The sequence below is a fragment of the Dermacentor silvarum genome, chromosome 1 (genome assembly GCF_013339745.2).
Source record: "Dermacentor silvarum isolate Dsil-2018 chromosome 1, BIME_Dsil_1.4, whole genome shotgun sequence".
In the NCBI taxonomy this organism is placed as follows: Eukaryota; Metazoa; Arthropoda; class Arachnida; order Ixodida; family Ixodidae; genus Dermacentor; species Dermacentor silvarum.
This window is the reverse complement of record NC_051154.1, coordinates 68,577,162-68,713,441: the sequence shown is the minus strand read 5'-3', so window position 1 is coordinate 68,713,441 and position 136,280 is coordinate 68,577,162. Positions and strand designations below refer to the sequence as shown.

At 45.1% G+C, this 136,280-nt stretch overlaps 1 protein-coding gene across 5 annotated transcripts; it reads right to left on the bottom strand.

The window, feature by feature from the left end:
- Window positions 1-14,587: 14,587 nt before the first annotated feature.
- On the bottom strand, window positions 14,588-121,244 carry LOC119465137 (uncharacterized). 5 transcript variants are annotated; one of them, XM_037725948.2, is made up of 20 exons: window positions 121,050-121,244; window positions 115,499-115,653; window positions 109,632-109,790; window positions 102,995-103,161; window positions 102,717-102,776; window positions 93,837-94,000; window positions 93,638-93,699; window positions 87,505-87,576; window positions 84,471-84,531; window positions 79,503-79,557; window positions 79,265-79,441; window positions 72,660-72,716; window positions 72,316-72,437; window positions 60,349-60,439; window positions 53,249-53,323; window positions 49,410-49,485; window positions 28,968-29,053; window positions 28,714-28,902; window positions 20,303-20,435; window positions 14,588-17,611 (listed from the first exon to the last, which is right to left on the bottom strand). In XM_037725948.2, the coding sequence occupies exons 2-20, from the start codon at window positions 115,632-115,634 to the stop codon at window positions 17,592-17,594; spliced, it is 1,962 nt and encodes a 653-aa protein (XP_037581876.1). In that variant the 5' UTR covers window positions 115,635-115,653; window positions 121,050-121,244; the 3' UTR covers window positions 14,588-17,591. The 5 variants fall into 5 exon arrangements, with proteins under 5 accessions (XP_037581876.1, XP_049525150.1, XP_037581887.1 ...); XM_049669193.1 differs by lacking the exon at window positions 20,303-20,435; XM_037725959.2 differs by lacking the exon at window positions 102,717-102,776 and having other exon boundaries at window positions 93,837-94,033.
- Between the last annotated feature and the right edge of the window lie 15,036 nt (window positions 121,245-136,280).

The following is a 136,280-nucleotide window of genomic DNA, read 5'->3' as shown; positions in this document are numbered from 1 at the left end:
AAACGAAGATTGGTCACGTAATGGCGCATCGTAGAAAAAAAGAAATGACTTGTTGCGTTTGCGACCGGGCGAGATATATCTGTGCTCGTGTTCCGACAAAAAGCGGCCGCAGCGGTGCTGGCTGTCGAAGTCACCACAGAGCCAATCGCAAAAGGTGCACCTCGCGGCTACACTCGGATATTGCCGGCGCGCAAGGAACAAGCGCGGAAACATGCACGCTTGCAGTCACGGAAGGACGCACATGCGCGCAAGCGTCGGTCTCGACACCAGGGGTGCGCCCCTAGAAGGAGAGCAGGAGCGCTTCGCCACGCGCTCGCGCCCCCGCAATATTTTGTGGCCGAGTGTACTTGTTTATCATTCTCAGGTGACCGCTATTTACCGGCTAACGAATGTTAAAAGTTATCGCTCAGCGCAGAACGCGCCTGCATGTATCCGAAGTTTCTCGAATGTTATCGATGGTTTTATCCATTGTCTGTTGTCACCGAACCTTGTGTAATCTGATTGTATGCGCGACGTGAATTTTTTAGTACTTTCACGAAGGCACGCGGCACCAGTGATTACCCTGGAATCTTCGACGAGTCATGTGTAGCCTCCTAAGGCCCGTTGTACAGAGGTCAACACGCTTGTCTAGAACGCCGGAGCGTCGCACTCGGGACTGCAAGGACGACAGCTATTATCTACAGATAACACGTGTTTGAGATAGGCCACATCTGCGCATGCGCGCCCCTCAATGATGCGCCCGCCTTGCATTTTCTCTCCTTGTTTATCGCCGCGGCTACAACAGCTGTTTTGGCCGTCAGAAGCGCTGTCGGCGGTGTAGCGCCGTTTGATGCTTGGAATTCTTTTGTAGCGTTAGCTACACTGGCCTAGCCAAGCCCGTTTCGCGCGGCACATCAAGAGCCATGCTGCGCATGCACAAGGATCAGTGATGTCACACGGCTTGCGCACCGGAGCCACCGGAGCCGGCACCTCTCGCGCACTCCGCCGCCGCCGCGCGCGACTCACCGCCGCCGGTCTGCGCATTCCAGAGGAGTGACGTCGTAGCCGTGGTAGACGCACTGGCGCCGGCGCGCGCTCGCTGTGCAGTCGCCGTCTGACACTGCGCTGGAGCCGCTGCGCTTCTGACTGGCGTTTGCCAGTGTGGTATAGCCATGGGGAAGGAGAGCGCAAATGCTGCTCAACAGCGCAGAAGAACGGAGAAGCTTGACTCATAAGAATAACCTTATCTTAAGAATAATCTTAAGAATAAGCTAAGAATAATCAGCTGAACCTTTGCTAACGCTACGTATATCCTGGCATAGCCGAGCTAAGCCACTGCAACATTTTTATCCGTGTGTTTTCTCAAAAATTAGGCAAAATAATAACAAGAGCTTGGTGGCGTAACCCACCACCCCGCTTCAAAGGAGACGCTCATAGACGCTCATTGTCAAAGTTGCCCCAGTAATGCCTCGTATTTAAGTCCAGATGTACAGAACCAAATTATAGAAATTTGTGGTGAAATTATCAAAGAAGGCCTAGATGCAAAAGTAAACGATGCAGGCTGCTTCTCCATACTTTCTGACGAAACGACGGATATTGCTGGAATCGAACAGCTTACTGTTTGTGCGCGAGGTACCTAAACAAGGATGACAACGACATCGAAGGAGTGTTTTTAGGTTTTAGCACCGGAATATATAGGTACCCGCTCTCATTGCGATTGCAAGTTCTATGTAAATGTGTACAAACTGCTGCAGATTCTAGTCACCTTTGCAGTGACCACTGCCAGCGCAGAGATAATATATTTAACATGAGATTACTAAAAAAACTACTTCCGCTCTACAATGTCTGAAGAACACATGGTGAGGCTGGCACTTCTTTACGCCCACAGAGACGTCGGCATTGACAGATATCATTGACCACTTCGCTAAAGTTCCCCGTCGAGTGAAGTTTGTCCTTAGATAGCGATCGAAGCGGCAAAAATCAATGCAAGTAAAAAGCTCTGTTTCTTCAAGTTCATAAATCGTAATTATGAAAACGTATGACTGTTCATTAGCTTTTAAAACCGCAGAAATTTTCGCCATTTATTCTAACAGCATCATGATCAAAACTATCATGAGATTACGAAAATTGCGAGGACATCAATAACCAATTTTGACCGACCTTGCTCATTGAAAGCCCGGCCCACGCGGTGTTTCCCAACAAACACACTCGGATATTGGATAGTTCAACTTGCCGCATCATCTGTGGCTTTCGTTTGGCCTTTTCTTCCCTTTTTAGCCACCTGCTTTTACTTCTTTTTTGAACCGAAGCAATTCCCTTCATTAATTTTGGGTGCAGAATATTTGTTGCCGCTCTGCAGGCAGTTAAATTACACATTTTCATACTGATTTCTGCATTATTCCTCCATTATTCCACCCATATGGTGCTGTTGCGACCGCCACATGGCCCAAGTACATATCATGATTTCTGCTATTATAGTTTTGTTCTTGCCTGGATCGTCTGTCTTTCTATGCATAAAGTTTACCAGCTGTGACTGCGCAAAATATTTATATGTCTTGTTTGACGCATTATATACAGTGGCATTTGCTTAAATACGTAGATTTATTGGAGACTTATACGTATATTTAAATATCTTGTTGCGAGGCTTTGTGTATACAAGCAGTGAACTTTGTTTCCAGCGACACTTTTTTGCCCTTTATCAAGTTGTATCTTCGCATTTGTATATTCCAATTTATCTTCGCATTTCTAATGTATATTTTGCAGAACTCCGGCTTTTTATATGTACTCAATGGTGCGACTATAATCTCGGTGTAATTACAATACACGACCGGTAACATCTGCTCCTGCGCAATCTATTGCAACGAAGGAGAGCGTCATTAAGCTTTTTCCCTGGTCGTTGCATATGTACAAAAATGTAAACAAGGTTCTTAAATGACTAAGATTCATCAAAATATTTGTCCTCAACTTGTCCATTTCATGACCTTTACGTTTTTCATGTCAGCCGCATGCACTGTTTCTCTGCCTAGATATCCTGAAGTTAGGTGTCTTTATTGAAATCAACACATACAAGTACCTCCAATATGCTGACAAATGTAAGCACAACAACAAGAGTGGTAAGCGGAAGCATCCCCTTGTGCGTTTCATGAGCAAACATTGTCAAAGCTGACTGTATTGCAATGTTCGAGGAAGAGGCGAATTAGTCAATCCAGATTCCCCGTCGTCGTCGTCGCAGGAGATTACAGTGAGAATATCGCGTTGCACCTCCACCAGACAGCTGCACGCTCTGAATTCTCGCAGGGAGCGACTTGTAGAGGTGGGCGACAAGAGTGGGACCATTCCGCAGACGTGCCCACTCCTCTTCAACAGCGTCCCACAGATCGTCTGAATTACATATTGTCAGGCCAGGCGGTTTGGAGAGATGTTTTAAATGCGAAGCATTTCTTGCCGGCGGCTCTGTCGTCCCGCGTCCCACACCCCCACAGAGCTTGCGCGTCCCCTCCCCCTCTCTCTCCTCTCCTACGCTCCCCCCTTTCTCTCCTCTAGGAATCCTGTACGGAGCGGCGCCCGCGTCCCACACCCCCACAGCGCCTGCGCATCCTCTCCCCCTCTCTTCTCTCCTACGCTCCCCCTTTCTCTCCTCTAGGAATCATGTACGGAGCGGCGCCCGCGTCCCCTCCCCCTCTCCTACGCTCCCCCCTTTCTCTCCTCTAGGAATCCTGTACGGAGCGGCGCCCGCGTCCCCTCCCCCACCTCTCCTACGCTCCCCCCTTTCTCTCCGCTAGGAATCCTATACGGAGCGGCGCCCGCGTCCCACACCCCCACAGCGCATGCGCGTCTCCTCCCCCTCTCTCTCCTCTCATACGCTCCCCCCTTTCTCTTCTCTAGGAATCCTGTACAGAGCGGCGAACGCGTCCCACACCCCCACAGCGCATGCGCGTCCCCTCCCCCTCTCTCTCCTCTCCTACGCTCCCCCCTTTCTCTCCTCTAGGAATCCTGTACAGAGCGGCGAACGCGTCCCACACCCCCACAGCGCATGCGCGTCCCCTCCCTCTCTCTCTCTCCTCTCCTATGCTCCCCCCCTTTCTCTCCTCTAGGAATCCTATACGGAGCGGCGAACGCGTCCCACACCCCCACAGCGCATGCGCGTCCCCTCCCCCTCTCTCTCCTCTCCTACGCTCCCCCCTTTCTCTCCTCTAGGAATCCTGTACGGAGCGGCGCCCGCGTCCCCTCCCCCACCTCTCCTACGCTCCCCCCTTTCTCTCCGCTAGGAATCCTATACGGAGCGGCGCCCGCGTCCCACACCCCCACAGCGCATGCGCGTCTCCTCCCCCTCTCTCTCCTCTCCTACGCTCCCCCCTTTCTCTCCGCTAGGAATCCTATACGGAGCGGCGCCCGCGTCCCACACCCCCACAGCGCATGCGCGTCTCCTCCCCCTCTCTCTCCTCTCATACGCTCCCCCCTTTCTCTTCTCTAGGAATCCTGTACAGAGCGGCGAACGCGTCCCACACCCCCACAGCGCATGCGCGTCCCCTCCCCCTCTCTCTCCTCTCCTATGCTCCCCCCCTTTCTCTCCTCTAGGAATCCGGAGCGGCGCGCTCGACAGGTGGTGCGACAGCTGCATACTCCGCTCGGGGCGCCACGGTAGTTCCGCGGTATGAAAATGACGGAGCGCGCGCGCCTCATTCTCCTGTGCAGCGCCGCGATGAGCGCTCGGCCGCGAAACCATCTCCCGCTCAAGCTGCATACTCCTCTGGGGGCGCCACGGTAGTTCCGCGGTATGAAAATGACGGAGCGCGCGCGCCTCATTCTCTCTCCTGTACAGCGCCGCGATGAGCGCTCGGGCCTCTGCCGCGAAACCATCTCCCGCTCAAGCTAACCATCTCCCCGCTGCTTCGCATCCATACATGGTTCCCTTTAGCGGGAGATGGAGTAATTTTTTTTCATCAGATACCACACATTTTCTATAATATTGAGGTCCAGGCTTCTTGCAGGCCAGTCTAAGGTATTTACGCCGAGGCTGTCAAGATCTCGAACTCTGATGGCTGTGTGGACAGACGCCCCATCCTGCTGAAAATGGTAGAGTCCGTCTGGAAACGGGCCGTCCAGCACGCAGGGCAGGACCGTTTGTATCACGTCCGTGTAGGCTGCTGCCGTCATCCGTCCTTTAAGCCTGTGGAGCGGTCCTAGGCCTTGATAGCTCACTGCTCCCCAAACGGTGACTGACGTTCGTCCACTGGAGCAAACATTCTAGGTGTATTTTTCGTCATCCCTGTGTGATAACTTACAATGGCAAACAACTTGCCTCCAGCACTGAGGATAAGCCGTGCCATTGTAACAAGCTGGAATGCCAAGCATTGAATTACCGTTGCTACAATACTCTTGTCCGGAGGCGCACACATCGCAATTCCCCATCCTAAAACCCAAATACAACATAAACACACATTTTAGCATTAATGAGAAATTTTTGGGGATGCTTTTTTTCTTTTACCTGCCCGGGAAGCTTCTGGCGTGTGTCTAGAGTGTTATTTTCACCCTTTAGCGTTGGTTTTTAGTGCGTCATCCCCGCTTTATGTAGTGCCTATAAATTCGTCTTCTCACTTCTTCGATAGTTACCCTCACGCCAGTTGCCTTCATTAGAACTGTATAAATCTCGCTGTTAGCAAGGCTGGAATTTTTGTCTTTCATTAAAGAACATACTCTCTCTCTCTCTTTCTCTCTGTCTACAACTATTATTTGTACAATCTTTGCACGCTAATAGAATACTTTGAGCATAACGCGGATTAGAAAATCAATCTTACCAGCTTTTATCTGGACGTCACACACATTTTCTCTGGTCCCAGCATGTAAAGAAGGTTGCTTCATCACTGAAGACAACGGCCCGCCATTTGTCTGGGGCAGTGGCGTAGCCAGAAATTTATTTCGGGAGGGGTTCTCCGTCAACAACTACCACTCCCCCCTCTCTCTCTCTCTCTCTCTCTATATATATATATATATATATATATATATATATATATATAGTAGTAACTGGATTTTTCAATGGGCCAAGCGTATTTAGTAAAATGAGAAGCACAACTTCGCGGTTATCTTAGGTTTATTTACCCAACAGTTTCGGTCAGTGGACCGACCGACACTGTTGGGCATATTTATTTATTTATTTATTTATTTATTTATTTATTTATTTATTGAGGTTGTACACCATGCAAATACAAGTTCCTAGCACTCCCCAGACAAGAATACTTTAGAATGCTTTAATGCACGTTTTTGCGTTGCCGAAAACACACTTTGCTTAACTTCTGACAAAAGTTTTTTGTTGCTAAGGCGTGCAGCCACTTCGCATCAAATTACGCTATCATCCTTATTCTATTTTTTTTTTAAATGCTGATCTTAAAAACAACTAAAATTTCGTTTACAAATTGATGCAAATTTATACAACGTGTGCATGTCGATGTCAATGACCTAGCTGGTACATGACTTGGACAAATGATCAGCGCTAAAAACGGGGTCGAAATAAAGATGACAGCGCGCTATCGTGTGCCTTCTTGTTTGCAGGCCAGACTTGTTGCAGCCCAGGTAACAGTTGAGATAAGCATTGTTTTTCAGCCAGATCTTCTTGTGAGTGGTACGGCCGCGGCTACGTACGGAATAGAGCACTGCACGGGCTCGGGCTTACCCGAAAGCCCGGGCCCGGCCCGGCCCGTGGGCCGGGCCGGGCCGGGTAGAGGAGTTTTTTCACGGGCTCGGGCCGGGCTCGGGCACGGTGTGTGCTTTTTGATCCGGGCCGGGCCGGGCTCGGGTTTTTTGACACGGGCCCGGGCCGGGCTCGGGCTGTCTGCCAGTTATTCTCGGGCTTCTCAACTCTGAAAAACATGTATTTTTCGGTCTCGGGCCGGGTTCGGGCCGGTTTCAAGTCGGGCTCGGGCCGGGCTCGGGCTTAAGGTAAAGGGGTGGCGGGCCGGGCCGGGCGGGTAACGTAGATTATTTCCGGGCCCGGGCCGGGCCCGGGTCTCGCCATAAAAGTTTTGATCGGGCTCGGGCGGGCCGCCCAATGTAAAAACGGGCCCGGGCCGGGCCCGGGCCGCAAAAATCGGCCCGTGCAGTGCTCTAGTACGGAAGAGGGCGGGTACTATTTTGCAAGTCGCCTATCACTCAATCGCGCTTTCCACTTTACGGTCAAGCTATATTATTCTAGATTTAAAAATACAGGAATGAAGCTTTGCGCTAGAACCAGTTTCACTCACTTTCGGTGACCTGCTGTCCGACTTGTTTCAAGAGATGTTTGGAAGTAACTTGTGGTCATGGTATTGTATGTAGTCATCACGCGACGCATATTGTTATTTGATCACATGACAGTCCGAAGCCGGGCTGCTTCTTGTTTAGAAGCCTTTGTGAAAATTACGGCATCCGTAGTTCGCAGTAAAATAAGGGCCACTAGCTCCGAGAGATTTGAAAGTGTCGTGTCTCCTGACACCCATCTATTCTGAAAATTGCCGAGACGTTATGATCGCAGGCTCTCTGCAGCGAGCAGCACGTTTTAAGATGGGGTAGGTGAGCCTCAGCTAGGCAACTGGCCACGGCCGTCGGGTGTTGAGCGATCGGGCAGTGATGAGACGCTCTTCCTATGTCCATAATTATCTGCCAACTTCGTTCTTGACGATCTTTAGGCGCGTCCCCCCCCCCCCCCCACCCTCCTTGTATCCATCACCCCCCTCCCCTTTTTAAAATTCTTTCCCATTAGTCACAGTCGTACTCTTCAACATTCACCGGGTTGTTGAACGGCACTGCGGCCCCTAACATTCCTATATTTCTGTTTCTGCTTGGACTTCGAGGCCATTCACCTACCTGAACTCCGACCTGTTTGTTGTAGCGGTTTCTTAGCTTCCCTGGCCCAGTACCCCCGTCCTTCATATATTTTGCCGTGAGAAAATCAACGTTCTGTACTGTAGGTCTTTCTTTCTTGTCCCGCTTTTTGCCCTGTTTTCATTCTTAACAGCGTGTACAAACTAGCCTAACAGCAAGCTCTTCTCAAGTTTATTAACATAATGAAAGTCCGCGACAAGAGAAAGAAAACGGGAAAAAAAGAGGGGGAGGGGGTGCGTATTATGCATTTCCTAGACAAGCAAGTCGCAATATTTTCGGAATGTTTTTCTTCCGCGCAGCGTGGTCGACGATTCTGTCAAGTAGTACCAGAAGTGAGAAGCTCTTCGACGACACGAAGGCCTAGTGGGGAGCAACAATGCCCCCAAGTTCTATGCACGCGCTCGTCCCCTTTTTATCTCTGTGTGGAATTTTTAGCGCTGTCTCCCTCAGCATGCAGTTATGGCTAACACGATCCGGAATGAGGTAGAGGCGCATACATGAGTGGGGCCGCAATGTTCTGTGCATGGGAGAGGGGATCGCCCCCATGACAACCCCCCCCCCCCCCCCGGGCCCCCTTCTAACCGTCACTAACCCTCGCCTTGCTATAATATTCAAGCTTTCTCTTTTATCCATGTCGCTCTATACGAGCCCACCTCCTGAAACTTTCTGTTCCGTGGAAAAGTGTGTGTGTGTGTGGGGGGGGGGGTTCGACCCCCCAAACCCCTCCCCTGGCTATGCGAATGGTCTGGGGTCCAGTTTTATACAACTGAAGCAAAATCGATGCGCTTATCCCGGTGTGGTGTCGCAAGCTGGGTCTTCTGAGCAGCAATTCTGCCTTTTATGATGGCTGAATGAAGCCTGCGACAGATGGTTTTTGCCTGGAAACGTCTACTCCAAGAATATCCAGATTTTCCCGGGCGGTGAGAAAGGGCTCTTCAATGGCTGCTGCGACTATCAGTCGGTCCTCTTCATCGGTTGTAAATATTTGTGGCCGACCACGGGCAGCACCAGCTAGGTCACCGACCTTCATTTATCAGTCGGTTCTCTTCATCTGTTGCAAATCTTTGTGGCCGACCCCGCGCAGCATCAGCAAGTCGACCTTCATTGCAGAAAGCTTGCAGCACTCTAACAGCTGCCAATGGACGCCCTGTAGCTGCAGATATGGCTCTTAGAGACATCGTGCGGCCATCGTGAGCCGTGACGGCTTTTCTTTCATTTATTGTCAAGCATGGTGCCATCGTTGAAGTTCTAATGTAGCATCACTTAAGTCGCATGAAGATTATATAGATATTGCTCCTGCAGCTCCCTCAAGGAGAACTTTATTCAGCGAAAATGCTAGGCAGGCGAGTCACTGAAGACGCGCATGCTCAGACGCTGGCCTGTCTCAAGCCACGTGTAGGCCGGGTTGCCAGATTGGGCTCATCATCATCAGTCTATATTTATGTCCACTGCAGGACGAAGGCCTCTCCCCGCGATCTCCAATTACCCGTCTTGGACTGGCTGATTCAAATTTGCGCCTGCAAATTTCCTAACTTCATCACCCCACCTAGTTTTCTGCCTTCCTCGACTACGCTTCCCTTCTCTTGGTATCTATTCTGTAACTCTAATGACCCACCGGTTATCCATCCTACGCATTACATGGCCTGCCCAGCTCTATTTTTTCCTCTTAATGTCAACTAGAATATCGGCTATCCCCGTTTGCTCTCTGATACACATATCTCTTAACGTTAGGCCTAAAATTTTTCGCTCCATCGCTCTTTGTGCGGTCCTTAACTTGTTCTCGAGCTTCTTTGTTAACCTCCAAGTTTCTGCCCCATATGTTAGCACCGGTAGAATGCAATGACTGTACACTTTTCTTTTCAACGACAGTGGTAAGTTCCCAGTCAGGATTTGGCAATGCCTGCCGTATGCCTCCAACCCAATTTTATTCTGTAAATTTCTTTCTCATGATCCGGGTCCCCTGTGAGTAATTGACCTAGATAAACGTACTCTTTTATAGACTCTAGAGGCTGACTGGCGATCCTGAATTCTTGTTTCCTTGCGAGGCTATTGAACATCATCCGTCTTCTGCATATTAATATTCAACCCCACTCTTACACTTTCTCGGTTAAGGTGCTCAATCATTTGTTGCAATTTGTCCCCATTGTTGCTGAATAGGACGTCATCTGCAAACCAAAGGTTGCAGAGATATGCGCCGTTGATCCTCACACCTAAGCCTTCCCAGTCTAAGAGCTTGAAAACTTCTAAGCATGCAGTGAATAGCATTGGGGAGATTGTGTCTCCTTGCCTGACCCTTTTCTTGATAGGTAACTTTCCACTTGTGGAGAACCAAGGTAGCTGTGGAATCTTTGTAGATATTTGCCAAGATATTCACGTATGCCTCCTGTACTCCTTGATTACGCAATGCCTCTATGACTGCTTGTATCTCTAATGAATCAAATGCCTTTTCATAATCATAATCTATATAGAGAGGTTGATTGTACGCCGCAGATTCTTGATTACCTGATTGATGACATGGATATGATCAATCGTAGAATATCCCTTCCTGAAGCCAGCCTGTTCTCTTGGTTGACTCAAGCTGAGTGTTGCTCTGATTCTATTGGGAATGATCTTGGTGAATATTTTATTTAATACTGAAAGCAACCTAATGCATCTATAATTCTTGGGCTATTAGTAGCCAAATTGGGCTACTTTTTATGCAGGTTGGCATCGAAAATTCCGGGTTGGCTACATGGCTATATTTTGGCTATTTTTGTCTTAAGGACTTCAGAATCCCTAGGACCATGTGAACACTGACAAAATTCGGGAACGCCTGTTAATGAAAACCCAAAGCTGGTTGCTGCTACAAAGATATGTAGGCAATCTCGAAGGATGTGTTTTTATGCAATGTCGGCGCTGGTAGGATGGCGTGAAATCATGGCTGCCATGTTTATACGTCATTGCAGCCCTAAGCTCTCGTTTTGTTTTGGCTACGGCACCATCTGCTGCCGGTTCACGCGTGGTTCAGTAAGAAAAACGGTAGGGCTGACAGTTGCCGAGTAAGTGTTCCGTGCCGGCTGGTATACAGCAAACAATTACAGCTCAAATATTCACACGCATGTCGTTGCGCATCATTTTCACCCGTGGTCCTCCAATGTTTATCAAGGGTTCCTTGAAGCATATTGCTTTGTTTTCCCGCAAATCACAGCGTTACTTATTTACCCAGTAACTTTATGAAAAAATCCGCAAGCCGCTTTAATCGCGAAAGGCGACGGTTAGTCTGTATGTACATGCTCAGCGAGGCGCAGTAGTCTCGACTGTCGATCGAAACAAAATATTCAGCACTAGCTGTAATCTGCATGTTCGCGAGAGCACTGCATCAACTGGTCTTCGAGTGAGAACATTGACAATTTTTGTTGGGGAAAGCCTTCTCTCAGCAGAGAGCAGTGCGCTGTGTAAAGCACGGTAGCACGTTGCAGTCATGACTTCCACTACGCGATAGCGCTAACAGCTAATCAATAAGGCGCGTGCCTCATCAGATATTCTGGTTGAAGCAAATGTAGCGCATTCTGGAGGGAGTTATAGCTACATGAGAGTCGGGGGGCACGATCATGTTCTGGCTGCAGTAGTCGTATGGCTGAGAAATATGGGAAGACAAATCTTCTGTTCTCAAAACTCAGCATAGGCAAGTGGGCAAAGGCAAGCGGGCAACGTAGAGCCGTGCATACAAGAAATGGGAGATGGACCCCTCTTTCAAAGGTATATTTTACTTAATGCGCATCTTTGGCTTTAAGACCGTCTGCTGCTGCGTACTTTTGTTATTTCCCAAATTCATTCTGCACTGGAAGACAACTATTGCACCTGCAAAACATAAAGCCGTTCAAAATTTTAAATTTCGCAGTTGAGAATGAGGACGTTTTAAGGTAGAGTCAAGGAATTGTGCGAGGCTCCCACATAACCACGACATATTTTTCCCGACTCTTATAAAATGCCAATGCCTCGGGTAAGCCGAGGCGTACCAACAACGTAAATACCAACAACGTCATGAGCAAATCGTAAAAGAAATCCTTCGGCTCATTGTAATAATAAGCGGTGTCCAAATCCACGTCTGAGTGGCAGCTCTCACTAAAATTGTTTTACGCAGATCTTGAGGCCAGTGTTCTGCTAGTTGCATGTGGCGGAAGTTAATTTTGGAGCCGGAAATACGCGGTGAGATTTAGACACCATCAGAACATCATCAAACGTTTTGGCTATGTTTTTGGCGACCTTTCGCTCACGAAAAATATGGGTCTGGCTATTTCTGGGCTACATTTTGAGATCATTTGGCTATTTCTTTTTTGTTTGGGCCATCTGGCAACCCTGGCCACGTGTTATGTGTAGATGTCGCTCGAGCAGTCCTAATCGCAACGCTCCGGTGTTCTAGACAAGCGCCTTGACCTGCACGATTTATTAAAGCGAAGCGTTCTATGTCTCATTGATTAGTCCATGAGCGCCGAAAACACACTGCAGGAAAGCCAACTTACACAATGAAACTATCTGCGCATCTGTGCACACAATAAAACGGCGCAGAACATACGTATAACACTACAGTTTACATTCGCAGGTGTACCGATAAGAACAATGGGCACTGCAATGCCATGCTACCCAGACGAACTGTATATATCTGCATTGCATAACGCGCGTCACGCAATGCATTCCCGTCCATCACCATGGGTTGGCCACAAGCGCAGCGCACAGCAGAAGAGGCTGCCGTACGCGAACGTAAGCGCGAGCGCGATTGTGCCCGTAAGGCCGATCCCGTGTATCGGCAACGGCAGATCCTCTGACCGTCTACCAAGGCGATCACAAGGCAATACTGTGCAACCATCGCAGCCTACACTTTTGGTGCCATGTACAATTTCACGACCGGATGTTTACATGCTAGTGGAGCTTCCGGTCGAGCGGAACGACTTTCCGCCGCGTTTCCGCTTCGCCATGGCGAAAAAATCGGTCCGAGCATGCGCGAGGAGTAGTAGGTGCGAGAGAGAAATGTGGGGACTTTCGGTCCCTGAAATTTCTCTTCGCCTAGGTACTACGGGGACGAAAGTTGTGAGCGCCGTTCGTCCCTAGCCGTGCTGGCAGCACAGAATCGACAGAATGCGTGCCGGCAAGGCGAAGAAGCCGTGTCCGAGGCGAGTTTGTTGCGACGGTAGCATATTAAATTTTTATAGTCGCAGGGGGATAGGTCCGAGACCAATTTTGCTCGCCGCCTGGTTATCCGCCCGCTTTTCCGCCGAAGCGGGCGGATTTTTTGAACTTTTTGCCGCATTCCGCCTGCTTCGAGACCAAGTGTGAACGTAGCCTTTAGAGAGAGAGGAAGATAGTGAGCGTTATATGCAATGATTTGCTGCGCCCCACCTGTGGCGGAAAGGGGGAGAGGGGAACAGGAGAGCGCACACCTGCGTAGGACAGGAGAATGAGGGAGAGGCGCATGCGCAGTATGGGTGTGGACGCCGCAGAACGGACACTGCCCCGAGCATAAGATGCTCTCGCATCTAAAAGCTTCAGCGTCCAACCATCTTTCCTTTAAGAAAGGAGCTTTGATTTGGGCACATTGACTTCAACATTTTTACGGTTCACTCGGAAGTGATTACGCAAAACATTCATTCTGGGTATGAAGTACGGTGCATGTGTAACTGGTAAAGAAATGGTTTCCTCCTTTTCTTGTAATCCGCTTTTCATAACTTTGTGTCGTCCCTAACGGCCGAAGGCAACGCTGAGATGCGTTTCGAAATCGCCAAGATTGCGCGAAAATACCAGACGCGGCAGCAACATGGCAATGTACTACACGTAGTTCCATCATCCAGTAGTAGCGCACTCAGGATCTCTGCCGGGGGGGGGGGGTTGACAGTTTGCCAATACCATCTAAACAGCACTAATTTCAATTTCTTCAAGGGAAATTGTCAAAAAATGCACTTTTGCGCAAGTTTGCGAGTGTGCAGACGATTGCGCGTCTTTCATCTTAATTGCAGTACTCAAAGCGCAAGGAAAGAAAAGGAGTTAAACAAAGGGGGGGGGGGGGGGGGGGGTTACAACCCAAGAAGAACCCCCCCTCCGTCGGTGATGGGAGATATTTCTTCATATACATGGAGACGCAGCTTTTGGCATCTAAATGCGGTATTTAATTTTTAAAACTTGTTTTTTAGTTCATAACAGTAGACAATAAAAACCACCTTGACGAGTGATTATATCCCAGAGTTGTGTTCGGGTCTCGGGAGGATAAAAGCTGACGCATGTGACCCGCTGATCAGATTTTCGTCCATCGCCGACTTTGCTCGCCGCTATCATTGTGCCCGAGTATTGTATTTGCTGGGCAAAAGTTTGCCCAATAAAGAGGTAAGTGATTCACAGTTATCATTACTGTGTTCTTCAACGTCACTACAACGCGACAATGTATAATTTATTTACCTCAAATGAGCCACAATTGTGTTACTGAGAATGTCCTCGCGATCACAAAATCAGCCAATAGCTGTTGAGTCCAGCTGCTTGCGACGACGCTGCATGACGACATTGCGGAAGCGAGAGCACGCGATTTTTCACTGCTTTCGAGTGACACGAGATTGTAAATTTCCCTGCTGCACGCATTGCAATATTTGGCTCACATGTTCACAGAAGCTACGTTAACATATTGACAATGTTTCTTTACTATGTTCAAAAAGTTTCAGGGCCCCAGGATTCTTGAGGCAGCAGCACCATGAAAGTGGAGAAACACGCAGACGAAAGCTTTGCTAAATAGAACTCGAGAATGAACACAATTTTATTTGTTCCTGTTCCTGGAAGACCACAGCCACAGCCATAACCAGACGTCAATTACATGAACCATGGTACTGGTGGCTACCACAAATGGAGCAGTCTTCATACCACTCGCATATAGTTGTGCGTCAAGAGTATGAATACCATAAAAATGGCCACCAAGATTATTTAAATAATTAAAGCTATAGACCAGGAAGTCCACTTAGAGCAAACTGCACATGTACAACAATCTAAAACCAAATCAGCAATCTAGCAATGTGAATTAAAGGCAGAGGCAACGCAAAAAAGCACCATTTCAACAAAAAACTTATAGCCAGTGTTCGCAGCAATTCTTTTTTTTTTAGGTTTGTAGCTTTCTAATAGTCAACACAGCATTCACAACCGAGATTTTTTATTTCAATACAAAACTGGTATAGGAAAAACTAGAAAATATAACGTGGAACATTACTGGACCCTGTGGGAGTTTTCAAAACACAGATAAAGCAGCACCTGAAAACTGCAATAATGAAAAGTTAGAAGTGAAAAACAAATCATAACTCGGTGTTTTGTCAACACAGCTAAAAAGCTTAATACCTTTATTAGTAAGCTACAAGGTCCGGAACCATGATGAACCCTGACACAACCAACTGGTACATTTGCTGCAGTTTGACAGCTATGACAAGAAGTTATACGATCTGAGAGTTAAAAGTGTCAGTAATTTAATAAAAATGCTAAGCTAGCTGGCAAACGTTGCTTGTACAGATAGTTTCTGCGTTTTGGCAGACACCTCTTGCGAATTAGAATGCACAAACACATCCTTTTGATAATTTTTTAAATTTAAGTTTGGAATAGTCAGCAAATTTTATACTTGATATGTTAGCAGAGAGTCTTAGATTTGGGGATGCAAGCCGCACGCAAGTGTTGGGGGGCACAAACGCCATTGTGGGTCCTTCGTGCTCTTTTGTGCTTCGATTTGAGTTCTTTTGTTCGCCCGGTGGTTTGCGTCCCACAACGCTTCGGTGTGGCTTGCCTTCCCAGGCTAAAACTCTCCAATCTCACATTCGACAGTACAAGCCTTGAAACAAGGATTACATAGTTGATCGCTGGAGAAAGCTGAACAGCCATTTTGCCAACCAAAATCAGGAGCACATATCAGCTCTGCCAGATTTCTAGACTGGTATGCTATGAGAAATGAGTGCTAAATTGAGGACCGCAGTGGCTTAGGCTAGTTGGTACATCCTCGATGAGGGAACAGCGCAAAAAAACACGACAAGAAGGGAGACACACCAGCACTGGTGCGTGTCTGACACACACCAGCGCTGGTGTGTGTCTCCCTTCTTGTGTTTTTTTGCGCTGTTCCCCCATCGAGTTAAATTGAGGGTTTGCCCAACTACTGTTTCTGAATGTGATTAGTGTACAGAGTACGAAATTTGATGATGAATATTCATTTACAAATACAAACCATCTAGAAGAATCAAGTAAAACCTAGTTGTCTTCAAATACGATTGTCTTCCACTTTTTCGATGTAAGCTCCAATTTTTTTATGTAAGCATATATCGTAGTTGCAAAATTAAAATAATTTTTTTGTTGTGTATTTGTTGGACTTGTTCATTAAAATTGTCTGCCAATATATATGAATCACTTATGCAAGCAGCATTTGCACAGCTAGCATAGCACATTTTATAAAATTACTGACACTTCAATTTGAAGGCAATGTATAACATGAAACCCTGGAAATGGTGGCTCGACAACGCAGCAGTGATGCAACTAAGAATCCTAATACACTGGGCAAGTTGATTCTGCATTGTGAACAAAACGGGATAAACAATAGTACAATATAATTGCTAGAAGACAGGCAAATGAACTTTAACAATGCAAATGACAGTATACTCAAAAACTTTTTTTTTTTTTTGGTGAATGATAAATTCTCTGAAATTTCTCATGTGCATTGGCCATAATTTGTTTATTACCTTAAAAAAGAATGTGTTGCACGTGCAAGTGCTACAGTGCTCATGAATCTTGTCAATGATGCACTGCCACAACACCATGGTGTTTTGTCAACAAAGTACTTGACAGTCCACTTTCATGCCCAAGATACTAGCTTAGGGGAGCACTGATAACAATTCTGAGAAAGTATGATAATTAGGCACATACAAGCCCTTAGTGCATTTACTCCCAAGTTGGAGAGCCACTAACATCTTTGCCCTGAAAGCTGAAAACTCTAGGATACCCTTAGGATACCTGTAAGATTTAAGGTGAAGGTCCAACAGCTCACTGAAGCTGGGTACCACAATGCACATTTTCTGAGCACCTCCTTTCAACAAAACATGAAGAGTAAGGTAAGAGGAAAATACTATCTGCAGCTGCCTAAATGCATGCAGATTATTTTAGAACCCTTTACCGCTCACCAAAAAGGACATAAGGAGCTTATCTGTCCCAACTTTACATCACTCTGTGCGGGTGTTTGCCTTTCATATTTTTCATCAACTATTTTTTTAATTCTTTGTCATATTATTTCTGCCTTGTTTCAGGAGCAACAAAACCAGAAACACACACCACATACACACACAAACAAAAAGTATATTTAGATCAGCAGGATCTTGTACACAAGAACAGTCAAATTATTGTAAAAAACAGACGGAAAGCTTATGCGACAGATGAAGCTGCACTTTAGCAAAGTAAGGTGTTTCAACTTATTTAAGGCTTATTAAGTTGCTTGGATTTAGGTCAACATATATCCGACACTTTCAAATTAAAATACAATACAAAGCTTTAAATAAACAAATAAATACATTTCTTCCAGTCACCGGAAAGCAAAGCAGCCTTTTGCAGAACATAAACCAGTATTAGAAGATAACAACGCAACATTGTAACTGTGAAGAGCAAACCTTTCTGAATATATAACTTTGTTAAGACCTTTGGTAATAAGCTAAGTGTTTTGGACCAATGCTCAGCCCTGTCTTGGGCTTTCAGCTTGAGCAGTCGTCGACATTTCTCACTTGGTGTCAGTCTTCGAACGATGAACCTGTGTATCAAAAGGTGTTCAACACAGAAAAGTGCCCACGCCATAAGTAAACCAACCAAACAAAATGCAACACAAACAAAACATTCTGAAAACTAAGAATTTTGAGCTTTGTATTACTTCAGAGCAAGAACACAAGCTGTCATCAAGCAAGCTCTGGAAATATGGACACACACTAAAGAGATGCTTTTAAGAGGCCCTATGTGATGCATAGAAATCATGCAGGCATTTTGCAAGTAAGGATATGAGATTCATTGCAAATGTCACTACAGTCGCTGGACAGCTTCGTCGCACTGCCACTGGCACCACAGACCTAATGCATAAGGACAACTGAACTTTCGAGCACCTTGCAGCGTGCCGTTCGATAATATGGATTCTGCCTGCACGACTGCGGGCTCATTCAGCCACCGAGTTGAGCAGAAAGAGCAATATTTTTGTTTAGGTAAGTTGCTGGCATAGTCGCTGGCGCCTCCTCGTAATTGAAACTAGTGAAGCTTTTTGAGTCCAGTAGTCGCTAACTGTGCACGAACCATGGGACAAGCCAAGCCATTCAAATGTAAAGGCTGCATTTGCAATTTGTTGGGCAAGTTTCGAGCATCCAACGTATGTTCTTTCAAGTGTTAAATAGCAAAACAGCCCTTGGCGACTTCTTTATAATGAAATTTTGTCGCATGAATCATCAAGCAGCCTCAAATGGTTGTCTACCCTCTATGTCTGCACCGTTGTGAGCAACAATGAGCAAGCAAAATGCCAGACAGTGACTTGTGAAGGAACTTGCGATCATTTTGCTACAGGAGTGCAGCCAACTTCTTTTTAAGTTGCCAGGGGATAGAGAGATTCTGTGCATATATTGACTATACTTTTTTCTATCTGCAGTGACAACACAACAATGGTCCAAGCATGGACTAATAGACTATCTGTAGCGACAGCATGACAATTTCGAAATACAGACTAACCAAGTCGCAGGCAAGTGTATGTGCACATAGCAATGCACTGACTAGCTTTTTTTTGGGGGCCATGTGTAAAATAAAGACGCTTATTTTCTGGCAAGTCCGGTTATTTTAGCCTTTGGGTGGTCCCTGCCGAGTCCGAATTATCGGTCGGTGACTTAGTTTACTGCTCAAAAAGTTGGGAGAAGCTATTGCACTCCGAGTTCAACTGTATATTATTTTGTAAAATAAATTTAATACCAGTCCCTTTATAAAAATTGCAAATCCCGTGATCACCATTATTTACTATTTTCATGCTAGATACAGGCTCTCCAGGTACTTGCTGCCTTTAGCCAAGTTAAAGCCTTTCAATTTTGGGTTTTAGTATGTCTAAGGGCAAAGCAGCAGCAGTATTTGGCTCGTAACTGATCACTGGGAGCAAGGAAGCACGGAGGGAGGCAGGGAGGGGGAATATTTTCTTTCAGATGACACATCATGAAAACATAACATGTATAGCATAGTTTTAGGATTCTTCTGTCACCAACCATGTCATTTTTACAGTTCTTGGGCAAGGTGCAGAAGTGCGACTAACTTGTGCTTTCAGGCTCAGCTGCCAAAAGATGATTTGAGGATCGACACATATAAGTAGCATTCATGACTGTGAAAAGCAGGCGTAAAAATCATGAACACAAGAGATGAAAAGGGCAACAAAAAAAGTTCAATATCTACTGAAATGTGGCACGAAAGAAAGAACCAAAACTATGTGCGCATGCTCCGGCAAAGGCAGCGCCAACCTGTCAACTATGGACACACGTATTCACTTGAAGATAGTGGTTCAGACATGCCAATTATTAATAGAGATGAAACCTGGCACACTGCAATTAGCATTGCTATTAACACATCTTAACCATAAGAAACATTTTCATTCCTGCGTCTTAATGGAACTTCCACTATTCTCAAATGTGAGTACAACTGCACATGCAGCAGTGGAAGAGAAGGTTGCACAGTGTTCTGCCAGTCAAAGACCACTTGTGTTCCTTCAATCCTTGAGGTAACAACCTGCTTGCCTTACATATAAATGACTGCAACTGATACCTTTTCATCTTGTGTTCATATTTTTTTCATGCCTGCTTTTACAATCGTTAATTTCTACCGAATTTTTCAGCTTTCTGCATTATAAGCGGCATGTTAGCATGAGTAATGAAACAAATGATTCATGTGTTACTGTAATTGTTGTGGTCGTTTTTGATGTCACCGGGACACCAGCCCATTTTCTCCAACACCACAAAGCTGGACTTTTGTACTATAACATGCGAGTTAAACAATTTATCAAGAACGTTATTTCATAAAGGAAAAACAGGCAACAAATAATTAAAATTTGCTATAACACATCAAAGCACACAATAAATGCACCTGCACTTGAGCATGTGACAATGAAGAAAGATAATAGTGAGAGCATCACAGGTCACTGGTGAAAACATTGAAGCTGTCCTGATTAAACATTCCAATACATTTTTTCAGTTAATCCATAAAAAAAATTTCACTGTTATTAGCTGCCTCCAGACTATGTAATCCTCCCAGAGCATGATCTACACATAGTGCCTCGAGGAACAAATCATGCACGAGAAAATCACAGCAAAAGGAGCATACTACAAACTTTGGTTGGTCATTTAGAATGAGTGTAATGACCTAAAGTAGAAGCATTTTTAAACGGTAAAAACACAAGTTGATTTCATTCTACATAGAGATATTTCTCAGGCAACACCTGGGTCTTCCACCTCCGACACATCGGAGCGCGGTGGTGTGGAGGAAACTGGAGAACTTGACACAAAGTCGGAGACTGAGGCCTGACGCATCATCCGTTGCCGGAACCCATCAGAGTCAAAAGGGGTGATGTGCTAAGATAGGAAGAAAATGAATTATGACAGTGAACCTACTAAACGTAGCTCTGTTCAGACAGACGAACTAGTATGTGCCAAGCCACTTGTATACTAGCCATGCAAGTACGATAACAAGTATAATCAATATTGAAACACTGGAAGCTTGGATGGGCCATAAGAAAAGTGCAAAGCATGCAGATGCCCGACAAACATTGCCATGATGATTCTGCTGTAAGCTCAAAGGGGGACCAGACATGAATAGACAGCAAGCAAAATGTAGCAAAAGCTTGCAAGAAGCAAGAAAAACAGGTTTCAGCCGCATGGTGGGTAAAGACAGTTACTAAAAAAGAAGGGAGCGGCACTTTTAACAATGCATCAAGCAAATGATATATTCACAATGGATGCACTATTCAAGCAAACATATGGCAAACTTATGCAGTGGATATGCATGAAATTTGGAAAAAAACTATTTGGAATGGGCATTCAAGCATGCCACATGCCATGATATCAAAACAATGCCACAGAGGGCATGCAGTGTAAATGCTGCTACAGGACCTGTATTAGCCATGCACTAAAAAACAATATTTTAAAGGATATGAATAAGATGAAAAGCAAAACAAAGCCTGACTTAACAAAATCAAATTCACATGCCCCTTGATGAAATGCCAGTTATAAAAATCCCATATGCTTCAGCTAAGCACTGCTCAATGCAAGATAGCAAAACAACTTATAACAACCGTGATACCTTTTTATGCTGCAAAATAGAACATCCTTTATTTTTTTTTTATTTACCACGATGGTTACAAATATGGAAAGCAAATGCTCCAGCGTTGGCTGTAGTGCATGCTAGGCGTTTTTACTCCTGATCTCAAGCTCGCCGAATCGAGTGGGGGTCCGAAGGTCCTGCTACCTCCATGACAATTCGATGTAAAGAATGTGTTATAGCATTCTGGCTAAACTACCACGCTCCTCTCTATTGCTTCAGTGCTCACCGGCTTTTTAAGCATACATTGGCGCAGTCGGGCACACAGCAGCGTATCGAGCAAGCCACCACCAGTGGCACTCCTGTAAACACTACCTGGTTAATGTGATGCGGCATAAAATGTCTGAGCCACTATTGACTCATGAAGGGAAAAATTATGTCTGAACACGAAAAACTTCCACGATACTGTGAGTAAAATCGGAGGAGTTCCGTCGCGCTGAAGGCATGGAAGGCAACACCATCATGTGGTCTTATAGGGAACCGAGTGTTGCATCATGTGACCGAACTCTCTTCTTTCAATAGTGGAAGTGCACTTCCACCAATGAAAGCCCATTCTGGCAAGCTGCTAAGGTCTGTGCTGCTCTCTCTCTGCGGACGCTGCAGACACGAAATTGAGGAATGAGCTAATAAAAGCTAGATCTTAAAAAAAAAAAAGTATCTAATAAGGACATAAAGCTGATACTCTCCCGCGTACAGCCCTTGCGCAAATAAAACCAGTATATCATCATCTCCTGCATACAGTACTACAGTTCAATTAAGCTGTTTCCTTTCAGTTACAAAAAAAAAAAAAAAAAGTAGCAATACATGCTCACGCTTAGCTGCCTAAGGGAGTCTTTTCATAAGGTGTGTGCAAAGGAAATTTAAACATGCAAAAAATTAACAAAAAGAAAGGGGGGGGGGGCAAAGCTTATAGGTGCAACAGGTGCCTGTACAATGCAGCAAAAAAAAAGATGCAAGCCAACATATGCATTCCTTAAGCAAAGGCAGGCAGTGGGCAGAACACACATTCAGGAGCTATGGCATATTATAAACCACAGCGATAGAATTGAACGCACAAATGCGAGCATTTTCCAAAGTTCTGAGAACACACAAAGACATATTGACCAAAAGCTATTGTTGGGCCCTACGGTCACATTCTTTCATGATGACCTTTTTTCTTCTCCTCTACATTTATCTGTAATCAAGCTTTTACTTATACGTGATACACACATATGGTATCAGAATGTCATTACACAGCAAGTGTTGTAGCACTTTGAGAAATTTCACTATTACCATTGGTTGGCAGAACTTAAGATGATGCTCTGTAAGAAATAGGGGTGTGTGAACACTTGAAACTTTCGAATAACGAATCGAATAGTGTCCTATTCGATTCGGTCGTCCAATCGAATTGCCACTATTTGTAAATGTAACTATTTTATGAATACCTTTAGAGTATTTAAAAACGTCAACTACGTCCAATTAAACATAAAATAGGGGCACAGTATAGACATAAAACATGGAAGATTTGCATAGCGGAGCAGGGGTTGGGGGGTATTCTACAAGTCTCCACCTAGTGGACATGTCCATATCATCTGCTGCTGAAGCTCTGATTGGCTGGGATTGAGTCGCTTAGGTAGCCATACTTTAAAGGCTATATATATATACAACGGTCATTTGCACTCTCTGAAGAGTCCTGTGAATGTAAAGGAACTACTTGAATGTAAAGGAACTACTTGTTTGCTCCTAATGATCCATTTGTGCTTTCAATAAACAACACTTTGTAACGTACTATGTAATTACGGAAACTTGCTAACCTTAAGAATACAAGGTGAGCATCGTTTTATATTAATTGTGATAATGGCTGTTCATTACTCAAAAATTATTTAATATTCGATTTCATTCTGGCATTATTCAATTTGTATTCGATTCGGTCTCAAAAATCACTATCAGTGGTGCCACCGAGGAACTGAGGCTTGAAGCAATTTTTGGAACAGCACAATGTTAATTTTGGAGCAGTTTGGAGCACTGAAATACAGATTTCAGAGCACTTTGGAGCAAATAAATGCCAACTGCTGGACATGTGCTAGGGTATTTCAAACACTTAAAATTTACAAGCGTTATTCCAGAATTTGCTTGCTGTAAAACAACGCTCTTCCTCTAAACTAAAAAAAAAAAAAAAAAAAAAAGGAGGCCTAAATTTGAGTATCTGTTTAATTTGAATGAAACCTGTTCATAGAGATTGCTGTAATTTATTTAAAATTGAGTGAAGCTGCTCAGACATCGCCTTTTACATTTACAAATTTTGCATTGACAGCTGCCAACTTAGCCATGTTTTGAGCAAGGCTAGAACAAGCATCAGTCAGAAACACCTAGCCAGACTCAATGTCATGAATTCTTGTCTGAGCCAGACCAGCCTTGAGAAGCCCCTGGTAACGCTCATGCACTACTTTAGATGATGCCAGGCACTTTTCAATAGTCTACTTTTCCTCGTAAAGCTGGAGCCACTGCTCAGCAACTGGCTCATCTACAACTGGCTCCTTTAGATTATTTTGACACCAACAATTCAGACAAGCTCGATTATTCACCCTACTTCGAGGCACCATAACTGGCTATAAATTTAATGTATAAGTACGACTGAAATTCAGAATACCTTAAAGTACGCCGTTCACTAATTGGGACTCCGCCTGCACAACTGTAGTAGCAATGCATTCTGCTCGATTCTATATGCTGCCGTTATCATTCACCGTTCACGGCCAGCTGATACCACTGATAACAAAGGCGGAACGCTGCTCTTACCACTGACAAAGCGGAAAAGGCATAGCTACAAAATTGCGGTCCTGTTATGTTGCCAAGGGTTGAAGATTTGGCGCATGCATTGATTGTACTTTTGTATATCCATAGCGACAGCATGACAATAGTAGACACACAAACTGACCAGATCGTAGGTAAGCGTACGTATGCGCAGCAACATGTTGACAAACTTCGGCTATATTTTTAGACGATCCCTTTCAGGGATACTTTCACTTTCGCAACACGTGACTAGCACCGGACACGTTGACGGACGGTAGTGTTCCTGGCACAGTGCCAAGAATGCCGTCGCTCGTAGATGCCCACAAGTCTGATGCTAGTGATGCAAAATCACGCAAAAGCGAACCTATCCCCGAAAGTGGTCGTCCGAGAATACGGCACACTTGTGACATGAAAGCGTCAAATAGCCCATTGAGTGAAAAAGCCGGAATCTGTCATCTGTAACAGCGAAACGGCAGTTAAATTCGAATTGGGTGCGACGTCATGTCCCGAGCGGCCCTCGACGGAGCAGAGCGGGCAAAAGGGAACACCTGCTGTGTTCGTCAGGCTAGTGCACCAAGTGTTGCGAGACAGGAGAGGGGGGCATCGCCGTGACGCCATGTCACCCTCGCTCTATCTCACTCTCGGAAGCCGGCGCACGGTCCGTATTTCTCTCTCTCACCCCCACTGGACTTAACTGCTGCGCCCACTTGCCGGCCTAGGTGGCCACTGCTTTTTCCTCGGTCTATCGCTGCGCAAAATGTCAGTGGCATGCGCTGTTGGTATCACAGGCTGCTGCTGCTTGCTGGCTCGGACAGCGCGTACCGCTATGGTACATTACTCGTAGTGCAAAACTCAAAGGACCACTCATCGGCATTCAAATGGACATTATTGCTTTCGCATTCACAAATCATAAGAATCGCTTAGGTGTTCTCGGACTTTTTAAACTCCACTTATGAAATAAGGTCTCTCGTTTCCTGGTGAACTTCGATATTTCGGACTCCCAATTAGTTTGTCTTTTAGGCGGTCCCCGTCAAGTCTGAATTATTGATCGCCGATGTATAGATAATTAAGACACTTAAGTCAAGCGCGCTATGGACGTCTGCACACCACTGCGGCCACACACATATAGCGCAGTCGCTAATTTTGGTTAAAGGGGCCATTTGGTTAAACACGCACACCCTGAACCACTTTTTATTGAAATGGAGAAAGGCATTTTAAGTAAAAATAGGCTATTTCAGAAATACTTTGCCGCAAAAAGTACTTTAATGCGTTCAGCAGAAGCGGATTTAGTGGCAATCAAACATGGCCTCCGCTAAGCTCCCGTTCCTTCTTCAATTCCTTGCACTGTGAAGGCTATGGCGGAGTGGGGCGGAGCCACAACGCTCCGCCTTCGTGGCGTGCAGTTCAAATTTCATTTTGGATGTTAACGTAGACGCCATGACTTCCGATTTTGATGCCTACGACACGCTAAACATATGCCAAACACGGTTGTCCTCAGCTAGCTGCTGTGCGCTTAGCCAGTGGGCACCCCGCGGCGGACGCGGTGTGCAGTGATTTAAGCGTCTTTTCTTTTGTGGTTGTCGGTTTCATGCTGAAAATTAGTAATTTATCATCATGCACCAACTGGCCCAGCAACATTTCTTCAGGTCCTGTCACATGTGCTTTAGTCTAGGAACTTTTGAATATGAAGTCAGGTGATGAAGCAGGAGCTTTTTTGGGGATTTACATGCCTCAAATGCTTTTAAAAACAAACATGATCAAAACTGCAACATTTCTAATGTGATGACTTGAAATTTTGAACATTTGAAATTTTCAAATAGCCAATCAAATACAGTCGCCGACGGATTATTCGGACTCCAAAAATTCGAGACTTGTTGGATATTCCGGACTTCATAAATGCACCTTAAGGGTTCCCATAGAGCTAATACATTTTTGCGACTGATTTTTCGGATGAATTTAGGCTTCAAAGTTTGATTTTCCAGACTAAATAGCTCGTTCAGAGCTAAGCTACCCGTTCTAGGAGGCCGCCATGTTGGATTTTCCGCCGGCTTGCCCAGGCTTGGCGTCCAGTGGCCCGCTCTATAGCCTCCAAGATTAGGAGAAATATGCGTGCACCATAGATTTTCTCACTATAACACCTAGAGGGTAATCTGGCGCCACCGTTCATGCGAGTTTCTTAAAGGGCACTGTGCGTCATAGGAATGACGGGATATTTGTCTGCAAGGTTTGTGTTGGCTGGTGTTGTACGAGACTTCGTCTAAAACAAATAATGCGTTCTTAAAATATAATCTTCATAAAAGGCTTTTATTCACACATATTACATCTATCAAATAAGTGATACCCACCTACAATGCAGAATCAAGAGAAGAAAAGCAAGAACAGACAACAAGTTGTTCCAGAGCGAGCGAGAATCATGTCTGTCCTACAACTTTAGCGCGAGCTTATACTTTTTACGTTTCATATAATTATACATCCAATAATAAGTCCTCAAATTTAAACATGTTTTTGTATAATAAAAAAGCTAAAACAGCTTTTTACGTGCTGTTTCTGCAGGAAATGAATCATTGTGACAGACGGAATGGTGCTAGCCAGGCGCGTCTTCAAGGCGTTCTGGCTCTCCAAGAACGATACCAATCCGAAGTCACAATATGCTGTAGGCACAACCGTCGGCAATCATTCCCAAGCATACCACAGCGCAGCAGTGCCAGATTTCCCTCTAGGCAATATAGTGAGAAACTCTATGGCGTGCGCCATTCTCTAGTCTCAAGAGGCCATGCCCGCTCTTCCTTAGCAGACAAAGCGTTCTAGGGGACGACCATTTTTATTTTTTCGGACAGCACTATCGTCATAATCACTTTGCGAAATCTGTTTATATTATGAATTTTTTTTTAAAGTTCGGTTTCTACTTTGCACGTGGTGTGTGCACCTCGAAGATGTGTGCAGCTTCGCATTTGTGTGATCGGCATCACCTTTTGTGCCTTCGTGAGAGCCAAGTGGTGCGAAATGTGGCCTCCGCGATCGGCTCCGGCAGCGCGCCGCTGCTTAGACGTTACGAAGTTAGCAAGATTACACTTCTTCAATGGGCTACACGCCGAATAGAACGGCCGGAGCGAACGGTGCGCTGCCGGAGCTGATCGCGAAGGACACGTGCGAAGTAATGGGGCTTGTTTCTTCTATTTCCATAGCGGAGATTGCCAAGGCGGTGACGCTCTTGTTGACTGTATGCGGAGATGACCTGATGCAAGCAAACCTGATCATTTCCAAGCGTAGTATGAGGCAGGGCATTATTTAAGATTTTCTTATGCCACTCTACGCCAAATAAATTTTCTTTTTAGGGTGAACAAGGTTTTTGGACTGTTCCGAATTTTCAGACTATTTTTTAACCCCGCGAAGTTCTTGGTGCCCGCGAAGTTCGGAAAATGGGTCGGCGACTGTATTATCCTATTTGATTAGGTCCTCAAATCGAATAGTGATTACATGAAAATACGAACATGTACTTTCAAATATTTTATGTCATTGACTGTACACAATCAAACAGGAAATAGAAGCAAAAATACTACGTATTTCATCCTATTCACAGTGGACAGTGTGCTGGAGCATGCTGCATCGCTAGCCAGACTTTTCTCTCTAAACACTATCACTCACAATAAGATGTTCTTTAGACACAGCATTTGGCAGTGGGTATTGTTTGGTACTATTCTAAATTCAGCACCTGTGTCCTCTATCAAACTAAATCAAAATGTTTCATTGTAACATACTCTATACAATAATGGCACCACCTATCACGACAATTTGAACTAGGGAAAACATGCTTTATTAATTAGTCTACAAGGTTATCTTTATAAATTTCACATGATGATGTACTACTGCATAATCAACGAAGAGCCCCAAGTTAGCAAATAATCTGCTAAGTCATTCCTAATGCTCCCTTTGTGCTTTCATTAAAGCATGCTTTATAATGTGCAGTGTAATGGCAAACTTTGTATTGTTCGAAGTACCAAGATGTCAAAATTGTTTGATGCTAATTCTAGGGGTGTGCGAATACTCGATTTCGAATCGGACAGTGAACGTTCAAATAATTTGATTCGCGAATCAACTACTTCATATTGCATTTTTCAAATATTGGTTATCTTGGTGAATGACCCGGAATTGGTCAGTACCCTGACGCGCACAGCGTTCCCACGACGTGCACTTTTTATGTTGGTGTTCCCTTTATTAAAAGAGAGCATTCGATGCATCTCGATTCATAGGCACCCAAATTACTGTTAGCCAGCAAGATTCTTGTTCAGTAATGTGATTGGCCTTTTGAGCATGTGCAACACTGTTTTTTGCACAAAATTTGGAAGCCTAAAAGTTTGTGTTCAATTTTCTGATATTTGATTCTATATTTGACTTTTTTTCCTCGATTCGATTCAATATTAGATTCGAAATCTACTATTCGGTGTTCGCATACCCCTAGTTAATGGTAAGAAAGCTGCACATTATTTGCAAACTACTTGAAAATTATTCAATATTCGATTCGCTTTTACCACTGCGTATTTCATTATATTAGCTCTGGTGTTAAAAACTGCTATTCACACATCCCTAGGCATCACTAAAAGCATATGTCAACTATAAATGGCTTTTCCTGTCATTCCAAAAAAGGGGATGAATGAAACCACATCAGCAGTGTTTCAGAAGGAAGGCAAGTTATAGTTATTTTTAAATACCTCTTCTGGAACAAGATATTCTGATTCATGAAATCTTCTGTGCTTTCATACATACCTGCTTAACCATTAAATTTGCCACTTCAGGGTCCAATGAAGGGAAATCTGGTGGCATCTGTGTGGCAAATGCCGAGTGTGACAACTGAAGGAGAGTTTCTCGTGAGTAGCTCTTGCACTTTGACGACACATCAGTTGGTGCATCAGAAACATCTGATGAAGCTGAGGAAGGCACTTGAGGACGGTCAGCCTGAAGACAACCAATAGCACACAAAAGTGAAATCACTAGCATAACTACGCAAGTGTTGCACTTACCTTAGCAGAAAACTCTGGCGAGCTCCCAGATCGCTTGAACTGCTTGGCCTGCACAGGCACCTCAGCAACACTCGAAGTTCTGGTGACTGCAAACCATGCATGTATACAAAGTAGCATTCAATGTACTATTTTAAATACTTCATCAATATATGCCCAAGTTAAATAAACATGTCTTTGTTGACTGCTTCATTTGCTTCTCTCTGGGGTTTTACGTGCCAAAACCAGTTCTGATTATGAGGCACGCCGTAGTAGAGGGCTCCGGATTAATTTTGACCTACCACTGACAACACAAAAGGAAAAAGAAAAAAAAAAGAACGTTCCTGACAATATATACAACAGGAAAAGTTATTCGAAATTATTATTATTGGCAAATACCATACAAATTCTGATGCCCTGCCACTGCTACAAATTTTCATCAGCAAAAATGACACTTTCATCTCAACTCTCCTATAAATGTACATATACACGCACACACACAGAAACATGGTCTGTAAGTGTATTCGCGACTCCAGCAATTCATGCGTCACCTAGCGGTGAGTGCAGGAAAACTCGCATGGAGGTCGGATCGTCGGAACAGACGCTACGTAGCGTCCATTGCCTTCATACTGCGATCGGGTGCCCTTCTAGAACGATGGAGCCACCATCTACAAAACTCTGCACGGCTGAGGAATTTTGCCGCGTTTTGCAGTTTTGCAGCGCCAAAGAGCCACATGGATTGCGAATCTTCATAGAAAAGCTGCGACAACAGTAACAGGTGTGTTCTTGACATCTTACTTGAGAGTTTCTTTTTTTTCAGGCGAGGATCAATTTGTTGTTTGTGTGAAGAGAATGCGATCCTGTTGCTTGTACTAGGTTTGCAGTAAAGCGCAGCAGCGAACTTTAGGAAGTTAGCGTTGAGGTTGTTACTGCCATCGTGATAACGTTCAGCGTATGCGTGCTGCAACATGCAGTTTCATGTGATCGCCGGCATGGTAATGCAGGGTATCATGCGAATGTCGCCACGGTGCTCAATCTTTCCTTGATTAAAGCTGTTATATCGGATATATGCGGCACACAACGTGGAACTACCGTGTATGGTACATCAGCGAAAATCGGTACATCGGAGTTTCAGGTGCTCCCGGGTAACGTCGGTACATCTTTCTATGTAAGCACAACACGTACGCGCCAGCGTGCAAAATAATTATGCGGTGGCATAGCGGTACACCTTCCTTGCGGCCTGGATACGCTACCCGTATAATTAGTGTAAATTAGTAGGCGCTCATTTGAAAATGCGTAATTATCAAAGCAGTTGTATCTCATATCAGTGTCTGAATGAAATTGGCAGTTCAGAGGCGAACACAGTTAACATTAATTTACACAGAAACTTTTTTTCTTTCATTAGTTTACACAGCAGCCATAACCAATATGTACGAAGACAGCGGGGAGTAATCAGTCATGGTCGGGCCACGCACCAGAAGCCATACCTGCACATGGTGTGCAAACGTGTTTTTATTGTAGTAACCAGATCCTTTGGCTTCTTATTTATAGTTTCTGTTCTCTACGAGAGAAACAATGGGCCTGCAACTACTGCAATAACCACGGCTAAGAGAAGCAGCATTCACGTTGCGCAAATCTTGAATGTAAAATAGATAACAGGAATGCAAAAGTAGCGGGAAAGGTTCGCCACAGATTCGCAGTGCATGCTCGCGATAAAGTTCAAAGCTTGATTTTAGGTTCGCGTGCTCTCTGTACTGAAAAGAGCGTGCAGAGTTTGCGCCTTTGCTGAACGAAAATGTGTTGAGGCAACAACAACGAAAAAGCACGCGCTGGCTTCAGATGCGCACGGGATGCGCATGCACAGCGGCAACAGCTGATTGAGCAAGTCTGTGCACTGCTGCGGGCCATGTAAAACGTGCCAAACTGAGCAGGTAGTAAATTTTCGGCAATCCTAACCAGGCCAGCGTGACGTATCTGAATTTGCCGGCCGCTATCTCGCACGCTCGAAACACTGGACTATCTATCCGCACCTTAACAGTGAATAAAGCAGTAGAAACGTGCTTGTACTTTTCCGACAATCCAGCAGTGCACAAGTACTTCGGTTCCATGACCAATGGGTAAAAGCATGGCCGCTGGATAAAAAAAAAAGGTGCGGCCTGCTGCGTGCATCAAAAACGGCGTGATCTGCTGTGGCATCACCAGTCAAGAACTGCTGTCTGGGAACGGCGTACAAAAAGCATGAGGAATGCGCAGGAATGCCGTCACGTGTGGAAGGCGACACGTCCCATCCCCCTTATGTAGCGACGTTCCAGCCAGCCAAGCGGCCGCAAATGCAACTACGGCTCGGACGCGGCAGGCCATACCTTTTTTTATCCAGCGGCCGTGGTTAAAGAATACATCGGTGATTTTCATCAGAATCTCGTGCAGGTCCGCTGTCATGCCAGAGGTTTGCACACACAGTGCGACCAATTCAGTCTCATTACTCACTGAGCCTCTCTTAGATCGACTAAAATGATGTGCTCGGCATCAGCTACCCATTTTCCTTCCACAAAACAGCGGAAACTGGCATCACACTGCACGACAATCATTGAACACAGCAGTTGCAGGGATGCGGGGACCTCGGTGCATCTGTCATGTTGCACAGTGCAACCACAAACGGTCTATACCAGTACGTTGATTTCCCAACACGACAGCACGGAGATACAGCTTCCACACTCGATTTAATTTTCTCCAACTCCAGCAGTATGGTGAAATCTGTCTTAGCGCTCCATGGTATTAGTGATCATCACGCCGTTCTGGCGCGGATATCGTGCACGAACCCCTGTACTATGGCTACTCCACCTAGAAAAGTGTATCTTTACCAAAGAGGCAATTACGACTTGATAATGCAAGGTCTTGTCGACGACTTTGAAGAATTTCTGACCGCTAGTACATTTCCTAATGTTGATGCCTTATGGCAGCTCTTTAAAAACACGCTAGAGGCACTCATAGAGAAACATGTTCCATCTAAAATCCCCACTGGCATACACAGGCGAAACAAGCCATGGTTCACCAACACATTAAATGACTACTAAACCGCAGATCTCGGCTAATTAGGAGGTATAATAGAAGTAAGGACGCCGGATTACTTAATGAAGCAGGACAACTACAGGCAGAAATAAACTTAAAAATAAAGAAAGCAAAGGATACATTTTACTCTAACCTGAGCGATAAACTTAAGCGTAACCCAAAGGAGCTGTGGAAGTTTGTTAAACGAAATGGCAAAGATGAATGTACCATTCCCTCCTTAACAGTTGGAAATGATTACATAACTGACAGAGTAGAAAAAGCCCGATGCTTCAACAATGTGTGTTAAAAGCGTGCGCACCTATTGTCGCAACATTTCTTGTTACAATATTTCAATTGTCACTGTCATCGAAAGAGCTACCATCAGATTGGAAAACTGCTAACGTAGTCCCAGTTCATAAAAATGGCCTTCGGAGTTTGGTTTCGAATTATAGGCCCATTTCACTAACTAGTGTATGCTGCAAGACATTAGAACACATCATATATTCCAGCATTTATCATCACTTAGCGGAAAACAATTTCCTCACTTCTAATCAGCATGGCTTCAGGGCCGGCCACTCCTGCGTGACTCAACTGACTGAATTTTCCCACGATCTCTACTTTTAATTTGACTTTTCATTTGGCACACAGATAGACTGCATCAAGTTGGATTTTCGAAAGGCTTTCGATACAGTTCCACATTCTTTACTCCTTTTCAAACTATCCTACCTTGGCCTACCACAATGCATTCTTAAATGGTTTAAATGGATTATCTGACAAACCGATACCAAAAAGTAGTAATTAACGGATCAGATTCAGACTCGGTCTTAGTATCTTCAGGCGTTCTACACGGGTCCGTATTGGGACCATTTTTGTTTTTAGTATATATTAATGATAAAGGTTTAGACATTACATCCAAGATTAGATTATATGCCGATGACAGTGTGATTTATAGGGACATTAACAATCACGTAGACACCACTACCTTACAGGCATATCTCGACTAAATAGGTTCGCGGTGCCGCAAATGGCATATGACATTAAATATTAAGTGTTATCATGTCCGGTTTTGTAGAAAGCGGGAAACCATAGAAACTACTACTATTTAAACTGTCAACAAATAGCAATAACTGAGGAACCGAAATACCTTGGAGTTATACTTTCATCGACCTAACTTGGAACAGCCATATAAACTACGTAACCGTAAAAGCTAGCCGCGTACTTAATTTTTTGAGAAGAAACTTCACGAGAGCATCACGGCAGGTCAAAGAGGTCTTAAATTCTAATGTTCACCCTATCTTGGAATATGCTGCTGTAGTGTGGGACTCCGAGTCGGTAACTCTTGCTAAAAAGTTAGAAGTTATCCAAAATAATGCAGCACAATTTGTAACTAACCCGTATCAGTTTAACACTAGCGTCACCACCCTGAAAAACATGCTCAATTTGGACACGCTTGATATCCACCGTACCGTATCTAGATGTTCACTATTAAATCAAATTGAACGGAATAATTCCGCCATCAATCGCCGCGTTTTCCTAAAACCGCCTATCTACGTATCACAAAGACGTGACCATAACATAAAAATACGCGAAATTTCTTGCCGAACAAAAGTATTTCAGTCGTCCTTCTTTCCCTGCAGCATTAAAGAATGGAACAGACTGCCTCAGGCTGTGGTGTCGACAAATGACAAAGACTTTATGTATGAGCTAAGACGGCATATTTTTGATAGCGCATAGCGCTTATCCTGTCTTACAGAAACTGCGTTCTTGGTGTGTTTGCTTTTGGTTTCTTTGCTCTTGCTATGTTTCTTGGTGTGTTCACCTTGCAACCATCATTCGCGTTCCCCCCTGTAACATCCTCCCTACAACAATGCCTTCGGGCGATTTGTAATATCATAATAAATTAAAAAAAAACAACAAAAAACTCGGAACTAGCCTTTGGCTGTCGCGATACACTGCGATATGGTTCGCTGTGTACAACGTCATGGAAATCCACCTTTTTGCATTTCTTTTGCAGAATTATGAAGAGAAAGTTAAGCGATTTCAAGCGCACACATTTCGTGAGCGTTTGCTCTTGTTTTTCAAGCTCCGTTGGCACAAAGACAGCCTGCGGGCGCAAGCGCACCACCGCTGCCAGCGAAAGAAACATCACCGTTGAATTGTCTTGCATGCAAAATACTGACTGCAAGAATAAAGTGCCATCAAAATTGCGTCTTTCTCAAAATGCAACAAGTACTGCCAAACATTTCATATGTAGGGGAGGTACAATACGAGGCAAGTTCAACTCTGAATCGGCGTTCTGCTGATGCACGGCGAACACAGCTTTGCTGCCAATATGCCGCGAATATCAGCCTATATTCTACAGTGAAATCCCAATAATTCGAAATCTCTTCACTCGAACTGATGGATAATTCGTACTGCTCTGCTGGCCCTGGCAAAGTCCTATGTATTTGAATAGAAAAAGCTCCCGCAAACTCGAACTCCAAAAGCCACACAATGGTTATTTAGAACAAGATTTCTCACTCCCATGCATCGCTTTTAGAAAAAAACCAGAACCAAAGGCTAAGGTTCGATGTGTTGCTAGCTAACGTAATGTTGCGTGCTTTAATGACGCGCGGGGAGCAGAGTTTAAGCCCGCCCTCCTTAGCCATCATATATTGAAGCAGGAGCCACCAGCTCAAGCTTGATAACCTTATGGCAAATGCACTCATCTAGGCCCCCTCCTCCTCCTTCTAGGGCGCACTGAGTCACATTGCCGCACTCAATGCGCGGAGCATCACAAATGCGTGCCACAAAAGAGCAAAAACGGCGCTAGCGTCCAAAAACGAAGTGGCGCAGTCCGCATTGCTATGGTCCTCAGCGGCAATCGTACGCGATACGTGACTGACAGCAACGCCGGAACTCTTCGTGCCTAATTGTGCGCTCAAAGCTTTTATGCTTACATTAATTGCTGCGCGTAACACCGCATTGGCAGCTAGCCGCGTGCCTTCGTTAGTGCGTAGTCATAGATCGCGTTGATAGCCACCACAGTTTCGTCCGCAGCGGTTGCGGCAAAGAGTAGTTTCGTTTAGCTCGGTCGGCTGCGTGCCTTCACAACTGCGTAGTCGCCATCTATGATCGCGTCGATAGCGACCGCGGTTGTTGTGCGCACTTGTTGTGGCAAACGGTAGTTTTGTTTTGACTTGGTGCATGCATCGGCCGCTTGCCTTCTACCGCAAGGTCGCCGTCCATGATCGTGTCGATAACGGCCGCGGTTTCGTCCGCAGCGGTTGCGGCAAGCAGTAGTTTTGCTTTGACTCAGTGCAAAGCTGTCTAAGATGAAGAACACCTGCTACATTGCAATGGGCGGACAATTTGTTGGCGACCAGCTCACCAGCGAAAAAAATAATCGGGATGTGCGCGCGGTAGTGAAAAGCGTGCCTCAGAAGGATGTCAGGAGGCCTTCACCGCTGCTAGCCCTAATGAGTTATGAGATGACACGAATTACAGCTTCCACACTGCTCTTGTGCAAAATAGAAACAAGATTTGCTGATTCATTCAGCAAATAAAAGCATGTTGACGTCGTAAGCATTCATTTATTGTTTTCTTGATACCCTGGATAATTCGACATTTGTTTAATTAGGACATTTTGATTCGGTTAATTCGAGGGGGGGGGGGGGCTTCATGGAGCTTAGCAGGGTTCCCTGCAGGGTTCGAGGGGGTGGGGAGGGTTCCTTGGCCCTTCATGGAGCTTAGCAGGGTTCCCTGGAACGAACATGCTTGAGAACCCCTGTACTAAACCAATTACAGTATAGACCACTTATAACGTAACCGCTTATAGTGCAGGACCGGATATAATATGGCCTTTTCAGACTCCCATTTATTTTCCCATAGCACTCTATGTATAGCGTATTGCTTATAGTGCAGTTGCAGGACACGAAATACCGGTTACAGTGCGGCTGCCTGGAAGTTCAGCAGTCAACCTAGACGGCAAACGCTCCCCTCAAGCCACAAATACCGTATTTACTCGAATCTAATGTGCACTTTTTTTCAGATAAAACAGGTCCAAAAATTGTGTGCGCATTAGAATCGAGTATGACCCTAAATCTGCGTTACCATATAGCCGTCGGCATTTCAAAATGGCCGCCTCGCACACGCGTCGAGCCTAGCTACCGTAGCTTCCTTCATGTGGTACAGTATACGTGCTTAGGCAATAGTCTACCGTCTGTCTTCACGTTCTCTGCATCTGCTCTATCAGCATGAAGTACTGAGTTCATCATGATGCCGCATTTAAAAGGAAAGTGATCACGTGTGCGGAGACGGACGGAAATCGGGCCGCATCACGGGCGTTCAGAGAATCCGAAGCTTGCGTTCGGGACTGGCGCAAACAGAAGGAGAGGATTTTCGCCAGCAAAGCAATGCGGAACGGTTTCAGTGGACCGTAGCAGGACGTAATCTGTGACGATCCACTTCGGCGATACGATCGCCTTGGCCCTATCTTGAAAGCAATCTGTGACGGGGAAAGTGCGCCGTGCGCCGTGTTTTCGCCACTTATAAGTCGCGTTGAAGCAAGAGGCATGATAGCACGAAGGCCAATTCGCTCGCCGCGCTTCATCACTCGAGCGTTTTGACAGTTTGTTTCCACGGTCAACGAGCGAGATGTGCTCATGTTTGCTTGTGCGCGCGTGACGCCGTACTTGTTAATTTATTTAGTAAGCGAATACGATACCTAGAGCATGGTGACAATAACGACAGAAATGCGCCTGGAGTGTCCATTATCATAATAAAATAGTTGTTTTGGCTATAGTGCGGTAGTGCTTATAGTGCGGATATTCGAGACTCCGGCAACTTACGTTATATGTGGTCTAGACTGTAACATGAATATGACGAAGTTACATATGACGTGCAAGGTGGGCTCCGTGACTGCACCTCAATGCAGCCATCTAACCCGCTAATCTTTGCGATACAGGTTAGTAAATCCTATACCCTGTTTGCCAGAAAATCAAGCAATTATGTTTCAGTGCAGCTCCCGAGCCCACAGTGCTGTGTTGCCATTGCCGCTGAGTGTACTTGTGTTATTCATTCTTTGCTCATTTTATCGGGAGATATTGAAACTAACCCTGGTCCTGACGCAAATGATGCTGTGCTGGCGGAGCTTCAGAAAAGAGCTGTAGGCCAAACCAAGTTAATTGCCGAAGTACAGGGCCTCAAATCCCAGTTAGGTACTACAGATAAAACAATAACCGACTTATACAAACGAATGACCGATCTAGAAATGCACTACCAAGCACTTCTTCCTCTCCGAAACGACATTGAAAATATACGGACAGACACAAGCAGCATGTCTCGCAAGATTGAGGAACTAGATAACCAATACGATGCCGAAAACAGATCACATCAAAATTACCTCATCTTCTATGGTATCTCTGACCCTACTAACAGCGAAACATGGGTAGAATCTAAAAAAGTAATCACCGACTTCTGCCGTAATAATCTCGGAATAACTGTGGACCCTCACGACTTAGAAAGAGCTCATCGCCTCGGTCGTCATTCAGTTGGTAAAAAACGTCCCATTATCGTGAAATTCATGCGTTAAAAAACAAAACACGCAATCCTATCAAATGGCCGTAAACTGCAAAATACTGACTCTACTGACTCTGGCATTGGCGAGGACTTCTCTCACCCCGTTCGACACGTGCGGAAACAACTAGTTGCTTTTGGGAAAGGTAGATCTGCAAAGTTTTCCTTGCAATTTAAAACCCTGCACATCGACACGAAACGTTATGTTTTTGATACCTCATCCAACACCGTTAAAGAAATCGCATAGCAATCGCTCCGTCATCATGCTCCAACAAAACGCCAACGTGCAGCACTTTCCAATCTCCTCTCATTTTCCGTGATATTCACTAACATCCGCAGTTTCCTTCCAAAGCGTGAACTCGTATCGAACATAACTTCATCGTCAAGGAGCAACATACTGATACTAACTGAAACTTGGCTGAACGATAACATTTCAGATGATGAAATTATATCTGATTTACCCAAATTCCACGTGTACCGTAACAACCGACGAGGGTTGCGGGAGAGGGGGGGTTCTTGTCGCAATTCGCCGAGGTATACCATGCTCTGTCGTATGCATCACATCCGACATTGAATCATTATGGCTGATCTGTCACACTCCCCCCGTTACAGTGCTCCTTGGAATTTGCTATAGACCTCCACAGACTAATCCAGATTATTGTCGACATCTGAACAATTAGCTAAAGCAACTTGTTGCCACTTACCCAAATGCACACATTCTCCTTTTCAGTGACTTTAATTATCCGGACATTGATTGGCAGAATCTAGGTACTTCCTCATTAACATTTAGAAGCCAAGAACTTCATTGATGTATGTTTACACTTTAACCTCAGTTAATTGGTCTCAGAACCAACTCGCATTACGCAAGAAACCAACAACATCCCAGACTTAATACTAATACCCCTGAGAACGTATCATCCATCAGTTACCTCCCAGAAATAAGTGACCATATAAAATCATACAAGCTATATTCTTTAATTCTGCCCCAAATCACACATCCGCAAAAACAATGTCTTTATGATAAGGGGAACTACAATAACAGAAGTTCTTAACACCTTTTTTTCTGCGTACAAATCCCTGTTTCACACTCGCACTATTCATGAAAACTGGTCGAAAATAAGTTAAATCTGCTCACTAACACGTTTATCCCAAGGGTCACCTTTTATACTAGTCACAATAAGCCGTGGTTTACTTCACATTGAAAATGACTAGAAAACAAAAAATGCTTGTTTCGTTCATCCTAACACAGCGGTACTCAGACCGGTTGGGAAAAATACCTCGAAGCTGAAAAATCACTTACTTGCGATCCAGAATGCCAAGCACTCATTTTATCACCATGACCTACCAAAGCTACTAATCAGCAATCCCAGACAATTTTGGCAAGCTTTAAATCCTAGACACATTCATATTGATACATGCATATTGCGTGTTTCTTATGGACGATGCGCGCGGGCGCCCAGACGAAGAAGACGAATTGCGCTTTGCTCTCGAGCTGTCGGCTGAACTGGCCAGCGCTGCAGCTATCCTGTGTAAATATATTTTGTAAATAGTCTCCAGTACTCAATCCTTCGTTCGCGTAACATTTTGGTGGAGCGTGCCGTTCCCCGTCCTCGCCACGGAGCTCCGCAGCGGCCGCACCGTCCAGCTTTCCACCATGGCTCCCGCTGACGAGACCTCATCTGCTCCTACTACTCCGACTCCAACCACAACGTACGTCACGGTTGTCACTCCCCGCGATCCTGGCATATTCTCCGGCCAAGATAATGTCGACGTTGATGACTGGCTCGGCTTGTATGAGCTTGTTAGCCGCAACAACCACTGGGACCCTACCATTATGCTCGCGAACGTCCTCTTCTACTTGGACGGAACACCTCGTGTCTGGTTCCGGACACACGAGGAGGAGATCTCTAGCTGGGATGCTTTCAAGGAGAAGCTCCGCGACCTTTTTGGAAATCCGACCGGTCGGCAGCTGGCTGCAAAGAAAGAGCTTGCTACTCGAGTGCAGTCTTCTACTGAATCGTATGTCTCGTACATACAGGACGTGCTCGCTCTTTGCCGAAAAGTCGACGCGAACATGGTCGAAGTTGACAAGGTAGGCCACGTTCTCAAAGGGATCGCAGACGATGCGTTCAACTTGTTGATATTCAACAATGTGTCCACCATCGACGTCATTATCAAGGAATGCCGCCGCTTTGAGCTCGCCAAAAGCCGCCGCGTCATTCCGCAGTTCTCCCGGCTCCCTAACACGGCTGCGACGTCCTCCTGCGTCGCCATTACCGTTTCACCCCCGTCCAATGAGACCGTCACACGTATTGTTCGCCGCGAGCTCGAGGCTGTAAGTCCTGCCCCGTTCCATCCACGCCCAGTTGACCCCACCATTGACCAACCAGCCCCGGCGATCTCCCTCATTCAGGAAGTTGTGCGGCAAGAATTTGCCAACCTCGGTTTTCCTGCTGCCTGCTCCGTCTCGCGACCTGACGCCCGACTGGTGCCGACAGCTGCGCCTAGCACCAATCTGTATTCCCCTCCCAGATACCGCAACCCTACCGAGTGGAGAACTCCGGATGACAAGCCCATTTGCTTCCGTTGTCACCGCATTGGCCACGTCGCTCGCCACTGCCGCACCTCCTGGATATCGCCGTATTCGAGCTACTTCTCCCCGTCTCCGCGCCCATATGCCGACCCTCGCCGCTACTCGCCTCGCCGTATGCCTTCTACCTCTGACGTATCCATCGATGACAGTCGTCCCGCTCGCTCACCGTCACCTCTGCGCCGTCGGTCCCCGTCGCCCCAGCCACGCCGCTATTCGTCGCCGACCAATTATGGGTCTTCCCGGACGGAAAACTAGACCATGCAGCTCCTGGGGGTAGCGCTGCATTATCTTCGTCGTGTCAAAATCCCCCATTGACGCTCCCAACGAACCAGAACTTACTTGATGTCCACGTCGACGGTGTCCCTTTGACGGCGTTAATGGATACTGGAGCCCAGGTGTCCATAATGAGTAATAACCTCCGTCGTCGATTGAAAAAGGTTCTCACGCCTGCTACTACACGAGCTGTACGCGTCGCCGATGGCAGCACTGTTGCCGTCACTGGAATGTGTACTTCCCGGATCAGTATCGCCGACCGCCACATTCCAGTTCTTTTTACAGTGCTGACCAATTGTCCCCATGACCTAATCTTCGGACTAGACTTCCTTACGGCGCATTCAGCTTTGATCGACTGTTCTACCGGTACCCTTTGCCTCGAACTTCCTCTACTCGCGCATATTCGTGCTGAACTGCCGAACAACTTTAGTCCGACCGCCTTCGTCCGCCTGCCGCCTAAAACCTTGACTTTCGTCGAATTGCTATCATCTTTCCCTCTGCCCGATGGTGATTACGTCGCTACTCCTGTTCCTAATGTCCTTTTGCTGCGCGATATCACTGTGCCCCACTCCGTCGTAACCGTCGTCGATAACCGGACATGCCTTCCCGTCGTCAATTTTGGACTAACAAAGCAAGTTCTACCCCAAGGCATATCGGTTGCAACGCTGCGCGCTATAGGAGATGACCACGTCACGGCGTTTTCCGTAGACGGCTGCTCCGAGTCTTCACCATGTCCACAGGATGCTATTTGCCGTGACGAAACCTTTAGTCCCATGATTGCTGCGGACCTATTGCCTGAGCAAGCAGCAGCTCTGTGTCGCCTTTTGGTTTCGTACCAAGACATCTTCGACCTCAACAATCGACAGTTGGGCCAGACTTCAAATGTTAAGCACCACATAAATACTGGTGATGCCAGTCCTATTCATCGCCGGCCATATCGAGTTTCTCTTTCAGAGCGTAAGGTTATTCAAGATGAAGTGCACAAGATGCTTGCCAAAGGCATTGTTGAACCCTCGTCGAGCCCTTGGGCGTCGCCCGTTGTGCTTGTTAAAAAGACAGATGGCACGTGGCGCTTCTGCGTGGATTATCGTCATCTAAACCGAATTACTAAAAAAGACGTCTATCCCTTGCCTCGCATTGACGATGCCCTCGATTGTCTCCACGGTGCCAACTACTTCTCATCAATAGACCTTCGGTCTGGTTATTGGCAAATTTCTGTGGATGAAAGGGACCGAGAGAAGACCGCATTTGTCACCCCTGATGGTCTTTATCAATTCAAAGTTATGCCATTCGGTCTGTGCAACGCCCCGGCCACATTCGAGCGTATGATGGACTCTTTGCTTCAAGGGTTCAAATGGACAACATGCCTTTGCTACCTAGACGACGTTCTCGTATTTTCACCTACGTTTGAGACACACCTCGAGCGCTTATCAGCTGTTCTTCAAGTCTTTCGCGAGGCTGGGCTCCAACTAAATTCCTCGAAGTGTCACTTTGGTCGTCGGCAGATTACAGTGCTGGGCCACCTCGTCGACGCTTCCGGTATTCAACCAGACCCGGAGAAAATTCGTGCTGTCACGTCTTTTCCTGTACCTCAGTCTGTCAAAGACGTCCGAAGTTTTGTAGGACTCTGCTCCTACTTCCGACGGTTCATTAAAGACTTCGCAGCGATTGCCCGACCACTTACGGATCTTCTGAAGAAGGACGTGCCGTTTACCTGGGGTCCCGCTCAAACTGCAGCGTTTTCCCACCTGACCAACATTCTCACCACGCCGCCTATTCTGGCCCACTTTGACCCGTCCTGCCCTACAGAGGTCCGTACCGATGCCAGTGGTCACGGTATCGGAGCCGTCTTAGCCCAACGCCAACAGGGACGCGATCGTGTTATCGCCTACGCTAGCCGCCTCCTCACAGCAGCGGAGCGCAACTATTCGATTACAGAGCGTGAATGCCTGGCCCTTGTCTGGGCGGTTTCTAAATTCCGCCCGTACTTGTATGGCACGCATTTCTCTGTAATCACGGACCACCACGCGCTCTGCTGGCTTTCCTCACTCAAGGATCCTACCGGCCGGCTTGGTCGCTGGGCTCTGCGGCTACAAGAATTTTCCTATGCGGTAGTCTACAAGTCGGGCCGCCTACATCAAGACGCAGACTGCTTATCACGCTATCCAGTGGACGAACCACCCGCCGACCCTGACACCGATGCCGACGCTTGCGTTTTCTCGGTTTCTCGGCTGCCACAAGTCGCCGACGAGCAACGCCGTGATGCCACCTTGCGCGCCATCATTGATCGTTTGGAATCTTCGCCTTCTGATTCGTCCCTTCATTTGTTTGTTCTCCGGGATGGTGTATTATACCGCCACAACGTCCGCCCCGACGGTCCTGCCCTACTCCTCGTCATTCCTCGGCACCTCCGGTCCGCTGTTCTCCAAGAACTTCATGACTTTCCAACGGCAGGTCACCTCGGCGTCTCCCGCACCTACGACCGGATCCGCCGACGCTTCTTTTGGCCAGGCCTCGCCCGCTCCGTACGGAAATACGTTGCGGCGTATGATAAATGCCAGCGGCGGAAAACACCATCGACGCTCCCTGCCGGGTGCCTTCAACCGCTCGACATTCCTTTGGAGCCTGGAGCCGTTCTTTCGCGTTGGCTTGGACTTACTTGGCCCTTTCCCTCTATCAACGTCTGGCAACAAGTGGGTCGCTGTGGCGACAGATTACGCCACGCGCTACGCCATCACCAGAGCGCTTCCAACAAGCTGTGCCACAGATGTCGCCGATTTTCTTTTACGCGACGTGATTCTGCAGCATGGAGCTCCACACCAACTGCTCACTGACCGTGGTCGGACATTCCTTTCAAAAGTCATCGCCGACATACTGCAGTCCTGCTCAACCAGGCACAAGCTGACTACGTCTTACCATCCACAGACCAATGGTCTCACGGAGCGTCTCAATCGAACCCTGACAGACATGCTTGCAAAGTATGTCTCGCCTGACCATACTGATTGGGACCTCGTCCTACCTTATGTCACATTTGCATATAACTCTTCGCGCCACGACACTGCCGGCTATTCCCCGTTCTTTCTGTTGTTTGGCCGAGAACCCACATTGCCACTGGACACATCCCTTTCAACCGCCGCAGCAGAGACCAGCGAATATGCACTTGACGCCATCACCAGGGCTGCCCAAGCTCGCGAAATTGCCCGCGCTCGCCTCCTGACCTCCCAAGCGAACCAGCGGCGTTTGTACGATCGACATCACAGAGACGTTCACTTTTCGCCTGGATCTCTGGTACTCCTGTGGTCACCGACTCGTCACGTTGGCCTGTCTGAAAAACTCCTGTCTCGGTACACAGGCCCATATCGAGTGCTGCGTGCCGTGACTCCAGTTACGTATGAAATCGCCCCAGTCAGTACCAGTGCCCCATCTGCCCCGACTTCCACTGACGTTGTGCATGTCGCACGCCTAAAACCATATTACCCTCCTGTACCCACTGACATTTAGATGCACCGGGACGGTGCTTCTGCCGCCGGGGATAATGATACATGCATATTGCGTGTTTCTTATGGACGATGCGCGCGGGCGCCCAGACGAAGAAGACGAATTGCGCTTTGCTCTCGAGCTGTCGGCTGAACTGGCCAGCGCTGCAGCTATCCTGTGTAAATATATTTTGTAAATAGTCTCCAGTACTCAATCCTTCGTTCGCGTAACAATATTACACTTACTAAGGACTCGCACGAACCTGTCACTGACCATGAGTGTGGGGAAGTATTTAATTATGCATTTGCATCTGTGTTTACTAATGAACTGGACGCGCATTTACAGTTACCATTAGTTAACATAGAAGCATTTATGCCAGCTATCACATTTTTCAAGGAAAGCATTGCATCCATAATTGATAACATGAAACTTTCTTCTTCAGCCGGTTTGGACTCAATTAATTCAAAACTTCTGAAAAACGTTACATCAATTTGTGTCGCATATTTAATGTTATTCTTTTCAGTCACTCTCCTCAGGAATCATTCCAGATGACTGGAAAATGGGGAAGGTCGTTCCCGTGTTTAAATCAGGTAACAGAGACTCACCCCTGAATTACCGCCCCATTTCATTAACTAGTGTGCTCTGCAAAATCATGGAACAAGTCATCTAGAACATGGGTTCTCAAAGTGGGTTCCGCGGAACCTGGGGGTTCCGCAGGCCCCTGCTCGGGGTTCCGCGAGCCACTGATAAATTTTCCGTGGTCCCGCGCTCGCCAAGTGGCTAAAACGGCGAACACGAAGTGCGCTTGATCCACAGAACCTCAGTTACCTATGCCCGAGTCTCAAAAAGCAGATCACAGTGCGTAACCGCAACGCGCGAACTGCGTAATAAATCCGCAACCAGCTTGTAGCCACCCAATCTCCGAAAACGGGCAGCCATGGGCAGCGCACCTAAGCTTTCGCACTTGAATCTCGGAGGCCGTAACTTACCACTGTGCGCAGTTCTCCCATTTGTAGATAGGGTAGGTGCCGATAGCGTACGCACTGATGTATACTTCAGAGGAATAAAAAAATTAATGTGCGGAGCACCACAAATGCGCACCGCAAATGAGTTAAAACGGCGCTAGCGTCCAAAAACAAAGCGACACAGTCCTCATCGGTATGGTCCTCAGCAGCAATCGTACTTGACTGACAGCAACGCCGCAACTCGTCGTGCCTAATTGTGCCCGCAAAGCCTTTATTATTGCGTTAATCGCCGCGCGTAACACCGCGTTGGCGGCTAGCCGTGTGCCTTCATAAGTCCGTAATCGCGATCGCGTCGATAACCAGCATAGTTTCGTCCGCAGCAGCCGTTGCGGCAAATAGTAGTTTCGTTTTGACTCGGTGCGCGCGTCGACTGCGTGCCTTTCGCAACTGCGTAGTCGCCTCTATGATCGCGTCGATAGCGACCGCGGTTTCGTGCGCACTTGTTGCAACAAACGGTAGTTTCATTTTGACTTGGTGCGTGCATCAGCCGCCTGCCTTCTGAACCGCTAAGTCGCCGTCCATGATCGCGTCGATAACGGCCGCGGTTTTGTCCGCAGCGGTTGCGGCAACCAGTAGTTTTGCTTTGACTCAGTGCAAAGCTCTCGAAGATGAAGAGCACCGGCTACATCGCGATGGGCGGGCAATTTGTTGGCGCCCAGCTTACTATCGGAAAAAAAATCGGGATGTGTGCGCGGTAGTGAAAAGCGTGTCTCAGATAAAGACGCGCGCCGCGGCCGCGCTGCGAAGGATGTCGCGAGGCCTTCGCCGCTGCTAGCTCAAATAAGTCATGAGATGACGAGAACTTCAGCTTCCACACTGCTCTTCTTTCTAGGATTTTACATGCCAAAACCAGTTCTGACTGTGAGGCACGCCCGTAGTGGAGGGCTCCAGATTAATTTTGACCGCCTGCGGTTCTACAACGTGCACTACAACGCAAGCACGTACACGGTTTTGGCACCGTGTACGTTTTTGCATTTCGCCTCCATCGAAATGCCGCCGCCGCGGCCGGGATTCGATCCCGTGACCTCGTGCTCAGCCACGATCGAAACGCCTTTGCTAACTGATCCACCACGGCGGGTGCTGCACTGCTCTTGTGCAAAATAGAAACAAGATTTGCTGATTCATTCAGTAAATAAAAACGTGTTTAAGTAGTAGGAATTCATTTTTTGTTTTCTTGATACCTTGGATACTTCGACATTTGGTGAATTACGACATTTTAATTCGGCTAAATCGGGGAGGGGGGGGGGGGGGGGGGGGTTCCTTGGCGCTTCATGGAGCTTAGCAGGGTTCCCTGGAACGAACATGCTTGAGAACCCCTGATCTAAAGTAAAACCTTGTTAATTGGGATTTTGCGGGACCGAAAAAAATGTCTGAATTAACCGAATGTCGAATTATCGAGGGTATCGAAAAAACAATAAACAAATGCTTACTACGTCAACACGCTCTTACAACGACACTGGCTTGGCAGTAATTTATTAAATTTAACAAATTATTAAATTTTAGGGAGAATATGCATATGGCCTATTTCGTGGAAAAGGTGGAATGAAGTGGGAGCGAATAACGCCTTCCTTACTCGGCAAGACGCAGTGCAAGCTAGGAAACAGACGCGTCGATTATAGATTTTCCACTCCTACAACCTATTCAAACTGACAGAAATGGCTTTCGAATGCTGTGTGCATTGACTCCAAGGATTAAAAAAAAAAAAAAAAAAGAAATGTCTGCGCCACCTATTTTACACCAGCCTACCAATGTTACCAAAGAACTGACCGATGACTCCTCCAAATGACAATCCCACTTCTTGAGTGAAGTATGCGTCGTCAAAGGACCAGCACCGCATGGGCGATTTTACGTAAAGTATAAAAACAAAAATGAATTGTATTATTTATTGGATCCAGAAAGATGAAAATTGGTCGTAAATTACTGCCAAACCAGTTCCTATGCCGGAGAGAGCAGTTTCCTACATCACGTAAAGCGATTCACACACCTAGAAGCGACATTAACACGGCAATAAGGAAGCCGCGGATGTAGTTACTGTCGAAATACTCTGTTTTGCCCTCCTTAATGGAAGAATCAATGACAAACATGATAAAATATATATGTACGATTGAAAAATCGCTCTCTGAATTTGTGAAACTTATGGCAGGTGTCAATCACTTTCTTAGGTCAATTATAAAAATTGGTTATATAATCAAGAGATGCGCAAAAGAGCGCGCTAGACCCATGACGTCGGGATCCAAATCACGAAAATCGTGCCTGATGAGTTACTCTGGATGCACTGCGCTAACACCTGTCGCAGTAAAATAAAATAGCCCGGTCCTAATAAAGAGTGCATAAAAAATGACATTCTTTTATCCTTATCACTTACAATAACAAAAAAATAAAGCTAAGTCGGTTATGTGCTGAGAAGCTCATTCCTGTTCAAGCATGACTAAGCAGGCTGTCCACAATCTGCAGACAAAAGCAGCCGGAAAATGCTCCAATTAGTGAAGCGCACATTCCCGCGACGCTGCCTCGGGCGCTCGGTTGCCTGTGTTCAGTGAAATGTGCTTCACAGCAAAGCAACAGCGGCGCGCTGCCGCGCTGTAGCAGACGATGCGAAGCACCTCCCCTAGGTCCCTGTGCGCCTGCGCCGCCGTTGCTTAGATGTGCGGCCACGCTGCGCAGTGTTCACCCTGTCGAGTCTGTACATAACCAGGCCCGGCCTGTAAGCTGATTTAACATTGAGAAAGTGAGGCTGACAGATAAAAAAAAAGAAAAAAAAAAAAAAACTTTATTACAGGTCGGGCCTGGTCCTGTAATAAAGTTTTTTTCTTTACTTACAGATTGTACCGTATCTGTCAGCCTCACTTGCTCGAGGTTTAATCAACTGCAGTATATAAGCAATAAAAGACCGAAATCATCAGACAGTTTTAGTATTGCGGAAATGGCACCACGCTAAACGCAATAAAATAGCGGGGTCAGATTGCGCATGCTCAGAACGCTATTTCAGTTTTGCGGGTAGCGTGCGTCCGCTATTTTTCAAATATAGCGGAGACGCTAAACGCTCGCTAAGTTTCTAGCGTTGCAAACATGGTGGCACCCATGGCCCGAGTGCTTGACATGCAGGCTCGTTTCAAGGCTTGGCGTGGATCCACACGGCTAGTTTGGTTGTCGAGCTGCTCAGTTTGCTGCTTTGACTACTCGCAGCTAGATGGTTTTGCGCTTAGCGGCGCATCGTTGTCTTACGCTATACTAAAACTCTATCGAACAGCGTTCCGCAAAAATTTAGCGTGCGTAACACGCTAACGCAAGCATTTTCCGCAATACTAAAAGTCTCTATTGTTTCTCCCATGGGAACATCAGTGACCCGGCCCATTGCCTGCGCTGGTATTTTTCCACTGGTGCCCATGCATTTACCTTGATTAGTACGATATGGCTCTATGATGTCATTTAGCATGTGAATATATATATGATGGGTATTACATGGATTTGTCCGATTTTCGTACTTGGGGCTTCAGATGCGTTCTTATAACTTTGTTGCTATATATATAAGCAGGCGAATTCATGAGCACACAGCATAAAATAAACGCACAAGTAGAGGCACCTCTTGCCTTAGCGCTAAAATAATACAATAGTATCAAGACTGTAATAGTGCAATCGCAAAAGCGATAACATGAAAATGGGTTGAGGAGCGTTTTTTTTTTTTTGTATAATTTATTTTTGCTTATGCGGAAACAATGCTCATTTTTGTGGAAAAGAAAAAAATGAGAACTTCAACTGTACTCCTGTTTTCTTTGCTAAAATATACAGTCATCTTTTTTGCACAAGTCACTTCAGCTTGGCACAGAATGCATTGAACCATGCAATGCATAACGTTTGCGTGTGCTCGAAGGCCCGACTTAAGCTCTTTAATGAGTGAGCCCGAATCCAGCCTGGGCCCACAGCGTCAAGCCCGAGGCCGGCTCAAGTCCCCCGACAAACGCTTCGGACGGCCCGGGCCCGTGCAGTGCTTTAGACTGCGCCACATTCTGCCAGTTATGAAAGCACCCTCTGCTCCTGAACTGCTCCTTGCTTCCCTGAATGACAGTGCGAGAGCAGTTTTCTTCTTCCAGACAACGCAAATCATTATGCACAGGCCACCTTTTGTATCACGAACCTTGGTGTGGGAGCTCAGATAGTGATAGTTACAAATTGACAAGTATATGAAGAAGTTAAGTTCATTTTTAAGTTTTCAAAACTGCTGCATGCAGTAAACTTTAATTTGGATTTCTAATATTGCTTTGTATTACTGTCTTTGGTGCATAGTGTTTTGTGATGCAATACAGTACAGATCTATAGCACAGCGGCACATGTGCATCTGACATCCGTAGTTGATCTGGATTCAATACGGAGGCTGTGCTCAATAATAATAGCTTGTTGCAAGCAGTCGAATAGAGACTTTCAGCTCATAAGTTCTATTTGCAGTAAAACCTGTGAGCACCTGTTCCCCGAAATTCCTGCTCTAGTGAGACATACCGATTTGAGCAGGCAAGTTCTTCAATATGCTGCCAGACCGGGAAATGTGCTTCGAAGACAGGCTGGTTTCCTTTTCCTGGACAAAAATTAAAACAAGTGCATATCTCAATCCAAAAATGTGCAGCCATTTTTATTAATCACATACTTTCAGCAAATACAAGCAAATATTTGTAGCTATGACAGATCAAGAATATATATTTTTCTTGGCCAGAATATGTATGTAACTGACTTTCAAGTTCGGTACTCCACAAATAGCAAGTGGCCAAAGTGTCCTGCAACAGAAGGATTTCACAAATAATCGACTGCTTTGGAAAGTGATTCAATGATATGTACTGGTGGGGGTTCAATGTGGCTAAATAGTGCAAGTAAACACGTACACGGCGAAGAAGGGACTAGACAAGCCGCCTTCTTCCTTGTGTACGTGTTTTCTTGTGTTGCTTAGCCACAATGAATTCATACTGACTAGCCTCACTTCCAGGCCGTCTAACAGAGTTCTTGCTTCGCAGGAGATGTGAAACTCTCACGGATAAAGAAGGAAGCAGAGGAAATGTGCGAAAGGCTGAACATAAGTCACTTGAGTCCATAAAAAGAAAGGTACTGGCCTCTGTCCCGAAGTGTTCTTTAGAGCAAATGCTCACAGAGTAGGCTGCCCTCCGAGAGCTATCATTTCTGAAAGTGGTACTTGGCAGATATACCTCCACCTGTTTCTCAAAACAGTGCTGTGCATGCTCACAATCATCGCTTCCTGCTTCGCAAGTTGCAAGTGGTGTCGGAGTTCTTCAAAGATTACAACGAAGAAAAAGGCCTGGCGAGATTTTCAGTGAACATAAAAGACATACTACTCTTCACCACACACTCGACTCTGCATTATTGTTAGGAAAGCCACTGACACCTCGGGAAGCTTGCATTTCCAGAACTCTTTGGTCCCAGCATTGAAAATTTCGCAATTTCACTGCAACTAAATTTCCTAGTTTTACCTGCAGTTTATGAAAAATTTCTCATTCAAAAAAGAAGGGTCTGTATTGGCCCATGCAACCTACTTTTGGCGAGCCTGCATAGATGCCTATACACTCAACTGCAGGGTTCCAGTGTGCACAAATCTTTCCGGTACATGTTTTCAAACAATGTGATGCTGACCCGCAGCCTCAGATAGCAGCCGTTCAAGAAATCTTCAACTTATTCTCAGATTTCACCCACACCATTGAAATTGCCAAAGATCACAAACTCCGTTTCCTTGACATCAACTTAGGAGGACATTCCTCGCTGACCATGTTTGCTGGCATTATGCAGCCTGCACAGGAAAGGGCCTGCTCCCTTTTACTTCTGCCTACTCAAAACTCGTCAAGCACGCTGTCGCCATCGCTGCACTCAAAAGAATGCTCTCAAATGGTCCTGCCATAAAAAGGTAAGATTAAGCTTCAATGCTCAAATGAAATACTGCGAAATGCAGGTTATTAAGAAAATGTACTTCAAGGCCTAGCCGACAAGCTTCTCACTGAACTTCTCTGGTAAAACAGGAAAAAGCTACAAATTGAAAAAAGAAAGAAAAGAAAAGGGCTCAGACGAGAGTCATTCCATACATTCACAGCGTTTCACATGAGATCAAGAAAGCTGCCTAAAGAGCAGGCATTGAAGTTGTATTCTCAGCCTACAACAAGCAGAGTCAATATGTAGATGTGGAAACACTGAAGGGCCCAAGAAGGCTATGTTTACCACTAGGCACACAAAGCCCACCATGAAGTGCATCGTCAACATCGTGTATGAAGTTCTGCTCTCCTGCAAAATCGTCTGTCTGCATTGGACAGACGTGTTGTTTTCTCAACCAGCGGCTCTGCAAACATGCCATAAGCTGTCACCAAAAACAAGGCAGCAATATGGCCCTTCACTGCAGCGCTTACGGTTGTGCTCCAGACTTCAAAAAGTGCAAGGTGATAAGCCGGTATTACAGCACATATGGAGCAAACATGCTGTCACGGAGCGGCATAGTCTCTCGAGATATCGACACGCCGATTACAGTGGAACCTCGATGATACGATCACGGCTAATACGAATTTCCGGATGATACGAATTTTTCTGCGGTCCCGGCCGAGCCCCATTACTTTGCAACGTGCTAGAAAACGGTTGTTACAAATCGATTTTCGACCCACGTCGGTTGATACGAATAAATGCCGCCCCACCGACGGCCTCGAAAGAGAACAGCGCGCAGTCACGCGCTTTCTCCCTTTCTCTTTTGGGGCGAAGGCGCGGACGCGACGCCGGACAGCGCGGAGGCCGCGAATGGCCGCGAAGAGTTCGAAGCGGTGGCGCTTTTGTTGCTTTTGTGCTTTTCCTCCTTTTCCGCGTGCCATCGGGTGGAGTGGGTGCCGTGCTTCGGGCCGCGTTCTTTTTTGCGCCATTTTGCCTAGCTGCAGCGAGCTATGTCTACTGAGATACGATCTCAGCTGATTCGCACGGCCGTACGCCGAGGCGCGGGAGCCTCCGTTGGCGTGTCTTCCGTCGGCTGCGTTATCGGTGCCGATGGCACAGGGCGATTGTGGGTTTCGCTGCTGGAGTCACACGGTGCAAGATAGCGCGGCACGTAATCCACGGTGCAAGGTTTCGCTCGTTCAGTCGGGTGCTCCTCCGCTTCTCCCGCTAATCGCCGTATTTTTCTTGCCGTAGGAGCGCTTCCGTATTCCGAAGGCGTGCTTCGTCCAAAGTTTATTCGCCAACGAGCGACAATCCATCACTAACCTGGGAGTTCTCAGTAATCCGAATTCTGTGTGTCAAGTGAAGACGCCGGCGTGGTTTACGAAGCAGACAACTGCGGTTGCCATCTTGCCCCTGTCACAGCAGCAACCAATGGAGAGACGCCTTTCAGCACGGCAGCCAATCGGAGGCCCGCTTTTATCAGAGGGCCCGTGTGTGACTACCTATCGCTGACCCACGCTTCTTTGGTGTTTGTGCGTTTGTTACAAATTGGCGGCGACGGACGAATTGAGAAGCGGAACGGCGAAACTTTGAGCTTTCGAACGATACCAAGATGGCGGAAATACGAGATATGGCTCCGTGAACTGCGGTGATTTTGCGCGATTTAAAGCTGTTTTCTCGCCCTGCGCACTGACGATTTAACTTTTTCGGGCACTTTCAGTGCGTTTTCAGCCAAACCATTTTGATGCAGCGTAGATTAGGCGTTGCAGATACCCAAACGTGTGGTTTTCAAAAATCGATTTTTTTTGCGATTTTCACGATCTGATCCCCGCGTTCCCCCCTAATTTAGCTAGTTTTAATTGTGTTTCCATGATACGAATTTCAGCTAATACGAATATTTTTCGTGACCCTGTGAGATTCGTATCATCGAGATTCCACTGTAACAGCTGCCAAAAACGTAGTGTCCTCACGGTGCGGCATATAGTCTCTCGAGACATCGACACGCCGATTAACGGCCGCCAAAAACGTCATGTCCTCACGGTGCAGCATATAGTTTCGAGAAAGTCACACGCCGATTAACGGGTGTCAAAAAAACGTTGTGTCCTCACGGTGGGGCATATAGTCCCGAGAAAGTGACACGCCGATTAACAAGCGTCAAGAACGTCGTGGCCCCACGGGGCGGCATCTAGTTTAGAGAAAGCGACACGCCGATTAACGAACCCAGGTGTGTGCGTGTGCGTCCGTGTGGTGCAGTGCCGGAGCACGACCTTGGAGAGAGGGGAATCTACCATCCTTCACTCCTGGTGAAAGGGCCGCAGCCAAGACTTTTTGGAGGAGTCATGAAATAATTAAGATAACTCTGCATACCGGCAGTTCCCCTACATAGGGAACTACGGAAAGGAGAGGCTATTTAAGTGTGGTTTTCATACCAATAGAATGGCGAACCGGGCAATGTCATCACATGGATCAGCAGTGTACTCCGTCATCCGTTTTTCGCCACTTGCCTGCAATGTTCGCACACAAAACTTTGCATCAGGCAACACTTTCTCTTACTGCTTGTCAGAAATACGGCAAGTGCATGCATGCAACACATGTAAACTTTGTTAAATTGAACCTGTAGAAGAAAATTACTTTGCTAAATCACAGAAGTGCAAGGTTTTCATGAAACACCAAGAAATAAAATATAAAATCTCAGTACATTGGAAATTTCATTATATGAGCGTTAGCCATATAGAAATTCAACTGAATATATAGTAAATCCTGCGCCACAGCATGAAGCCAGATACCTGCTCCTCACCTGCTCACGCTACCTGCTCACGCTGCATGGACTTGGACTGCCTTGAAAGCCAATACCATAATGAACTGTATTTCACTTGGGACAAGCAACCACTGACATTGTGGCAAGGTGAGCTACATGCAAAACCCAAATTCCGACTCAAAATTATTCACACATTGATGCACATGCTTAATGCACTGCCACATAATGCTACACTAACAACTGCCATTGCTTTGCCTTGAGAGCAAAACAATTCTTTCTTTTTTCTTTCCCTTGTTTTCAGTGTTACACTAGCTCCTAAGTGCCCCTTGCACACCATTAGACAGTTTTAGTATAGCGTACGCTATACGCTAGAGTACAGCGTACGCTAAGCAGAGCACGTTTATTACAGTTTTAGTTGGCTTGTGAGATCTTCCAATCTCAGAGGCCATATGCCATCGTCGCGCCTATCTCTCAACTTCACCGATAGTGGTGCTGAGTTTCCCTCGTTAGGCTTCGTGTCGTTTGAAACGAGAAGTGATCTCGAAAACTCCACAAGCTTATTCATAATACACTGTCGTCGAAGCGGCCTGAGACTAAGCGAAGGCTGTTAACGCAGTCATTTGCTACGAACGAAGCGAATTCTACAAAAGCAACGCCAAATGCAATTCGAAGTGGGCAGCGGGGACCGCCGCCATGTTTTACGCAAACTACGCACGCCATGCAATGACGGTAACGCTAAATCTGAGAAATAGCGTGCGTACGCTATACGCTATGGGTCGTATAGTGGTCTGCGCATGCGCAGTGACGACCTATTTTATAGTGTACGCAATGGTATAGCATACTCTAAACTAAAACTGTCTACTAAGTCAACTCTGGTAAGGTAAAAAATGAAACATGCCGTAATGATGAACACAAATGCAGCAAATCGTTCCCTTATTGAATTAATAGAACTTTATGAACATTTAATCAATTTAAAATAGGAGACAGTTCACCAACAATTGTCGCCAATTATTAATAAGAAAAAAATTGTGATAAAATTATTTTTACTGGCCCATAGTATCAAATTATCTGCCACATACGAGACAGGAAATTGTGTGACAATTACCAACGCAATGTGTGTAACTTCACACTGTTTTTTTCACTATATACTCAATAACTAGCTTGTATGTGCACTTTGCTGCAGTTTGTTTGGTAACATTAACACATAATACAGTTGACTCGCGTTAATTTGACCTTGGTTAAACTTTAAATTTATTCAAATGCACTGGAAAGTCCCGGCGAGAAACCATACATACCTATGGAAGGTAAACTCGTTTAGTTCGAACTCGAAAGCATGCTACTTCAGTTAATTAGGCCCCCACTGGTGACCTCTCATGCATGCAGTGGTTACTAAAAGCTTGAAAACAACAAATTCTGTAGACAGTGCTACTGCTTCCCTAGGAGTGAAGTTGTTGTGATTAAATTTATTTTTATCCTTTAGTGGCCAACACTTCTACCGCCCATGAAGCCATCCTGCCACTTGTTTCATGTTTCATGCTGAGGCAGCATTTAAACATGTTGCTGCCCTTCGCCCCATGCTGGACGAGTTGCACTTCAAGAGCAAGAAACAAAAAGACATTACAAACTAATGAAGTTAAGGATTTGATGAAAGCTCATATAGTCGGGATTGCCTTGTTCACAATCTGGATTGTGAACAAGGCTCCCAAACGTCTTATTATTTACGTTTGTGTTCGGCGTCCATTTCTCCTTTGACTACATTACAGACAACTAATAAAATTATTTGAATTGGTTCATTTGGCCACCGTTTGTTAATTCATCCTTTCAGATAAGTCAGCCAAATCTGGTGGCCCCACAAGGGTCAAATTAATGGGAGTGGAATGTGCAGTTAAAGAATTAAAGCTGGTATGTGCTCAAGCTATGCCTATGTAGGAATTCTGACAACAGCACTTCTAAATATTCACTACTAAAATTAGCAACAAAATGCTGGATGTTTGGGGAGAAATATTTCAAAAGTGGCGCTAGTCCCAGAGTTCTTTGCTAGATGGACACACCTTGACCAGTGACCAGTTTAATTTGGAATGATTTCAACACGAGCACTTATGTCAATATATAAAAAGTTGTGAAATTTATATAAAAAATTCAACCCGTGTTTACCACTGTTGTGCCATAGCACCTGCCATCATCGCCACCCGTCCCTCTGGGTCCTGCCGACTAGTCGCCAACGGGAGGTGGCGACACAATACGGCGCGGGGGGACCTCGGCAACTGCCCCGTCTGTGTCCTGCCGACGTGCAAGCAGCCCCGGCCATCATCGCCACCCGTCCCTCGGGGTCCTGTCGACGAGTCGCCAGGGGGACGCGACGACACAATGCGACGCGAGTGACGTCAGCAACCGTCCCCTCTTCCTCCTGTCGACGAGGAGCCGCCGCCAAGGGGATTTAAGGAGGAACCGGCCCATTGTTAAGCGAGAGAGTCGCCACCGGCCGCCCCGTCGGTCTGGTGCGCTCTTACCAGCTCTGACTGCTTTGACCAGCTATACCCAGCTAATGACAGCTATTACCAGCTATTACCTGCTATTCCTGCTATATCTGTACATATTTGTACATATTGTATAAAGCTTTCGTCTCATCTTCGCCTGCTTCAAGACTCAGTCTCTCGTCCCGGACCCCGAGTCGCAATAGTGGATGGCAGCTATGGGATTGGCGAACCAGTATCTGAACAGCGGATGGCAAGCTGCGAGATACGAGGACCGAAGACGCCTGCTACACCGCTCGATGGCAGCTACCAGATCGACCGGCGTCAACCACTTGGCTGGGTGAGTTCCCGATGTTTGCTTCTCAGGTCGCCAGACCTCTCTAGCACAGGCAGATGTTAGGAGAGTGTTTTGTTCGTCGGTAGGCTATGATTTGAGTATTTTGTTGTTTTGGTAGGCTAGGATTACGAATTTACCTTCCTTAAATAGTGGATCCTAGTTTAAGGTAAGGGTAAATTTCGTGGGCAAGCAACACGAGGAACGAGATCGCGATGGAGGAATTCCAAGTTCAGGACCTCATTCAAATTTGCGAGGAGTTGGGCATTTCCGCCGGCTCCGAAAAAGCAAGGAAAGCGATTCTCGACGTGATGCGAGCAGAGGACGTGACGATCGAGGAAGCCGACGAGGCTTGGGAGATGATTCTTGAGCGAAAGCTGGAGGCAAAGGAACGCGAGAGACGTGAGAGGCGCCAGCTAGAGGGAAAGGAGCACGAGAGTCCTGAGGAAACGGCAAGGCGAGAGCGCCGTCGAGAAATTCAAATATGGGCATGGCGCACAGCGCGATACCATCTCCACAATTTCAAGGCTGGCGAAAGTATTGTTACTTTTCTTGCGGACTTTGAAAAGGTTTGCGAGAAAGAAGGTGTCAACCGGGACCTCTGGTCCGAGCGGTTGATCTTGTTGCTCCCTCGTAGACTCTCGTGTGTTCTGGAACACCTGCTTGATGCAGAGAATCAGCACTATGATGAGGGAAAGATGGCTCTGTTGAGGCATTTTGACGCTTTAAGTCAGGCCGACTGCGAAGGCCAGGTTGATAGCGACAATGACGAGCTTGTCGAGGACAGACCGCTCATTGAGATGGCTGCTAAGTCGGGATGTGTAGGAGATGATGTGGTGCCATTGGCGCACACGCTATGTGACGGGCACGAACACGATGTTGTTTCGCCGTCTAGAGAGGCCGCTTTGAGAAAAGTGGCCGACAGTGGCTCTTTTGATCTAAATAGTAGCCACAAGGCGAAGCCTGTCGATAAGAGACCGCAGGGCAAGCCGGCTAGCTCAGATGGCGTCGGATGCAGTTATGTTCTGTTAGAAGTGCAGACATCTAGCGACGACCACGAGGCTAGCTTGGTTTTGCCGCCCGGAGCTATGTCGTTGCGACGAGAAGGCAGGGCACCTGCGAGTACGAGTGCCGAGACCGCGAGCTTTGCGAGCCGCGCCGAGGGCAAACGACGAAGGCGCAAGCCGAGAAAGTCCGACTCGGGCGGCGATACGAGCCAGGTCAAATGCTCCAACTGCCAAGCCGTTAGGAAAAAGCGGAGCATGGTGAACCCGAAGCTTAGGCGGCTGATGCGTTCTGTAATAGGCGTGACACGCGTCGGTAAAGGCAGGATTTCGCAGAAATTCAGACGCCGCAAATTCCGTCGGTTCTCAGCGATATCAATGAATTGTAAGCAGAACAACGTAGCGAAGCGTCGGGTATGCTCGAAAGTCTGCTTCAACGGCCGCTCCCTTCCTGGGGGAAGGAAAGGCGACGGCCTAGCGGACAAAGGGACCGCGCGCTCGCGGGTCCGTGGATGCGCCCCTCCCCGAGTGTTTAGAGGCAGCAGTTTGAAAGTCACGGCTACCGGCAAATCAGCCTTGTTCTGGTGTCGCGAGTGGACAACGCGTACGCTCGAGAATGGGCGACCCGCTCGAGCGCGTCTGAAAAGGTGTGCTTGCGAGCACCAAGTGATTGTGAACATGGTACTTTGAAAGCCGATTTTATTATTTGTCCTTTTAGTAATCATTTTGTTTGGTGTGTTTCTTTGCGTTAAAGTTGAGTCGCGTGTTGAGCGTAGGAAAGGGTGGATATGCCGAGAGCGCATTTTTTATTGCTTTGGTCCTTTCTTTTTGCGAGACACCGACATGTTTTAGTTTGTTGATCATTAATTTACTGAGGCCTGATTCCTGAACTCTCAGGTAGAGAAAACGTCAGTGTTTTCATTTGTTTGTTATTGTTCGTATATCTAGGTTAGGAAAAGCCTAAATTCTTAATTTCGATTATGACTTGGTTTTTGTATTGTACGCGTTAGTTGTAAGTGCCAGTATATAATTTTGATTCACCTTTGTTTTTATGTCGTTCGCGTGAGTTTCTTATTTTTTTTTTAGAACCGCTTCTGTGCTTTAAAAATGTGGTACTCGTTTCGCCGAGTGCATTTAGACAACACTAAGCGGTGGGCTCTTTCGGTTGGCATTTACAGTCAGATGTCATTCCGCGCTTTTGTGAAGTGGCGCCCAAGCGCAAACATTAGCGGCGTTCAGCCTTTGCGTCACGGCTTTCGGGGGCAAAATTAAGTCATCTTCGGCAACCTTGATCTTTGCCAACCCGCCCGCATTACAGTTGAGAATCGCTTGCGACGCAATTCTGATTTGATTAAGACTCGCGCATTGACAATTAAAAAAAAAAAGAAAAAAGGAGGTCCGTATCTCGAATTTCTCTCTCAGATACGTGTCTCGTGTTGTTCGGGATTTTTTGTTGTTGTTGTCTTATTTTGTTTTGTTTTGTTTAGCGTAGCCAGATCTCGAAAAATGCTTTGTTCGATGATTTTGGTCTGGCGGTTTGGAGAGCATTCGGAGGGTGCTTGCTTTGGCCGGAGTGGTTTGGCGGTGTTGATTATTGGTCGTTCCAGTGGACATTATCAGGACCGAGCAGCAGAAAAGACCACCGGCGGGAAAAGCGGCAGAGCCGATACCTCCAGACCATCCTAGATGTCGCCCAACCGGCGCATCCATTCTTCCGAGCTGCGTCGGACAGCTCGACCTCTGGATGCATTGTCTGGCGGCGGGGGTGCTGTTGTGCCATAGCACCTGCCATCATCGCCACCCGTCCCTCTGGGTCCTGCCGACTAGTCGCCAACGGGAGGCGGCGACACAATACGGCGCGGGGGGACCTCGGCAACTGCCCCGTCTGTGTCCTGCCGACGTGCAAGCAGCCCCGGCCATCATCGCCACCCGTCCCTCGGGGTCCTGTCGACGAGTCGCCAGGGGGACGCGACGACACAATGCGACGCGAGTGACGTCAGCAACCGTCCCCTCTTCCTCCTGTCGACGAGGAGCCGCCGCCAAGGGGATTTAAGGAGGAACCGGCCCATTGTTAAGCGAGAGAGTCGCCACCGGCCGCCCCGTCGGTCTGGTGCGCTCTTACCAGCTCTGACTGCTTTGACCAGCTATACCCAGCTAATGACAGCTATTACCAGCTATTACCTGCTATTCCTGCTATATCTGTACATATTTGTACATATTGTATAAAGCTTTCGTCTCATCTTCGCCTGCTTCAAGACTCAGGGCTCTGTTATACTCCGACGTAACGTCGACGCGCGCGCACGCTGGGCGCAGCGACGCTACGCTAGCAAAACGCAAGCACTCTATACTCTGACGCGCGGCGCGACCGACGCGACCAGCGTCCGTCGGCGCGGCCCGGCGGCAGCCGGCGCGAAATGCAGCATGCTGCATTTCGCGCCGACGACGTTACCCAGACTGCACCGCGTCCGTGTTTCTTTCCACGCTGCGCTCACTTTCCGTGCGGCGCTCTGCTCTACTGAGCATGCGCTGCTTTGGCTCCGGCCGCTGCGTCGGGGCAGGCGGATTTGCGCCTGGCGTGTCTTCGCCGACGTGACGCGACGAAACGAACGCCGGCGCGCGCGCGCGTTGTGAACGTCGGAGTATAACAGAGCCCTCAGTCTCTCGTCCCGGACCCCGAGTCGCAATACCACACAATTTCGGATGGCTGTTGCTGCTATGAACACAGACCAGGAAACATTGAACTCTAATTTCTTGTTTTTAATAATTGGAGACAATATAGTTGCTGAAACGAATGGTACAATGCTTTTATCAAACACAGGACATCGAATCCTGAGCACATGATGGTTAATACCATAGGTTGGAATTGACAAATACACTTCCCGTAGCTTCGTCAAAAGCAGATCTGATAGTATCACTGAGTCCCACTTTACAGACATGCTATAGGTGCACTAAAGCTTACCACAAGTTCTTGTTCATCTTCCTTGTATGTCTCCTCGTCACTTGAGCTGCTAGTCTGGCTGCTTGGTGGGCCACTGTCTCTCCTTACAGCACTGGCAGAAGGGGAAGTGTTTTATCTCAATAAGTGCAACTCAAGAACCCTAGCTGTGAAACTAAAGAAATAAACCCAGTGGACTTCCCACAATCCGTTACGACACACAACACAACACACAAGTTACGACACACAACCACCCACATAAGCAACAGCCAATTTTACACAGCACCAGAATAAGTACAACGGTGCTCTAAAGAAACCAAGTAAAGAAAAAAAGTAAAAATACCAATTTCATGCTGTAGTGCCACCAAAGACCAACTACAGTGCTGCTTATAGAGAGCCAAGTTCTCAATGCCATATATATATTAGGGGTGTTAGAATAGTAAAATTTTCTAATCAAACCAATACAAATATTAGAGGAAAACTACCTTCGAATATAACATATTCCCAAACGTTAACTGGATGTCGGGTAAGCTGAGAAACTTGTAAATTTACAAGAAACAAAGGAAAGGACAATCATATCTGTTGCACGATAACAACAGTAATGAAGAAAAAAAAAAAAAGAGAGAGAAATCTTTCACTCTAGATGTATGCCAATTTGACAACTAATACATCAGAGGGAGCTAATCTACATAAGCATGTCCTCACCCCCTTGGGAAGTACTAGGAGTCCGTTCGCTGTGTTTGAGGGCGGTCGTAACTGGCTGTTCTTAGCGACAGCTCCATGCAGGCTGCGTTGCAGCATAAAAAAAAATTTAATTCTGGGTTTAAGGTGCCAAATGCACAACCTGATTATGAGGCACGCCGTATTAATTTTGATCACCTGATATCCTTTAAGTGCACCTAAAATTAATTACAGAAGCGTTGTTGCATTATGTCCCCATTAAAATGCAGCCGCTGTGGCCAGAATTGAACCCACAACCTCGAGCTCATCAGCCCAACACCATAGCGACTAAGCTACCAGAGTGGGTGTTGCTGCACTGCGGCATCGGGTTATATGGCTGAATCGGCTTTCACCACCGCAGCCATATAAACTCGTGGCTTACCTCCAACATGCAGCTGGTATAATGCGAAGCGAGAAACAGAAATATGAATTACTGCTTGAGAAAAGCCCGCGCATATATCTTGTTGCCTATTTGAATGAGATAGACACAAGGCAACCTTTATGTTAATATCACTGATCAGTATGTTTCAAAGCGAATTCAGGGCTCCTACACGTTGCGTTGCATTTACATTTCATATTGACCATGCCGGCATGTGTCATATACATGTAGTAGAGCGAAGTGCTTGCTGAAGGAGCTGGAGACAATACTACGGCACTGTGCACAGTTTTGAAGGAATCCTAACATGATGAGATTGGCCAAATAATAAATTGTTTCGGCTAAATAGAGACAGCAAATTCGTAGGCTGACTAAGCCGAGACATGCTTACTCATAGGCTGGTAACTATAGGGCAAAGTGATCACCTCCTATGTGTTTGTTTAGGAAGTGGATCTTCTACACAACAACTGCAGTTCTCCTGCACCATAATTATTTTTGCCTAATTCTTTCTCCCTACAAGCTGCAAGAACTCTTGTTGTCTTTTATAGTATTTAAACGAAACAAATACTATTTGGCAACTCTGAATAGTGAATTCTCCACACACATATGAGGGTTGATCCAGAAATAAGGTTCCCATCAATGTTACAAATAGACAACATTGTTTATTCTTGTACATTGTTGGAAAAAAGACACTTTGCTCTATTTTTCAATATAATCGCCATCTTTTTCTACGCATTTTTGTAGACGGTGCTCCAATTTCAGTATCCTGATGTCGTAAAACTCTGCCGCCAACCTGTTGAAGCGTTTCACCTCTTCTTTGACTTCATCATCGCTCCGGAAGCGTTGGCCACTCAAGTGTTCCTTTAACTTGGGGAACAAGTGATAATCACTAGGCACAAAGTCCGGACTGTACGGTGGGTGGGGCATGACAGTCCACCCAAGGTTTGTCGAAAGGTCCTGGGTTTGACGGGAAACGTGAAGTCGGGCGTTGTCGTGAAGCAGCGTTACACCAGCTGTCAGTCGTCCTCGTCGGCGGTTCTCGATAGCTTGCCTAAGTTTTTTTAGTGTTGCACAATAACTGTCCGAGTTGATTGTTGTTCCAATTTCCATGAAATCTATCAGCAGTATCCCCTTGCGATTCCAAAACAGACTGGCCATGACTTTGCCAACAGAAGGAGTTTGTTTGAACTTCTTTGTGACTGGTGACCCTGAGTGACGCCATTGTTTGGACTTTTGTTTCGTTTCAGTGAACAGTGAAATGAAACACCCACATTTCGTCTCCCGTAACAATGGAGTCCAACAATCCTTCCTTATCTTCTTGACACTGTTGAAGAAACTGGTGAGCACAGGCTCCTTGTGTTCTGCTGTCAACAGACACGGTACCCATCGAGCACAACACTTGTGATACCCTAATTTGTCAGTCAAAGCTCTTTCCACCGTACCATAAGAACTCCCAGAAATCCGAGCTACAAGTTCACCGACGGTAATCCTCCTGTTTTGAAGCACTTCGCGTTGGACAATCTCGATAATCGCCCCCGAAACTGAGAGTCTTTCACTCCGTTCTTCATCGTGGACGTCCTTCCAACCGGCACTAAACTGCCTGCACCAATTTTGGAAGTGTTGAACGGACATACACTTGTCGCCACACATCTCTGTCAACTGACGAATGTCCCCGGGTGAAGTCCCTTTGGCGTGCAAAAAGCGAATTACAGAACGAATCTCGCACTTGGTGGGAGCAACAATGGGTACCTCCATCTCGGACGGCTGCTGAGCCAAGACTGAGCTGCGTAGAGAAGTGCGGCCGGGCGGAATCGAGAATGGGGGAACAGCCGCGCACAGCGGTGTTGCCGGATTTTGCCTTGCACCTTCCCGTGCGGCTGGAGCTCTTTGGGAACCTTATTTCTCGATCGACCCTTGTATTATTCAAGTATCAGACTATTCAATTTAAATTTGAAATTTAAAATATTTGCCCACCCCTAATATATGTACCGTATTTTCCGGTCTATAAGTCGTACCTTTGTATAAGACGCACCCCCCTCAAAACAGCAGTTTTTCAGGAAAAAAAACGTACATAAGTCGCACCGGTGTACAAGACGCACCTGTTCGTTCGGTAAGCGATTTAAAAAAATTACAGTGACTGTTTCACTCCGTGAACTCGGGTCACGCGCAAGCGTATGGGTGCCATATATTTCCACTCCAGGCGCATTTCTACCGTTGTGGTTGCCGTGATGTTCCGTATAAAGTCTAGGGCGATAACATCGTCCCCACGCGCCGTATATTGGCATGTGTGAGAAATTCAAGAAGAGCAACATTCACTAGGCAAAAAAGTGCATTTAATTAGAATTGTCTTCATTTCACAACTTTGGAAGCATCCTGAAGTGAACCCTCAGGTCACGCACCATGACGGTAAACCTAACCATTACATTCATCTTTCCATCAAAAACATTGTTGGAGTGTTTATTAATTAAATTTCCTGTCCCAAAGCAACATGGCGACTATAAGAGATGCCATAATCAAGGGCTCTCGGTTAACTTTGACCCCCTGGGTTTCTCTAATAAGTAGCCAAATCATGCTATCCAAGCATTTTTGTATTCTGGTCCTATTGGAGTGGAATATAAAAAGCTGCGACCAGGAATTGAAGCTGTGTCCTGATGCTCAGCAGTAGATCATCATTAAAACCACCAAGCCACTATGTAAAGTTATTGAGACATAAAGCAAAAGAGAAAAAAAGAATGAAAATTCAGTAACCACTAGGAAAATAATAACAAAATGTACAGAAATTGCTAGTCAGCACTATCACAATAAAATATGCAAAAAGTATTCATAAATCAGACTAAAACGTTTGGCACTCAAGCAATGCTGTAGCACACCTTTGAAGTGCTAGACACTGCAAGCTCAACTGCAGCTTACAATGGGCCACACTAATTTCCCATATATGCACACAAAATAACCTCTAATACAGATAGGATCAGTGGCAGTATTTTCCAGTTTCAAGGGGGGGCACTTCACTGAGCACTCCACTGGTGGTAATAGGGGGTGAGAGGGTGCAAGACACCATTTTGGGGCTTCAGCCACCCTTGAATACACCAGTGCAAAGTCGAACTTTCACAATTTCACAGCCCCATACCCGCTGAAAGGCCCTTAAGTGCAGAGTACAGCTGTGCCCCCAGTTAAATCCCATTTTACAAAAGCTGGGGCCAGGAAATGCACATGAACCATGCACTAAATGTCCAAATTACATGGTGCTATACCATGCCCAATGCACATCTTATGATGGTGTGTGTCGGCTACCACAAACCAGTGTTGGGTGGAAGCAGGAGGGTGCATGTGGGAGTGCACACTGCTACATGAATGCACCAAGAGCCAGCAGAAGAGAACTCAGCAGTGCCCTGCAGCAATAGTAAAGCCTAAATACAAATTGAGAATTGCCCAAGGGGAGAACATACCACACCACACCTTGGTGCTATGGTTTTTCCAAGCACTTGGCACTGCCCCTTGTGGGCATGACCACTTCTCATGAGAAGGCGCAAGACCAAAAATAGTTTTCATGCTTATGACACATCTCTATGTATGGAATGCACACAGCAAATCACATTCAGGAATAGCTTTGTGCAATAAAATGTACATGCCCAGTAGTTGCATACCAATGTGCCATTCCTCTCACCACGGAATGTAATGATGCCAACTATATGGCAGGCATGCAAATAGTGCACACATGTGCTGCTGAAAACAGTTTTCAGGTCCTAGAAATAAGTCATAAAGAGAGATGTGCCTCACAGACCCATTTATGTTAACAGAGATTGGATGAAATTTATACAGAATATAGTTTAAATCCATTTTTTAAATGTTTTTAATTTTATATTTTATTGAGATACTTTCCTGTGCCCCCAGAAAGTGGAAAAGTATGGTCCCTTGTGCAAATTTGGGGCTTGTAAATACACCTTGTAAATAGTGTCCCTACTGTGCTTTCACATAACAATATTAAGCCTAGGCGAGTGTTATGAAATAGCCTATATTGCTCTTAGAGACAATTCATTGCAAGGAAGCTTGAAAATTAATTTCTTTTCGCTTTATATATAAAAAGTAAAATTCTTAATCTCGACTATAGTTAGAGAACAGTGAAAAATGTTTTCCTATATTCCACATAACCAACATTGCTGCATATTACAATAAAGCCTAAATTCTAGCAGTTTACGAATCCTTGCGCATGTGCACGTAAAGTTTGGCCAAGATTGGGCCACACTAAGTATAAGAACTTTGGTGCACAAGCAGTAAAAAAAGCCAATGATTATAAAATTAGAAAAATGCAGTTTAAAGTTTCTACACAGTCTTATTACTAATTCAGAAGATCAATTTGCATGAAATTTGCCCAGAATGTAAGCTGGTCTCTCAGAAGAAGTGTAAAATTTCAAAATTATCCTTCTGCATAGATGATGCCCTTAGAACCCCTGTGAGCTTCTTGTAGAACTTCCTCGAAGTCTTTATGGCCACATCTCTACAACAGTGCACGAATCAAATCTTGTCTTTGGGCACAGCAACCAAATCTTGCTGCTGAGACTCGGGATGCATTTTGGGTTTTGCTTTGAGTACAATAAGACAACAGCTTTTCATCTGCCAGGCTCTCATATGTAAGAAGCATGGCCTTTGCCTGAGCAGTGGTGAAAATTAGAGAATGAGCCGGTGCAGACTCAGCCAGGGCTAGTGCTTGCTTGTACTTACACCAGGAAAGATCACCATCTAGGTAAAACCTGTGGTTGTGATCCTCATTGATGAAGCATGAATGGAAAAATAAAGTTCGCACAGCTACCGTGCCTCAATTAAAGTAATTTTACAGCGAAGCTGTCTATGGCTACGCCATGGCGTCCGCGCAGAAAAACTATCATCATCAGGAATGGCTCAAGCGTAGACTTCCACAGCTGGCTCGTTGGCACCCCTCGGCGCAACCGCGCGGCTGCGCTCCGTGCCACTGCTCACGCGTTCGTCGTCTTCTTCCACAGCTGGCTCCGTTGCCACTCATCATTATAGCGCAGAATTTCACTTCTCTCCTGCCGTTGTAATAGGGAGGCCGCGCTTATGGGGGTATGAGCCATTGCTTAAGGAGGTACGAGCTATTCATTGTCTTACGTGACGGACAGATTTAATAACAGAGGCCATACGCAAATGCTATCATCATCAGCAATGGCTCGAGCGTCGTCATTTTCTTCCACAGCCTGTTCATTGGCACCCCTTGGCACAACCGCGCTCGTGCCACTTCTCACATGTTTGTCGTCTTCTTCCACAGCTGGCTCTGTTGCCACTCATCATTCCAGCGTAGAATTTCACTTCTCTTCTGTCATAGTAAGGGGGAGGCCGCATTTATGGGGGTATGCGCCACTGGGTATGAGCCATTCATTGTCTTACGTGACGGACAGATTTAATAACAGAGGTGATGAGCAAATGTGTGTGAGCACCTATCATCACGACGACCACCGATCAGGACATTAATTATGTTCGCACCTTTGTTCAAAATTCGGTGTCACCTCTGTGTCGTGTGCTAAACAGCTTCGCTGGTCATCCACCTTCACAGAGTGGAATTGCTCATAAATTTTTTTTTTAATGTTTCTTGGTTATAAAAATGCCTTGAATTTTTTTTCAGGTAAACATAGAATGAATGTTGAAGCATAATATTAAAACCAAGATCACAACATAGTTCTCAAAAAGAAAATATTGATTTTTCAACTCGCATCTCCCGTAAGTATGCAGCCTATAGCAATGAAAAGATATCAATGAAGTTAAAAAAAATGATGTGCGAGGATTTCAGTGAGCAGTTATACTCGCACACTTTTATGCAGTACATTTTTGTAATTTAACATTTATGGGACAAGCAAAATTGAATAGAACGATCCAAATGTTCCAACTAAAATATGTGTTTGACATGCTTGAGTTCCTTTTGGGACTTCTAAACAGGACCAAATAATATGTTGAACTAATTGATGCATATATATTTGTAATCCCTTTGCAGTTCTACATAAGCTGGCTCAACTGTATTTGGATGTTCTGCATAAAATACTATGCATAACTTTCACAACTAATTACTTAGTTCAATCTGATGTATTCATGCTCAATTTCTTTAAATGGGAAGTAAGTTACACTCCACATTGGAAGTATATGGCTATAAGGGCACCGAAAACTAAAATAGAAGAACGACAAAGAATTTTTGAAACAAATTATCCAAACTAAACCATGCCATAATTTCTTTACTATCAATATTCTATACTTCAGCATCACAGCATTTAAAAAGACCAACAAAATAAGAAAAAAATTCAAGCACCATCACTTTAGGAAAACAAAACGAAAACAATTAAAACTGATTTTTATTGAGGAGAATCTGACTGTCTTAGTCAGCATGCATATAATAGACACATCATTATAAACAGCATAAACATTCCAATACATTCACTGGCAACAACCGACCAACACAACTTATTCCAAAAGGAAGCTTCCAATACAAAACACAAAAAGCTCCACTAAGGACATGGGCAAAAATATAATCACATGCAAAATATGCTCCACCAAAACAACTGCAAGTTAACCTCGACAAGGTCGCAGGTCGGTGTGCGTGCTAGCTTCACTGCACAAAGACAAATTTTCAAGTAGAAATGGCTAATCTACTCAGAATTCTTTTATGTAGAACAGTACACAACTAAGTACACGCGAACAGGTGGAGTAGTAACTTAAAGAAATTGACAAGTTTAACACACTACAGGTGGAAAAGCATGCAGGAACATGTTACTGAATGTCAGCGATTTTTAAAACGGGTACCATTTCTTTCTTTTGTTATATTATAATATAATGGCATGTGAGCATGCGAGCTATTCTGAATTTAATAAGATGCAAACCCTGCACAATACAAGCTTCATAAAGGTGACCACTACAATGTTAAGAGTGCTATATCCTGCTTTCTGGCTAGACTGACAGGCTATAATTTGAAAGGGGAATAAGAAAAAGCCTGACACTGCACCCCACGCCCTTCTTCCTCATCAGACAAAAAGTTTAAACTACACAAGCAAGACACGTCAACCTGCACTTGTAAATAACGAAGTATTTTGTGTATGTAGTTTATACACCTGTTCCCCACAACACAATACCCTCTCTACTGATAGCTCCACTAGCTGGATCCTCCTTGGACCAGAGATAGTTCACCAGAACAGTTTTATGATATATAATGCAACAGCTCCAAATGAAGAAATGTATGGTCACATCACGATGTGGTCGCAAAAGCACTTATCCTTATAGTAACCTCCAAAAAAACTTCAAATATACCTATCCAGCTTAAGGCGAATCTAGTGTACTACCATGTTTTATGCGCAGTCAAACCAGGGTTGATACTTTTAAGGCTATTTCTCTTGCTCAATGCGAGTTGTTTCGAATACTATATACATAGATTTAAGTGGGCTTAACTACTTCGTGTGGGCAGTCCAAAATGTTTTCAAGGAAGGTAGAAACAGTGACTAGTTTCTGGACCAAACAACAAGCAGCTAACTCCACAATGTTAAGAAGAATGCATTTATGTTTTTTCTTAACCGTTTCAGGGTCAATACCGTACAAGTACGGCCTTCGCGAACACCCTCAAAATGGTCAATGGCGTACATGTACGGCATCGCTTGTACATTTAAAAAGCGCGCCTCTTTCGATCATTTCTTTCGCTTGGCACGTGCTGCCACTCGACGGAAACACGTCGAGTGGCGAGAGCTTGTGCACGTGCCCGGATGCGCAAGCTTGCGCATCCGGGCACGTGCGCGCACGGCACTGGCGGCAAGTTACCGTTTTCTCCTGCAGGCGGATCCCGCTTGTTGGACGCGCTAAACTGATGGCTATCTGGTTTTAAATCTCTCAAAGGGTGACCGCTTGTCACTCGATCATTTATCGCCCACCGCGGAGCGATTGCACCTGTTCCCAGGCAGCCGTGTATATACACAGACGATGCTGCCGTTTTTGCGTTTCCTTTTTTCTCTATATCGCACCTTGTTAGCGATAAGACGAAGGCTTCTCACTTGTTTCGGTTTCTGGACGTGCACACAACCATTTTTCAGTGCGCTTATCTTCTTATTCATGAATAAACATTGTGTATTTTACAACACAAACGATTTTTTCCTCACTTTACTGTCACATTAGAAAAATTACGACCATATTTTTTCAAAATACATTCTTTCGAAGAATTTAAATCAGCAATAAAAAAAAAAAATCGACCCTGGGGGGTCCCCCCCCGCATTTGGCAAAAAAATTAGACCCTCAAAGGGTTAAAATGCTGCCATACAACAGGTGCATTTTGGGCTGTGCTATGAAGACAATCTGCTTCAATGTTCACAGATGAAAAAAAAACGGGGGGGGGGGGGGGCATCTAATAAATTTTGTTTACATCACATTTAGCAGTTATCTGTAACAATAACAGGAGCAGAATAGCAGCAATCACACAATTTGTTACTTACCAATAAATTTCAACTTATAAATTAAACGAATACCTAAGAGATAGATATTTGCTATCAACGTAACTAGCGCACTTCAAATGTGTAGCTTGCATCTTAGTGCCTCTCTTCCATGCATATGAAATCTCCAATTAGCAGGCTAACCATGTAAGTGCTCAGTTGATGAACAGCACAACAGCCGAAAACAGGTGCAACACACATGCAAAATACATAGCAATTTCCTTTCTTAAAGTAAACCTCACAGCTAATGACCATTGTAAGCAGCAGCTGTCACATGCAATGTGCAAAGAATAAGAGGCTGCTAAACAACAACAAGCATAAGGGGCTTTAAAACCTGACTAGTGATCGCATACCTACACCACCACTCCCTTTCTAATACACAACTGCAAAGCAACAAATGTGATCACACTATTAATGAACAACATTTCTACAACAAAACGCTCACAATGCCCACCTAGAAAAACCTCTACAGTTGTAAACAGAATATGAATAGTTTTCGAGAATTCCGGTTTCAAAACCAGTCTGCTGAAAGTCGCATGGCTCAAAGCATAGCTTTGTGCTGTTAGACAATGTTGAACTGCAAGACAACCATCTCTGCTTAAATTATTTGACAAGAGTTAATACTAGTGACTTTGTACAGCGGATCAAAATTGTAAGATAATTAATTATAATTACATAAAGAAGAGTACAAAGACAAAAAGATTCACAAGAAAATTTCTTTTCTTGTAAAAGTGTATGATGCAAAAGTAGTCACAAGAGATGGCCATAGCATCAAAGGCTTGTAATGAAGTTGTCGGAGCAGCATCTTTACTTAGATATTGGCACACATTATCAAACACTGATCAAAATGACTACAAATGACACTTGCTGTCTGCCACTTTGCAAGAAAGCACAGAGATTTTCTTCATTTTTGAAAATCCTCATGTTTTTTCTGTTTACTACTTACTCCTGCAGTCATTCCCAAATGTAAGAACAGCAATCTGGACAGCATATGAAAACTGCTTTTCCTGTAGTTTTTAACATTTTATAAGTAGAGTCATATTGAACAATAAAAATCAGTTGAAAGTGTATGTGGAGTAAAGCAAAAAGCAAGGAAGTCCACAACTACTTATTACATGAGTCATAGTAAAAGTAACGAGAAAACTACTTTTGCAGGAGTCATCTTCAGCCGTACAAGACTGAATGCGTGATATACTACGCGACACCATCTTTTGAGAAATCATTGATTGCTATTCATATCAAAAGATTTCAGTATTTCTCTACAAGAACTCGAAATTGATAGCCTTCCCCTATGTTTCATTTTGTCAGCATGCGACCAATAAACTTCCTGCACATATAATTCCTGCCACAAAATCTGTCGCAGAGTTCATGGTACAAAGATGCATGCATGGGCATCAAAAGCACTATATCAGTGCACAATTTTAAACTTAACCAGACAAGCCTAGCAGTAGCCACCACCTGGACTTGATGGATTCACAGGGCTCAATTATGGCTCATTTATAGAACCTGGGCCAACCATAAATAGTACTTGTTATGTCTACATATTGAAGAAGCTCCATTATGCATTGCACAATAAGGATCCTAGACAAAAAGGCATCGTCAGGTGTGACTATGTTCACCTTCGGTCCACATGTTTAACCTTGCTGGAAACTGACAAAAATGACCAGTTCTTCCGCACTGACCCTGTAACTTTCACCTGGCATATTCGTATATTCAGACTTGTTTGATTTTCTAAAAAAACAAGACATTACAAGAGATGACAAAGGATAAGATGCAGCAGTGTGTCACTGCCTAGATTTCTACAGGAGGGGAATTTTTATTCTTCCAGTAAAGCAAGTAAAAAAAAATTTGGGAGAAAAACCCGTCTCCAGTGTAAGATGGCACACTTTTCTTTTTAGTAATGCAGCACAGGAGTTTCAAATAGAGAAAAAAAGGAAAAATAAAAATCCTTAATGTCTCTTCACACCTGACCCACTCCTGACACTTTCGCCTTGCCTGTGCCCAAACAATGCCATCAAGAATTGCAGACAGATATGTGGCAACAAGTCACCATGAAACAAAATCTCGTGCTTTGCATAGTAAAGGCCTGATTGGTTTGAAGATTCTCTCATCAATGGGCAAATGAAATGTGGTACGGAATGTCTTACTTTGTGTTTGCTTGTACCATATTTTTAATTTCATACGATAGCTGCTATTTGAGTACGCTCATTTCAATTATTCTTGTGGGATTCTACAAGCCATGGCCATGAACTTATTGAAGCACACTAACTGGCATTAAGACCGGTATTATGAAAGAAAATTCGTAAACCTACAAGTGAATTTCAATTATGTGTTACAGTCAACCATATACTCTTCCGAGCGTAACTTCACATAAACCAGCACACAAAATGTATCACAAAAAGAATCAAGTAGCCAACGATGTGGACTCACAGCCCCTGCCATGACGCTGCTTCAGTGCACAGTTCAGACACTCCTCGGTTATTGGAGAGCATGTTTGGCTCAGGAGACATGTAAGATCCCTGGTTTGATGCAGAGAGCATGTCCATAGCTGCCTGTAAGGAAAACATTTAAGCTAAATGCAGCTGCCAGAACATGACTACCTCCATTTGATGTACAGCAAGTGTGCTACCTTCCAGAGCAAGTGACATGCACATACAGACAACATTGCCAATTTGAAGAATTTAGAACTGCTAGAGGTACAAGCAAAATAAATAAGACGACGAAAACAGCTGAATGTATATTTACTATTCACCAGATGATGATACACAGCTCACCTTGTCAGTGAAGTCACCCTGGTTAGGAAAATACTTCTCCAGGAACAACTTGACAGACTGAAAGACACAAGAAAAGCTCTCATTGCTTAAAGGTAGGAGTGTGCGAATACTGAATAGCAGATTTCGATCTAATATTGAATCGAAAAAAAAGAAAAAAAAAAAACGCCAAATATCGAATCGAATATCAGAAAAGTTTTCAAAAACTTTAATACAGTATTTCCAAATTTTGGGCAAGAAAATATGGTGCATGCATGCTCGGACGAATGTAGCCTAGTATAAAAAGAACATTGCAAGCTCTCAGTGACTTAGGTACCTAGAAATCAAGATACAGCCGCCAACCGATAAATCGGACACCAATAATCCAGACATGGTCGGTAATTTGGACAGCTTCGCAGCACCGCCAATGGCCCCATAGACTTAATGTGTAAAGAAGATCGATATTTCGGACAGCTACCAGCTCTACATTCAATTATCCGGACTCCGTCTGTGGCTGTAGCGTATGACGGTAGCGGATGCCGCGAATGGTGGCTGTAGCGTACGCCACCATTATCTCCTCTGGTCACCTCGATGAGACAAAGTATAGCCCCGAGGCCTTGCCTTGGTCGCAAGCATTACGCATCAGAGATTTAACTACAAATGACGATCTTGGAGGCTTTGCCTGAATTGTGAGGTCGCATCAACATCGCGATCATCACATCTTATTCCGGCACCCCCCCGCATGGCCCGTTCTCGCCATTCTGTTTGTTTAGTTTGCGTTCCAAACAGCGCTATGCTGGCTCCAAGAAGTCGTTCTCGTGAAGTTATCGACAGGCCGCGTCAAATGGCACCAATGGTGCCCTTACAGTCAGACTCCGAATAAGCCAGACTTCGCAATCGCAACTGAAGAGCCTGAACTGCGCCACCCACGAGCTCAAATGCGGACATCATTGATGACCTGCTAGGCCGCGGTGTGCCAATTCCTGCTGCCATTACACTTGAAGACTTTCCGATGTCGACAGCCCAGTGTTGTCGTATGCCGAACTGAATGATGACGAAATAATTGAGCAAGTTCTCCCACCGTCAAACAGCGACTCTAACTCAGATGACATGCCGTGTGCTCCGGAGCCTTCACATGCAGATCTGACTCGAGCCTTTGCAGTCCTTGTATCGGCGTACAGCGACAGCACACAACTGGCAGAAATACAGGCGTACTTGGTTGCACGTAAGCGAAGTGCGTGTGGCAACAAATCACCCACTTCTTCCTTGCACAGGGGCCTTAAACATAAATAAAGTGATCTTTTTTGGATACATTCGTTTTTTCGGACATTCGATAGTTCGGACTTATTTACATTCCCCGTGGAGCACGAATTATCGGTCGTCAAGTGTATACAGTACGGTCTACTCTTATTAAAGGAAACACCAAATTAGTATGCCAGCACTGATAAAAGCTCAGTTCTAGTATATGAAAGTCTGGAAAATATTTTTTATCAATAGAATTTCTGTCGCATTTAATCAAGTGCTTTTTTTTTTCCCTCTGAAACTAATGAATTAGTCACGTTTTGTTGTACTGAATACCAATAAGGTTCTCAGTTTAATAGTGGACCTATGTTTTGAGGCAATCTTTTATTTAATGCACAGAACGTTTTAACAGTGAAGCTGTTCAAGCTATCCGTGAAACCATGCTCGTGGATCGAAAAAGCCTCGCCTGCTCCTACTCCGCCAAGCTCCGCCCACCTGCCTAGACACTGCTTGCAACTGTGCCCGCGGCGGGATTGTGACGTCGGCAACGATGCCACTACGTGCCAACTGCTCTCCACTCCACTAAGATTCGCCCACTCCACTAAGATTCGCCAGACACTGCGCTCGCCTCGCCAGCAGCCCTGTTTGGCGAGAGCAGAGCCTCGTAACAACCAAAGTACGCGGCTTGCGTGAACTTCACAACGTCTTCCGGGATGCCATGTGGAGGCAGTGCTTTGTCGTGACATCAGCGATAGTATAAAGCTTGGTGTTGCCGCGCTATACCGACAGTTGTCATGTCGGGAGCATGTGCTGTGCCTTTGCTTTGCCATGGGTAGACCTAAACGAACTCTGGAAGAAGAGGCCAGCGTATAAAGAGCGGCAGCGTGCTGCCAAGCTGGAATATGCTCGAAGACGTCGAGCCGAAGAGGCCAAGCGTCGTCGACAAGCAGAACAGCCAGAATATGCCGCTCGGCGAAGGGAATACATGCAAAATCGCTGTGAATCCGTGCCCGGTCTGCATGTGGTCGAGAACTTTCAGTGCAGAGTCTGGCAGAGCTTCAGCTTCAGTGGATAACAGGTTTCATAGAGAGTTACTGAGCACAGAATTTGGGCACGCCTGTCGCGTCTGCGATAGGCTTCTGAAACTTGAGGATCGACCAGTTTCGCTGTCTTTAAGCCTTGCACGACTTAGCGCAAGCTTTGCCGTTTTTTTTTTTTTTTCATTCCAGTTTTTAAAATCCAGAAGGGCTAAACTTTACGGCAGTTGGGTTATCCTAAGGTCAATCTGTGCGACAGACGGAAGGACGGAGCATCACCCGACTTGATCACCGCTCCGCATGTAGCCAGCGCCCTGCGACAGTGCACGCACTTTAATTGTCAGGTTCGGTGTGATTTGCCACATGTCAAATAATCTGAAATCTGGAAGGGAACAGCAAGTTCGTGCGATGCATGCTGTGGAGTAAAAGGGTTAATGTGTTTAGAAAACTGTGTTCTCTATACCACGCGCTTTTAAAGTTTACTAAAGTTTGCAGCATCTTGCGACTCGATAACGCGCTTTTTGCACCTTGTCTCAATTTTAAGATTTCTTGTGTGTGAAAAAACAAAAACAAATGTGTATTGGAAAAGTAGTCACAGTTCGGCAGTGTGCAAGGATATTTATGCCTAACATAAAAGTAAGTGAAAAGGAAAAATATCCAGAACCAGTTTTGCCATTGTCCTCAACTGAAAATACCCGGCTGGCTCATCCACTGCAGTGGTGTCATTGAGCTATCCCACTAGGCTGGTGCATCGTTAGTGTACACGGGGAGCATTTCAGATAGCAGATGTGATTAGAGCTCAATGCGAGAAATACTACGTTCCCCCGACTAGTCTAAAAAAAAACTTGCTGTATGCGCGCTTGCGTGCTTGCTACCTCAACGTACCGTAGTATAATGCAGGACCCCTGAATACTCAAGCTCAATTCATTTCACGGCTAAAAAGAGGCAAGAAAGGGAATCTGAATCACTCCTTTACTACAACAAAAAGAATGAGTTCAGAATTCAATATGAGTGTGATTTTTATTTTATTATTACAATGAGACATCGCTGGGACGACCACACATGGATCTTAAAATCGGCAAAATTTTCTCACTTGAAATTTGCAGTGTTAAATTTACCAGTCCTGGGTGGGTATTCGTAAGTTTTTATAAAAATCGGCAATGATTTTTTTTTAATGTCTAAATGTTTCAATTTATGCTATTTTTACAATTTTGTCATTTTAGGGATTTTTTAACGAAATAAATGAATGGTGTAGTTGAATACTCCTTTAGTTTGCGAGCAGCCTTTTGAAGATTTGTCAGAAACATTTTTCAGCTTCATCGCCTCCAGCTAAAAGGCCCAAAAAATCCCGATTTTGGTGTCGGTGCTGTGGATGGCATAAATTTAACTTCGCGTAGGCCAACAATACTAGTGGTTTAGATTTAATGAAAAAAATTTTGAAGGGGTAAAGTGTAATAATTTTAGAGTGATAGGCCTTCAAAGTTGTAAAATCTGCAAGTTGTTACAACGCTCTTTTCCACCGTTAGTGAAGTAAGAATGTTTTTCAAGAAATCCGTGCCAAGTTTCACAACACAAAGGTTGATTCTTTTCTAGAGAGACATTTTCCCACCTCATATAAAAATTTAGCTGAGAACTAAAAATAGTCGGAACCCCCTTAGACGGTCCCTTATCTGAACACACCCAGTTGTAAAATCTTTCACGAATTAAGTATGTATGCTATTCATACATGGTCACTGTACATTCCAGAGTAATTGCTAGTGCTCGCTTATAATTCGAGAATGTTCAACCTTATTCATGATGCATGTGCAACCTGATTAGACTGAACTCTCTTGCTATAGAATCGGTACCAACATTAAAGAAAATTTGGACAAGCAGGTGTATTTTGCACTGAGCGATAAGTGGATAACAGTGATAATCCAGCGAAAAAATGTCAGCAAAAAGCAACGTAGGCATCACAATACCGAGCTCCTCAGTTTGTTCACTGCTTCTTACACTTAAAAGCCTGTTAACCCTTTAACTGGCAAGATAAGAAAGACTTGACTTAGAATGGTTTTATTGCTTTAGTTCTGTACTTTCCTCAAATACACACCAATTGAAATAATAAACTTTTTCTCTAAAAACTAAGCGAGATACAGAAGATCATAATTATTGTTGACCAGGTGGTGAAAGGTTCTCTAGCACTTGCTTTGGCAAGGTCAATGTGTGTTCTTGAGATGTACTATCGACCAAAAAAGTTTACAGACCAAGGGATCTGACAAAAAGCTGAATATCTCCGCAGCTTCAAAACGCAGCCTGGTATTCCCATTTCCAACCTCTACTGGTATATGCGAACAACATTGTGATGTACGGTTTTACTGGCTACTTTAAAGGCTGCTAGGATATTTAGCGTTTTCTGAGATCCCGTGGTACGTAAACTTATTTGGTCGATAGTAACTTTATGGAGTTAAGAAGAAAGACCTTGCTTAAAAAATGAAAAAAAAAAAAAAAAAATCGCATTGGTGAGAATATGACCCCCACATGCGCTAAGAAGATAACGACCAAGCCTTCAGGTTTTGTGACCAATACATTTGATGCTGCTCACGCACGACATTTGATTGAATACCACTTTTGAGCAGGTACATAAAGGTAAATTGAAAGGCACAAACTAATATTTAGATTTGTCTAGTACTTGCAGATGCTTTTGTTAGGTCAACAATAATGTTGAGCTACCAGTTAAAGGGTTAAAAGAGAACTCAAGTTAAAGGAGCCCTGAGCCACCCTTTGGGCTTGGTGAAAAAACACAGTCCGTGGATAGCATACGCTGCTGCTAACATCTCAGCCAAATATTGCAGTCGCGCGCGGCTCATGGCTCTCGCAAGTAGAGCGCGGTCACCTTTCTCTCAAACGCTCTCTATTTAACAGAAGCCTGCCTCCTTACTATCTTCTGGACGCTTTATTTCGTAATAAAGCGGATTCCCATACGCGGCTGCTATTGGCCAATAACTGACGTCAATCAAGAAGGGTGTTTCGATCAGTATGCTTCTTCCTACTGTTACAGTGTAAATTTATTGACGAAGTTCAATAAACGGGCTGAAGTAAGCGAAAATCTGCTTTGAATTTTTATCATAATTACGTACTTTTGGAAAAAGCCCACTATCGTCTGCTCACGCTCTGCCAGGGCCGCTCACATAGGAATTAAACTTGGCCACCCTGCTAATCGGTGTCGCAGCCACCGGGTCTCGCTAACTTCCGACTAGCTTGAAACACTTCAACTAGCCTCGAACCAGGCGAAACTTAAGGTCAGACCAAACACACGCTCGCCAGCACGCGCTCACTCCTGGCCACTCCCGGTTAGACGCCTTGTCAGACTTCGCTTCCTATTGAGCTATTCACAGTGCTTCAAAATCCACAAGTTGGATGCGGCTACTGTTCATCTGTCAAGCTGGTGCAGGACACAGCCAGTCCGCACCATGTAGCACGGCCAAACTGGAGCATATGAGCGCGTGCCCACACTCAAGCTCTGTCATGCACAAAGCAAACACTGCGCATACGCACTACAGTTGCACGTAGCTGCAGTCACTCTACGTAGCGTAGATACCGCGGCTACTGTGGGGTGCAGCGATGAGTCTGCTGGCTGAGCGCACTGCAGCTTGCCGAGAACAACCACACCTGGCTTACGCTTGACACGTCACAAGCACCAAAATCGAAAGTAGTGGTGTCTACATGAACATCCAAAATCGAATTTGAACTGCACGTCACGGTCATGTTCAGTAGGTGGAACGTTATGGGTACACCCCACTCCGCCGTAGCCTTCGCAGTGAAAGGCATTGAAGAAGGAGCAGAAGCACCAAGAAGGGGGGTGTTTGATTGCCAACAGCTCCCCTTCTGCTGAACACATTGAAGTAATTTTTGTGGCGAAGTATTTCTGAAATAGAAGGTTCAACTTCAAATGCATTTCTCCACTTCGATAAAGAGTGCTTCGGGGCACCTTTAATACAACTTCCTGTTCCAGCAACCTGCCACTTGTCTTACTGTGCTTCCCCCCTGTGGACACTAGAGCCTGTGCAGTTTTCCATGCTTGTTGCTTTCAGCAGCAGGCAGAGAAATCCAATAAGTGGCATCTGTCTTCACACTACTAACACACAACTTTAGCATACACTAAAGGTTATTGGTAAAGATTTTATTAGCATACCAGCATTAGCATACCGAATATTTTTAAGTTCCATAGTGCGAAACACAAACTAACATTACCTTACCACTATCCTACTTATGGTTTCCAATGTACAGAAAGCAAAGAATGCACAGCATAGAAAGCTGGCCATGGTGCTAGAAACAGATTGTGAACAGAACAAAATAGAAAGGGTGACTTACCTTAACCAGGACAGCCTTGTGTCCACAGATTCGGATGGGTTCTCTGCCCACAGTGACGGTGGCGGTGTATTCCCCCCCACTAGCATCACCCATGCTGTAACTGTGCACGAGGGAAGGCTTCTGGCAGGACTCTTTAGCCCCCACACCATAATTGTTGGATGTCTCATCTCCCATTTCCTGTCAAATAAGAAGGCTATCTTTATATTTGCCCTAGCTGCAAGAAATACTATATGCTTACCCGAACTGGAGATGCGTTGCGTCGAATAGTATCTTCGATCAGTTCTTTAGCTCGCCTAATCATCGGGGAAAAAAAAACAACGTAATTCACAAAGGCCACATTAAAATATCTGTTGATAACTGTTGCACTAAAGAGGCGAGAAGCACTTAATTTATGACAGTGAATACAGTAGTATGCTAACATTGCTCTTCACTAAATTTTGGATGCTTTTAATGCTTGGAACTAACAGGAAGGCATAAAGACTTTGCAATTCAAACTTGAGAATGTCAATAAACATCCATTTAAATAAAATATACACGAAAAGTTTACCGACAAGCAGCAAAAGCACTGGAGCACTATGGCGACAGAAAAATTGGTTTTAAAGGGACCCCGCAAGTCATGTTAACAAAGCTCTGGAATGTATATGGCATTACACTTCACGGATATCCTCCAGCAAAGTGTTTGAACATCTTGAATACAAATAGAGTTATAGAAGATTACCATTCAACCCCTCCACGGTGCTTCTTACTCCTTCCACAACATGCACACTAGAAGCTACAGAAAAGCGAGTGGGCACTGCCCTTAGTGTTCCACCCACAATGTAATCAGAAATCCAACTGAATAATGTAGGGTTTCCCCATTGCACCATCAGGTGCAGTGGGGAATTGGAACGTTTTCTTCATTTAAATTTAAAATAGCATTCAACAACAGTTAATAAAAAAGCCAAAGAAAATGCAGTTCGTCCAATTTTACTGCATTTTCCCACAAAAGAACTCACTGAAGAACTCGTCCCACTATGTTGGCTCTACTTGCAGAAATGGGTGCCCTCACCGCGCAAGCCCTCGACTCAAAGCAGGCAGTAGCCACCATACAGAGTAGGACCTTTGATATTGCCAGCACAGCTAGAATCCTACACGTCACCCCATTCATTGCAAGCAACTGCCTCTCTCGACATAAAACAAGTGTTGAGGTTTCTAGGAGGGGAATCTAGCAACCTAGGTTGATTCAATATTTGCCTTTGGGTCTTAAAAAACCTGGGAACAGTCATTGCTTCTGACAACAATAGGCAGTGTGCACTCCCCGGCTAGAATTGGTAAACTGCAATATGGGCCATAAGGTTATAAGTTAAATACGTAATTAGTGAATTTTTGTTAATTATTAAATTACGCATTTCAATTTCTTGTGCAAGTAATGTCCGCCTCTTCAAGAAGACCAGCTCATGAACTATAATTGTGCTATCTACCACAGGTAACCTTTAAAAATTTTTGAAAGTGTTCGCTGAAACACCAGGTATATGCTGCATGGTGACAACGTCTGTGAACCTTTCCAATTTCTATTCAAAGTGTCGCATATCTAAGCTTTCATAGATTAGCTATAATTCTTATTAGGCATGGATGTTAGCACGGCTCATGACAGCTGAAAGACGTGAATGCACGTGTCCAAAAAACAGCGCTGTCACGTCCAACATTCCTTGTGTTTAAAATATAAAAGCTCAATTGAACATGATCCAGGTGAATGATGCGAGAATTGCAAGCACTCATTCATTACTTGCATTGCCCTGCACCACTATGTTTATTCACAACTCCAGTACGGCTCCCTTGTCACATTTTACACATCCCCGACAAATGTAGCAGTGTTATGGATTTAATGTAGCAGACATGTGTGCTGACTAAAGCTGCATGCATTGTATGTGTAAAGTCATTGTGGGTATGTTAAATTGTGCAACTTATGCAGCTCTGTGCTCAAATAAAAAAACAAACCATTCTTTTATTTTTTTTTTACATTGTCATACTGCAAGAGCTGTCAGTGCATTTTACGACATTGATTTCACAATTTAACCGAGAAACCACTTGCGAACACACTTTTTTCGGGCAGCAGCATTGAGGAGGAAGCAGCAAGAATAGTAACAGTGCCGATGTCAATTGTGCTTGGTTGGCCAGGTCCTGCAGAATGTTGGCGTCGCTTTAGAAGTGTGGGCTTCTCCGTACTGCAGTGGAGCCCGTTTTGACCACATGATGGAGCTTAGGGAACAGCGGCTCTAGAATTACTGGAGACGACACGAGCGGCGTGCAGAAAACAGTGGTGCCAACTCTGGCTTCAGGGAGCCATATACACTAACTCTATGTAGCAGCACCACTAAAAGTCACCCAGTGGTGAATTTCAGAAACATAGACGGCTGTCCTGCCTGTGCACCAAGGATGGCATATGTACAGGGCAGCGATTTTCCCTACGTGAGCTTGAAGGAAAATTATTCTTTGGTGACAGTGTCCAAGGAAACGTACCGTATTTTCCGGTCTATAAGTCGCACCTTTGTATAAGCCCCACCCCCCTCAAAATGGCAGTTTTTCCAGAAGAAAACGTATATAAGTTGCACCGGTCTATAAGACGCACCTGATCATTCGATACGCGATTTAAAAAATATTAATGACATTTCACTTTGTGAATGCGGGTCACGCGCAAGCGTATGGGTGCCATTCCTACATAATTGCAATAGTAATAATATGGACACTTTAGGTGCACTTCTGCCGTCGTGGTCGCCACGATGTCCCATATAAAGTCCAAGGGCGATAACATTGTCCCCGTGCGCTGTATGCTATATGTGCGAGTGAAAGCATAAGACGGTGAGCCGAATCGCACACAAGGTAGGAAAGCAGGAAAGCAGCGCGAGAGGGAGGGGGTGCAGCTTGTACTCTGGTAGCAACTGCATAGTTTGCTCAGCGGCGCGACCCGTATCTTGAAAGCGATCTGCAGGTGCGACGATTTTGGGGTCAGTCGATTTGCGGTCGGCCTGCTGCCACTTGCGTTGCTGCTCCGTCCTACTCGCACGGCGCTCGGCACAGTGAGGCGGTCAACACAGTACGCTTCACGTGACCATAGCATCCAATCCAATTTTGACAACAGTTCTCCCCCCCCCAACAAAAAAAGTATACAAGTCCCACCACTGTTCTACAAGACGCACCGACGAAAAATTCTGAAAAAAAAAAAAATTAAAAAATTAAATTATGGGGTTTTACGTGCCAAAACCAGTTCTGATTATGAGGCACGCCATAGTGGGGGACTCCGAAAATTTGGACAACCTGGGGTTCTTTAATGTGCACCTAAAGCTAAGTACACGGGTGTTTTCGCATTTCACCCCGATCGAAAGTGTCTTATACACCGGAAAATATGGTACTCCATGCGTGTAGACAAGTTTCAGACTGCGATTTGAAACGGCTGAGTTTGCATACATACGAGCGCTGCTTTCCCCAGATAAGAGTGACAGAGTGCCTGGCTATGTATTGTTGCAAATGTATTTGTTGCTTCATGTATCTTGCTGTTGCTCAGCACTGATTTGCTTGCATTATTTAGTTACCATGACAAGCTTTCTGTAGGACCTGTGTTGAATCTACGCATCCAAAATAGAGACAGCAGCCATGCATTGAAGAGACATTAAAGAGAAACAACAAATCAGTTTAGACTGATAAAGCATTCTTTCAAAATTCTATTCACATTAATTTTGTGGTAGCAGGATAATTATTACAAAATAAAATGAAGATCCAAGTTTAATTTCTTGAAATTTGTGCCACAACCTCAGCGCCGCCATTTCAGTGTGACGCACAAATTTTAAAGTATCTGGTCAGATTTGGGGCGTTGTGGCTGAGTAGAGTTTTTGAAACTTGAAAAGTTCAATCTTTGACTGCTTTAGGATACAATGTGGTCCATATTTACCGACAAAAAATCAACTAGTACCGAGAAGACTCTGGCAGAATATATGATGTCACAGTGAACTGGTGCGGGAATTTGAAGGCATAGTGTTGCCACCAGTCGTTCATTTTTGTCTTATCACACATTCTCTCACGTTAAGAGTGGCATTTTTTGGTATTGTAGAAGGATAATTTACTATTATAACTCAAATACCCTTTTCTTGTATAATGTCCCTTTAAATATGTTTAGAACAGAGTTCATGGAATTGCCAACCCGACAGAGGAGCAAAACTTTTTAAACCATTGATAACATAACCTTGCTAGTTTTTACGAGGGTATGCAGTCCCCGGGGGGCTCGTTTCATAACAATACATTTCACATACTATTAATTTCACCGCTTGTTATGGACTCACAACGATGCCCCCCCGTTACGACTTGTATGGGACACTTGGCATGACAGATAAGGAAAGAAAAGTGGAAATTAAATTGTTAAAAATACAGCCACAGGCTTAAGAAAAGCTTGGACATTTGCTTAATACATTGTTTCAGCTAACAGTGCCCACTAAGCTACAAATGCTCACAGGATAAGAGAAGACAAAGAGAGATGTACGCACGGACCTTTCCTTGCAAGCACCCTAGGATTTATCTATGATAAGCAACGTTTGGTGTCACAAAAGTGATCCAATGCCTTACATTTTCTTGTGCATATTAGTAGCAGACTGAACACACATACTACAATATACAGCGCGCAATAAAACAGCATGAAAATAAGGCATCAGCCCATATCAGCCTGCACAGACCATCTCCGACATTTCCGGTTGCTCCATGGCTGCCTCAGGGGATGCCTCAGACTCAAAAGCATGAGGCATCCCCTGTTCAACCATTGTTCATCACTTCAAGTCTCCAATTTCCTGTCTTGTTTGGCATAGTAACTGCATTTTTAAATCCCATAAGTGTCCTTTTAGGAAATTGTAGACACGCACCTGGGGCCATATTCTTGATCACTTTCAGGGGTACTTTAAGTCATGCAAAATCATAGTGCAAAGTTGACTTTAGCGACAAGCATTTGCTATTGACATAGATTGCTGCAGCTCATCTTGCCAAGGCAGTTGACAACTGAATAAAATTCCAGAAGAAATATGGACATTCACAAGTCTATTTCAGCACATTCTGCTTCCTTTCAGCCAATCAGCAATGCTGTGAAAGTGACACACTGAAATATGTGATTGAGAACATGGCTCCTGTACACTGCAGGGCACCCAGTGCGACCAACGAACAAACGACCACAAAAGGGCAGGTTTCTTACGTTATTGTCTCCTCACTGGGACCTGTTATCTGTACCAGTCTGTCCCGCACACCTGGATTTACTGTAAGCACAAGAAAGCTGTCAGCCAGAAAGTCAAATTCAAAGCAACAAATAGCAGCAGCAGCAGTGGCAGCCATGTTTCCTAGCAACTACAGCATCCAACACAATTCAAACTACAAATACAGCATCCAACACAATTCAAAAATGCAAAATTCAGGCACACTTGCACTAAACTTGGCATGCACTGATGCCAAATAAAAGCAATATTTGGTAACTTGGAGACTAAACTAAAATCCTTCATGCAAATTTATACAGCAAACACAAGCACCTTAACAACTAAGAAAAAATCACACACACACACAAAAAAAAGGCTAAAAACAAGAGCCAAACGACAAAAGCCACCTGCAACAACCATAAGCAGGTTGTGCCAGATACGCAATAGGACACAGCATCAAATGCCCTTTCCTTAAAGGGGCCCGGAAACACTTTTATAACTAATCATAGAATGGCTGTACTATTAAAGGACGTCGTCTCACGAATTTCATACAGGAAATTTTTTCGAATCCTTCAATTATAAGTGGAGTTATTGCACCGATACCTGCTAGCGTGCTGGAAGCTACACAGTGGAGAAGCCAAGAGGGCAAAGTCCCGGCCAAAAAGTTGAGTGTCGTGGTGACGAAAGGGCTCGTCATGGTACCCCATGGCGGCCGCAGTCGACCACGCTACACAGCACGCCGCTGCCATCTCGGAGGCCACACGTGGCAGACGCAGCTATAGCTGCAGTGTAGGATTGTCATGTCTTTTTGAGATTGCAGACATATATACTTTTCATTTATTTAGTTCAAAATTATAAATTGATGTATTACTGAGAATGTTCTCGCTATCATGAAATCGGCCAATAGCGTTGCTGTACCAGCTGCTTTCCATGACGCTGCATGACGACATTGCGGAAGCGAGAGCAAGCAATTTTTCGCTGCGTTTGACAGCAGATAGTAAAAATTCCCTGCTGAATGCAGTGCAGTAATATTTGGTTCACGTGTTCACAGTAGTCACTACGACAAATCAGCAATGATTTTTTTACTATGTTGAAAAAGTGTTTCGGGGCCCCTTAAAGGTCACTAAAGAGAAACACTATCACCTGAAACCGATGAAGTATTCTCTGAACACCATTTTCATTAATTTCACATCAAGAAGTTGATTAGTACTAGGAGAATATAAAGCTAAACTTCAATTTCTTGAATTTCGTGCTAAAACCACAGTGCAGGTACATCATAGTGATGCTGCAGATTTCAAGATATTTGCTTATATGTGGGCCATTGTGGCTCAGTTGCTTCAATACTTGCTAAGCCAAGTCTTAGTCCACTTTACCAAAAATGAATTAATCAGGCCCAAGCAGCCACCATCAAAATCCATGATGTTATGACAAGCTGGCGCAGGAACTTTCAAGGCAATGGCACAACCCTTTTGCTTGTCTTTTCTGGCTCCTCTCACCATACTAGCGGGTTCCTTGATATTGCAAAAGGATAATTTACTAATACAGCTTCTTTTTCTCTTTAGTGCCCCAAGTTTTTTTCATGCCTATGTGTAGTATTGTTTTGCAAAATCAGAATTTACTGAAAGAACCTGAATATGTGGTTTAATGCTACAACTTATAGCTTCCTTAAACTGTCCTTGCCAGGTTCTTTCAGTTGGTCTGTGTCATTTTAGTGAACTTGCAGATTGACATTAACGTGCCCTTTTCTGCTGGATGTTTTGATGGTTATAGATGACTACAGATGCTAGTCTTCAGTTGACCAGACTGAAGGGCTGTTTGCCAACAAGAGTTGGCAATTAAGTGAGTGTATAAAAATGAGCGCTCGTACAGCAAATGTATGAGGGCATGTGTATGGTACATAAATTTTAAAATTTTTAATTGCACACAAAAAGCTTCAAGGTTGTAGGTAACTAAATAAGCATAGTGTCTAGCGCAGCAATTAAATGGCTGCTTCAGCACATGTGAAACCTGGCTGTCATGTTTTACGAGGAATCTGTCAGTATCAACCCATCCACTACATGTTGCAGCTATGCAGATCTGGGATTCAAGACAAGCATTAAATCCTCAACTGTACCACAGTACACAATGAAGCGAAAATTTATTGTAGAGTCGACAAAGGCCACACAGGAGCTCGTCACTGTAAAAACAAAAGCTGCAAGTTCAAGCTCATACGACAAACTAAAAATCTAAGTCGTATTAGGTCACCGAGAAATCCATTCAGGATAACAACTGAATATTTGCGGCACACATAGAATCCATTTCATTGTGGCCTGCTATGCACCTCAACATAAGCTGGCCAGCATGGATTCAAACCTAAGCTTAAGGAGCAGCAACTTTTTAATGGCCAGTGCAGTGATGGATTATCACAAAAAAATACTTGCAGCTGATACATCCCAAGCTCCAGCGCAAACTTTAAGAATGAATACATGGCTACAGGCCAGAAATTCACACCAGTAAGTCTATTACCAAGCACAATTTGAATGCAAAATGTAGCTTCAAAGCAATGTTTGTCAAATTCCTAAATGGCTGCAAGACCTCTGCAACAGATCCAGCATATATTAACATTCACACCAAACACCGTAAATATGCATCAAGCAGAAACCAGAAGTGCAAAACACAAAGGAAGTACAACTAATGGGCAGACTTGTGCAGTGGAGCCGATGCCCTCTTACACAGACGTGTATTATTTTTGCTACAATATGCATAACCCATTCAGCAGTACACCAAAAGAGCCTCATCCTACACAAATGGTTCAACACACATCACTAGAACTCCAAGTAGCTGCTCCACTGACAAGCGGCTTAGAACCAGGTGAAGACTGACTAGCAGCAGTATGGCATGCCAAGGGTTTTGTCAAAGCATAGCAGGACAAGCCAAAGGTATCAGCAGCACTAGTGTGCAGGCTTGGGCAGCATTCCTGCAGTGAGTGGAGCTCAAGCGCCGGTGGTGGGAAGGGTGAGTGAGTCAGTTGGCAAACTATCACGCCGTGCAGTACGTCACCTCGCTGGAAGGAGATCACCGTGTCACTCAGCTCTTCAATCATATGAACACGACGCCCCTTGATGCCCATCACTTTTTCCAATGAGGACAAGCAGTGTGTTTGGAGGCAAAGAAACAAAAGCACATCTACGTCAGGCAGCTGCAAATGTGCTAGAAGAAACACCTGGCTCCCAGATTCACTGCACCCTGCCCAAGTTACTGGGTCAACCATGAGGTGAACACCAGAAATAGTTTCTGGGAGCTGAACACTTTGAAATTAACAACTCCATGAAGTCCACAATGTCAAACTTACAGGACTTGGATATGCTAACATATCACTTGGAGAATGTCCTTCCAAAGCCGCTTTTGAAAGCACAAATGAGTAGAATATCAGTAGCCCTGAAATTCTCTTCACTGCATTTTGCTGAATGCTCTCGCCAATCTTGCCACACTGCTCACTGAAGCCACCCCTTATCACTGTGCAATATATTTGGTCTTCATACTATATTGCTTCCTTGTTAACTGCACTATTCCTGTGCCTGTACCCCAGTTTCACGTACATGTCCTTCAGATCTCTCTTTCTCTCCCCATTTCCTTACTTAGAATTAATAATATGCATGGGACGATAGAAATGTCTCCCTAAACCTACATCACACACATGCATCAATACACACAAATTAAAAAATTGCACAACACATCACACATTGCATGAATTCAGCACATCAAGTGGCACTCTATGGTTTTTAGAACATAAGCACATGTACTTTTTTTTTTTTTTGTGGCAATGAGATAAAAAGAAACAAGCTTCAGCTGAAGTAGATATATGTATGGTATTTTCCTTTTCATTAAGTAATGGAATCACAATCAGCTGTTTATCACTACTTTGGCTCCAACATCATAGCAATTCAGCCAGTATAGCAAAGAAGGAAGGAAGGAAAGTACGAAGAAAGGTTTTCCACTACTTGCATCGGGCAACATATTGACACAGAATAGTGTAGAGAGAAGCTCTAAAGGGGTAACAAACGTCGGATCAATGCCTTTATAAGATACTGTCAAGTACTGTTGCATGTATCTGACCTAACAAGGCATGTTGCTGACAATTCCATGTGTATCTGTATGTCTGCAGAGCACTTATAGAATGCTAGGAAATAATTGTGTAGCATGGAACCCATATAAAACAAGTCACACTGATCACAAGAAGTAATTGTGCAAAAGGAGCTTAGGCCGCCCATGGATCTCTGGCCACAGTACGAAAGTGGCTCAAAGCAAGGACAACACACTGCAATGTAGTACACTTTTAGTCCTTACTAAGGTTATGAAATTAAAAAATATTAAGACAGGTTAGGTTTAGGTTCAAGGTGCATTAAATCTGTTCCAGTTCAGTTCCAGTTTGGAGTCATGTCATACAGAGCAGGGCATACAGCTTCTTTATCAGCTTTTTTTTTTAACTACCCATCCCACATAAACTGCTAGTCAAGTATGTTCTCATGTTTTATACTTCACATCATAGCTGGTGAGAAAAGCCTTTTATTTGTCCAAAATATAAATATATCACTGCCCATATATGAAACATTGAACTCCACAGCAAACAAATGGTCTATCAGCTGCTCTGATAACGCATCCACTATCTTCTGGCCAGCCTCAATGTTTACTGAATTCTGAAGCATATAACCAGACCCAGCATATAACATAACCTACACCCATCCCACTACATCAATGCATGTTCATACACACTCCCCTGTGCCAGGGCATCTGCCCTGGCACAAAACATCCTGCTCTTCAATGCAATGCATAGTCTACTACTACAGAGGTTCCCATAATTTCTGGCCTTGGAGAACCCCACCTGCCTTCTCAGAGTGCTGCGAACCCCCCCTTTCCTCACACCAAATAGGTGAATCATTTAAACACAGTGGCTCTGCACCACAAGAGTCAGCATCAGGTTTCCTAATGTACAGTTTAGCCTGTATTACGCTCGTACTTGCAGTTGTAAACTGCATTAAGTGAAATTTTCGTGAAACTGAAGTGAAAATAATTTACATGCCCTCATAACCATCTTGTTGGCAATGATGTTGAGCGTGAGCAGATTTAAAGATATCACAAAAAAATTTGGCCGTTACACAAAATAAGTGTCGAGATCGAATGTCCAGTGAGCGACACAAGAATAACGAAAGCAGCTCCGTCATCGCGTGAGCTTGAGGCCTCTGACATTTACTGTTTTGCGGGCTATGTTTATTCATCAAGACTATCGCTCTTAACTGAAGAACTCACAATGATAAATAAACACGCACAACTGCTTTTTTTTTTATCCCATGCCGCTCCATGCACCTTAACAAAGCGCGCGCCGGCCTGCTGGCTGTACAGCTACACCTCAAGGTACTGCACAACATAAACTGATTTGATGCACACGAAGTGTCAGATGCACAACAGTTTACTTACTTATTGTAAATTATTGCACACAAATGCTGCAGGTCATTTGCACTGAGCAATCGACTCCAATATGTTGAGGCGGTTTTCTCGAGCGATCACTTTGGTGGCAGCTGGAATAACGTAAAACTATTCCAATTTGTCTTATTCCAAGTAGGCCATTAGTCTTCCGTGATAGGTCAAAATGGCTCGGGCCCAGTTCATGGGTGCGCGCCGTGCCCATTTGGGCAGAGCACAAGCCATTTTGACCTACTATCACAGAGGGCTAATGACGGATTTCGAATAATAACAGATTGCAATAGTTTTAGGTTATCCTGGCCACTTTCACTCGTTACCGGATGCGTCGGCCGGTCAGCCACCACACAAAATTTTGCGAAAGAGACGAAAGGGACAACATCTCCAAATGTGATCACCCGTGTAAACCGCCCTTGATCACAATACTAAGCCTAATAAATACTCCACGCGCCAGGACACCTGGGACCACGATGCTCCTTGTGCATGTCAAACAGCTTCATGCACATTCTTGTTCCGTGTAAGGCAGAAACGGACGCAGTGATTAATCAAACCAATCTTTATGGGTATGTGCTGTGCCGACATCAGCGCTCCTGTACGCATGTACTGTGAATCGTGCGCGAATGTGCACTGCATGTTTGTAACAATACGCCGTTTCGACAGCCAATCGTCACACTACCACAAAGTGTCTCTGCTAGATTAGCAAGTACCCTTCCTCTTGCAGAACATCCACATCCGAGCCCGATCCTGTGAGCACGCGACCACGAATGAAATGTGTTCGGTATGGACGCTGTAGGTGAGCTACTCGACAGGTCTTGTGCGATGGTATTGACGGTTTTGTGATGGTTGCAAAAATAGTCAAAGTGGTGCCTGATGGTTTCACTGAAGTAAAGCTGCAATGTAAAGCTCCACTGAAGGGAGGATGGGGTCGGATTAGTTGGCTGCTCGCGGAATTAACCCAGTTTTCGAACCACCCTAATCCCCCCCCCCCCTTTTTTTTTATTGGGGGGATCCACATGAGCCCAGGCACACACATGGATGGTCCCACGTGATGTGCATTATTACATCAACAAGCCTTAAGTATTCCATTTAAGGCATAGAGCCAGAATTCCCATTTAGCAACATTTACATTATGTTCACATTCATTTTTTTTATTTTGTCGTTAGAAGTCCTCTGTGTTATATCATCCTTTTGATCAAGGTATTCACTCCTGCAGCACTTCCTAGAGAATTTTCTTGGAACTTCAGTTATCCATTCATTAACGATTACTCAACACTGCAGCACTGAAAACGGTTACTATCTGCGGCCAGAGTAGGCTGCATGTACTGCTGTTCTGCCACACCGCACTAAAAATCTGCATATAGCCTGTATCTGAACGTTGCCTTCTAGATTTTTTTTTTTCTGGTGCTGTTGAAAAGGGTTTAAAACACAATGTTTCAGTGGCTGACTTGCCCGATTGTAAACAATAAGGTTCCACATCACGAAATTGCTCAACAGACTTTGATTTCACCATAGTATGTATTTATAGCTGCCGGCAGGCGGTGATACAAGTTTATGCTTGCGCCGTTGCAGCAGCAGCTCGCCTCCCCATAAAAGAAAGCAAATTTGCACTTTTTTCTTAAAAACTAAGCAATTAACTGTGGCAAGTGTTACACTGAACAACGTGGACTCCAAAACGCGATCCTTCTACAAAAAGCGTTAGCTGTGGTGCGGGCTAGCAATTTTCGCTCCCGATCTAGAGCTCGCCGTATCACTTGGGGGTCTGAAGGTTCTGCATGTTACCTCTATGACAATTTAGAGTAAAGGATGTTCCGTCACGGGTTAAACTACTACGCTCCTCTCCGACGCTTAAGTGCTCACGGGCTTTCAAACATGCACTGGCGCAGCCGGGCACGCAGCAGTGGGCGATGCTCCCGTTTCCGACTCACCGCTGCTGGTACTACTGTAAACACAATTTGGTGAACACGATGCAGCAGCAAATGCCCACACCACCACTGACTCACGAAGGGAGGGCGAGGCGTGACCATGCCAAAACCCCCATGATAATGCGGGCGCAATCGGATAAGTTCCGCGATATAGTTCGTATGCTAACTTTAGACGAAAAGCTGGAGGAATAAAGTAGTAACCGCAAAGGCACCACCATGTTGCTATCTCTCAATCTTGTAGCGCTAAACATATTCAAAACATGATACAAAAATCAGCTTTTACATGCAGCACGTACGTATCGACAATGTCTAAAGTTCATTCCGTATATTTTTTAGAAAGGTCCGATGGCTATTTATAAAATTCTGACGTAAAATTTACGGTGTGTAAAAATGTGTTGTAGGCACCTAAACTAAATGGTGCCACCATCATGAGGGTGGCTCAGGATTGCGTTGATTGCGCGTCTCGTCTGAATTGCATCTCGCCTGCACCTGCGCGCCTGCACAGAGTAGCAACATGGCGGCGCCCTTGTGGTAACCGATTTCGATGCATGGGCGCTATGGGGAGCCTTTCCTCCTAGAGTTGGTTATATTAACTCCGAGTTCCACCGCCCATGACACGTATTCAAGGGGCTTAGCAATATTGTTTTATCTAGGGAACTTAGTGATGCGCGAAGGGCAACGCCATCTGGTGATGTTGCAAAGAATTGAGCTTTGCATCATGTGACCAAACTCTCATTAGTGGAAGCACATCCGGCATCGTCTGCTCTTCCACCAATGGAAACACCCTCCACTTGCCAAACAACCAAAGATTTTGGCGCACTGCCAAGGTTTGTGCTGCGGACGGCGATGCCACCAACTAAAACGACGGCGTGAAACTGAAGAAGTAGTCAAGAAAAGCTATTGCTTTAAAATATAAGTGCTTGCCGCCATATGCGAGGACCATAGGTCTGCACCAACTGAAATTCAGTTCACTGTGCACGCGCACTGTTCGTAGGTGAAGCAGACCTTGTACTTAAACGTAGGCTCGTACATTGCGGAAAGAAAAAAAAGTTCATGTGAAATGTGGACAGAATGTTACAGCTGATAGTGCCAGAAAATTTTCGCTCAAATCCATTCCCCCCCTTCGCTCCCTCTTCACAAAGGAAGAAACAAAATAAAAACATGTCTAAAGACTATTGCACAATTAACTCCAGTGCCCACAAGGGCAAAAACAAAAACAGTATAGGAAACTTTATTTGGCTGATTTCAGCTGTTCAATCTTGCACTTATCTAATGGCTATAAGAGGAACCTTTCAGAAATAGTAGAAATAGTAGTGTATTAAGCATGTTCCAAGACAGCGTCAATCAAGAATTGCCTAGAATAACTCCACTAAAAAATACTAGCCTTATCTGCCATGGAGAAAATGAAAAAAGAATGGTATAATGACCTCAACCACAATGATAACACCAATGTCAGTAGCAGTTCTAGTAAACTCCATCCGGTAAATATGTAATCAAAGAACATTGTCCAAACCTGAGAGGAACTTCATTCTAGGTATATTATGCTTAAAATTTGGCAGGTAGGTTGAACATTTGCAACCAAATATGGCAAATCAGTTCTGCAGACACCCGCACGGTACAGCAAGGTTTACGAAAGGAACAACTACCATCCACCTGACCGTAGCATGAAGCTACAAAGGAAACCGATGCAGGTTTCTCAGAAAGAAGGCTTCACCAAAGCGTTTACAGCCAAAGTCAAGATAAAAATTGCAGCCAGTACTAAATGTTACTAATGAGATTAAATGTCTTCCTACCTTTGCCAGAGTCAGAGTTTCGAATAACAATTTCATCTTTTAGAAAGTTTCGGCCTGGAATCCTAAAAAAAGGGGGGACAAAGAAAGCAAACACAATCTTCTGTCCATCAAACCCAATACAACAGTGTAATAATAGTAACAGGTCAAAGGCGACAGTGCACAGCAACTCGAGAAAGGAAACTTGACTAGTGAAACTCACTTTGCTGGTTTACCAAACTTCCCCGAGCTCTTCAACACTTCCGTGGGCTGCAGCGAGAGTGGTGGTGATGTCGCTGGTGTAATGGGTGCCATTGAGTGCTGCTGTTGCGCTTGCTGTGGCTGCTGCTGTTGTTGAGGCTGTTGCAGATAGGCCGCTTGTGTTGGCTGGGAGTTGAACAATAGGCTGAATTCATGGCCCTTCGAACAAAGTGTGTGCACAAAATATGGTCGCTATGCAATGAAACTGTCGTGTAGACACAACAGAACATTGGACTTCAATCCCTTTTACTATTCACTTGACATGAATTCATACAGGATTGCAGACGCCTGAACACTAACCAGGCGAGGTACTGGGGCATTCTTTGTGTGCCTAGTTTTGAAATTGAAAGGAAGATAAGTGAATTTTTATTGATGAATATCTCAACAATCGATGGTGCTATTAAAAATCATTTAAAGCCTTCATATGAAAGCCTTCCATTTTTCTTTTTTTAAAGTTGTTTACATAAAAAATACAGTCGAACCTGAATACATTGAACCCACATATAACGAATTATGTGTATATTGAACAGCTGTGAAATCCCCTTGAAAATTTCAGTATCAAATTTTTATTTTATATATCAAATTACCTATATATCAAACTTTCTTTGTAATCCCCTTCAGATTCGAGATATCTGGGTTCAACTGTATATATCATCCCACATCAAATGAGGCCTTTTCATATGCTCAGGGGTGGGAATGTCCAAAGTCATTTTGTAGCAGATTGGAGCAGACAAATTCTGATTTCGGAACAGTCTGTAGCACATATATCTCATTGGTAGAGTGATCTGGAGCAAGCAAATTTTAATTTAAGGCATTCATATGATTAAGTAGGGTAACAGTCACAACACCTTGCATACTTAATATTAACCCTTTCTTGCATGCTGTCCACTACAGTGGACAAATTTCGGCGATCTTTGGAGCAAGTTTAGAGCTTCTGAGAAGGTCTTGTGCATAGTGTCAACTTCAGTGGACAATAGAAGTTTTCCATAACTGCCCTAGAAGGTGCCACCAGCCACCATTTTCCCCTGAACTCTGCTTCAAAGATAGCGTCCTGTTGCTCTGGCGGTCAAGCCATGTGCGGCCCCACACTTTTACAGCAAAACCCCGGTGATACAATCATGGCTGGTACGAATTTCGGCGCGATACAAATTCGCAACATTCCCCGGCTGAAATACATTGCTCTTAATACGAAAAACATCGGCTGTCACACTGCTGAACGCGCTGCTACACTGCTGCAGATCATACAAACGCGTGAGCAACCATGGCGGCAGCCAAGCCAGCGGAGCGACTGGCACAGACAAGCCGGCACAGCGGGATCCATAGTCACCAAGGTAACATACAGTGGTGTGATGGATATACAAGCTACCTTGGAGTACCTCTTGGAGCAGCAAGCCAAATTGCTGGAGCTGTTAAAAACTTCGTTACATCGAGGTTCGACTGTATCGTGAAAAGAAAAAGTAACGTGCTATCCCGAAACATGTATTATGCAGAACCGTATCAACGAGATTCTACTTGGGGTGTTTTTTCAGACCATACAGTATTTTTTAAATTGCCTGAGGCAGATGGCAGAATTGTAGTCCTTGAGCTGGATTACTTGAAGCGGCAGACATAGCTCTCACAAGAAATCGAAATGCATAATTGACTAATTAAAAATTCACTAACTTTTAAATAATTACATTACAGCACATATTGCAATTTATGAATTGTGGCTCGTGTGAATTTACCACTTGGAACAAATTCTAAGGATCGTACGGATTTCTATATACTATGTGCTGTGAAACTTGCAGCAAAAATGTACTATTGTTCCATTTACTTTTTGACCAACCACTGTTTTATGCATTGAAGCACAAAAGTAACTGGAAAACCCATGTATTCATCGCCCACTTGGGAATGAATATCTCGAAACTGGTGTTATCCTGAAATTCTGTTCCATATGCCTTGCGAACTCACTGGCTGATATACGTAAATTGCAATATGTGCTGTAAAGCAATTAATTAAAAAGTTAATAATTGAACTTTTTTATATTTGCCGATCACACATTTTTATTTTCCATGAAAGTAATGTCTGCCTCGTTCAGTAATCCAGCTGAACATCTAGTAAAATTATGCTATCTGCCACAGGCAATTTTTAAAAGTTCTGTATGTTCTAAAATACACACAGTATATTAAAAGTAGATATGACAAGCCTACTTGTTCTTGAAAAAGAAATATACATGCTCGTGGACATTTACACATTTACCTAAGAAATGGAATTATACTCAGCCTTTCAAGCGGGGTTTCCCAGATAACCCTAGTCACCATGATCTCCGAGACAAGAACCAAGCTCATGCTTCTGGAGTAGGACTAATCATTGCATAAACCATCACGGCATTATCCTTGCAGCTGTGTACAGCTGCTGAGTTTGTCCATGGACTGATTGACAGAATCCTTCAGGTCACCTTTTGTTGCAGTCAAAAGTTTGTGATTCCTACACTCAGAGCTATGAGGGATGTCTGCCACTGAATTAATTTTGGCCACCTGGCATTGTTTAATGTCCACTTACAAATAAGCATACGAGCGTTTCTGCATTCTTTGCCTGCATAAATGTGGCTGCTGCGAGCAAGATTAGATACAACAACCTCATACACGGTAGAGTTGCATAAACATAAGAGTCACTGCATTGGATGGAATTTTCTAATGAAAACTGGCCTTTTGCATAAATACTTGCTTCATCTAATGTTCCCCATGTCACTCTGAACAAATAAACAAAAATAAACATTGCTAGTCTACAGCAGAAACTTGGCAATGGAGTTAACATTGCATAACAGAGAAAGACACACGGCACCTCTCCATGCTAAAAAAATGCTGCACACAATCTGGCACTCTTTATCTTGAGCATAAAGCCTGAACTACAAACAACCATCCAATGCATTTTCAGAATGGGTGTCAAACGGCAACTTCACAATGGTGTCAATTAACAAGATTATGTTGAGCCAAGCTCGCCTGGCGCTGGAGTCTGCCCATGCCAGATACCAATGCCAACTCCAGAAGTGGATCGTGAAACAAGAGGCATAAACAAGGCAACACGTGATATCACAGCATGTGTGAATTCGGAAGCCACGTACAGATCAATAACCAAATGCTTTGCTAAACTAAAAAAAATAAGACACTTTTCTAAAACAAAAACAAGTGTTTCAGTTTGTAAAATTCCCACGAAAGTGGGATGCTGGATTTACACTTATGATGGCTGGACCTGGCAACACTGTGCCATGCCAAACGAAAAATTCTGGGCATCAGGTTGCTAAGCAACCTTGTGCTTAGCAGCGCCACAGCCACTAAGCCACCACAGCAGGTGCCACACTCAAACTACAAAGCAGAGTGTATCTTGTGGTTAAGAGGCATCAATAAAAATCCTCGTATGTGAACAACAGCCAATGGTCACACTGAATACAGTAGGACCTTGTTAATACGTAACCTGGCGAGAATGCGGCATAACTACAAATTTGTGTCTTTTATGTGCCCCACTACCAACAAAGAAAGACACCACAGTATATGTTATTTAAATATGCACCGAGAGGGTTCTCCACCCCGAAAGCGATGCGATAAGGACAGGCAATACCAAGCAGCATATTGAAACTCTGGTAGGGGGGAGCATGGCAGCAGAGCAGATGATGTAACGATTCGTCGAGCCTTCCCCCATGCATCTGTATACATGTTTGTGCAACAATCTACTGTGTGACAGCCAGTGGTACTTTGAAAAACGGTACCTGCTCCCATGTGGTGGCTATCAACCAGTTTGGTTAATTATGCGCAGCACGTCGCCTACTAAACACACACTGCTCTTTTGCCGGGATGCTTGTTGTACACATTCGTGTGAGCATCTATGTTTTTGTGCCTATGACAATCCTGGTTGGGTACTCAGTACACGACTGTGGACGACAGACTGACCATGCATTTGGGTTATTTGGGTAGCACGCTTCCAAAGCAACTAGGTACTACACTCCATGCGCTGCCAAGCAGATAAGTGATCCTATGGCGATAGGGTTGGCGGGGATAGGTCATACAGGTGCACCGTCAGTAGCTATGTTTTTTGCCGAGGCCGCCACCATGCCTCCCGTGCCTTTACGATGTTTATATAGTATGTATAGACGTCACCACACTCGCATCCAAGCCACAGTCATTGGTAGACTGGTCTATGCACTTCCTGGAATAGCAGATCTTTTCAGCGGTGGAAGTAGCCAAGGATGTTTTGGACAAGCTCTGGGAGCAGCAAATTAGCCATTTTGGCGCATGTCTGGAGTAGAACTGCCCGGTTCAGAGCAGTAGATGCTATGCGTTTTGGAGCAGCTTCATAAAGCTCAACATAAGTGAAATACAGGCAGACTGAGAAAAGATGATCTTCATTTGAGTTCGTTTAACAGATGTATGAAAATACATACCGGCTGTGCCATATAAATGTGTCCAATAAAGAAAAAGTAATGGAGGACTTTACTCACTCTGTTGATGGGTGTAGTTCACGCTAGTCATAATTATTTATTTTTCTGCACAAATAAGTATATCATACTTCATGTTTAAATATCAGTTATATTAAGTAATTTAATTGATAATACGTCAATGTAAAGGTTTGATGGGTGTCAAGAAATGACGAATAACTGATTTTAAAACGAACTCGGCTTTTTGCTGTGGCCTTTTTTTTTGACAAAAAAAATTAATAAAGAGCGCATAAAACTTTTAAAATGGCATGTGATGACACACACACGTGCCAAACCTTGTCCTCTAGTACAGTGTGCATCTTACACATGTTCGAACCATGACTAAGTGTTTGACGAGGACCGAAGATACATGCTGTTACTGGCGTGATGGGAAAAGAGAGCGGCCGCTCATTCCCAGTGTTGAACTAGGCTCGTAGGTGATGAGGTTTACATTTGAGACCATTGCAATCTCGGGCAAGTGAACTCATTAGAGAGCTTTAGAATAGGGGCCCAACACGTTTTGGGGCCCCAAAGAAATAGCATCAAAGCCATTGCGCATGCACTAGAAGCAAACAGTGCTTGGGTTTTGCGTCGGGCACGCTATTTCACTGATTTAGCGGGAGCCCCAAAAGCTGCCCCAAAAGCTTTGCATCAACAAACATGACAGCGCCTATCGAAGCGACGGCTTGAACTGAGCACCAAACTGGGCTCGATTCATGGTAAGGCGTGAAGTTCGTAAGCTAGGAGAAGTGACTGTGGTTATCGCTTTTTCTCAACTAATGTGTGTAATGAAGATTGATTCATTCGACGCCGCTGACTCCGAATTCGATTTGCGATTTCATGGCTTGTAGGCTTAACATGGGTAAGGCTGGTCAAGGCTGGTAAAGTTGGTTACTCAAAATTAAGTGCTACAAATCGCTTGCTGCTAATAGAATAACCTCTAAATTGTAATTAAACACAAAAACACAAAGTCGGAATTACTCTTGTCATAAAATGGTATAGTTTATTTCATTATTTATAATAGTTTTTCTTTGACACAGTAGTGGTGCTGCAAGTGCAAGACGCTATTCACAAATGCAAAGCCCTATTCTAAAACTCTTCACCCCTGCATGCCCCAACGCTAACACCCGCAAAGCTCTTTGGGGCCCCGAACTATTGGGGCCCCTATTCTAAAACTCTCTATAAAAGCAGCATATAAAAAAAAAAAATCAAACAAAACATTTTGTGGAATTTCTTTGATGCCAGAAAAAAAGATAATTAGAAATTTAACTTCAGGGGTTTTACGTGCAAAAGCCATGATCTGATTGTAAGGCACACTCTAGTGAGGGACTCCGGCTTAATTTTGACTACCAGGTTTTTTTTTTAATGTGCGAGCGTTTCTTGCATTTTGCCCCCATCAAAATGTGGCTGCTGCAGCCAGGATTGAACCCGTGATCTCGAGCTTAGCAGCAGAACGCTACAGCCAATGGACTACTGCAGCGGGTAAGAAAACAGGACAGCACAAGGCCTATAGGCTGCTTTACACGCCGTTATTGGTCATTTCTCGACATCTTTCAGAACTATTGCAGTGATACCAGATCAGTAGAGTAGGTTAATAAAGGTTAGTTCGTACTTATTTGTGCACAATTAAAAAATACCCATAACTAGCATGAATCATGTCCATCAAGATAGAGTGATCGCCATTTGCATAAATCATTCTTAATTTTTATTCATGGCGACATTTTGTTTGGACAGCCGTTATTGACACATTCGCAGAATAAATGAGAAGTTACTTTGTCAGCATGTGTGCTAGTTTTCCACATCCCTCGCAGAGAAAGAACGCATAATTTATGACAAAGATATACAGGGGGAGAAGTGCACTGGCTTTTCGCTCTGCATAGACATCGGATATTATGGGCTATACAGTTGCAGACCAATTTTCAGACAAACTTGAACTTAATCACGCCATGGGCCCCAAAGTATAATGGTGACCGATACTTTCGCTGTTGACCTAGAGTTTATCGAATTTAAATAGACTCGATTTGCACAAGTCGCATCGTGAACATTGTTGCTGCGAACGGAGTTTCTGCCATTTGTGTTTTCTCAAGCTCTTTACAACCGCCATTTGGCTGCTAAGGATGACTAAAACCATGACTAAAACTGAAACTTTAGATCGCTGGCTCGCGTTCTGCCTCTGCAAAAGTTTGATTTAGCATGTTACGGTTGTGCAGAAAATGGAGTAGACAGAATTCAAAGTTAGGTGACAATCACTGTTGCGACTGGAGATTTGTAACCGACAAGTTTAACGAGAGCAAGCAGTTGTTTCCTCACCATGCGACACTATCCAATCGATGACCAGACGTGGTACGCATGGGTGAAATAGATTTGGGACATTATATGCACGGTGTTCGCCATTAATTAACACATATTTCAACATAGGCAAAACAAGCGAGCCCTAAAATGAAGCAGTATAACTAAACTGGTGAGCTACGTGCTGCACAGATTGTATACTACTTCTTCACTCAACTGACAGTCAGTGCAGTGACAGAGTGCCAGTGACAACTAAAGAGAGCCTGCTGAAAGCATGTTTAGCAGGTCCACATAGTACACGAATGCGTAAGATGCATAAGTATTATAAACATGTGCAATACATTCCCCCTTTTCCCCGCAGCCAAGTCACAATGCACCACCTAACAACCACACTAAATCTGATTTCTTAGGCTTGGAGTCTAGGGCTAAACAATAACCAATGCACGGCGATGGCCATGTGGTTGCCTGTGGATGCGCACATCCAGCTAAATTTAACGATTTCACTTGATATTTCTGCCTTGGAACTGGCTGGCACAGCTCAAAGGTTTGGTGCAGGATGGAGCAGAACTTCCACCCCTATTTGCGACAAAGTGCAGCGGCAGCCACACCATGATTTGAGATGGCATAGTTTCTACGAGACAAAAAGTGGCCGTGGCACTCACTAATTGGTAGGCATACAACAACCCACAATGGCTTAAAGGGGCCCTGAACCACCCCTTGGGCTTGGTGAAATAACATAGTCCGCGGGTAGCATACGCTGTTATGAACATCTCAGCCAAGTTCAGCTGTCGTACGTGGTCCATGGAGCTCACAAGCAGAGCGGAAGTCACCTTTCTCTCAAAGGCTCTCCTTTCAAAAGACCCCATGATCCTTGCTCTTTTCTGTGTGCTTTATTTCGTAACAAAACACACTCCTATACACAACTACTATTGGTCGCTGCGGTCGGCTACACCGTGGCCGCCGCGAGGTGTCGCCACAAGTCCACTGGCTAAGCGCACTGCGGCTCGGTGAGGACAACCACGTTTGGCTAACGTTTAGCGCTATGTAAGCACCAAAATCGCAAGTCCAAAATGAAATTTGAACTGCGCGCAATGGTGACATTATGAGGCGGAGCGTTGTGGCCCCGCCCCACTCCGTCGTAGCCTTCACAGTGCAAGGCATTGAAGGAGGAAGGGAAGCACAGTGGAGGCCTTGTTTGATTGCCAATAACTCTGCTTCTGCTGAATGCATTGAAGTACTTTTTGCAGCAAAGTGATTCTGAAATAGCCTATTTTCACTTCAAATGTCTTTCTCCACTTCAATAAAAAGTGGTTCAGGGCCCCTTTAAGCAGCCTGCCAATACATTAGTTTCTACTGAGACTGACTGGGTCAGGGATTCATCACAACTACTTTTTAACCATAAGTACTTTTCAAAGGGTATGTATAAACAAGGTGTTACTGTATATGTCAATGACTTAATGCAACATTATCTTCTGCAGTGCTTAGTGACTGGCATTCGGAGGCGTTACACTGCACTACTCAGCCCAGAAGTCACTCTGCCTTGTCCACAGTGGCTCACTATCAACGCCTCTTAGCTCATGAGTGCATGCCTGCCTCTTCTTTCGACCACAAATGGCACTATAGTTTTGAGAGGATGAGAAAAATTTGAGCATTTACATTCCTTTCTTGCACCTTATTTTTTTTGCTAATAGCACAGACTGGATGCAAATTATTCAAATCTTGCATAAATGTAGGAGGATGTGAAAGGTTGAGTTTCTTAGTACAGTTTGGCAGAGCAATCACATCACTGTAACTACTAAAGTAAGCAACACGCTATAAGTTAATTCTTTTCCTTTTTCTTTCAGTGAGAAAGAGGCAAATTTGACGCTCCTGTTATTCATGATGAAGGGAAAGTGGAAGGAAGGACAATATACAATCAGATCTTAATACACAATCCTTGCATGACACATGCAGCAAGTTATGGCAACAGTGGTCCTGCCTTCCACTTTCATGGGTATTCATGCATTGTCAGCTACAAGGCTTAGGGGGCAGATTAAATGAAAAAAACTGAGCTGTTTCGCTATGCAGCCTGTACAACAGCGCAGCACTGCTGGTCAGACTTACTGCAAACTGCAGCCCTGTTTCCGAGGCTGCATGCCCACGCTTGATGGATTTACCGCAGGCCTGCACAGCATAAATATTTGTCTTAAATGATGACACCACATGAAAAATGGCCTTAGGAAAAGGCAAACAGATGTTTGTATGTGCAAATTTTACCAGACTTTCTTTTTCCGGCCCAATTCTTTATGTTACTAAGAAATTTCTGAAGATTTAGGCACTTGACTCACGAAACATTTTCTCTGTTCTTAAGCAGATATTAAGCAAAATAGGAGACCACATACCTCAAGTTCTGCGTACTTGCACTTGAAATAGTCAGTAAAAAAATCAGTGGGCTTCCATCCAGCGGCCCGCAGTTCAATCAGCTCAAGAAACCTCAAGCGGCCCATTACTTCTAGCCTGTCGTCACGGGACGCATTACGTAGAGTGACAAAGTAACAGTCCAATTGATCTGGGGAGAAGGGGAAAAAAAAACACATCAGCTAGTACGTACAGGATTCTGATTAGCATGTGGAAGTAGCCCTCCAGGATTTACAGCACCTGCTAACAGAATAGTATAGGCATGTAGCACATGTTAGTTCCAAAAAAATGTCACAGTTTCGCCCTAAGGGCGAAGCAATGAATGCGATAGCAACACAGCAATGTCATACGAAGTAAGGTGAGCGGCCTTGGTAGCAATATGAATTGTAGTAAACATGAGCTGATTAAGTAAGAAGGTGTGCTGCGGCGTAAGTAGACCGACATGAAGAGAGACTCGATGACCACGAGAAGGCGTGTGTGAAACGGTGGTGTTGATGAGAAGCGCTTACCGTGGGCAGCGCGTGCGAAGGGACACACCTGTAGTGCTGCACTGCCGATCCGGGCAGCATTGCATGTGTAGCGTGCGTTGGAAAATGTGGCCCGACTATTACTAACTGAATGAACAAGCGTGGTGTGAGCGCACACAAACAAACACGAATAGATCACACTGAATGACTGCAGACGACTGTCAAAACGCTGGCAGCAAGCATACGCCGCAGCGGGCGAAGGTATGTGCGGTCTATCGCTTCAACGGAAACTGAGCGGCGAATGCACGGCGCATAAAGGTCAGAGCCATGTGGAGATAAGAGACGATGCGGACGAGCGACGAGCGCGGTTGTTGGCAGAGTAGAAGTGCCCCCCCCCGCTCCCTCCGGTGCTGGCTTCCTGCTTCGTTGCTTGCGCGTGGGAGATGAGTGCGTTCGCTCTCCGTGATAGCGCGCGTCCCCGCACGCTTCCGCTCGGGCATACGGCGCGCGGCGAAGATTTTATCTATAGGGAACCTCACGGCGACGCCGACGGCAGAAATCCGGCTGAGGTGTCCATATAATTGCTATCGCAATAAAATGACGTTACAGACAAAGAAGATTTTTTTCAGCAACACATTATTTGTGACTACAGTTCCCATAATTTAAATGACATGGTTTAGTGGGCTAATTAACGATGTTAGGGAACATTTAAATCCCTGAACTGAAGGTGGTCCATAACACTCGTCCATAAAGAGATACCTAAGGACAAGCACGAATCAGAGATTATCATCAGCATCATATTTCATGTCCACTTGCAGGTCAATGGCTACTTCAATTAATCTCCAATTAGCACTGGCACTATGCAAATTTCCTAATCTCATCCCACCACCTAATCAGTGTTCGTAACTTAGCGTAAAATTCACTAAATCGAGCTAATTTTTAGTCCAACTTTGCCTTAAAGGGTCCCTGAAACGGTTCGGCCAAATTTTGTAGACGCGTAGGGTACAGCTACAGTAAAACATTGGCGTCACAATTTAAGTGAAGCTTCTCATATTAAGAGAGCTACGGACAATTACAAGTTACCCTCCTCCCTAGCCATGCATTTCCTCCTCAACTCGTTCGCCAAGTGATCGGGCTAAGCTCCGCCTTCGCTGGCTCTACGTCATGTTGCGACGTATTGTCGCCTATTTCCGGTTGTCTTGGAGCAAGCGCGCAAAGGCTCTCCAACCTCTCCGCTAGCCAGCCGGCTGTTGATCCCCAGCGAGAGCGACCAAGCAGCGTGCGTTGCGAGCGTTCTGTCGCAGCGCCGAGCGTGTCCAGTATTCCGGTAACCACAGGCGAGCTGGGTGTTTTGACGGATAGCCAGAGGCATAAACTAAAGCCCCTCCATACCGCTGTGATGAAGGAGCTTCGTAGACGTACGTGAGCGGCCTGATCGGCATGCGCGGTCCAGCCATCTGGTGGCGCAGAGCTTAACCAGCCAAATACAGAGCCAATATTCCTGTAACCAAGTGTGAAACATTTTAAACATGACAATGCGTTCAAGATTATGCTCCTGCCAAAAGTTTGAGCCAGCAGCAAAGTAGAAAAAACTTGGTTACTGCCATACTAGCTGTGTGTTTGCTTGAGCTTTCTGCCGCCAGGTGGCTGCACCGTGCAAGCAGTTCACTTTTGCGCCTCCGTTCATCACGTAAAACGTGGCAAAGCGGGCAGTACACTTGCACTTGCGTTTACCTGAATACCGGACACGCTAAACTCTATTGTGGCAAACCTTCGACGTGATGCAACGGCCGCAAATGCATAGATGCTGGCGCCGTTTGGATTGGTTTGAATACCGAAAGTCCGATGCGCTGCAGCCACTCCGCTCGTTAGCAGGGAAGAAGTTTGGGCGTGTTGATGGGTCATTGTAATCTTAACTGGGATTCATAGCGCTAAAACGACACAAGGACGAGGAATTCTTCCTCGTCCTTGTGTCGTTTTAGCGCTATGAATCCCAGTTAAGATTACAACACTCCGCTCGACTGCTGCCTTGCAGTGGGGCACGATGTCGCAGTTTGACATGTCGCCAATCGCTACGTTTGCAGCCCACAACGCAACAAGGGCGAACCATGGTGCTCGCGAAAAGAAAGAACAAGACCAACACTGACCGTGCAGCTCTCATCAACACGGAGCACGTTTTAACACAAGCAGACGACACTTGCTCTGGGCAGGAAGTGCTTTTAGTGTAGTGATACATGTCCTTGTGCATTCTGTTTCTGTTACTTTCTTCTTATAGAAACAAATTAACTAACATCTAAACTATTATGAACATTTGCTGACCATAATGTTGGAAAAAATATTGATGATGCGCCCGCAGCCAATCGGATCGCTGGCCCAGTGACGTGTTATGGGCAAATCGCGTCACTTGGGCACAAAACTCAGCCGATTGGCATGCTGTGATCGGTAGCGATGTACCTTTTTAAAACCTTATAATAAATTAAACGCTTTATGTGGAGCACTTAGATGCGTCAATTAATGTTCAGAAGGGCCTACACTAACGACTCAGTACGTTTGCACAAAATCTTTTGAGGGTCCCTTTAAACTCCTTACATGACTTTGGCTAAGTGCACTGCCTTGCTCCAATCCCATTTCAAGAGGGCTACATGTGCTTCCATTTGTCACTACTTCTCAAGACATACTGAGAGCTTGTCAGTGAGCCATCTAAATGCATCGAAGCTGCTTTTCTAGGCAAAACAAAAGCTTGAGATCTAATATCGTTTTAGAAAATCAGGGTTGTCTTCCCTAGGAAGAGAATGTGTAGGAACAAGTAAAACATAAAAGACAAAATTCTGAACATTATCATCATTTAAGGACTTTTTGATAAAAATGGAGTGCTTTGGGCTGCAAACTGGCAACTTTAATCAAAAAAACATTACCAACACTGCACCTAATCTTATACAATCTGCGATTCCTTTCGCATTACCATTCTGTTAACTAGTAATAGACCAGTACCTTCTGCCCTACACATTACATGACCAGCCCAACTTTACCTCTCCCTCTTGATCTTAAGTAGCATCATCTACACCTACCTGCTCTCAAATACATTGTGCCACCTTCTTGTGTCTGAACATTAGGACTATCATTTTTCGTTACGTTGCTCAATGTGCGGTCCTCAGCTGTTTCTGAAGCTTCTCTGTAATCATCTAAACTTACTTGCTATGTGATCATCACATCCAGTGTCAATAATCTAACTTCATGTTTGAAGCTAAGCACATATTTTGAGCTGGTTGCATCAAAAGCTGATGCAACTAATTTGTTGTACTCTAGCGAAACTCAAGCTTGATATTGTAATTAGGGTTGACAGCTAAAAAAAAAATTGTGTCAGAGTTCCTTTCAGCTTTAGATATCAAGCTTTAACTAGAAATGGTTCACACTTATAAGCAGCATGGCAGAGAGAAGAGTCAAGAAGTAATTACAGTAAAGGGTTGTGCAATTTTGAAGCCTAATTATCTGGAAGGAATGCACACTGTACAGCCTCCCGCATTTTTAGCTATATCGCGCAAGAACATTATACAGTATAGACCACTTATAACGTAACCGCTTATAGTGCAGGACCGGATATAGTGCGGTCTTTCCAGACTCCTGTTAATTTTCCCATAGCACTCCATGTATACACGTATCGCTTATAGTGCAGTTGCGGGAAACGAAATACCGGTTACAGTGCGGCTGCCTGGGAGTACGGCAGTCAACGGAGACGGCGAACACTCACCTCAAACGGGCGCCCCAAGGAGTGCTCGAGGAAGAGAGACGAAGTGGAGGAGAGGGGCACGTGGTGCGAACGAACAGCCAGTGAGGCTAAACCAGAATCTTGAGTGCGAGTCGTGAAATATCACGGCGCGCATAGTGAGCGAGGGCCACGAAACTGCCAACGCCGGCCAACGCGCGCTTCACGATAACGGCAGTAAACGAAACTTCAGGGAGCGGGCGGCGTCGGCACAGCACAGCGAAGGGCGGACGCGGAGACCGTGGAATGTGAGGGAGGAGGGCGACAGGGAATTGGATTTCGCCTCGGCGACTCCGCTGCTTCAGTGGCTCCGCTCGCCCTCCCTCGTAGCTCCCTCACTTTCGACTGTCACCGTGCGCGCCCGCCGGCTGGCCCGGCTCCAGCTCCCCAAAGTTTCGTTTTCTGCCGTTATCGGGAAGCGGGCGTTTGCCGGCGTGGGCAGTTTCGTTGGCCGGCCTGGGACAGCGCCGCTGCTTCCCGCTTCGCCGTAGCCGCAGCGTGCAAGGTCAACACGTGACTAGAAAGTAGAGAAAGCATAAAGGAGAAAGAAGGGTGCACTGCCATTTTTTACGTGTGGCTACGGTAGCGTGGCTGAGACGTCGGCACGTACACGCATGTTCTGGCGCAATGCAGAATCGGCGACCTTGCCATTTGAGAGAGGGTGAAACTTCCGCCGCGTTTTTTTTTGTTGTTGTTGTTCGCGCGCGACATTGAGGGGTCTTCTCCTAAGCTTTTACTCTATGGCGGTGCTGGAGCAATGCCGGTCGGAGGCGCCGCCGCGTGATTTGGTTCGAATTAACGAGATTCGCCTGTATATTGAATGCAAACGTTCTAGCCGCATTCCTCGACTGTCGCATACGCGTGGCGGCTCGGTGCACATGTTTTGCATATGTGCGGGCCTTGAAAATTGTTGCTTTGGTTATAGTGCGGTACCGCTTATAGTGCAGATATCAACTCCGGTGACTTACGTTATAAGCGGTCTACACTGTAATATGGTCGTACGTCGTCTTGAAGGGAACATCACATTAGACGACTCTTGCACAGGAACAGGAAAATGCTTAGCGCATTTGAGAGTACTTCCGGTCTCGCTGATTATCGCCGCTTAAAGGAGCTAAAATGACGCGTGATGGAAGCTTGCGCGATATAGCAAAAAATGCAGGAGGCTGTACTCCTGTGGAAAACTGCCGCAAGTTCCTAACGATGGTGCAGCAGAGATAAATAATGTTAGTCTTTCAGAAACAAGTTATTCACACCTCCATACAACAAGTTTGCTGATAATCAGTGATAAATTCACTAGGTGCCAGTCACTAATTACCTTGATAATTATTAACTTTAAGAGACACATCGCAATTGCAGAATTGAAGACAGCCACTACTAAAAGCATTTCCATTAATTAAGTAGGAACCTAGAGACTAGCCCTTGTCACAATAAAGCCTTTCCTGAAATTTTCAGCAAATGCACTGGGGTTACACTTAATAGTCTCCTGCAAAACTTACCTGTACTTCTGGAAGAAGCTATGTGCAATGCCAATGTATTTTACCACACTTCTTTAGGGTGGATATCGCATAACAAGTACTTGACGCAGGAGATTCTAGCCAGTGAACATGCTTTTCACAATGAAGATACACCTAGTCTCTGCAATAACCAGCTGGAAAGCCTTATACCCCCCGACACACAGGCAAAAGTAATGTCCTTTCCAGCAAACCCCTTTTGTTACTCTGAAGGACCCTTTGCAGAAAGGAGTTGCGCCGATGACACACGGCATCGCACTAACTTCTTGAGGTGGTTCCTCAGACGAACGCGAAAAAAAAAAAAGTGTTTGTTAAAGCAGCACGAGAGAAAACATTTACAAAAAGCTGCGCAAGTAGATTGCATTTAGTGATTGTAGAACCTAAAAACATTTTTTCCCCATTTTTGATGATAATGCGCGTATTCGGAATTCAACATGGCGGCGCTAGCGATGTGGTGCGAGCGTTTGAGAGTATAGCTAGAGTAAATCTTTACTGTTTGACAAATCGCATTACCGCTCAAGATTAATACATTTTCCAAGGTAAAAAAAAAATACTTACGGGGCACCATAGTTGTGTAACACATTTTTGTTTATTGATGAGTTGTGCACTCTGTATGCGAGACTACACCTTTCCGCTCGAAAAGTAGATGCCTGATCTGTTCCTTTGCCGGGAGGGAGATACTCCTTTGTCGTGCGTCACTGCTATTGAACGCTTTTCCAGTAGATGTCCCCTTACCTAAAGGACTTTAGAGTGCCCGTGTGTCAGGGGTATTAGACTTGCTAAGAGCACTAAACACCTTTGCTGACATTTACAACAGCTGACACCTGTTACTAAATCACTACTTGGGAAACTTCAGCCAACCATCCAGAAAAGTTCATACCTTTGAAGCAAGATTCCATGGAAGGTCCCTTTAGTTTAAGCAGATCATAGACGTTGGCAATTAGAGTCAATATGGTTGCGTCGTAGTTTCCATTGTTCAATGAGACGTGAAGTGTTTCAATCTCATTAAGCACATCTTCATCACTTACAGTGCACTGTGCTGTAAATAAATAATTCATTAGAAAGCTTTTAGTTTGCAGAGCAGTAAAAGGCACACGTGGATGGCAGTAATTCATCAACATAAACAAAATATATACCATGTTTACCCACACCCAATGAGGCTTTTGGTACAATCATAGAGGGCTGCACTGCTCAGTGGTGGTCCAGCCAGTTTAAGAATTAAAGCAATTTTTGGAGCAGGAAAAAAACTGTTTTGTAGCAATTTAGGAGCAGCCACATTAGCATTTTGTAGCAATTCTGTAGCACATAATTTTGCGTTTTGGATCAGTTGGAGCAGGAGAAAAGCAAGTGCATGACATTTGGCACAGCTTATTACTACTACACAATTTTTAAGTACTTCTTTAGAGAAAATGGACACAAGCAAGACAGACTGATGCAGCCATTTAGCTCGCGTGCCCAGAGCAGAAAACATTCCAAACAGACTTTATTTGCCTATGTAAATAGCACTTGTAGGCTCTCGAGAATAGTTTTACGCAATCAGACATAATACAAAAGCGACTAGAAATGAAAACAATTTTGTGCAACAACAATGCCTAGCCGCGGGCTCGAGGAGTCGACCCTCGATGTGCTCAGTCGTGCAGTTCCAAGCCGATGCGCGAAATGTCTAGCCGCAGGCTCGAGGAGTCTATGCTCGATGTGCTTAGTCGCGCAGTCCCAGATGTCCGATCGAGGATTGCGTGCGTGAAGCTTGGTAGCGAAGTCTGCGTTACCCATGCTTGAAATGCTTAGCCGCGGGTCTGTCCACAAACGGAGGGATCGGCCATGCTACCGCGTTGTCTGCCTAGCGCCCAAGGCAAAGAAGGTGCTTTGGCACAAGTTGCACTTCGGTGGGCGCAGTCAAGTAGAATTGTAGCAAAATGGCGCAACTGGACCACCACTGCACTGGTGGGCCTTTTTGCACCCTGTTTTCATAATGCAAGTGTAAGACCAGAAGCTGGCAATACTGCGAGGTGGTTTTTAAAGTGTTTAAAGTACTGTAGAATGCCTTTATAACAAAGTGCTTGGGGCCTCCGAAATCATTTGTTACACAGGTCATTTCATTGTAAAGGTCGATTACCAGTTCCTCTCTTACCATGCAATTTATTATTCTCTTCCACGCTTTTACGCATATACCAATCATACGAGCCCTCTTCGCAAGTACACCTACCCCCTCCAGTTTTCTCTGCTGTCACCCTCCTATTTATTTTTCGTTTCTTTTTTCCCCTCCTTTTTTCATTTTTTTTTTCTTTAGAGACCCACACCAACACATTCCAAAGTTCCAGACACCGGATACCTTTTTTGGCACCTCGACCACACATGGTAGCGCCACTTCTGTATACCTATGACGACGCCTACGCTTAACAACTGAGGCTAATGTCCCTTGAAGGATAAAGCTGCTGCCTTCCAACTACCCTATCCCTTTCCCCCAGACTCCGTGTCGCCATCTTAACACCTTGCATTGCTGCTGCACTACTGAAGTCATTCTTTCAATTCATGTGTTTTTGTTATTCACACATTGACTGGTTGACCAGCTCTTCTAAAACCACAAACGCACACCGCCTACGACACCTTTGAAGGCTCCCTAACCTCTCGCTCCCCCAAAACCCTCCTATGTCATTCTTCTTTTCCTTTTCCTTCTTTTCTTTTTTTTCCCCTTGCCATCTTCCCACTCTCCCGCTCTTGTCCCCTTGTCTAATGGCGAATTCCATTGGGAGAACACGAGCAGGGCGCCGCGCAGTGCGGAGTCGAGTGGCAGCGCAGTGAGAGCAGGGACACTCGACCCACCACTGAAATACGGCGTGCATTTGGAGAGCAGGTGGGAGGGGGACGTGTGAGGAGAGATGTACCATGTGACTAAATCAATCGACGTCCCAGCATTCTCTGCAGGCAAGCGGCAAAACACGCATGACCGTCTTGTGATCTTTCAGGCGTAACGCTGTCACCGTTTGCAGCCACATACTATATACTTTTGTGCAGCGCCGACGCATCCCACAACGTTTCCACCTACAAAGAGCATCTGAAACTGCAACTTGAACCTGAAGTTGAGCTCCAGCAGCTTTCGCTGCTGTCACCGTCGAGCATCTCAAGCACTTCAGCAACGCGAAGACGCTTTGCTGCCACTGTCCCCCGCGCATCCGACGAGAAGTAAGGCTGACTAGAAATGCCAGGATCTGCCACTAAATCACTGCAAAGCTCGCTTGCATGCTCGCTCGTATCACTGACGTCAAAATCACTGGGGCCAAAACACCAACTACGCTTGGCTGCCGCCATTCCCACCGCGCGCGTCGGCTGAAGCAAAATAAAAAGAAGTGAGGAGGCTATGAGGGTTTAAGCCACGTGACTTTCTCCGTACTTCGCTTTTCAGGGGAGAGCAGTCCAGACTGCTTCTGGCTGCTCTCGACGTAGCGAAACTGCTCTTGTTCTACCACTGGATGACGGCTCTCACATTCCTGTTCGACAACTGAAACGAGCACTTTCAGCGTGCTTTTGAGTGCTCCTGTTCTCCCAATGGAATTCACCATAAGAAACACACCTAGAGACATCAAACGACCGTGCTCATTTTCTTTTCAGTCTCTTCCTTTACAGCCAGCCACCACCAACAACGACCGCACGTGATGTCCCTCTAATAACCCGTTGAAACTAACCTGCAAAGGATGACCAGGCTGCCTTTGACAAGATAGGTCCTCCTATCGAAACGTTGGCCGGCCTTTCTGAGGCACCTTATCCCTGTTCATTACCTTTATACCATGACAGCTAATAATAGAACCGAGACAGAATTAGTCCTTCATAATGCAGCTGATTTCATTGTAGAGGGGTTCATTGTAGTGGTGCCCAACTATACATTCAAAACTAGGAATAATGCATGTGCATATAACATGACAGAGTCAACCTCTGCCTTTGCACTGCCATAAGTGTTTGGAACGTCACAGTAAATACAGAAGGTAGACAAAGACAAAGGAGGCCCATGAAGTATATGCATCTATATACAGGTAATTACACTTAAAGGGACAGAATAATGGCAGGGGTGTGTGAATATTCGAAATTTAGAATATGAATCAAACAATCATTGCTATCCAATTCATATTTGATTCAAGAATTCACTATTTGAAGTTGTTTAATATTCATTCCATTCCAATAATATATTCGTTCCATTCTAATATCATTCCATTCAGATCATTTTTGATCTGATGATTTTAGAGTTTGTGTAAACTTGATTCTTCCTTGTATTATTATTAACAAAGTGCTTTATGTTCTGTATAATTGTATGCTCTTTATACTATGTTAAATTTTGAAGCTCCCCTTACCCAATGCCCATTCTTTGGGCCTGTAAGTTATTTTGAATAAATAAATGAATACATTAATAATATAAGGGACAACAGCAGTTGTAGATGATATGGTGTTTTTGGCACAAGTGCCAAATATGGCCTAAGAGCACCAACAACAGTTGTAGTCTACAGGCTGAAACACTGATGCAAGTAAAAATTGTGCCGAATGATTCTGTTGCAGGAGAGCCACAGTCGTTGCGCAGAGGCATCCGTTCCTGAGCGAACGCACGAGGCAGGTAACTTTTGCAAAAGTTCAAGCTGTTCTACAGGAATATCTTGATTTTTGGCACCTTAATACGAATTTCTTGTCCCAAATTAGGCTATGAAACACCATATTTGCATCCCTTTAAAAAATTATGCTGGTCTGTAGGATCCCATTTCTCTCCTTCAACAAACAACCCTCCAAGTGCATCTGGTGATGGACACGCTGTTTTCGTTACAGTACAATGTGATGGTGCACCAGATAACAAAAGCAGTTGTTTCTTGTTTACAAGATCCTCAGTTGACCAGTACCATTGTGTTGAGGAGTACTGCAGAATGACTGTGTGTGGCTAGATCCGAAGCTTTCCTTCAGCCCTTGCCTCACACAGAGCGTACCCCCACAGTGCATGTACCAAATAATGTCAATACCATTTATATATATATATATATATATATATATATATATTTTACCAGACGGAGTCCACACAAACTTAATATTTCGATCAATATATAAATGAGAAAGTACTATACAATATTCGATTCGACATTCAAAGGTAACTTTTCGCTAATATATGTTCCTGATTTGATTTGCAAATTTCACTATGCAAACACCCCTAAATAATGGTAAACAAGGTATTCAGAAATACTGCTGCTGAGAAGTTCTGAAGGAAATGAAAAATGGCAATACTAGTGATGCATATGCAAGACAAGGACAGAAGCCCATGAATATAGACACTTTGTTTTTACACTCCTAACATTTCATCTTGTTTATGCTATGCTAGTATTATACGATAGTATAACAATAAGACCATATCACAACCTTAGAAAGGTAACAAATGCTTCTACATATGCATTTCTTCACATCTTGAATTCACAGCCTGGAAGTGAAATGCAATGACATGTAGGTAAAACATAAACCTGAACATCATACCCCCTCCCCCCTCACTTAGTGGTTAGAAATATACAGCGGAGTACACACTGAACAAACTACAACAAACATATGCCCACCTGCGCATTTTTTGACATCCTTTTCAGCCTAGCACACCGTATTTTTTCCAAGGAAACAGGGCCCATTGGGTCAAGACTACAATGATGGTACCTTATTTATTTTTTTACCTCGCTATTGATTAACGTGACTGATTGGGCTAGTTAGTGTTGAAATCTTGTGTGAAAGCGTGAAACATTTGATAGCAAGACAGGAACACAAATGTATTTGTGTTCCTATCTTGTTGTCAAACATTTTGCACTTTCACATAAGGTTCATCTTTTGAAATACACGATGGGTGCGCTCTTTTCTGAATACTATCATATTTCTTACACAAGAACATTTCCCAAATTGCCTGCAGTATGCCATTTCCAAGTTTGCCATGACGATATTCATTATGGTAGCTCAGCTCTTCCAAACACAACCAAGAACTTGCCTGAATGCATGGTGCAGGTGAGAAATTGACTACATTTTAAAGCAAAGCTCTTTTTGTGAACCCTTCTGGCCTTTGCTGACATGGCTGCTGCTGTTTTGCTGAATAGCTCAGACACAGAAAATAAATGATTACATGTCCAATGGTGAGACTGAACCTAGGTCTCTTGGCACAACAGCCTGGTGCTCTAAACCTTAGACCCCAATAGCATGCACACTTCTCCTGTACCAACGGTAACTAGCTCTTCGAGATGATTGGCTTGTGCACTATGTCGTATAGTACATGCAAAAGCATGTGCACACATGAAAGTTTTCATTTTCATAAGGACAGAGACGCAGGAATTCAACAGGTAAATCGACAGCATTACCCCCATCTTTCATGTTGTGTCTGTATATACCTCTGCTCACCATCCTTCCCTTGACAAACATCAAACATTGCCTTTGTCCTATTGACATCACTGCGTCATCTCAGTGTGCATTAGCATGAACTGCTGTTTGCATTTGGGCATAGCTTGTGAATGGCACAGCGCATAACCAAACATTGCAAGACATCAAATTTGCGACCTGTGCAGATATTACACATTGCATAGGATGACAATACACTTGCATGCAATGCATTTAGTTTCTTTGGCATTTTATTAACCGCTTCAAGAAAGCTTTGCTTCACATTTCAACAGCTGCATTTGATCTGCAGAAATTCTTGTTTTATAGTTAAGTACTGTAGCTTTTTAGTTAATTTGCAATAATTTGGCAGTGATTACTTACCATTTGTGTCAAGTAGCATAGTGACACTCTCTGCAGGACTGAGAAGAGATGATGGAGACTTGTCTGAATCGGAGTTTGACCGCAGTGGACGAGGACGTTCAAGTTTACGCACACTTTTAGTGCTTTTTGTTGACATTTTGTTCGAAATAAAGTACCTAGAAAGAACCAGACATTAAAAAATCAAATGATGCTGAACAACACGGACTAATGTGGAACCTGGACAAAGACAACTCTGTAGGAAGACTTCAATACAAATCAGCAACTTTAGAAGACCTTCTCTGCTTTCCGTGGCAGATTTCAGATAATCAAAACCCTTATCTTGCTTACCTAAGCGAAACAAAAAAGACTCCTCATCTGATGAGTAGCATGTAGGATCACCGTGACCCCAAGAGCCTTCAAAACTAAAAAATATATGATAAAGACCAAACCTGCCAACAAGTCTCAACAAGGAGTTTTAGGTTACACACACCCAAATTGGGGGACGCAAACTGCGGGATAAACAAAAGAACACAAGAGGAGTACAAAGAATGCAGGCAAGGCATGGGGCTTTGGGTATGCAAGGACACTTGGGTGCACTATTTCTAAAACTCCCTAATATTAAGACTGCATTTATGACCCAGACCCGACCAAACGTTCTAGCGTAGCCAACGAAAAAGGAGTGATCTAGCGGTGCAAACTGACCACCTACTACCAACAAACCTGCCAAACAGCACCCAAGAGCTAGCCCATAAGGGGTGCACTGGCTGCACCCTGACAGAGGACGTGTTGGCCAAGTGGGTTTTTTTTCCAAGATGCCCGCACCATAATGCCTTGGATTACAATAGCATGGAGCTGGAAAACTCCAGCATAGTAGTTGGCGAAGCCGAAGACTCAAGAGGACTGTGATGCTCCGCCCCTTCTACAATAGTCACCTGCTAAACGTGCCAAACAGGTGCTCAACCAATAACTAAGCATGTTGTGGGAGTGCCCCAACTACGAAAAACTTGGAGTATGCTTAAGCCTCGCCTTTAAAAGTGGAACGTGATAGCGTTATTGGATGCCGTTGACGCCGACACCATATTTTCTGCGTCATGGGGCCCAATCAAAATTTAGAAAGGCTCGGTTTTCAAAATTCCCCTCAACGTTGCTTAGAACCAAGGTACAGCGAAACACCATCAGAATTGGAGGACGTTTAAGCTTCGCCTTTAAGAGTGGAACGCGATAGCATCCAAAGATCCCTGGCCGCTTATCATAATTTTTTCTCGTATATTCAAATTACAATCCGACGCTTTCACGTCTGTATGTTGTGGTTAAGTCGTACTTTGATTTTTCTGACGGATTTTACGTTGAGAAATTCAATTTTTGTTCAGTAAAGCCTTGCGCCATGCGGAGGGCCCGCCCGGTCGGGGTGGTTCGGGATGATGTGGTTCGGCACGATTATTTCCGCCAGACGCCGATGCTTAACGCCAACAACGACACCGGATTTTCTATCGCATTAAAACAGCTGGCAGAGATACCTCGAGCAGCAGGTTAGGACCTTCAATGACCAGACAACACCCAAGAACAATGGGTAATCCCACGTGACGCTGCTTGCATGTGAGGCAGCAATTGACCATTTTCTGTAACCTTCCCTTTTCCCTCCTCCTTACCACGCCACCCTATATTGGTCTTTCTGCCACTCCTCTATGTAAAGATTTATTATCATCATTTATACAGATGATTTGCAACAAAATTGCTGCCCTACTTTAACTAAATGAGAATAAGAAGAAACTATACAAACATACCATTAAACGACACTGAACATGCCAGACTGGCATGACTGACTAGAGAGTTTTGACATGGTGCTCCTCGAAAATTGCAGGATTTCAGCTTCAAAGATGACGTCTGTGACCAAATAAATCACAATTTGCTGCTAGTTTAGTAAAGTAATACCGCTGTAATAAGTAAAGTAATAATAACCACTGAAATGTGTGTACCTAACTTGCCCCTTTGTGCAAGCTCGCAGAAGAAGTCAATATGGCTTACAGGTTTCAATGATCTTTGATTTCAATGGTTCTTGAAAGTATGCCTGGCACTGTGGTATAAGTTGTTGAGCAAGTTGGTGCATGTTCATAAATAAAGTGAGCATTCATCTTGTTATCTCTCATCTTTGACCTTTTTTGGTGCTTTTTTTTTCCCTATTGCTGCTATTTCTTTTAAATGCAAACTGCAGTAAAACTTTAAAACATGTAAAAAGCCTAGTTTCAGAAAGTGCAGTTATACAGCATCCTTCTTCCAAAATTTAGATATGAAATTGGGCGGATGAAGGGAAGCTGCCATTTCAACTATTGGGAAATGTAGAACGAACACTGAGAACCTGCATGGCTCCTCAGCTTGACCTCTGCGATTAGGTGGCACCCATGGCACGCTGAAAATCTTGGAGGACATGATCTGGAACTGCAGTCATTCGTTAACCACTAAGTGCATCTGCTTTCTGCTTAGGTGCTACTTAAAGGCTGTTGAAAAGAAAATTATAGAATTACTAACAAAAAAAGATTGAATTCTGGGGTTTTACGTGCCAAAACCTCGATGATTATGAGGCACACCGTAGTGGAGGACTCCAGGTTAATTTTGACCACCCTGGGTACAACATGCACCAAAATCTAAGTACACAAGTGTTCTTGCATTTCACCCCCAGCGATTGAAACCACAACTTTGAGCTTAGCAGCGCAGTGCCATAGACATAGGGCTACTGCAGCAGGTTAGGTAATAACCAGCTTTACAGTTTTGCCAAGATTGCTGCAATAATATATACTAAATTTACGCAAAGTGAAATTTCACTGCAGTTGGCCCTAATGGTCACAAGTGCAGGATTACATAGCAGAAATACTGGAGAAATTTTGATTAAAACATCTGTAGGGCTGTTAACTTTAGCTAGTAAACCTATTGTTACGCGCTATACTGAGCATGGAAGAATGAGCCAAAAGAACGGTGAAGACATGATCTGGGCAACGCTCGTGTTGTTTTTCTGCCATCTTGGCTGCAGCTGTCTCTCTCAGTATATATCTTGTAAATATAATTTTCCTATCCCTTCTTGCTACTCTCATCCCCGTGGCAATATTAAAGGAACACTACGGAGAAACAGTAAGTTAAGCAGATTCATAAATTACACTTCTAGGTCACTGAAAATGTCAGTTTTACCACATGCAAAGAGTTGGTAAGTCAATAAAGGTGCGAAAATAAAATATCTTGAAGTGCCTGCAGTGCTGCCTGCAACATCCCAGATTTGGATAAGGCCTGCTTGGGACTAATTAACATGTCAATAAGACATTACATATTGCATTATAAAGGAACCAAGGACGCAACCTAGTTAACTTTCTCTGCACAAAACAGTCCAATAAATGCTAAAATACTTTCATATCAGTGACGTAGATGATGTACCAATACTGTCGTTCACACAATATTTAAAAAGGGAAACTTTGGCCCTTATTTTCTCAGCTAGCAAAGTACACTTCTGGCCAAATAAATGAAAACTGAGTCCCTTAAAAGAATACCTCAAAATTATAAACAGATTTAGGTGTGCACCTCTATAGTGTTCCCTAAAGAGGACAATGCAAGCGCTATACACAGACCATGATAGGATAAAGTGTGGGGCACGTGCAATTGCTGCACTGATGCAAATCAGTTACCAGAGTTACCAATTTTTTTCAAAAGGTTGTGGACTTCTCACACAGAGAAAAGAAAAATTATTAATTTAAAATTGTTGCCTCCTCTGTCCCCTTAAATGCTCACATTGTGGCCCCACCACTATTATGAAAATGATGTATGCATATAACAGAGCTCCCCTTCACTGCAGTGGAAATATGTAATGCAGAAGGCATGGCCAGAGTTTGCGGTAGAGTGACTAAGTTCGTTATAAGGAGGCAATAACTCTGCGACCGTCTGGTTACTATCTAAGTTTCCATTAAACTCTGAACAGTTGGTGTACATATGCACTATCAAATACCTTAACAGAATACCACTGGAATCGTGTCTGCTTTTTTTGTCAGATGATTTATGTCGTTTCTATGTGGTGCAGTGCAAAACAGACCAGGACACAAGTATTCAGAAACACACACCACAAGTGCTGTATGGTTTTGCATTCTTGTGTTCTTGTCTGTTCTGTGCTCTAAACCAAATAATGTTCAACCAACAAGCACGCTGGCTCATGGGGCTGTATTCTGAAACGTTCCACTTCCGGCAATATTTCTCTTTTCACTTTCAGGCGCACGTTGATTGGCTGGTTGAGCAAAATTGAATAACATCGGGCTCAACCAGCCAATGAACTCGTCCAATTTTGCTAAAACAGCCAATCAGCGCACGCCTGAAAGCGAAAGGCGAAATATTGCCGAAGTGGAACGTTTCAGAATACATCCCATGTTGTATGTGTGTGCATGTGCACACTTGCATTGTGTGAAGTGTGGACAATAGTTGCACCTCACGCACTCGCTCCCATTCTTTCAATGATAGCTCAAATAAAGCCTAAAGTCAGCACACACACAAAAAAAAAAAAAAAACTATACAAATAAGCCGAACCCCCGTAGTGGAATCAGATCTATAGTACCTAAACCTCGGTTCTCATTTATACGGCTCCTTCACGTGCCGAGCACACAAATATAGCCAGCGATGATGGGGACATGTAAAAGACATAGCGTAAAATCGCCCAACGAGGAGCAGATGACCAACTCAGTGTGAAAGTCAATATACACAAATACTTTAGTGCGGTTTGCCTGTTTGCAACTTATTTGCTAAAAGCTCGGCTGCATCTTTTATGGGCAATGCTACACGAGGGAACTGACAATTTTAATACGATTGTCACACGGCGCATTTTAGATCATAATCGAGCCCGATCGGAATCAAACTTCTCGACAGCGATTGGTTCCCTTCCGCAGCTTGCGCAAAGACGCCAATCGTGATCGAAAATGAACCATGTGAAACACCTCGCATAAGCCCGACTCAATTACTTTTGACGAAGAGGAATTAGCCAACCTATGTTGAGGTGCACTCGAAGTTATACGGCGTTTTCTGGCGAACAGGGAGGCTGCAAGTAGTACTACAAGACAAGGCGCTTACCAAAAAGTATTTCCTTCGTTCAAGACAGCACTGCAATAAAAATTTAGGCTTAAGTCCACTGACAGTATCTGCTGTACGACCAACGGCGTTGGTACGACTTGCGGCGTTACAGAAGCTAGCGTCGAAGCTTGAAATTATAACTCCCCTGGCGTAATTGTATTATTATTGGGAGATTTCCTACTGCATAAATTTATAGGTAGCCTGCGCATGTCAGGGAGGCAAACAAGCACCAGTGAAAACAAAACCCTTCCCACAGCAAAACATTACTTATTTTCTTTAGTTCACTGATAAAAAGTGCCAGATCCACAGAGCAAAACAGCCATGCATGTCAAAGTCTTGAACTAGTTATAGACACACTGCGTATTATCGGTCGTTGACTCGTGTATATCTTGACACAATTCAAGCGCCGGCCGCCGTGGCTTGTATGAGGCAGACAAGACCATGTCACTAAGCGAAAAACAAAAGGTTAAACAATTCATACCTTCCCAAAGGTACTGTAAACGAAGAACTCAATCCTAACGTGGGGAATGGATGACAAGATGGGCGCTTTTCTATTTTTCTTCGTGTCTTGTAGCTGTGCTTGTAGTTTCTTCCAGCAGTTTGCGGCGGACTAGTACCCAGCAGCGCCTACCGCAGAACACCTATACTCCAGACCTGCACAGATAACCAGATAACCGACTTTTATGGGAGTCGCCTGCGCCCACTCTCGTTCAACCGTTGGCCGTTGGGGTCGCTTTTATGAGCTGTTCGTCTGCTACTCTACGGTGGACTGGGGCGGCTGTGGTGTTGTGACGAACTGCTCGCATAGTTGATGATCTTTGAGAACACAGTGACAGTGATGTCACAAGGATTTGATCGGTCACTTGGCTCCAAAAATTGGCTGCCCGAACCTGAAAAATGCCGGTTGGTGTAGTCCGCCGCTCTCAAAAATACCGTTAAATAGCCGCTCCTATTGCCTTTTTCACGCAGTAACAAACCGCACAGCTCTTGCACAAGAAGTCACAGTGTTTATAGAGTTTGTAAAGTTCACAGCAGTTTCATTGTTTAAAATGTAAAGTTCGCTTCTGCGCTTTTTAGAAACTGAAACCACCGTAGTACGTTCGAGGACAGAAATTGATTACCACTCATTTTCAACCTCTAAAAGTTCCCCGTGAGTGTGTCGTGAGTGTAAAAAGAGAATTACACATACAGCTTCACTTTTATACGTATCTTTTGCACCACCGTTATGCTGCCGCCGTACCACGCAGAAAAGCTAGCTTTGCAGTTTGTCACGGAACGTACCGTGACACTAGGCCTGCAGTGCAGTACGTTTTAAAGCACTGGGACACCCTTTGCAAGCTTTCAACGCACCTAGACATCAAACAATATTTAAAAAAGTATGCACACCTTTCCTTAAAACAGTCTTGATCAATAATTTTTGCGCACATGGGCGCAGGAATTACTTGCCAAAACTTTGAACAGATTATCTGCCTGCCTAAATGGGAGCACGAGCGTTGGAACAGATCACGGAAGCAGACGACAGCGAACGGGTTATAACTAGCGCCACTCTGCCCATACGTTCTGTCCCTAGCGGCAAAACAGGTTGAGCTAGATCATGCGTGCTGGAGAAGGGACATCTGTGCAGGTCTGGAGTTCAGACAGAAACAAGTCAGCTGGGCGGCGCTGACTGTGCTGCTGTGGATGAAAACGAAACTGACAAAATGGTGGTGATGATCATGTATGTAATCGGGTTTTACTACATCTATTGCAGTCTATCATTTTGCCTATATACCTCGCTTTTGTATTCTTTCTCTTTTTTCCCCCTAGAACCTGCGTGTGGCCAGCGTCTCTTGGTGTGGTGTGAACACAATGCTTGTGTCGTCGCCCAATTAACAAAAATTTGTCGCAGTTTCACCCGAAAGATGAAGTACCAATTGCGATAGCAAATTAGTAGAGAGCTATACGGAGTAAGGATAGTAGTTTTATCAGCTGTATAAACTTGGACATGCAGCAGCACCACCAACGCGCAGAACTCTTGTCGACGCCGTCGGCGTTTTGCCGGCGTTCGCACCGAACGCGTGCGGCGTTTTTATAAAAATACGTATTTGGTGCCACAGCTAAACGTCGCCTCCCCTCCTTCCCTCCCGTACCCCCCCAGCCTTTCGCGCGACGGAAAAAGTTGCGTTTCCTCTCTATATATGGAAAGGAGGAAAGAGACGCTTAATTCTGCAGCCCTTCAGGGAGCACGGCGCAGAACGCGCGTTTGCTCTCCGACGTGCGTTCGCTCCCCGTGAAAGCGCGCGTCCCTCGCGCCCTTTCACTCGCACATACAGCGTCCGGAGCGCAGCGATGAAGCCCTCCTCGGCCTGCAGAGGCCAGAAAGCGCCAGCCTTGGAGTCGCACTGCTGTCTACCCGGCTGACAGCGCTGCAGGACGCAGGCCACCCGGTGTCCCTGCACTGGATCCCCGCCCACGTAGGGATCCCGGGCAACGAGGCAGCCGACACCCTGGCGAAGGACGCCCACCACACCACTGTGCCCCTCAGTCGGGCCGTGACGGAGGGCGACTTCACTGGACTGAGGCTGCGGCGACACCTGGCGACCCACCACCCAGACAAAAGGGTGGCACTGGGATGCCCCCCACGACCACTCCCCCAGCGAGGCCTGGCTCGCAGGGAGACCTCGCTCCTTCTCCGGCTCCGCATCGGCTGCAGCTGGACGGCAGCACGCAGCTACCGACTGGGACGAGCGACGTCCCCGGCCTGCAGCTCCTGCGGGGAGCCGGAGACGATCGAACATCTCCTGCTGGCCTGCCCGGCGTACCTCCAGCAGCGGGGCCCACTCCTGCAGGAGTTCCGCCGCCTGGGCCTCCCCTCTGGCAAGGAGGAAGATCTCCTCTTCCCCGGCCGACACCACCTTTCTGCACTTCGAGGCGTCGTGGAGTTCCTTGACTCGTCAGGGCTCTCCGCACGCCTCTAAGGACATTTCTACAAGCGGGAAGGCCTCACGGCCTCCCACCCCACCCCGGGCCTGACCGGCCTGGCACAACACCCCTGCAGACTCTGCAGCACACCAAGGCCTTCCATCTCGGCCTGATACGTGCCGCCTATGCCTGCCGGTTTTGCTTCGCCCAGCCATGGCGACTCCACTCTATCCCTTCTTTCGCTCCCACTTACCCCTCCCCGTTGGCGCTGAGCCGTGCTCCCTCAAGGGCTGCAGAAGATAGCGCCAACCTTTCCCTTTCCCTCAAGAACCACTTATCAGCGATGATTTCATTGCCGTTGACGTCATACGGAACCTCACGGCGACACCGACGCTCGGCGACGCCGACGGCAGAAATCTGCTTTGGAGTGTCCATATAATTGCTATCGCAATAAAATAAAGTTGTTTCCTCCTCCTCCTTGTGTCGTCGCATGGGATCCAAGATTGGGCGGCGCGCGCTGTCGACAGCGTGTCGCTTAATATCGGAGGCTATAATCGACTGCTTGGTCGTCCGTGTTTTTTTGCGCGCTTACTACTCGTTGTTTTTTTAAAGTAGAAAAAAAAAGAAAAAAGAAAGAAAAAAAACATATGAAGTAACAGACATTGAACCTAAAGAAAACATAGAGGAAATTAATTGTTAGAAATAACATGGTAAAGGGAACTTAGGCTGACGAAAAGACAACCCGCCGCAGGTGAAGATCCTACTACCCTCATCTACCTAATTCCGCCTGCGGTTCTTTTCCTATTAAGCCATCCCCGCGCCCACGTTTATGAATATATACGTATATTTATTGTATACTAATCTCTTTATGGCTTCTCAAGGAAAATAATGAGTTTGACCGAAATCCTGGGTGCTCTAATGGCGACAGTTATCACGAGAAAGGCAAAACCATTCATTTGCCAATGATGAGGAAACCCTTAACGGACGTCGAACTTAACGTGCCTTCAGTGAATCTTTGTTTAGAATTGTGTTCTGCACACTGAAGCAATCAATCTACATATGGAGCCAGGTGGCGCAGCGTGTTCAGAAAGAAGCGCGAGAGGGGAGCCAGGTTGCCGCGTTCCTGATTGGCACGCACCGGCGCGCCATGTATTTCGGAGGCCACGCGCAGGCTTCGCGGCGGCTCCGCTAGATGACGCTGGGTGTTGTCAGGCAGACGCGAAAGAGGAGTCCCGCTGCGGTACACGCCTCATACATAATTCGTTTCGATGGTGGCAATACGTATTGTCGCTATAGTGATTCAATGCTAAACGCCTTACCATCGACAGTCACCGTAAGATGTGTTCTGGCAATTAAAAAAAAATTAATTGGCTGACAAGAGGCGAGAAGAGCGCAGTAGTTTAGAGGGCTTCGGTGGGGCCGAGCTAGCACAGTGAAGGTTGATAACCGGGTGAGGAGAATAGTGCCGGCATCTGTGATTGGTTCACTTGTCCGTTAGATTTCAACGACTGGTCGAAAATCACGGCAGCGTGCAACGGGGAGTTAAAAAATACCGCCGAAACGGGTTCTCAGAGAAGAAGAGTTGGCAGAGCGATGTCGTATACGTGCCGAATGAGCTCGACAACGTTATACTGCCAAGCAGAAGAGATTATTGCATGCCAAAAAAAAAAAAAAAATCCATTCTCGGCAGTAGCTTCGAGTAGCCACTGCCAAAGCGATCGGCGGGCAGTCAATTTTTATTCCTTTTGGAACGGGGCAGTCCCCGGCTATTCTAAAAAATAAAAAAAAAAATCAGTTTTGTTCGGCATATTAGTGCATCTTTAATGCATACAAGTCACTTTGACGCATGAGTTTTCGCGGTGTTCTGACGTCAAGTGAAAGACAGGCGAAGTGGGCGCCGTCCGAACAAATTTTACCAATAGCGAAGGGCTAAGTCGAAAGAGGCGTAGAATCAGAACTAACTTTCTTCTTCTTTTGTTCGGCCTAATTATGCATAATCAGTGTGTACGCGTCATATCAGATGGGGAGTTTTCGCAGTTTTCGTGACGTAGCGTGTCAGACAAGCGAAGTGGGCGTGACCCAAAATTTCTTCACCAGTAGTGGAGGGCTAATGGCAGGAATGAATTAGAAACAGTTTGGAATAGCCTCACTTTATAGCGACCCATGGTTAGAAGCTGTATTCCAAGACACAATAGTGCATACTTGCGGAGCCTGACTTCAATCAAAATTGTTGTGCTGTGCACTTCATATTTTCTTATTTTGTTATTCGCCGATTGCTTTGAAGCCACAACTTCTCATGTTTCTCGTTCAGTAACATTTTCCAGGTGCGATGTCTCATGGTTATTTTCCATCTAATCACTGGCGAGTGTGCCCTGCTGTGGTATAGGATTGCTGTTGCCGCACTGCTGGCTAAGAACATAAGATGTTCTGAAGTTATGTAGTGGCTTGTAGAAAATACGTAATATATCGCTCTTCAATACTTTACGTTGTGCTTGAGACAAAACATTCAGGTTCGTACGTTCGTCTGAAACCGATGTAGTCCACAGTTGGTTTTGGTATGCTCACATTACAATGATGAGTGTACTCGAGTGCACTCATTTCTAATAAGTGAGCAACTGAGTGGGCGTGAGTGTGTCTCAGAGTGAGCTTGCGCGAATTGGGATGGAGGTTAGCGGAAAATTAAAAAAAAAGTATTTATAAGCGTGAGAGAGTGCCCGATAATTTCGCCGAACTATCTGGCCATCATATTTCTCCTGGAACGTTGTCTTTGATATTCCGCTACAGCAAAAGATTGGTTAGAGGTAAATAACGGTTCGACGTTTATTCCGGGGTTGTGGCGCAAATAAACAAGGACGAAGAAAAACATAACAGAACGGAAGCTGCAGTCATGCTTAAGTCGATGCTTCTCCAATCTTATCACAAATCGTTGTGAGTTGACAAATGTTTTAGTAGAAAGATCCATGTGAAAATTCCACATCTGTCAGTCCACTCAAGATATTGACCCTTTTCGCGGAGCAGTTTGTTTGAGAGAAACGAGATGGCGCTTACGGCGGCGCGCCATACCTCTCCTCAGCGACCGCGCACGAATACGAAACCATTACCGCTTCTACCTTGCTTCTGTGCGATCAGCTGTCGGAAATGCAACTGAGTTTTCGCTAACACACTGTGCTCCAATCATGCTAGATTGAATCATGTGGATTGAAGACGTGTGCAGTAGTAGGCTGCAAAAATAGTGACTGGCATGTTAAGGAATAGAATGAATATGTGTGGCGAAGTTCGCGGACCGCTGCTGCAACTGTCCGAACGTGTTACCGGCACTTCGTGATGCACGGCTTTCCTCGAGGATACATAAATTTGCTCATCCGCCAGCCTTGCATCGCTAACCTTCAAAGAAAGGGCTTCATCCCCAGAACGTCGGCAAGAATGAGTACCACTCGTTAAACAATGACAAAGGGAGTAGCGCCGCTTCCTGTCATAGTAAGTTTCGCGCACGTTATCTATACACATCTGTCCAAATGGCAGGAAAACTTACGCCCACTCTATCGCCAACGTATCAAGAATAAGTGAATGGACTCACACTTGAATATATGCGCACTGTATACACACAATAAATGACGGACTACACCTATGGCGCACCAATGGTCGAAGCTGAATGTTTCGTGATGGTCCACAAGAGTAAGCAAGTTACTAGCTATAACATATATTTGCTACAAGGTATTACAATGTACAAAACAGCTACGTTTCAAGCCTTGTGCGCAGCAAGAACAAATCTATCGGATTCGGAATTAAGCACACCCGCGAGTGGTTAGGCAGAAAATAATCAGATAGTGGCCGCACGTAGGAACTTCACTGAGTCAGAAACTGACAAGTCACTGCTTCAAAATATTTGCCGAATAAAGAACAAAGAGCAAAACACACTAATCCTGACTGAATTCATAATCGGACAGCTTGGAATACATATTTAGCCCCGCTTTTAGAACAAGCACCGTATACGCTGCTTATGCCATTTGGACATAGCTTAATCAGCTCCGAAAGCGCTTTTGCATGTTCTCTGAAGCTGTGATCAAAGCTTCGTGTCGCCCATCTAGTCACCGTCTATGATATCTCCGAAAACAGAGGTTTTCTAAGCCGCGCCGGCGTCATACACTTCCATTGTAAACAAGGAGGCAACGGAGGTAGTTGAGGCAAACAATGGACGCGTCACCACGTGATCAAATATGGCAGCGCCCACGGGATCGCCGCGAAAAGGATCAATATACAAGAATCAAGTATGTACCTTTTTCAAGTGCGTATGCATTGTACATTTGGCAGATTACGTTTAGCACAATTATGCATGTTCACCCCATTTAGGTTTGTGCTGAGGATTCTGATTAGTAGGACTGATATCTAGAAGTGGTTTGGCGCTGCACTATACGTCATTATTTAACGCCTGTGTTTCAGTTGTCCAGTGGTTATATGATAGACCACATTCTAACAGAAAACCAGCTGCCAAAGAGAATTTTTTTTTAGCAGTGGTCGAGCGGGAGTGGCACTATCTCAGCGTACAAACGAAGGTACTGTGTATCTTGGTTTGAGGCAGGAAATCGCAACAATAAAATTCTTGGACGTAATGTCTCAAGGCAACACACGGGATATAAAAGACGCCGTAGCAGGGGTCCCCCAGGTTCATTTCGATCACCAGGTGCTCTTACATGCACCTAAGTCTAAGTACAGGAACATTTTTGAATTCCACCCATATCAAAACGCAGTCGCCACGACCGGCAGTCGCACCGCTCCGAGACAAGAAATGGATGGGCATGCAGGAAACGCCATCTAGTTTATATTGAGCAAATTAGTAGGTGAAAAGCGTCTAAATCCAGGTCTCTGGGCGGGTAGCCATTGCAGTTGCCAGGTGGTGTGACGTTGTCACTGTAGCACACGCAACACTCCAAGGCTGGAGGATAAGGACTATCAAGAAAGGGAAAAATTGTCATCCAGCCGAGTGTAGCACGAATCTACAAAGGTCCCAGACCAGGACGAATTTTTCCTAAACTGCGAAGCGTTCTTTCTGAGAAACCCGTACGGCTTACCTCTGTATCTTCGTGCTGCATTCGGGTGGATGACAATTTCATGATACTTCCTCCACCTTTCGGGATTCCGCGGAACTGATTTGCCATAAGGACTATCGTTCTTCTCATCCGAATAAAGGTACGCCAGAAGCTGTTTTGGAGAGAGTTGGTTAATCATATTTATGAAAGGCCTTAGCCTTAAAGGATTGAGGACCTTAACCGAGAAAGTGTAAGAGTGGAGTTGAAGATTAATATGCAGAAGACAAAGGTAATGTTCATTAGCCTGACAAGCGAACAAGAATTCATGATTGCCAGTAAGCCTCTACAGTCTGTACAGGAGTACGTTTATCTTGGTCAATTGCTCTCATGGAGATCCTGATCATGAGAATGATATTTGCAGAAGAATAAAAATAGGGTGGAGTGCATACGGCAGGCACCACCAAATATTGACTGGGAGCTTACCACTGTAGTTGAAACGAAAAGTGTACAATCATCATTCTATACCGGTCGAGGACGGCAGAGAATTAGGTGGGGTGATGAAATTAGGAAATTAGCAGGCGCAAGTTGAAATCAGCTAGCGCAAGACTGGGTTAAGTGGAGATCGGAGTGGACATAAATATAGAATGATGATAATGATGATGATGATGATGATGAAAAGCAGCCGATATAAAAGACCAAGAAAATGTGCGTGACCTGATAAAACAATTTTTGGACGCGGAAGGATTCCATTTGTCGGTCCAGAGTGCCGTTTCCGAAAAGCATCTTTATATGTTTAGACGTGGAACGTTACAAGACATGGCCGAGACACAGCATTAACCATTCAGGTTACCTTGCATGCCTACTTTATCGCTTAATTTTAATAACGTATCTAATGAACAACTTAAGGAACAAATAAAGAAAGAAAAAAGTCGCAGTTTCGCCCGAAAGGCAAAGCATCGATTGCGATAGCAAATTAGTGGACACTTATACGAAGTAAGCATAGTAGTTTTATCGGTCGTATAAACTCGTAAACATTGACTTACTAAATGGTATCACGGGTGCACAGGCACACATAGACACATCTCACTGCTGCCTCTCGCTTCAACGTGAACTAAGTGGCGAGAACACAGCGCACACGACGCTATCACGACGCTATCACGGTGCAGCTAGACTCTGTACTCATCGCAGATCGCTTCCAAGACAGGGCCCGCACGGTCGCGCTCAATTGGCTGCACTCAGCCGCGGCATACGCAGCCGCCGCCGGAGTAGAACTCCCTCCTAACCCCTCACCCCCCCCCCCCCCCCCCCGGGGGCCTCGCGCGCGGTGGAAGATGGCGCGCTTCCTCCCCGCCTTCCTCCCTTGCGCGCACTAGATCAAGCCACCATCCTCGGCTCACACTCGCACGCTTTCACTTGCACCTACAGCATACGGCACGCGGCCACGGTGTTATCGCACTGGAACTTTATACGGAACAGTACGGTGACGACGATGGCGACTACGATAGCGGAAATGCGCCTGGAGTGTCCATATAATTGCTATCGCAAGAGAAACTATGAAGGTCCAGCGCACATGAAGGAATCTATGTGAAGCGAAGGTTTAGTGAAGCGGTTAAATAAATCCTCCACAGCCAACGGCGATGCGTTCAGTTGTATTAAATTTTATATCATGGACCGTGTAATCTCGCGCAATGTATGTTTATGTACTGTTGTGTCTGGCGATCCTTCGGGACAAAGGAGGCCTCATCGGCAGACGAGAAGCTATCAAGTGCTCTTCACGCTTGTCGTTTCTCGCGGTCGGGAAGTGTCACCGTCAATCACCTGGGACTAATGGATGAGCAATTAGTCCCCAAACTGCAATGGGTCATCGACCTAGTGCGTAGCTAAAACGGCAACGTCGCTCTTGGTGGGTTTCGTGAAGCACTAGCGCCCTCCCAAACTACGACGGGGCCTGGCGCCGACTGTGACGCGCCAACCTGGAGCCCCTTCCGAGACAACAGCCACCGCCCTCTCTGGAAACGGTGGCTTCCGCGAAATGACGGTCACGAAGAGGCGACTAATATTTTGAGAGGGACCAGCGTCGAGCATTCCCGTGGGAAGCACGTCAACGTTTGGTTCCCAAGGTGTCGCCCGTTACTTGGTGTGCGGGGGCGATCAGACGACATTGGAGGCGGAGCCCGGCGGTAAACGATGCCACATCATGGGCGGGAGATTACGAACTGATCGAAGACTGTGATTGGCCTAAAAGAACTTCAGTGAACTCCCTCAACGAGTGAGAGGGGGAAATTAGCTGGATTAAAAGGGGAAGCCTGAGTGTGGGGAAGCACGCTCGGACATGCAACGACATCGCATGTAGTAAGCTCCGATGATCATGGAGCCCTTACTTGTTTGAAACTATGTACATATGTATATAAAACGTTTTTTTTTTCTGAACTCTTTGGATACCCCATTCTCCCGGCACTTAGCACGACACCACACATGACTCATTCGTGGCCGCTCGGACGCTCAGACTTCGCAACAGTACCACAAAGATGGCAACATTAATCTCTTAATATATTTATGTTTATGCACTACACCGTTCACAAGCCATGCATAAATGTAAGCACCAAATCAGTCGAATACAGTGTCAGACGTCGACGCATCGATGTGACAGGGACGAAGGCAATGTATGATGCTTGTTGCTGGAAAAACACCCAATGAAATACTTCATTTGGAAAGGAATGACAACGGGTTGCGCTCGGCTACCTTTTGAAATGTTGAGTTCCGATCGCCGAAGACACGATTGAGTGCGCCAGTGCCCGCGGCTCGGAGTCTCCCGGTCACACGTGACGTGGCCTTACAGTTTTGACAATGGAATTAATTACAAAGGACCCATGTTGGCTTTGAGCGGACCGCATTGTACCACCCAAACGTGAGCGTTTCACACGCGCACACTCGCACGCACACGCAAAACTCGTCGTGTGAAAAGGAGCAAGTTTTAGATGTTGAAATGGAAACATAAGTGCGCGTGTAAAGGGGGAATAAATTGCGAACAATTGAAATATATATGCAGATATGGCTTGAAATTTCGAAAGCAACTGCTTTACTCCGGGAAACAACCTTCGCCATTCGAACCTTCAAATATCCGGTGCTTACGACACGTATAGGCTGTTCTTACTGTGACCTCCATTGCTTCAATTTATCGTTCGCTCTTTCTCTTTATTTTGCCTCAAGTATATCTCAACTCGCATTTTTCCAGGTCGTGGAAAAGTAGTTCTTAGTCTTAGTCCGGGAACACCGTAATCTGATAAAGACACCGCACGCAAAAGACAGAGACAAAAGAAAGCGAGAGAGAGAAAAAAGAAGACATATTGTTTATACTGATAAGCCAATTTACCCTTATAAGCATTTGCATTAACTTCCGTGCAAAGAAAGTGGCACCATAACGATTGCAGCATATTGTATAAACAATAAAATTCTTCGAAAAAATCGATACTGGTAAAACTGGCCATGAAACGAAACGAAACTGCGAAGAAAGATAAGAAAATGAACCACTGCAGATGGGTACATGAGGGCGCCCCGAAATTTCGAGCGCACGAATTTCTTGCAGTTAAAAGGTCATCGTCGCGAGGTGATGCGATGGAGAAAGCTTCTCTCGCCGCAGCATAACACTCTCTCACTGCCGCGACTAGAGCTCCCTCGCCTTCTCCTAGATCTGAGCCGAGGGCCCACGTTACGTTTATGTCACGAAACCTGTGTTTTTTTTGTTTTTTTTTTAAATTTCCCTCCTTGCACTTGGCTGTGCGGCGCATATCCGGTGGTATTTTGCATGCTCCGCGTTTCCCGAGAATCCCTGCGCTTCACGGGAATCCCCTTGTCTACGTCACTGCTGGAGTTGGGGCAGACCACCTTCCCTGGGATAAAAGCTTCCTGACGAGTTGTGGCTTTTATTGCGATAGCAATTATATGGACACTTCAACCGGATTTCTGCCGTCGGCGTCACCGTCGCTGTGCGGTGAAGCTAAGTAACGACAGAAAAGGTTCCTCGCACCTTCTTTTAGACCATCCCAATGGTCCGCCTCTGACCAATCCAGCTGTAAAAACAACAAAAGCGCCGTTAAATTCAGCGCCAGATCGCGCTAGGTCGGGCGCCCTTGTTATTCCATACAAATTGCGACATCATGATACATTCGGTACCAGCGTGAGCACGCAGGTGATAGCTGCGCATTAAAAAGCATGAATGCTACCAGCCAGTTCACAAACATCGTAAACATAAATGCAAGTTCTGAATATTGAGCACGTAATAGATTCTAGAATGCGCGACAGAGAGCTTCTTGAAAGTGTTCACAATGCACACATACCTAGGAAAAAGGGCAGGCAGAGTGAAAGAGCGTTGCCTTCCTTCACTCTGCCTGTCCCTTTTCCCAAATATGTGTGAGCACATTCAAGATGCAACGTTATCAACTCTCCCTATCTTCAACCCTTGGACAGAGAGCTTACGTGGCGTACAAATCAAGACCCATATTCACAAATAAGTTCTAACGCTAGAAGAGTTCGTAAAAGCAGATGCGAGCCAATCGCGGCTGGCCAATGATAAAGACCACTTACGAGCAAGAAACCTTGTGAAGTTTGGCTCATTTCTTGCGCTAAAAACAAAAGACGAAAAAAAATGTCCAAGTTTCGCCCGAAAGGCGAAGCATGAATTGCGATAGCAAATTAGTAGAGAGCTATTCGGAGTAGGGATAGTAGTTTTATCGGCTGCATAAACTTGGACACATTCGCTTACTAACTGAATTAACAAGCGTGGTGTCAGCGCGCACAAGCAAACATGAATAGCTCACAGTGAATGACCGTAGACAAAGACTGCTAAAACGCTGGCAGCAAGCGCAGCCGCCTCAGCGGGCGAAGGTTCGTGCGGTCTATCACTTCAACGGAAACTGAGCGGCGAATGCATAGCGCATACAAAGGTCAGAGCCGTGTGGAGATAAGAGACGGTGCGAGCGACCGCCGCAGCCGGGCAAAGTACAAGCGCATGTTGGCAGAGTAGAAGCTGCTCCCCCCTCCCTCCCACGCTGCCTTCCCGCTTTCCTCCTTTCACGTGGGAGATTGAGTGGCCAGTTCCCCTTGCGCCCGGTCATACGCGCCGACTACGGGGGGGGGGGGGGGGGGGGGGGCTCCGGGCTCACGCCCCCTCCGGAATATTCCCGGGGGCGGGGTAGAGCCCCCCATCTCCCCCGGAGATCCGTAGCCTACAGCCCCCCCCCCCCCTCCCGCCCCTAAAATGTCATTACCGGAGTTCTGTTACCCACTTAATTTGAGGATTCTCTTGCGTTGCCTCCACACTTTCACTTTTGTTGTGGCTAAAAGCTTATGGCACCATTGTTGGCGCGGACGTGCACGGCGTTTAATTTATACTTTCGCTTTATTTTGGCAAATCGTGACAATAAGAGGACAAGCGCATTAGAAGCACCAGCGGCGGCTACCTCATCCGTGTTTCCTCACTTAACATTTAAAAAAAATTTCCGCTGAGACACAATGAGACATCATGCACAGACACAATATATTTAAATATATACAAAGGACAAATTTTATTATATTTTTTAAATAGAAGGAGGTAGCCAACTAAATGGATAACCTATACCTAGAGAATGAATATGTTGATGTATGTTCACCTCACTACAAATTATTTTGCGTGGTTTTTTCACCCTGAAAAAAAAACCTGCAGACTTCAGTGACCCCTTCGGCGGAGTCTTCTATCAACGGCGTGTGAAAAGTACGTGAGTGATATGTATCTCAATATTGATTCTCTTTCCAGTAGGCATTGCTAACGCCTGGTGACAAAAAAAAAAGAAAAAAAAGCTCTTCTAATTATTTACAACGTTTACGCATTAGGGATGGAAACATCGCCGCTCGAATGCAGAGGCCATAAACTACGGGGTGTTTCAGCAAACACTTCCAAAAAGGGTTTAAAGGTTGCCTGTGGCAGATAGCACGATTCTAGTTCATGAGCAGAACTAGAGAGGTGGACATTACTTGCACAAAAAATTTAAATGCATAATCGACAAATTAAAAAATCCCCAATTAGGATTTAAACATATTAACATATGAGCCAGTGTTGCAATTTACAAATTCTAGCCGTAGAATTCGCAAGGCGGATGCAGTAGGAACTAATTCTCAGGATGGCACCAGTTTCGAGATATTAATTCCCGAACATTGCGGAGAAATGCATTGCCATTCCGGATACTTTTGCGCTTACCCGCCATGGTTGTTTAGTGGCTATGGTGTTGGACTGCTAAGCATGAGGTCGCGGGATCAAATCACGGCCATGGCGGCTGCATTTAGATGGGGCGAAATGCTAGAACACCCGTATACTTAGATTTAGGTGCGCGTTAAAGATCCCCAGGTGGTCTAAATTATTCCAGAGTCCTCCACTACGGCGTGCCCCATAATCAGATCGTGGTTTTGGCACGTAAAATCCCATAATTTGTTGTTTTCATACTTTTATGCTTTGATGCATAAAAGGACGTTTTGTTGAGAAAGTGACTGGCATGCCAATGTATTTCTCCGCAAAGTTAGAGAATTAATATCTCGACACTGCAGTGTCAGCCTAAGATGTAGTTCAAAGTGGATCCGCACTCCACGGCTAGAATTTGTAAATTGCAACATGGGCCATAAGGTAATTGACTAAAAACTTAATTGGTAATTGGTTAATTTTGTTAATTAGTAGATTATACATTTCAATTTTTTGTGCAAGTAATGCCCGCCTCTTCGAGTAGACGAGCTCATGAACTAGGATTGTACTATCTGCCACAGGCCACCTTTAAAAATTTTGAAAACTGTTCGCTGAAACACCTTGTATATAGAATTCACTTAGTAACCGAAATGATGCCAAGCCGGATTCACTCAAAATCAGAATAAATAGAAGTCTAGAAGTCATGCGCAGCAGCGCTTATACTCGGACTCAAAATGCTAAAAAAAATAATAAAGAGTGCAGTTTGGCCCGGAAGGCGAAGCAGTATTAGTGATAGCGAAGTACAAGACAATTACACGAAAGAAGATTCTTACCGTGTAAATCCGTGTAAGGATCGTACCCGTGTAAGGGCCGTACCCATAAGTTGACAGCCAATATTAAAAAAAAGACATTCAACCGAGAAGCAATCGCGTTCCGTGCGCTGATTCTGATCGGGCTCAACAGCGAATTGTCGCGCGCAGTGTACTTTCGTGCGTCGCTACTGCATGGATGACGTCGCGGAGGTTTACGGCGGATTTCATACTCGTAGTTAGAAAAATGAGGTCAAATGGCCCAGTCTAACGAAAAGCTCGTGTGGCCCTTACATGAGTCTATACGTTAGTTATAGTGGCCATATTAATTGTAGTAAACATTCACCTAAAATTAAAATAGTAAGCATAGTGGACATAGTGGACATAGTAAGCACGGACCATGTAAACCTGTAAATACCTGACTGGATGATCTCGAGCACTCGCTTTCACAACGCAAGCATTGTGAAGAACGCCGGCAGCGGAGGCGAACGGTTCGTACAGCCGCGCGATTCACCGCAACTCTGAAAATTAGATTCATCATCATTATCTGCCTATTTTTATGTACACTACTGACCGCCTCTGTGAGTGATCTGCAATGACCTCTGTCTCTTAACTCTGCAACACTAGGGGCGCAGAAAGACAGCCCGGCAAGGAAGACAGCGCGCATGAAGTTAGCAGCCATCCCTGGTCGCCCATATCATTGCACCCACCAATGATTACCAAAAATTAGATATGGCACGCGGGCCCCATAAGCGTCAGCCGCGCAC

Bases quoted from the DNA above. Each gene is read 5' to 3' on its own strand.
- LOC119465137 (XM_037725948.2), bottom strand. From the start codon at position 115,634: ATGTCAACAAAAAGCACTAAAAGTGTGCGTAAACTTGAACGTCCTCGT. The intron at 103,162-109,631 runs GTATGAACTTTT...CCTTCTCCCCAG, and splicing joins CATGGAATCTTGCTTCAAAG to ATCAATTGGACTGTTACTTT. The intron at 20,436-28,713 runs GTATGTATGAAA...TTCCTATCTTAG, and splicing joins CAAATTTAATGGTTAAGCAG to CACATCACCCCTTTTGACTC.